General features: G+C 36.5%; 1 protein-coding gene and 1 long non-coding RNA gene across 2 annotated transcripts; both read right to left on the bottom strand.

Annotated features, from left to right (window-relative positions):
* Nucleotides 1–1,060: 1,060 nt before the first annotated feature.
* On the bottom strand, nucleotides 1,061–84,172 carry LOC113093853 (reticulon-4 receptor-like). The gene is made up of 2 exons (XM_026259430.1): nucleotides 83,718–84,172; nucleotides 1,061–2,900 (listed from the first exon to the last, which is right to left on the bottom strand). The coding sequence occupies exons 1-2, from the start codon at nucleotides 83,737–83,739 to the stop codon at nucleotides 1,483–1,485; spliced, it is 1,440 nt and encodes a 479-aa protein (XP_026115215.1). The 5' UTR covers nucleotides 83,740–84,172; the 3' UTR covers nucleotides 1,061–1,482.
* Nucleotides 84,173–101,574: 17,402 nt separating this feature from the next.
* On the bottom strand, nucleotides 101,575–103,093 carry LOC113093855 (uncharacterized). Its single transcript, XR_003287917.1, has 3 exons — nucleotides 103,006–103,093; nucleotides 102,096–102,179; nucleotides 101,575–101,762 (listed from the first exon to the last, which is right to left on the bottom strand). It is a non-coding gene; the product is annotated as an uncharacterized LOC113093855 (long non-coding RNA).
* Between the last annotated feature and the right edge of the window lie 41,086 nt (nucleotides 103,094–144,179).

Raw genomic sequence — 144,179 nt, forward strand, 5'->3', positions numbered from 1 at the left:
GTATATTCTTTTAATACAAATTAGGATTCGTTTTTCCTTTTATTCTGAATTTGTTCCTCTTTGTTCCTCCAAGTCACTTTGAATAAAAGCCTGTGCTAAATGCATAAATGCAAAATATGAATGTAAGATTGCATAAACACATAAAAGCTTTGAGAATGTTATTAAAATTGAACATTAATATGAATAAATCAACAGTTATTGCCTGTTATAAATGTTGTGCTATATTAGAATATAAATGAACTGCATTATTGTATTTTAAGCTGCATTTGGCATTGGCAATGGCAAACGTAGCCAAAGAATGTAGATTTTACTGCTGCTGACGTGCATTTTATCATAATTGTTCATCAGCATTTTCTCACACCACACACAAATACTTCAGAAATGTCATAATATTACTTCAAGTCCATAGAAGAAAACTGTATTACGAGGAGTACGCTCAACTTCAGTCAGTGTCACATTCATTACTGTGGTTATGAAAGATGTCTGGTTGTTTTGGCAAGCTTCAAGTTGTGAATTTCTGAGCTTCACACATGGATGAATCATTAGTGATTATGTTAAAGTTCATTAATGAGCAGAAATGTGAGTCTTTGAAGTTTAAGTCCTAATGGAATATACACAAAATAGACATTCACTTCCTTTGGGTTTCATTTGGTCTTTGAATATTTTTTTTTTCTTTTTTATGGATAATTACCTTTTGTTTGAAATATAACTACAATATTCTATTAAATATATGCTATATAGTACAGTGCATGCTATATTCTCCAGTCAGATGAGAAGCCAACTGTAAAAAATGAGATATTTTATTTGTCATATATTTATGCTTGTACACCAGCAAAATAAAATGCAAATCTATGATTCCATCGCAATTTCAGTGAACAAATAGACAGCATTCCTTCCCAAGATGCCACCTGCAGTGTGTGTCATGACGCAAACAGAACATAGCACATATTTGGGGAGAGTCTTTACAGAAATACTTAGAAACATAAAAAAAAAAAAAAAAAAAAAAAAACGCATAGAACAAATGTATTACTTTCAAATAAAAAAAATATATATTGGGGGGAAAAAATAATGTCACTCCCCTTCGTTTTCTCATCGGCAACATTCCTGGGTGCTTTCGGCGCTCTGGTATAGTTTAGTCATGGTTTAAGGATTTTTTTTTTTCTCTTTTTTTTGTGGTTCATCTACAATAGTCACTTTCAGATCAACTTTTTTTTTTTTTGGAGATGATGTGGGAATAGGGAACTCTCCGCAGTGTTGCTTAAACACAGCACATTAAAAGTACATAGAACAAACATTTGGGCACCGAGTTTTATATACATTAGATCTCATGTATTCTGTAAAGGCATCCATTTCTTTTAATGCGTTTTTAGCATTACATCTTATTCTCAACCATGTTTTTTCATCATCTTTTGCCTGTCCACATAGGCTACTGCAGGTATTTTGTGTCATTGTCAAGAGCAAACTGATGGACGAGAGTATGAACTAGGACAAAGCCAGAGACAACAAGAACAAGGGGGGAAAGAGAACAGCCAATACTTGAATGGTGGATGCGTGAGCCTTTAGACAATACTGGTCTGATTTGGGCTTTTTGGAGCACTTTTTTTTCTTTCTGGTTGGCGCTGTAGAAGGTTCCAGATTGTCCAGAAGATCCGGGTTGATTTTGTCCATGGTCTGGTCAAGGTTGTTGGACACGGTTCCCAAAGGTCCGTCGTTGAGACTCTGCTTATTACGAGTGTCGTTTTTCGTTCGCTCCACCTCCCGAAACTTGGTTTTGGAGATGTTCTCCTTCTCTTTCAGGGGATTGTTGGTGATCTGCCGGCTGTTGTAGGATGAAGGATCTGGGATGGACTTACTGGAGATAATGGAGGATTTGTCATTATCCGAAAGACAGCACCTGGGAATGATTTCGACGAGAGGATCATCAAGTGAGTGGAACTTTCCAGCACGTGCCTTGGAGTTGAAGATACTGGTTTGAACCTGCGATGGAGAGTCCACGCAACCCTCCAAATCGTCGCTCTTCAGTCGCTTAAGGTCCTTCCCAGTTAGAGACGTTGGAAGGTGGCACTCCAATTCGGAGCTAGACCCTTTGAAGCGTTTGAACCAGTCCCACAGCGGCCTAGCTCGACAGTCGCAAATCCACTGGTTTCCGTTGAGCCTCAGGTACTGAAGGGACACCAGTGGGTTCATGGCCTCTCCTGTCAACATCGTGAGGTTGTTGAAAAAGAGAAACAAGGTGGTCAGTTTGCCCAGGTCATTGAAAGCCCGCTGTTGCACGTGTATGATGCGGTTCTGGTGCAGGAGCAAACGGTCAAGATTGATGAGACCACGCAGCATGTGGTCGGTCACCACCTTGATCTTGTTGTTATGTAAGAATAGTTGGGTGAGGTTGGCCAGGTCGAGGAAAGTGTCATCTTGCAGTGCCAGAAGGTTATTATCCTGCAGGTAGAGATATTGAAGCGAGAAGAGTCCTCTGAAAACTCCCACCGGGAGCTCGGACAGCCCGCACCTGTGCAGGTGAAGGGTGTGTAGCTTGGTCAGACCCCGAAATGCGGTGGGACTGATTATGCGAAGGTTGCTGTTGTCACCGATGTCTAACTCTTCCAGTCTCTCCAGCCCATAAAAGGCCCCCGCCTCGATATGGCTGATGTTATTCGAGTACATCCACAGGACAGTGAGGTTATGTACTGAACTGAAGCTGGTCGATCGGACCACTGTCAGTTTGTTGCTCTGAAGGAATATTCGCTGGCTATGGACGGGGATCTCGGTGGGAATGGAGAACAGACCCTGCTGTTGACAGGCCACGGTTGGCTTCGGCTCGCTGTAGCACACGCACTTCACCGGGCAGCCGTTCATCAATGGCACCAGGTTAAGCCACAACACCAGGCAGAGGAGGCGACCACCTGTTGAGAAGAGACAAAAAGCCATAGGGTCAGCTTAAGGTCAAGACAGCAGCTACTTAATTTGGCAGGAAAGACATGATTTCATGTTTGCAATTTTAAATAAGCAGGAAAACGGGAATGTGTAACTGTGATAATGTAACAATTTTTTTTTTCTTGATACTTTTAATCAACCAGGATTCATTAAATTGATTAAAAGCAACAGTAATGTATCGAAAGATTATATTTTAAAGGAAGAGTTTAACAGTCTAACTTTCTATTTATTGAAGACAAAGAATACTACAAAAATGCATCAGTTTCAGAAAAATATCAAACAGCACCACTGTTTTCAGCGCTGAAAACAAGAGATTATCAGAACATATGTACATATATTTGATTTCTGTATTGTATTTTCTTAATATGTATTTAACACAAACATTTTTGAAGGAACATATGACGATATGACACTGAAGACTGAATTAATGTCTGATAAATGCTCAACTTTGTCATCACAGGAATAAATTACAGTTGAAATTGATTAATTTCACAATATTGCTGTTTTTTTATTTTTATTTTTTATTATTATTATAAATAAATAAATGCAGCCTTGATAAGCACAAGAGACTTCTTTCAAAAACATAAAAAATAACTCCAGACTTTTGAATAGTAGTGAAACATTGTTAGTGTTTGTAAAAGTTGCTTTGAAATTATACTTATTACGAAAAATTACAATTATAACAATGTGAGTCTAGCATTAATATGGGTTAAAATGGAACAGAATAGAAATTGAATAATAGAAATTAAATATTTCCATATATTTTCCTAATTTGCTTTGCCTTTTCTGACAATATAAAATGCATTTTTTCTTTGAATTATAAAATGCATTTTATTACTAAATAATAATTATGTTAACTACATTACATTTAATATACGTTTAATAACTGACGTGTTATCTTTTTAATAATCACACTTCTATTACAATACTTACAATATCTATGGGGGGTGGGGGAATGCACATTGTAAAGGAAGGAAAATGTGTAGTAAATTTCTCCAGGAAATTACTTCATCTTTAAAAAAAGATATACATCTTATATAAGCCATTTCAAATGAGTTAACTAAAAACAGCATGTATTTAATTCAGACACAGCAACCAAATGTGTTCTTCTATATATTAAACAGCTCTAAAATGGCTGCCTGCCTGTGAGTGCATGACCTGTCTGTACTTGTGCCTGCATGTGTGAATGCTACCGGCAAAAATTTGTGTCAAGGGATACATTCCCATCCATCAGCCAATGCAAGCGAGAAAATCCAGCCAATTGCGAGAACTGATAAATGAAACACTGGGGGGAGCCTTGAACGAAATTAGCTAGTGCTAATAGCAATGATAGAGCTAATCGCATTCCAGCATGGTGTAAGGGTTGACATTTAGTCTGTCCAGAGGAAGATAAGTGTGCTGTGGGTGTTCAATGTGTGGTGGGGTGAGATGGGGCCAGGGGAAGGACTCAAATGTTGGATCTGAGCCTCATGGGAGTGTAGCGAGTGTGAACATGCTTGAAGTGGTTCTGCAGTGTCAGAGATAAGATGGCCTCCTCTCATCTCTGATCTGAAGACTAGTGGTCTGTGTGTGTGGATGTTGCACAGATGTGTCTGAGGGTGGGTTTATCTGCAGGAGGCGTTCTGATAAGGAATGCTGTTTTCATTCAGTCATTCTTGACGCCAGCCATTATTTAGGAGATCAGACGATAAAGCACGACACTATATATCACTAAAAGAGTGATGCAGAGAGATATTCATCTCTGGACAATCTGGGCATCACATGTCAACTATCCTCAACATCTCATACTTCTGGTCTAGAAGCAGTCCTAGAATATCAATGGTTATTCATCTAATCATCTTTTGAAATCTATCTATCTATCTAGATGATGGACCAACTATTGAGATTAGATGGACAGATGGACGACTGGACTGACAGTAGCTCAATATCTTGTGACCATTCACCAGCTGTTTCATCAAGCATCACATTTACATAATCAGACTAATGTGAGAGATTTCCGCATGCATGCACAGGAGGCAGAGGAGCCTGTGGACGCCCCTGCGCAGCTCCCTGGAATTCTTCTCTGTCCCTCAATCTTGCAGCTTGTTAAATGGAGCTTGCTTGAGGCTTGACAGCATCCCTGTGTTACACTTTCCCTCAAATATCCTCCCTCTCCCTCTGCCGCTCCTGTCATCTTCCACCAGTGAGCTGTCAGCCTTCCTCTCCGTCTTTCTGCTTCACAGCGCTTCTCTTTCGACCCTCTCTGCCGACAAAAATATTCCATTGCCGCGCTTTGAAACGTTAGGCTTCATGAATCTACCAGACCTCCTGTTTTATCTTCTAGTCATTAGCGGACTATCCCCACCCACACAATGCACGCGGAGCCCCGCTTTCAAAGCTCCCTTTTTTTTCCATCCGTAGCCGCCCGTGCTAACCTTGTGGCTCCTCGGTGTCTTTCATCTGTTTAGTGCTGAGTAAAGCTACTCAAAATGTCATATGCCATCCTCCAATTATTTTGGCGCACTGTCTCGTCCCCTGGACAGTCACATAGCCATGTCCTTTATTTCTGGGCTCCCTTCACTGTAAAGGCCATTTGGCAGACACCGACTACATACGAGCACTCAATGTTTTCTACCTCGTCTCCATCAGTATGCCGGTCATGCCTCTCCTTTCTCTAATCCCAGTAAGGAGCCTAGCTTTGCCTTTTTATATTTCTCTTTTTCTCCGTTTCTGTCAAGGGGATGCCCGTATCCCGTCGTGCCATCGAAACAACAGCCCGTTTCATAAAAGGTTATTGCATTGCTGCCCACAATCTATACAGCGGCATTCTCAAACTGTTTACCTACCTATTAGTTTTGCATTACCTCTGGTATTTTTCTAAACTCAAGAGAATCCTTCATAATTGCGGCCATGCTCCAGCCGACCGCTTACTCATTTTGCAAAGAAGCCAAGCTGCATTCTCAGATGACGAGCTTATTAGCAGCACGCAGTCGACGTGCTGAGGACCACCCTCTTGCAAACCTGACAAGCCAAACAGTGTTTTCAGCTTTGCATAAAATGCACTGATTGCTGCTTGTCTCTCCACTTGTGTGAAAAGCTCTCATCCTGTTATAAAAGACACCAAGGGAGAGCAAATAAACCATTGATAAACAGGGAGGCGAAATCAAGGATACTTCTCTGCTGTCTAATTTAATTATTTGCATGGAAAACAAAAGGAGACAGAATACTGAACAAGGACTTGAGATAATTGTGTGCACAGAGAGAGAGAGAGAGAGAGAGAGAGAGAGAGAGAGAGACAGAGGGGACAAGTGGCAATCCCTGAGTTAGCACATTTGCATATGTCTCCGGCATATGGAGAGCATGTAACAACATTTACACCATTTTTATCTCAACCGTACAAGAGCATTTGACAAGTGATAGCAGCCACTTTTTTGAGACCAACAGGGGTGTTTTGGACATTGAGTGGATGGATATAAACAAACTCCTAATTGCAAAACGTACACTTTAACAGAATGTAAATTAACAGAATTTCTTTCTCCTGCTGAACACAAAAAAAAAAAAAAAAAGATATTTTGAAGAATGCTGGTAACTAAATAATTGATGGAAGCCATTATCTTCCATAGTATGGATAAAAAATGAAATTGGGTGGAAGCTGTCATGGACACATATATAGGAAACCTATTCTTTTCTTAATAAGTTTTCATTAAAACAATCCTTAAAACAAGACTTCAGAACTGTAAATACTAATCATAAATACTAGTAAACACTAGTTATGTAAATACTAATTATAAATACTAGCTGCAATTTAGATTATTTCAATAATTGTGAGATTTTTCTTCAACAAATTTTAATATTTTAAGCTAGTTTTGTTATGATTTAAGCTTAAACTAAATTTTTGTTAGATTTATGCATAAAAACACCAATGATAAAAAATAACACAACTAAATAAAAAACCTGCTTTCAAGACATATTCTCTGAAAATAAGTTTTATATCCTTTACATTTTTGCTTCTTATCCATCTTTACGGATGCTTTATACATTTAAATGTAAAACAAGGAATAAAATACTGCGGCACAAACATGAACATGTGATTTATGGGTGGGTAAGTATTCACGCAAAACACCGTAGTAATGCCATGAAAAACACCCTGAACACCTTAGCAACTGCATAAAAATGCTTTGGAAACCAGCGGCCCTAGGACCGCATTGAAGGGTTCTTTGGGCATTTGAGTTGCCGCCAATTCATTCCCCGTCAGCATCATTTTCTGTATTAAATGAATATACAGCATTACTCATTTCTGTATAGTTGACATTAATTAGACTCATTACCTCTGAATAAACAAATGAGCGACAGCGCCAACATCTAAATATAAAAATAAATTCAGCACATTTCAAGCCTCTTTTGCACCCACTGGTTCTGCTTCATTGTGAGCTTTCTGAAGGCCAATTAACCACAGAATTAAAGCACCAATTAATATTGAGTGCCAAGTTTAGATGTAAAGAGAGAGAAAAAGTGATTAAAATTTCATCTATTTTTGTAAACCGTTGACATGCAGTGCTAGACACTACATTTAAGTGAAATTTAGATTACACAACTTTTATAAATTACAAAAAAAATAAAAATAATAATAATTACTTCTCAGTGAAGTAGTTCAAACTATTAATTTGCTAAATTGCTGCTACCTTAATTTCTAACGTTGGAAAAAAAAAAAATACATAAATAAATGAAATAAAATAATCCAGGCTAAATTTGTGTTTTTTTTTTTTTTTTTGATATGTATACAGTATTGTGTAAAGTGAGGTTTACATGTTAAAACATACACAAAAATAGGATAATAAAAAAAATATATTATATTATATTATATTATATTATATTATATTATATTATAATATATTATATTATATTATATTATATTATATTATATTATATTATATTATATTATATTATATTATATTATTAAATAAAGACTATAAAAGTTGTCAGAAACTTAGTCATTTTGACATTGAAGTCATGATTATGGTGTATTTTGTTTATAACTTTGGCTTTTTCTTTATACCAAATGTATTTAGGTTTTAAAAAAAACACCACATATCCAACTTCTGTTGGTGATAGAGCTTATTTTCTACAATTATCCAAAAGCCAATGGGTTTTTGTCCTGGGAACCACGGTGATGCTAACTTCACGGTTGGCCTAAAAAATACATCATCACTGCAGCACTCTATTACATGTGACACGATGGCAAAACAAACTGTTCAGATCATTTACAGAGCTTTAAGCAACACACACAGCCAGAAACAGCACTGGTCTGATGAAGTGTTCAGGAATAATAGCACATGTCCAGCTTTCTCCTCACTGTGACTGGATGGACCGGTTTCTAAACACCCGGTAGGCATTATTGACCTGTAAATACGAATGGATCCTCTACATCTGATGGAGAGCAACAGCAGTAGCAGTGTTGGTGTGGATGTAGGTGTTGTAGCTGATGGCAGGCTCTTTCTCTTTTTTAGCTCCTCTAAATGTCTTTGATAATTGCTTCCAACTTTTTCTTCCCTGCGGCAAAATCTGTAATATAATTTCACCTCTTTTGTCTGCTTTCCTCTTTTCTTATTTGACTTTATTTTGTCTTTCCATTTGCACTCTTTTCTGTTCCTGATGTGACCTCCCTGAGTGACTATCGCATGGGTCATAGCACTCATAAGTCTGGTGTAATAAAGTCACAGGGGTTAAGATTGAGCATTTTTGCAGCCAGTTTTATTGCTTTTTGTTGTTGTTGTTTTTGAGTAATATAAAGAAAAGCCTAAGAAGCAGATTCTTTAACATCATATGACTACTTTGATGTAAAATACATGATAACTGGTTCTCAAGTGAAAATGTACTTAGTTAAAAGCAAAAACTAGACATTAGGTTGGGATTTGAGCATAGATCCCCTTTCAAACTAAAATAAGTGAATTCAAAAGTTTGGGGTCAGTAATGTTTCTGAAATATTTTTAAAGTATCTTATATGTTAACCAAGGCTGCAATTCTTTGATCAGAAATACAGTAAAAACAGTCATATTGTGAAATATTAGTAAAATATATTATAATAACTGCTTTCTATTTTCATATATATAAAAATTCCACTAGTATTTGTTGATGAATAGAAAGTCCAAAAGAACAGCATAAAAAAAAAAAAAAAAAAAAAAAAAAACATGAATAAAAAAAAAAATTCTATATATATTTCTAGATAAATATTTAGTGTCCCTAAACGTCTAGACATACTGTCCTGAAAACATACATTATTTACCACGCATCCTCTGGACATAAAAGATAAGGACACCAGAAGAAGATAAAGGGCAGGGGAACGAAACATTTGGAAGAGATATTGGCTGAGAGTAAAGAGGCAACAGGAAAGGTGACAGAGATGAAAGGTGTTGGGACAGAAATGTGAAGATGGATGCTCAAGGAGAACAGATGCCAGAGCTTTCTGCAGTAACATTGAGCATGAGCTGTGGAATGCAGATGATTTTATTGACGCTGGAGCAAAGCGAAGCAGATCAGGACTTATTTGTGTCTGCCGTCTGTACCACATGCTCTAAGTTTGCCAGATGGTTCATGAATAACAGAGAATCGAGCAGGTTGCGGAAAAATAAATAAACGCACACAGACACTTTGGTTTACTACTGAAGCCAGAAACATACTTTATGCAAGTTCACAAATGCAAACATAAATGCTTGGCCAACACATTCCCATTATACAAAAGTAAAAATCTGTTTTCTTAAAGCAGCTTAGACAACTACATATAAGCCATTTTAGGTAGATTTATTTCATTTCCTTACTGAATATACAAATGTTTCTGACCAGTGGAAGCCTATAATTATTTTTGCTATTAAGTTTAATGTTTTTGTAATGCATCTCTTACATTCACCAAGGCTGCATTATTTGATTAAAAGCTGCAGTAAAAACAAACAGTATATTGAAAAAAAAAAAAAAAAAAACATTATTCTATTTGAATATATTTTAACATTTAATTTTCAGCATCATTACTCCAGTCTTCAGTGTCACATGATCCTTCAGAAGTCATTCTGATAAGCTGATTTGCTGCTCAACACACGTATTATTACTATCAATGTTAAAAACAGCTTCTATTTTGTGGAACCTTGATTTTTCTATAATTCTTTGATGAAAAGAAAGTTCAAGAGAACAGCGTTTATTTGAAATTAAAATCTTCTGTAACATTATAAATATCTGCCGTCACTTTAGAGCAATTTCATGGGTCCTTGCTGAATAAACGTATTAATTCTATAGAATTCTGGCACATTTAAAAACCAGCAGTCATAGAATTGAGCTTAGTAGCTAGAAACATCTACTCTCGTGCCTTTGTAAGACTGTACTTGTACTTTGTGTTTTATAGCTGAGAATGCTGGATTTAAATGATGGATTTTCAATGAAGGCACTGTAAACACTGCTCAAAGTGAGTGAGTGAGGTTTCAGGTCCAAAACCATTGACCCAATCTGATTATTATATCAATTATATTAATAGTCTGAATATATATGATGACACCTTCCAACTCTCTCTCTCCCTTCCTCCTCCTCCCACCCCTGCAATGCACTTCTCTTGCAAGCTATTATTATTTCCCTGCCCATTTCTCACAAGCCCACATGCTCCACCTGGATTATGAGCGAATATAAACAAAAACAGAACACAAGTATAATTATATTATATTCATAACTGTTCCCAAAGCTTCATCTACAGTCAACATAGTCATACCTAATAGTTTTAGTGCTCAGGGTCTAGTATTGCACCTAAGAGAGTCAATATTATAGGCCTATGCAATCTGCACCTCTACAGAATCAGAGCCATAAACCATTAATAGAATCCTGTTACTGCTAGCAGTGTTATTATGGTATTTTTTAATGCATGATTATAGTTTTTAGTAATATTTTGAATTAGCTTTTGTTTATACTTTGTTTCATTTTAATTTTAGTTAAGTTTTAATACTCAAAAAAACAAACAAACATATTATTACTTTATTTATTTAACTTTTAGTTTGAGTGTTTTTTTATTCTATAAAAAAGTACCTCAAAATGTTACTTTGGCAACTAACAGAAACAAGTTTTTAATCTCTTATTTATACTTTATTTTATTTCAGCTTTATTACAATTAACAATAACCTTTTCATTGTTTTAGTTTTAGTTAACGATAATAACCCTGACTAAGAAAAGGCTAAACATTTTTTATGTTTTGTTACCTTTTATGTACAATAACACAGTGCTATTTTAGTATTATTTCTATACTATTATACTATGTATTAATATTTTGAATTCAAATTTTTCAGCTTTCATATTCATTTTAGGATGACTATGGCCCTCGCGGCATCCTATGGGGGGTGCTCCGGGAGTATGGGATCCGGGGCCCTCTGTTAAGAGCTGTCCTGTCCCTGTACGACCGAAGCAGGAGCTTGGTTCGCATTGCCGGCAGTAAGTCAGACTTGTTCCCAGTGCATGTTGGATTCTGGCAGGGCTGCCCTTTATCAATGGTGCTGTTCATTATTTTTATGGACAGGATGTCTAGGCGCAGCAGGGGCTGGAGGGTGTCTGGTTTGGGGACCACATGATTTCATCTCTGCTTTGTGCAGATGATGTTGTCATGTTGAATTCAGGAGGCCAGGACCTTCAGCGTGCGCTGGGACGGTTTGCAGCCGAGTGTGAAGTGGCTGGGATTAGAATCAGCACCTCCAAGGTTCTCAGCCGGGAAAGGGTTGTTTGTCCCGTTCAAGTTGGTGGAGAGCTCCTGCATCAAGTGGAGGAGTTCAAGTATCTAGGGGTCTTGTTCACGAGTGAGGGAAGGATGGAGCGGGTGATTGATAGGCAGATAGGTGCAGCTTCTGCAGGGATGTGGTCAATGTACCAGTCTGTCGTGGTAAAGAAGGAGCTGAGCTGCAAGGCAAAGCTCTCAATTTACTGGTCGATCTACATACCTACTCTCCATGAGCTGTGGGTCATGACCGAAAGGACAACATCCCAGATACAGGCGGCCAAAATTAGCTTTCTCTGTAGGGTGGCTGGGCGCTCCCTTAGAGATAGGGTGAGGAGTTGGCCACTTGGGAAGAGCTCAGAGTAGAGCCACTGCACCTCCACGTAGAGAGAAGCCAGCTGAGGTGGCTGGGGCATCTGTTCCGGATGCCTCCTGGAAGCCTTCCGGTGAAGACCTGGCCATGCTGCTGGGTCTATTTCTCTCGGCTGGCCTGGGAACGCCTCTGCAGCGCCGGTGCTGTGGAGGGGCATTATAGGGCCATGCCCCCCAGCAGTCAATAATGCCCCTCCTACAGGCCATGGCATGGCCCCCCAAAAAATATCCCTTTCAGTTATTATTTTAATATTAAATGTTCAAACTGCAGCTTAAATTAAATAAAAGAATGGGGAAAATGCATAATTGTGGTTGTTCATGGCACGTTACTACTGTAGGCTTTGTCATGGTTAATGCTTATTGGTCGCCGAGTAAACTTGCTACATTTGATTTGCAGAATGCGCGCAAAATCCATTTCAAGTTGAAGAACTGTTTGTCAATCTAGTTTGTCTGACAGTTGTTAGCTGCTAATTTTAAAAATTAAAAAAATAAATGGATTTACGAAAATGGTTTAGACCTCCGCAGGCTCGTCAATCAGCAGACTTAGATACTCCGGCCACGACCACCAGTACCACAGTCCATGAGAGCCAAGCTGGCCCTTCTTCTGTGAAGGCTAGCTCCGGACAACCACCAATGGCCATCTCGTTTTATGAAGAAGAAAGCCTTAAGTTTTCAAAAAACATTTATACGAAAAATCTTTTTCTGATGGGGACATTTTTTTGCTGGTTTTTCAAAGCTTCAAACTGATTCAGTGTTTTATTTTTGTCGTCCTAATTTGTTAATTAAGTATAAAAAAGATATAGCTATTTATTGTAGGCCTATTTTATGTTTTTTTTTTTTTTTTTTTTTTGCCTATATTATATTTATTTTATTATTTTCTGTCCTGTTCTGTTGCTTAGGCTATCTGTTCTGGGCCGGGTTTTCCGATAACGATGTAGCCTAGCCTATCTTATCTCTTAAAATCACTCTCTATGTGCAAGGTTATGAACGTTAGCCGCAATTCCTCACGCGTTTCCCAAAAATGAAGGCTACTGAACTTGTAGAACGTGACAATAGTCGCTGTCCAGTCGCAAAATGCTAAACTAGGCTATACTAACTTTATATGGAATCGTATTCTGAACGTTTAACCTAACAATCGTCATCTGTTGTGTATTAGGAATCAAGACAGGTAAAAAAAAAAAAAAAAAAAAAAAAAAATTCATTGTCATTCTATATAGATCTTTCAGATTTAGGTCTGAATTTCCATGCTACTATGATGTTGCCAGTACATCAAAAAATATTTATCAAACGACAGTGCCCCCTCGCTGATGATCCAATGCCCCTCCAGTAGATCTGCTCTGACGCCGACTTTGCGCCTCGGTATCCCCCCGGAACAGCTGGATGAAGTTTCTAGGGAGAGGGAAGTCTTTTCTTAGTTTTTGTTTTCTCTTTTCCTATTGATTCATTTATTGTTTTAGTACTTTATTTAACTTTTTTTTTTTTTTTTTTTTTTTTTTACAACATTTACATTTTTCTGCTTTTAGTTTATTATTTATTTCTTTATTTTAAGTTCACCCAATATTTATATTTTATTAATATATAATTTTAGCCTTATTCCAAGTAATGGAAACAATTGTGAATATTATTGTCTTGTTTTAGTTAACAATAACAACACGGCATTAGCATATCAAAGCTAACATCTATGGATTTTATACAGGGATTTTTTTATTTTTTATTATTATTAACAAATTAATACATTTGTTTAAGCTTTCATATATTGGCTAGCACTCTTAACTCTTTTAAAACTAATTTTATCATTTCTAAATACATTATGCAGAACATATTCCTGCTGAAATCAGTAGCAGATTCTGTCTGGAGCCACTCAAGTGTTTATTTTAAAGCAAAAAGTGGGTTGTGTGGCATATGAGGAGTTTTGATTTTAGGATTCAAATCAAATTTATTAATTTAAAACATCACGCTAAATTAGTACAGCAGGGTGGTGAGTCATACCTTTCAGATACCTCAGATCCAGCATATTTACTTCACTACAAATACACATTTAATTTCAGTTTGCTAACCCTTGGACAGATCTGTCAAAATAAAAACGGTCCTCTATGCCTGCGTTTCCATGAAAAATACATTCAGCGGCGTGCCAGACGAGCAGCTTTCATCACAATGTAAACAATTTATTTTCTGTGAGTCAAGACGTGCGCTATAAATCCCCCAACTTCAGCGAGACTGACAGTGGCATCTTTTAGGTGCCTAACGTAATGAGATACTGGACTGGTGGATAAACATGCTAATTCAGTTTGGGGTGGCAAAGTGATTCGAAATGCAGTCGAGAGTAAAAACATCTGCAAGTTTAAATAGTTGCATGTTAGAAGCAAATAGAAAATTGGCTCTGCCCACAAAGCGCTGTCATTCAGGCTTTTCTCACCCAATATATAAACACACATATGTTCATTCTGGAACTGTATTTGCATGCCATGCATTACAATAGAAATATCTTTCAATGCAAAAACTCCTTGAAGGCAGCTTGAATCTCTGAGCATTTAATCATGATTACAGATAACTGAGGACAGGCTGTCATTTAAAGAGAGTCATCAACTGGCCATTATCTTGAGTACACAAACAATACTTTCATCCAAATAAACGGCTGAAGATTGGCTCGAGCTGCAACTGGAGGACAAGACAGAGAAATTAAAATAAAGCGTTTGCTTGCCAGACTTATTTTAATAAATTTATATGTAGATTTTATTCTGTGGTCAGCAATAATTTCTGTCCTCATCTCTCACGTTGATGTAATTGCAGAGTATTGCTTGTTAGTGCATTTATTATGTAAGATCATAACCCACAGTTCATATAGTTACAGGCACTGTGGTGTAGCTTCTACCTAGAGACTACTAAAACCTATTAAACAGGTCCTTTTCTACACTCCTATTTTATCTCCTAAATTAAATTTTTAATGAGGCAAGGTTTCTTGCAGCAAAAACAGGCATTTCTTGCCTGTTTTTATTTTTTTATTTTATTTTTTTGCAAGCATTTTTACTCCTGGAATTAAACATGCCTATGGTAACATCTAAACCTCATTATGTAAATTACAATATCTTTTATTGGCTAACGTTTTGCATTCCCTCCCTTCTATCCACCTGCCATACAGATATATTATTCTCACTCCAATCAATCCTCAATTACATTTTTATTCCTCTTTGAATATCACACACACACACACACACACACACACACACACATATATATATATATATATATATATATATATATATATATATATATATATATATATTCTGAAGTTTTCTCTGAATTTTGAGAATTTCTTGCCATTCTGACTTTTCCCCCCTCATACTCCTGCATGTGCATGTGCATCAAAAATTTAGGAGAAGACGAGAGTTCAACTTAAAATTCTAAGGGAAATGTCAGAATTCTGAGATAAAAGTCTAAATCGTAAGCTATTAATTCAAAAAAAAAAAACAAAAAAAAAAAATTCAGAAATGTGAGATATACTGTTAACTCAAATGAGATAAAAACTTTTTTTGTGAGATAAAAATATTGCAAGATATAAAAAAGTAGCAGTTGTAAAAAAACTTGCATTTCACTAGTAAATATGTCACATTATGCATATAAAATGGTACAGGCATTTAATTTAATGTGATATCACTATCATGACAACTTCTGAACTATTGCTCCATTTATAGCTTTAATAGGAGATTTCAATGAAAATGTTAGATTATGTCTACACAGTACATCAAACCCCATTAAACTGTCCAAGCCATTACATCCTCTTTCACTGGATGCAGCAAACGAATGGTGCTTGGTCACACATAGACTATATAAAACATATTTTACATCATTAGCTTTTTAACCTTCTTTTCATGATGCTCTACACCATTGATGGCAGTGATACGATTTCACTCACTGCATCCACCTGTAGCAGTCAGACAAACACAAGACTCAAGGACCTCTCAAATTTCGATGAACTCTGGATAAAAATAGCTGAATGGCACCGTTGAGCTGTCAACTGTCAATATTGAGCTCCTGTGATTAAGTGTTTGAATGGGAGCGTCTCGCTGTCTCGCTCTGTGGTCAGCTGTAGGTCAGACGATACGGCTCAGATTCTTTACAGACACAACATGGAATAGATATGCAATACAAGCTAGCTTTTCTCCAGTTTAGTGAAAAGCGTCAGTTCTTGAGATAAACTGGAAAACACTTCTGAAATATTGTTCTTTTGTGTCTGCTTTAAAACCTGACAGTTTATTTTGTGTCCTTGGGATAAAACAATGGATGTGTCCCTTGTTCTACATACTCAAAATCAACCACGCCGTGTAAACGTGTGACCAAAGCAGTTCTATATTTCTCAGGCATTTTAAAAATAGCTTGCCTCACTCGCACTAAAATAAACAGACAACAAAGGCTTTTCTTAAAAGCATGCTGGCATTTTATCATTCTGTCAGTTTTTAAAATGGTGCATATATTATGTAACTCATATGAGTGGGTAATCCATATTCTGCCAGCGGAGACCCAGTTTCTCTGCTCTCTGTAGGAGGAGGTGGGGTGCATGACTTTTGCATGACTTTGCTCAGAATCACACGTCAAAGCACAAGTGTCACAGCTCAGCCTGTATTTCAGCTGGAAATAAAAGATAAACACTGGGAATCCAGAATGACACCTACTAGCTGATAGAAAATGATAAAGGGAGAAAATTTGGTCTTAAATGGTCTCAATGGTTTGCATTGACATCCTTTCGGAAACCATTTATACAGTATATGTGCCAATGCTTTCAATGATCATAACACCTTTCATTGTATTAATGTGTACTGAAGGAACACACCTTCAACTACTCTATAGGCATTAGCTATTGACATAAAATATCCAGATAAGTCAGAAGAGTGTACAGTAAGTAGAGAACATTCATCACATATCCAGCGGAATTAAGAATTAAGCGTGTATAAAAGCACATTCATTGCGTATGTTCATCATTATTAAACAGCAGAAGAGTGTGTTCATCGTGTGTCTCTCAAAATGAGAGTTCGGATGGCTTAAGACCTGCGGTTGCACACACCTGCTAAATATTTCATAGTCAGACATTGACTTGTCAGGAACTGTCTCATCAGTTTAACATTTCGCTCCCTCGTGTTGACATGCTCTGAGGATTGTAGGTGCCTTGAACTCCACATTTGCCAGCATTAAGAGTTTTTCATTCAAGATTAAAAATACTTTGTTTATTAAATTCTTTGTTTGGAGGGCTACAAATGTGATGACAAATTTGCATTGTTTTCATGCTCTATTTATAGCCTGCCTCCATAAATTCTTTGCTTGTTCTGCAGTATATTGCACATATATACTGTGCCCAGTATGCATGCATTGCCAACATGACCTTCTACATTTACTAAAGTGTGCATTGTACAACACAGCATACAATGCAATGCACACAACCTGACCTTCCACTTTCAGTGTAACAAATGATCTGGAAGAAATACCATTTATTATTTTTAACTGCAGTAGGGCTAAAGCCTCGTTAGTGTCAACAATGGGCCCCTGCTGTTAGATGCTGTAACTAAAACATTACATGGGCTAAAAATCTGTTTCTTTATTTAAAAGTTTTTTTTTTTCTTAATTAATAAATAAAAATGCACACATTACACACATACTGATATATTTCAAATGTTTATTTCTTTTAATTTTGATGATAATAACTGACAACTAAGGAAAATCCCATATTCAGTATCTCAGAAAATTAGAATATTGTGAAAAGGTTCAATATTGAAGACACCTGGTGCCACACTCTAATCAGCTTATTAACTCAAAACACCTGCAAAGGCCTTTAAATTGTCTCTCAGTCTAGTTCTGTAGGCTACACAATCATGGGGAAGACTGCTCACTTGACAGTTGTCCGAAAGATGACCATTGACACCTTGCACAAGGAGGACAAGACACAAAAGGTTATTGCAAAATAAGCTGGCTTTTCAAATAGCTCTGTGTCCAAGAACATTAATAGAGAGGCGAAGGAAAGGAAAAGATGCAGTAGAAAAAAAAGTGTACAAGCAATAGGGATAACCACACCCTGGAGAGGATTGTGAAACAAAACCCATCCAAAAATGTGGGGGAGATTCACAAAGAGTGGACTGCAAGACATGGGTTTCAGCTGTCACATTCCTTGTGTCATGCCACTCTTGAACAACAGACAGCGTCAGAAGCATCTCGCCTGGGCTAAAGACAAAAAGGACTGGACTGCTGCTGAGTGGTCCAAAGTTATGTTCTCTGATGAAAGTATATTTTGCATTTCCTTTGGAAATCAGGGTCACAGATTCTGGAAGAAGAGAGGAGAGGCACACGATCCACGTTGCTTGAGGTCCAGTGTAAAGTTTCCACAGTCAGTGATGGTTTGCGAATAAATTTTGAATATAACATACAAGTTCCACTTTTTAAATGGAATGAGTGAAATCAACTTTTTGTCCAGCTCCTGTATATTTAGTGTCAGTAAAGACATAAAAAATGTTTCAGAAGATTTGTACTTCAAAGCTGCTGTAGGTAACTTTTGATGCTCTAGCGGTTAATAAACAGAACTGCTTGCCTCTGTTGGAAAAACATTGTAGCCGGAACTACTTCTCTCTGTTTATGTCTATGAAGAATCACAAAGGTACTGGGTTACTCCGCCGCGGTACCCCCGAAGCAATCTAAAATAGTCCGAATTTAAACACTTATTATAGATGTACCCTAGTGATTCAGGACAAGCTAAAAACACGGTTTGGAAAACGGATTCATGGTGTACTCGCTTATTATATACATTTTTCTACATTTTGAACACAAACAAAGTTACGGACCGCAGCTCTGATTGGTTGTTTTTTACAGGGAGCGGATGGCTTTCTGCAAATGTCAATAGGACCACTGGGAGGAGCCAGAGGAGCTTGATTTTTTTCACAGATTATCTGTCTCATATTCTACTGTCAGGACATAATGACAGGTTTAACAAATATGTAAAAAATATATTTTTACAAAAGTTCCTTACTGCAGCTTTAAGTAATTGCTGTTATTTTGAACTTTCCATTCATCTAAGGTTCCTGAGATTTAAGACTGGAGTAATGATGCTGAAATTTCAGCTTTTAAAATTACATTTGAAAAAATATATTCATATAGATGTATTTATTTATTTATTTATTTTATTATTATTATTTTTTCAAAATTACTGTTTCTATTGCTTTTTTAATTTAATAAATACAGCTTTGATGAACTTAAGAGACATAAAAAGATCATGACCCCAAACATTTGAACATATAATAATGCCTCTAATGAATAACCCCTCTTCGCACAGTGCTTAGAATAAATAAAGCTGCACAAAATTATGTAAATAGACAGTCATGCCCACAAATATTGGCACCCTTGGCAAATATGATCAAAAAAGGCTGTGAAAATTAATCTGCATTGTTAATCCTTTTGATGTTTTATTTGAAAATTTCACAAAAATGTATCCTTTCATTGGATAATAAGAATTTAAAATGGGGGGAAATATCATTATGAAATAAATTAAGGACACCCTCTTATTGAACACAATTAAGGACACCCTCTTTTTGAAATATTTTTTAAACCTCCATTTGCCAGTTTAACAGCTCAAAACTGTCTCCTATAATGCCTGATGAGGTTAGAGAACACCTGACAAGAGATCAGAGACCATTCCTTCATCCAGAATCACTCCAGACCCTTCAGATTCCCAGCTTCTCCTCTTCAGTTCACTCCTCTCATTTTCTGTAGGGTTCAGGTCAGAGGACTGGAATGGCTTTAGCTGAAGCTTGGTTTTGAGCTCAGTGACCCATTTCGGTGTTGTTTTTGAGGTTTGCATTTGGATTATTGTACGGTTGAATGATCCAAACATGGCCCATTATAAGATTTCTAACAGAGTCAGTCACTTTTTGATTTTTTATCTGTTGGTATTTAATAGGATCCATGATGCCATGGGTTTAAACAAGATATCCAGGACCTCCAGCAGAAATATAGGCCCACAACATCAAAAATACAGCTGTATATTTCGTTGTACACATGGGGTACTTTTTATCCCTGTTTTCACCAATTCCATCTTGTGTGTTTACTGCTAAAAATTTGAAGTTACAGTCGTGTCTGATAACTGAATATGCTTTAGTTTGTTTTTTGATGAGCTAGGAGATTTTTTCTTGAAACCCTCCCAAACAACATGTGTTGATGTAGGTTCAGTTTGACAATTTTTTTAAAGGTTTTCTGAACCAGAAACTCAACTATTTTCTGCAATTCTCCAGCTGTGATCCTTGGAGAGTCTTTAGCCACTCAAACTGACCTCCTCACCATGCATTAGGAGGATAAAGACACACGACCTCTTCCAGGCAGTTTTCTTACATTTTCTGTTGATTGGAAATTCTTAATTATTGTCCTGATGGTGGAAATGGGAATTGTCACTGCTCTAGCTCTTTTCTTAAAGCCACTTCATCAATTTGTGAAGCTCAATCATCTTTTGCTGCACATCAGAAATATATTCTTAGGTTTTTCTGATTGTGATGGATGATTAAGGGCATTTGGGCTTTGTTTTCCCTCCACTTTATATTTCTGTGAAACAGGAAGCAATGGCTGGATAATTTCATGTTTATAATCATGCTGGAGTGCTCAAAATTGTGAATATGAATGGGAATATACTTCAGAGATATTTTACTCATAAGAATTTCTAGGGGTGCCAATAATTGTGTCCAATGAGTATTTGAGAAAAACATTAATTTCATAATGATATTTCCCCTCCGTTTTAAATTCTTATTATCCAATGAAAGGATACATTCTTGTGAATTTTTTAAATAAAAAATCAAAAGGATTAACAATGCAGATGAGGGCAGTCTGCTATCCGAACCAATCAGGATGCAGCGCGAACAGAACAGACTGGGCATATGCCTAACTCCAGGTTCACACACACTGTCTGTAAGGAGTATTTTTTCCGAGCCCATGTTAATGGATCAGAACGTTCACACTGCACACGGTGAAAGATGTGAGGTTAGAAATAGAAAGGTGTGAAAAGATTTAATATCTAGCGCATGAGCATAGAGAGAGTTGTGGACACAATTTGAGCGAAAAGAGACACGTTTTAAGTGCACACACTCTCTCCCGGGCGAGAGCAGCGTGTATCTGAGCAGGCGCGTCTGGTTTTGTAACAGAGCAAAGGAAATCTGCGTGTGAGCAGAGAGATTCGCACTCGCGACATTATTTTAATGTGCTTTCGTGTTACAATAATGTGCTCTAGCTGCTGCTTCTGAACCACGTACACATCCTGTATACACACTGCAGACAATAAATATATTTCAACACCTGAGGCACCGCTACATGAGCTCTATGACCAATGCATGGCAAAAAAGAAAAAAAAAAAATCCCTGGACACAGGTTTTATTTTATTTATTTATTTACTATTATTATTATTTATTTATTTATTTTTTGCCATATGTCTAGATATTTTTGTTTGACATCTTTACTTAGTGATTATTTTGACTTAATGTCTGTTCTAGAGAAACGTTACAACTTTTTGATAAAGCTCTCATTGGTTGTCTTTTGGAAATATTTTTCTAATTTATACTGAATGCATTCATGACTGTAAAGCATGTCTGTGTCAAAATAATGATTAAAATAGAAATTGCTAAATTGGTCAAAAAAATAGTGATAGTTTTTTTTTTTTTTTTTTTTTTCCACATCGCACAGCCCTAATATATATAGTATTAAATATTTAACAGATTCAGGGTGCATAAAAGCAACCGATTTTTTTAAATAAAAAAAAGTTACCTCAGGCTTATATTGTAAACAGCCAAATTAGATCCTGGAAGTGCCACTCTATGTCTGGAACCAGCCTACAAGTAGCGTCCCCTTTCCACAGTGCCCTTCAAATTCACAAAAATGCCACCGGCGTTCACCCAAAGCCTTTCCTTTGTGTATTCAATCTGATGGAAGGCTCTCTAAAAGATCTCCCCTTAATTGTATGGCAAACGAGCCATCACAACACCATTAAAATGATGTTCTTTTTTCTCTAGCATTGACTAACTGTATTCCCCCTTTTTCCCAGAGCTTTTATTAGCAATAAAATTCAATTTTGCATTTCCAGGTTGCCAGCCTAAGGGGGTAAAAATGCATTACTCCAGACTGAGGGAAAGTGGGAGCTAATGATTCAGCTGCATACAATCCAAGAGGCTTTCCATCATCGTTGCTGAGTTATTGGCCTGATGCTACATTATCATCCTGTCTGTGGAAGTGCGTGAATGCACGGATATCTGTGAAATGAGAGCAGAGACGACTGAGCAGATCGAGTTCGAGTATGTGTGTCTGTGCTGTTTTCAATAAGATTAATTGGTTACCAAACAAAGTATATTAACCTGAGGCTGCTTTAAGTCACTCTGATGTGCATTTGGGATCATACTGTGTGCAAAACAATTGTCCACTTGTCAACAAAAGAGAATCTTTAAAAGCTTACTGCTATTTTTTTTTTTTTTTCTGTCAAAATGTTGGCAAAGGATTTGAAAATGAAGCAGTTAAGACAGCCATAAATATTAGTACTGTAAATTAAAAAGTTACATTTAAAATATGTATTATAATATTATTATTATTATTATTATTATTATTATTATTATTATTATTATTATTATTATTTTCTTAGATTTTTTTTACAGTGAAATATTACAAAAGTAATTTAATAATAATAATAATAATAATAATAATAATAATATAGAATAATAATAATAATGATGATGTTGATGATGATGATTATTATTAATAATAATAATAATAATTATTATTATTATTATAATAAATAAGTTATTTATTTTTTTTAAATATTATTAGTATTATTATTATTATTATTATTATTATTATTATTATTATTATTATTACTGCATGTTTCTCTTTCATATGCTTTTTTATTATAGACAGTATTACCCGCTACATTTCTTGGTTTTTAAAATACTTTACAAGAGAATATAAAAGTGAATTATCAAGTCTTTATCCTTCTTTAAGAGGTTTGTACACTTCTGGCAATGCTCTGTATTGATGCAGCGAGCAGATGTTAATGGTTTTAGCATGAATAAAGTTAGGACAAGTGTAAAGGAGCTGACACAATTACTCCAAATGCTTACTTGAAGGCCTATGTGACAAGGGTATCGAAAATCCATTGTCTTGATTAAGTTAGCAAACATAAACCACATTACAGACATTGTGGATTCAGCACAAACGTGTCTCCACATTTCTGAGCTGTTAATACAGGTCTCCCACACTTAACCAGTGATTTCCATGATTTCTCTATGATCTTTCCAGACAAAGGCTTTTTATAAGTCTTGTTAAAGATACTGCTGGCCATTTATAGCCTACACCAGTAACAGTCGTTTGAGTAGATTTAGACGACTACACTGATTACACTTGTTAGTATACAAAAATCTCTCTCTATAGCCCATTAATAGGCAGGCTGCTATTATTACCCTCCCTGCTCTCAAACAGACCAATATTTAGCCAAGTAAACTACTTGAATAGTTTACTATTCAAAAGTTTGGGGTTTGTCAGATTTTTATTGTTTTTGAATGAAGTCTCGTATGCTCAGGAACGTTTATTTAACACAAAATACAGTTAAATTACAGTACTATTGTGAAATATTATTCGAATTCTAAATAACTGTAATATATTTTAATGTATACTTATTCCTGTGACACAAAGCTACATTTTCAGTATCATTATTCCAGCCTTCAGTGTCACATGATCCTACAAAATCATTCAAACATTATTATTATTAATGTCGAAAACATATTTTTGTTAAAAAACATGTTACATTTTTCCACGATTCTTTGTTGAATGTCACCACCACTTAAAAAAAAAAAAAAAAAAAAAAAAAAAATATATATATATATATATATATATATATATGCATCCTTGCTGAATAAAATTATTAATTTTGTAAAAAATAAACAACAAAGATCACAATGACCCCAAACTTTTGAACAAGTCATGCACTATTCAAAGATCTAGTTTCTATTCACATACACTGTATTTTGTTGATGTTGGAGAAAGCTGTCGTTATCTCTGCAGGAGTTCTCTACAATGCAGTGTGCTGAGGAAGCAGACCTGCAGCAAATGTGTGTCATCTACAAACAGCTGAGTAATGCGGGCCCCTGCCCTAAAACACTCTAATGAGACGTGCTGAGTGAGAGTCTGTTGGTGTAGTGAAGTGAGATCTCAGTAATAAGACAAAGGTACATGTACGGAGGGATGGAGTGTATGTGTGTGTGTTTGTCCAGGGAACATTAAGGTCAGAATGCATAGCCAAGTCCATGTTGGCACTATGTGACAAAACTAAATTACAGTGAAGACTGCATGGGTGTGGAAATAAAAATTTTAATCAATAGTGATGTCAAAAGTCATTTAGTACTATTTTAGTGCCTAAAAAAAAAACAAAAAAAAACAATGATAGAACTGTGATGATGCTCGTCTTTCTACAGGTTTGGTAATAATGATTCATTTGTAGCAGTCATGGTGGTCAAGTCATCTGTGATGAAAATACAGGAGAGTGCCTATTAGGAAAATTCGAGCTCTTCATGATGTGCATAAAAATGGCACTTAACTTTTTTGAGTTTCCGACAGCATACTGGAATTTTATTTGATTTTATTATTTATTTATTTTTTTTCATTTACTGTTGTTTATTAGCAGCATGCAACCATAATCATCACAGATGATTTATGTAACCTGTACCTACTTCTTTTTCACTTATTTTGTAAAAAAAAAAAAAAAAAAAAAAAAAAAAAATAATTGCTGAAACCAGAGTTTTGAAAGGGTGTTTTGGCACCTTTTTTGTGTGATTGGGCTAAACCAGCTAAACACCAGTTTGCCTAGGATTGGCCAGAAAAAAACGGTTTAATCTTAGATTGCTTGAATCCATTTCCAATTTACAAACTGTTTTATTTAATTCAGAGGCATTATACTACATTGTAAGGCTACATGTAATGTTTTTTTTTTATTTTTTATTTTTTTTATTTTTTTATTGAATACTATTTGCAGTATTTTTAACTGGTCTTGGGAGTTTAAGTAGGATACATTTATTAATGTTTTATATATATATATATATATATATATATATATATATATATATATATATATATATATATATATATATATATATATATATATTAATTTTATGTTAAATGTCCTCCACATAAGAATCCAAACTGTAGGTGGTTGACCACAAAATAAAAAATAAATAAATAAATAGCTAAAACCCTTCTAAAACCAGCAAAATCCTGGTCTAAACATTTACAGCATCATCTCAGGTTGTTACCAATGCTGTTTTCTGGTGTCTTTTAAATGTTCTCTATGTTAGAATCCAAACTGTAGGTGGTTGATTCATCCTAAAAAGCAGCCATTAATAACTCTGGTTCAAATATAAACAAGCCCACACTCAAAAACAACATTCAGTCCATATGCTTCCCTTGCAATCTCCCCCTCCAGAAATAGTTCTGTTCACGCTCATTTTGAACCAGTCATACTTTGAGGTTTTACACATCGATATGTTTGTTTGTACCAGAAGAAAAGGTCTCATATCTCAGTTATATTAGACAGACACACCAAGAAATTGACCTACATTGATAAGCCTCACTGGAAACAAGTCAGGTGGAAAAAGTTCAATCCTTAGACTTTCTGATGGTTGACTTTGTACATATGAGAAAGTCTGTTTCTAAAAGGGGTTTACAATGTTGGATCACCCAAACAAACAGCTCTGTTCTTGAATTCAAATGAAAAACATGAACTGGCATTGCTCATACTGAAATATGGTCCAGAGCAGAACTGCACACACGGCACACGACTGATTCAGATGCCCTTGAGCGGAGCATGTGTTAAGAGCCGTGTTCTCCGTCAACACATCTGGTATGAAATACACATTTTTGCCTAAAATCTAGATTAATTTCCTCCTTCCAATTTGTACACATAATTATGATGAGTGGAAACATGAGCAATGCCAGAACAGCGTGACACATGGCCTCCAGTAACACCTAGACATGGTGTCAGCTTTCCTATAAATCAAGCCAAAGACTCCTAATTATCATACAGGGAATTACTGTAGATTCTGGTTAGGGTTTCATTTCACAGTTATGTTTTAAGTTTCAACAACGTCTCAGATGTTTCTCCTAAAAGGCCTTTGGAGGACTAAAAATAGACACAAAACAGTCAAGTGCTAAGAAATGTATGTCGATATAGCCAAGATTAATTGATTTGGGAAGAAACTGGTGAGAAAGGCTTGATTTCATATTAAAACATCTTGGAATTTGTCAATGTCTGAGACATTCTGAGATCTTCTCTAAAAGGAGACACATTAGACTTCTTCAGAGGGAAAAAAATCTAAAAAGATTTAAGCAAAAGTCTCCACTTGTTCTCCATTTAAGCTGACTGTCACGGGAGAAACAACTACTTTAAAAGAGAACTCATTTGAGATTTTTCTAACCAGAAGGCCCTTCAAATGTATCAAAAACCAAGGTTTTCCTCTTCTTCTGTTCTTTACCCAGTGGCTTTAAAAGATCAACATCTCCAACTTGTTAAAACTGTTCAGTGGAAGGCTAACTATTATCTCAAATTTCTTAATAATAAAGATTTTTGATTGGCATCTGTGGTTCCATGAAGAACCTTTACCATCCATAGAACATTTCCATTAGATAAAATGTTATTTATATAGTTTAATCTTTAGATTATTATAATGTTCTTCAAACTAAGATAAAAAAGTTATTTTTAAAATGTTTACTTAAAGGTTCTTTGGAGTTACCAAAAGGGTTCTTCCTTGTCATCGCTATGAAAACTCCTTTTTGGAACCATGATATCCATGTAACCAAGTAATCCACATTTGGAAATAAAGGCTCACAGCATTTTTACAGAATACAGAGATAGAGTTTTGATTGATATCTTATTTCTCAGACTATATCACACCTTATGAGAGATGGATTTGGCAAAAAATGCTCTGATTCAGAGAAAACTAATATAAAATCAATCTAAATTCAACAAAATAGCTATTTTCCCCCTTTTATGTTGTGTTTTAACTAATTCAGGTTTGTTCAAGTCTAATCAAATAATCAAAGGCAAATCCAAAGTAAGAATAAAAATAAAAACAACAACAATATCTAAATTATATTCTGCCATTCTAACAATGTTTCCCACCTTGCAAGTAGTTTTCTCTGTTCTTCCTGAAAGTGAAAAGCTGCAGTGAACCAACAAAATCAAAGCTAATCAGAACAAATGTAATGTTTAAAATAAAGCTGGTTGATTTTGAACCAATGCCATTTCAAAGTGGGCGGGGCTCTTCCACACAGCGCAACAAAAATAGAAACAAAGTGGCCTATAAAATGTCTGAGCAAAAACTACATCAGCATGCGAGAGATTTATCACTTGTCACTTTACAGCATCACACCCGGTTAGAACAAGATGTAAGACTGCTAAAAAAAAAATACTTTTCTGAAACAAAAGTGCACAACTAGCAAACAAAGCGACAGTTGTGAAGCACAGCTAGTCATAGAGATCTGTGTTAGTAGTCGAGATAGTGATCCCATTGTTGTGTTGTGAGGATGTTGCAATGCTGACACCGATGGACAGATAAGCCAAACACTGTTATCATCCCTAGCTTCTAGCTCAGCCCTTGCTGATCTATTTCACTTTACCAGGCATAAACACCCTGGAGGCAAATTGACCTGAAAAAAAGCAAACTCCTTTCATCTCTTCTCAGTTTTCTGCACAGGCTGCAGGGTGCATTAAGTCTAGGCTGTGCTTTTCTGCTCTATTTTGCTGCAGTTGCAGCACCCCAAGTTTGAATTGTTACAATTGGAGCCTTATTGGGTGATATTTCAAATGAATCTGTGTCCTTGCTGGGATCATTATGGTGTTTGCTAAGGCAAGACTTTGAGCCCTCAACCTTTAAACTTTGCCAAACTATTTGTGCAACAGACATGAATGACACCACGGCAGGGTTCTGAACTGGTTCAAGGAATTTTTTTTGACAGGAACACATGATGTTTTGCTTCTATCTGTATAACCAATGTTGCTATGGCCATATCACCCTGGCGTCTCACTCGCACAGATACAACATATTTTGCGACATTGCAGCCTGTTCATTAACAAAATAAAATACAGTTAAAGAAACATAAAAAGTTGCACTGCTTTGTTGTACTATTGCGTTCAACTTGACCACCGCCTCACTGTGCTGATATTGCAGAAGTACAAAGCCTATTACATAATAAATAATATCTTTGCATCCAGATATGTCACAAATACGGAAATAAATTCGAGGTAGGCATCAGTTTCACCTTAAATTAATTTGCTTTATATTGACATTTTTATAGCTTTAAATGCATAGCCTTAACTTTAGAGTATTTGTTGTGGAGAAAAGGAATCTAAAAACTGTGTTTATCATAAATAGTCTATATATATATATATACTGAACAAAAGTATAAACGCAACACTTTTGTTTTTGCCACCATTTTTCCTTAGCTGAACTCTATGTACACAAAAGGCCTATTTCTGTCAAATATTGTTCACAAATCTGTCTAAATCTGTGTTAGTGAGCACTTTTCCTTTGCCAAGATAATCCATCCACCTCACAGGTGTGGCATATCAAGATGCTGATTGGACAGCATGATTATTGCACAGGTGTGTCTTAGGCTGGCCACAATAAAAGGCCACTCTGAAAATTGCAGTTTTATCACAAAGCACAATGCCACAGATGGCACAGTTTTAAGGAAGCGTGCAATTGGCATGCTGACTACAGGAATGTTCATTTCTCTACCATAAGCCGTCTCCAATGGTGTTTAAGATAATTTGGCAGTACATCCAACCAGCCTCACAACCGCAGACCACGTGTAACCACACCAGCCCAGGACCTCCACATCCAGCATCTTCACCTCCAAGATCGTCCAAGACCAGCCACCTGGACAGCTGCTGCAACAATTGGTTTGCATAACCAAAGAATTTCTGCATAAACTGTTAAAACCATCTCAGGGAAGCTCATCTGCATGCTTGTCGCCCTCATCGGGGTCTAGATCTGACTGCAGTTCGTCGTCATAACCGAATTGAGTGGGCAAATGCTCACATTCGATGATGTCTGGCACTTTGGAGAGCTGTCCTCTTTATGGATAAATCCCAGTTTTCACTGTACAGGGCAGCGTGTATGGTGGGTGAGCGGTTTGCTGATGTCAACTTTGTGGATCGAGTAGCCCATGGTGGGGGTGGGGTTATGGTATGGGCGGGCGAATGTTATGGACAATGAACTAATTTTAATGATGGCATATTTTATTCACATCTTCTGAACAGCTGACTAAAAGCACCCAAGGGCAATTTTTTATATACAGTAACTTCGACTGGATTATTCTGAAAGAGGAAAGTCACATACACCTAGGATGCGTCGAGTAGAAGATGGACCAATTTTCATTCTTGGGTGAACTAACCTTTTAAATATATAACATATTACTGACACCTAATGGAAGCACGGCGGGAATCATTTGTCGAATGACTCTCACTATGATCAATGATAGTAAAAAATTATAGGGCAGAATGAGTGTAGAGAGGGCAGAAAGGATAGAAATGAGGATAAAGAGATAAAGAGTACAAAAGCCATATGATGGACAGGGAGACGGTGAGGGAGAACGAGGGGAACAGTGAGAGGAAGGGAGAAACAAATAGCCGTGTGAAAATACCCTGCTTCCTCTGCTGGAATATGGCATGGAGGCAGCAGGCAGGCTTAGAGTTCCAACACTTGAATTCAATCAGCCTGGGCCGAATCCCTTCCAGAGAGGGATGTGAGAGGCACGACCATCTGTCTCTGCTCTGATGTTTCTGCCGTCCACGCTGTAAGCCAGCAATTACAAGGCAAAGCGGCAAGCTGGCCTGGGCCGACATAGGAACATGGATGAGCCGCCCCCACCCTCCTTCTCTTATCCCTTTAACAGGTCTCTCAACCATTCCATAAAGCACACTCGGAATTAAGAAATCATGGGAAGGAAATTTTCTCTCTGACTCAGTCTGGCATCTCTATTATTCCAATTGTGTATGCCAAGCTTAAAAAAATGCAAACTATAGTTATACACTGCTGTTCAAAAGTTTGCTGTCGAACAGAAATCGTTCATAGAAATCTTTTATTTTTCTTCTTTAATGTAACTTAAATTTTGGTGAATTTAATGATCCTTGATAATTAAAATATGAATTTATTACAATAAATAATAAAAAAGAATCTTACCAATGCCAAACTTTTGAATGGTAATGTAGAAGAATATACGATTTTCACCCGCATCATTTCAGGATGTAATCAATATTTGGGGTTGTTTTCATGAATTTTTCAAAAGCAACCATTAATCATTATTGGTTGTTTAAGGGATAAATCAAAGAAAAAGTTAGTGAGGTTTACGCTTGAAACAAGAAAGCAATTTGTTAAATAGGTATGAAAACGAATAGGTTACTGTAACACAGTACAAACTTCATAATTATGGGAAGAAGGAAATGGGAACTGGCGGACAATCAAATTACACTTAAATAATAAAATAAACACAAAACAGCGTGACAGCCCCTCGCGGACGACTGCCGCGCCCAAACAAAAGCAAAACACAAAATAAAGCCCAGGCCTGGTCCTCTCTCGTCCTTCACTGTCGTCGCTCCTCTTTTATATCCTTCCAATCTCCTCCGTGGGACTCGAGACTGGTGGGTCGAGCAGGTGTCGCTCATTTCCAATCACTCCACCGGCCTCGCTCCGTTCCCATGGCTCTTGGCCCCGCCCCACTCGTCACAGCTGCTAACTTAATTCAAGATGCATTCTTTGAAAACAAGTCCTTACAAAATTATCTTATTTACAGTATTTTCCGGACTAAAAGTAACACTTTTTTTCATAGTTTGGCTGGTCCTGCGACTTATAGTCAGGTGCGACTTATCAAAATTAATTTGACATGAACCAAGAGAAATGAACCAAGAGTAAACATTACCGTCTACAGCCTCGAGAGGGCGCTCTATGCTGCTCAGTGCTCCTGTAGTGTACACTGAAAACATAGAGCACCCTCTCGCGGCTGTAGACGGTAATGTTTTCTCTTGGTTCTTGGCTCTAAATAAATGCGACTTATAGTCCAGTGCTACTTATATATGTTTTTTTCCTCGTCAGGACGTATTTTTGGACTGATGCGACTTATACTCAGGTGCGACTTATAGCCTGAAAAATACGGTAAATGTGTAATGTTTAAGCATCGTCAGACTGGAAAACGAGACAAAGTACTCATTAAGAAAATGTCAAACTGCTGCAGATTGAAGTATGAAAGCAATCTGGCTGACCTCATGGAAGTGAACTGCTGCTACATATTTTGCATCTTATATACAATTTGCATCTTTGCTAGCTCCCAGCTAAACTTATTATAAAATAATGTATTTCTCATAGCTCTTCGTCTCTAAATAAATTACCTTCTGGGAGCAGCTCATATTCTTCAAATCTCATGCAATGTGTCTGCAAATGTTGTTCTGTGCAAACTTCTGGTTGCAAATCCACAGGGACAAATACTTGAATAACGGAGTGAAACTGGTGTCTTCTCCTCCCGAGTTGTGACCTAGCTACTTTAGTAAATAGCTGTCACTAGTCACATTGATGATGCAAAGTACCATGGTTTGCATGCAAAAGTACAATGTGAATAGAGTCCTGTGGGGCCAAAGAGAGGAACGGAGCTCTGTTTTAGACTAAAACAAGTGCAAAAAACAGCAAGTTGAGTAGCTGTGATGCTTTTCTTTCTCCTCATTTACAGCACAGCCTCATCTCATGGGATCATTTTCGTCTTTGAGATTGGACGTGTTTCTGACTAAACCTCAAGAAAACAAGGACATCAATTTTCACTTTTTTAACGGGCACTTCAGAGAGGCTGTGTCGAGGCTGAGCATGTGAACGCCACTGCACCAAAAAAAAAAAAAAAAAAAAAGGCATATGCATTATTTACTATCTGCCTGTGTTCTTCTGCTCTTTACTACTCAGACAAAGCTCAAAGGCCTACGTTAGAGAATTGAGTTTGATGAGATAGAGATGAGGCTTGAGCCAGGCCTCTTCTGAGCACCTGTTTCTTCCTAACATCATTTTTGAATGGAAGTCCACTCTGCCACCATCTTGCTAGTGCCATTGCAACTATTTTGAGTCATGCAAGTAAAGTTCCTGTGCGTTTGTACAGTAGTGCACATGGATATAATAAAATGATGCATGGAAAAGAAACTCATCTGAGTGAGTTTGATTCATACTGTACATGGACAGGTCTTGTTGACGATGCAATGAATGACGCAGTTCATATAAAAACAGTTTCCTCTGCATAATGCTTATTATCACAGACAAGAAAACTGGTCATTTGTCAAATTCAAATGACATTTTGATATTTCTTTTTCGGCAGCATGAGTTAGTTTAAATTGAATTTTGATGGATTGCTTATCTGGTTAATGATTTAATGCACCAGCACTGCTGTAGTTCATATAAGAACACTCTTCAAAAGTGTCAAAAAAAAATTAGTGACAAGAGAACTAATCCCTATCCAAATTAAGTGGTGTCTCACTTTTACAAGCATGCACTGTGTAAAGTTTAACTTTTTGCAGATGGGAGCAGCTTGTCCCACATGATTCATCTCCTGTGAGTCAAAGGACAGGGAAGATGTTAATGTTACTGCTATCAACTTTACTGTTTTATTTGATTTGTCTCTGCCCCATCATCATCATTCTGGACTGACTGCATTTATAATCAATCTTATTCATGATATGATACATTACCTAGCTTTACAATACACACTGCTGCAATTTAAATACAAGCACTTTCCCCAGTGGAATGTTAAAGAGATTTAAATTCAAGTTCAGCTTAAATAAACAGCATGTGTAGCATAATGCATTTGTGGCATTCAAAATTATATATATTTAGATTTTAGGTAACACTTTAGAATAGGGAACAATTATTCGCTATTAACTTCTGTCACAATTCCCTCAATAAATTCCTAATTTTCTGCTTATTAATAGTTAGTAATTTAGTTGTTGAGTTTAGGTTTTGGTTAAGATTAGGGATGTAGAATAAGGTCATGTAGAACAAGGCATTAATATGTGCTTAATTAGTACTAATAAATGGCTAATGTTTTAGTAATATGCATGCTAATAAGCAACTAGATAAAAAGGGTCATATAATCCAATTTAAATGTTTCACAAAAAATGTGTAACAAGCTCTTGGTGCATAAAGAAGATATGTAAAGTTGCAAAGACTAAAGTTTCAAATCAACAGAGATATTCTTTATAAAAGTTAAGTCTCGTCCACACCCTCCTAAAACGGCTCGTTCAAACCCGCCCCAACATCTCTACGTTACTATGTGGGAAGATTTGCATAAAACCGCCCAAATGTTCACGCAAAGAAAGAAGGCATAACTTTTATTATCTCTGTTGCCTCTGCTGCCATGTCCTGGAGTCACTGTGTGTTTCGTTGTGAAAGTGAAATTACTTGTTTGGTCTTCCAAAAGAAAACATGACTATAAATATATTTCAACACTGTTCAAGAACAGTCGGACCCAAATATATTAAGATGTATGCTGTGCATTTTATGGAGGATGAGGAATTTTTCCTGAACCAGTAGCCTGCAATGCATTTGTGACACAACGGCTGTTTCTATAAATTTGGGGAGTTTAAACATCGCAAGGACTGGCGCATCTGACTGACAGCCTGTAAGTACATTTTTATATTTAAATAATTTGCCACTGATGATTCAAACGCAAGTTTTGAGCATTGTAGAGTAGGCTTGTTTGTTGTTTCTCAGATCTCAAATGCAGACATGGTTTTATGTTTACACAGCATGATACACCATGCAACTCATAAAAAGACAGTATAATCATTATAATCAATAATGATTTAATCACTTTAATCTGTGTAAAACCTTTAACTTAATTTTTTTTTCTGTATTGCTTAACTGTATATTAATGTTTAGTTATTTTTGTTAAAAGAAAAAGTTATTTAACCTGTTATACTGAATTATGATCATTCATGAATTTCAATACCGTGATAATACCATATACTGTAATAAAAGCATTAGCTGTTAATCGCAACTGGGAAATTTGATACCGACATATCACTAGTATACACTAATCCACAAATTACCACTACTGACCTCACACTATGAGCGACGAAGGTCTCTGGGCTGTGCAGTGTCCCCTATGGTTGTCCAAGAGGACCGAAAGTGGCTGTGTCTGGTCGATATGAGGGACACAGACAAAGTTCGGTTTCTTAATGCCCCTGTGTCCCAGACCGGCCTCTTTGGTGACGCGGTCAAGAGCCATGCCAGCTAGACCGGACACAAAGCTTCAGGACCTCAGATTAACTCTTTGTCTCTTTCGGAGGCTGGCAGGGGGAATGCCGTCTCTAAGCAGAGGATGGCCCATTGGATTGTGGATGCCATTACCCTGGCTTATCAGGCACGGGATCTGCTCTGCTCGTTTGCAAGCTCACTTAACTAGGGGTGTTGCATCCTCCTGGGCGCCGGCTCGTGGTGTCTTGTTTACAGATATCTGTAGAGCTGCGGGCTGGGTGACCCCTAATACGTTCGCTAGATTATATAGTTTTCATGTAGAGCCGGTATCCTCTTGTGTTCTCACCTCAAACGGGTAGTGGCACAGAGAGGCCGGAGTTAGTGTCAGCTTGCTAAAACTGGCCCAGAGTGTCCGTACTGTAGACCCTGTTGAGATATTTTATTACCTCCGGCAGCCAGACGGGGTGGAACATCCGGCCCCAGTCCTTCCCAATGAATCAATGAGAACCATGGAAGGCTGGGTCCCATAATGAGACCTAGGCTGTACTCGTGTGTGTATAGTCCACAGTATAGCCTTAGAGAAAGTGTTTCCCCGGCAGACATCTGCCTTCCAAGAGGGTTATAATAACCTACAATTTATCCATATATTCCTAAATGTGGATGCTATGTGTGTATTTGCTTCCAAAAACTCCTTCGGGAAGGATGGGGCTTCTGCAGTGTTTCCCCGTTTTTCCAGTGTTATCCAATCTCACTCAGTGTTGTACTGCTTTGACAATGGTGAGTGGAACTACTTGTTCAGATCCCCGGCCTTCACCAAATAGGGGCAGATCCCAATTCGTCAGTCACTGACATGGCATTGAGAGTAACCGACTGAAAGGGAACATCTTGGTTACGTATGGTAACCCTCGCTCCTTGAAAGAGGGAACAGAGACGTCACGTTTTAATGAAATGTTTAATGAACTTCATGATGTTGATTTATATTAATGGGAAGTTTAAAACAAGTTAGATAAATAAACACTCTAAAAGTAAACAAAAAAAAACAAAAATCAAAATATTAATAATCTGAACTAGCATACTAACTAACACATACAAGTGCATCTCAATACATTAGAAATAGTTCATTTATTTCAGTAATTCAACTAAAGTTGTGAAACTCGTGTACTAAATACATTTTATGCACACAGACTGAAGTAGTTTAAGTCTTTGGTTCTTTTAACTGTGATGATTTTGGCTCACATTCAACAAAAACCCAACAAGATTCTCTATGGGGTTCAGGTCTGGTGAGTTTGCTGGCCAGTCAAGGACACCAACACCATGGCTATTTAATCAACTTTTGGTGCTTTTGGCAGTGTGGGCAGGTGCCAAATCCTACTGAAAAATGAAATCATCTTCAAAAAGCCAGCCATCTTCTTTTGCAATGAATGTTTTTGGCTTACCACCTTTGCAGGTGTTTTGAGTTGATCAGCTGAGTGGCATTTAACAAAAACCCACCAATTCACTCAACAATCTCAACAAATTAGAATATGGTGAATATTCTAATTTGTTGAGATTGTTGAGTGAATTGGTGGGTTTTTGTTAAATGCGAGCCAAAATCATCACATAACCCCCCAAACAAAAAAAACAAAACAAAACAAAAACTACTTCAGTCTGTGTGCACTGAATTTATTTAATACATGAGTTTCATAATTTGAGGTGTTCCACGACATTCTAATTAATTGAGATGCACCTGTATATTTAGTATAGTGTTTTCATCTTGTGGTTAGTCTTTTCAATGTTTAAGAATTGGCTCCCTTCACTTTCATTTTAAATACTTTATATCTCAGATTTTTGCTTTTTCTGATAACAAAGAACGAGATGAAGGGATTTTATGTGATAATCAACATTATTCTACAAGTGCTGTAGACTGAGCTGAACTTATATTGGATCTGGACTAGTCCTATTATTTTTAGTGTTAAGAGAACATATTCCTTGCTAAATAACCTCGACATATTTCTATTGCTGATGCATCTCATCACTGCAGTTGCATTGCAATTCCCCCCATTAATTTCTCTACGAGTGGTCCATCTCCTCCTTGAAGTGTTGCTGATCTCTCTCCACTCTCCTCCACATGTCTATTGAATCTCCTGCTCCCTCTCTAAACAATCTCAGCTTCACTTGTTTTTCAATCTAGTGCCCTTCTCCCAAGCATATTTCCTCCTCCCCTTCTCTCTTTGTCTCTTTTTCCCCTGATGAAGTGGTCGTCCTCTATCAGTCCTCTCAATGTATCACTCACCCTTTTCTCTTAAAGGTCATATCTGTGGCACGGAAAGCTGATAAGCTGTGTGTTTATCTCAGCTGTGACAGTGAAACAGAGGTGGACGCAGATGTGCTCTCTGATAGGACCATGTGGTGAGGGATGAGTACGATCGGCCGGGGACTGTGTTACGGGGGTGGCCATCAGATAAAAGTGCCACGATATGCTGGCAAGACAGATCGGTTAGGGATATAAGCATTTGGGAACCATACCGACATGCTTGACTATCTGCACAGTGTCTGTAGCATTTCCAAAGCAAGCTGTGGTAAAAAAGAAAGTCAGCCGGAAATGTGGTGCAATGGCTGGCGCATGAACTGTGGTGTTTATGCAAATTTGAACCTGATTCCATTGCTGCTTTGGCATGCACTGATGTTCAAATTAGCGGGCAGATCTTCTTTTTTAAAATACTTTTATTCAGCAAGGATGCATTAAATTGTTTAAAATTAGATGTTTCCATTCACTTTTATGTGCATTTTGGAATATTGGATGGATGGAAATGCCAAGTTGTGCATAAATATAAAAAAATAAAATAAAATAAAAATAATGCACACAATTGAGAAGGATACACTTTTTATCCAATAAGAAAAGAAAATGTGCATAAACTATGATGGAAAAATCCAAAATATTGCAATTGTTTTATGCATTGTTCCAGTTTTGCGTTAAATTCACATATTTTGATGGAAACATGGCTATTGACAATGAATTTTCTATTCATCCAAGAATTCTCAAGAAAAAAAAATTATATATAAATGTGGTTTAAAAAAACAACAACAAAACAGCTGGTTGTCAGGCAGCAGTAGCAATTTCATTTCATCTGAGAGCAGTGAAAACAAGGCTGAACATGTCAATGTCTTATTAATATGCATTGCTAATTGAGTATTTACGGAACAAAGCAAGAAAACTAGACTGCTAGCGCTTCCACAGCTTTCTCACCTCTGAATTTTGTATTATTCACTTGGCAAAGTATTTGCCAGCAAAACAACATTTCACAAGGTTAAATTGCTCTATAAAAATGTACCACGGTAACTTGTTTCTGCCAAAATGAAATAAATTAAAGCAGTTATTATTACTTTGATAAAACTTTAACAAAATAATATCAGATGTCCAGTCTCGCAAAAACATAAATTACATGAAACACCAAAATAATATAAGAAATATGTTTTTCAGAATAATGAAATCTTTATTTAGTGGAAAGATCTTATTGAATTTTTATCTTTACACCAAAATGAATAAATAAACAACAATAATAATCTATGCAACAACAACAACAACAATTATAAAAATGATAATAATAATAATAATTATTATTATTATTATTATACAATGTATCTTTATCTTTTACAGTTATGGCAAGGCATCTGCTTAATTGTCATAATGTCACCAGTGAAAGAAAGAAAAAACAAATCAGCATTTTTTAGAATTACTTTCTTTCTTTCAATTAAAGTTCCATTAAATTAATTTAGTTGTCTACCATTTCATTTATTTTGTATTACAAAAAAGCCCATTGACAATGGCTTTTTCTGTCGGAAATATGGTTATCATGGTCATCATCCAAATACAACAAGCAACTGTTTACCTGCAAATTGCTAATAAGACTGAGGGCATGTAGACAGGACGTACTCTCACTCTGTCAGGAAAGGTTTGTTCCTTTTCTCACCTTGTCATCCTTCCATGTGTTTATACAGTACCTGTTTTGGTAATGACCCACATGACTGATGCTTTCTGCCCTAATGTCTTGCTAATGAGTAGCTCAGCCCATGAGAACAACAATCTGCCATGTTTTATCCAGCATCTCCAAGTTGTTTCCTCTCTTGGGAAAGGTGTGAGCTCTAAGGTAAGGTAGGTACAGTGCTGTACATTAAAACTTCTTTTCACTAGCTAATTCTAATGAGCCTGCTGCATCATGGAATTAAACCGACATGCAAATTAGCACTAAAAAGACAGACGTGGCCCACTTTTGCAGTTCACATTAGCATGTGCTGCTCCGTGGAGCACTGTTAGGTGTAGTATAGCTACTAATAGCAATGAGCATCAGTGGAAAGTGCAGGCTTGGTCTGATTTATGCTAACTAATATGGATGGTTGGTCATCCCTGAATTTGATAGTGGAAAGTCAATTTGCTGCACACTCCTGACTTACACAACATATATGTTCCATATTACAGTTCAATGACAAAGATAAATCTGTGTACTGGGGCTTTAGGGGAATCCACAGAGCAATATTCTGATATGAAGAACTCATAATATTACATTTGATCTCCAAAGAAACATGAAAACAACTCAAAAACTGCTGGAAAATCTAGTCTGATGGTCAACCAGCTACTATGCTGCAAAATGTTGCATGTAAAAACTAGCTTAACTACTTTAAAATAATATGACAAGTTTTTTTTTTTTTTGCCAGTCTAAGATGGTTTAGCAGCTTTCACCAGAAATCTGCTTACTTCTCAATCATCTATTTATTGCATTGCGTTGTTTTTTTATTAGCTCCACAAACTATTTGTATTTATGTGTCTGTATGTGTGTGTGTGTGTGTATATATATATATATATATATATATATATATATGTGTGTGCGTGTGTGTGTGTGTGTGCGTGTGTGTATGTGTGTGTGTATATGTGTGTGTGGCTTTTCAGTGTTAAGCTACAGTATATTTATTAGTAGGGAGAGAAAAAAAAAATGTCCCATGCTAAAGTTCATTGGTCTTTTGGTAAGACTAAGATTTTATTAGCTTTAGTTTACTAGAATAAGAGTCTGTGGTTGAACATAACACAGACATAAATAATTTATAAACATAAAACATGTTTATATTTAATGTCAGTGTATAGTACTGTTAAAGTGATGGTTCATCTAAAAAATAAACTTATCCTTATGTTGTTCCAAACCATTTATTTCATTCATTACACACGATATGTGACTTTTTGAAGAATATGCTGTCTGCTCCCATCAATAAAATGAAATTGAACAAGTCTGTCAAGCTCCAACAATTTGATAAATAATAATAATAATAATAATAATAATAATAATAATAATAATAATAATAATAATAAAAAAAAAAAAAAAACACTTACCACTTTAAAATGTATTTAGTTTTCTTCCTGTCATTCAGACCAGCTACAGTGAAAGAAACCAAGCCACAGACAAAGAGGAGGACTCCAGTTTAAATATTGCATACTGCTATTCATAGGCAATTGGATTCAGTGATTAGTGGAAAGGTTAGGTATTTGTTTTTTTTTTTGTTTTTTTTATTTTGTATTAGGAGCAGTCCCCCAAGTCTTCTGAGCCATTAAAATGTAGTCAAGCTTCCTCCTGCCTCTAATATGGGCAACTCCTGTGACTCAGTTTAATGAACTGCGTTCAATGCTGCAGAACACTCTGGGTGATTTAATTATGTATATTTGCTTCAAAGCTTACATTTCTTTGCACTTAAATTGTGCAATCACATCCTGCCAGGCCAGACTAACCATCTTCGCCAGAACATCCCAATCACAAAACATTTAATTATGCAGCAGTTTCCAAAACTACGCAGCCTACTCTTGTAAGGTGAAAAATTAAATATCTAATATGCTGATTTGCTGCTGAAAAAAAAAAAAAAAAAAAAAAAAAAAAACAAAGGCTTCTCAGTAAAGTTAAAAACAGTTGTGCTCCTTAAAGGTTTCATATGATGCGATCCAAAATGGCTCGTTCTAACTCGCCCCCACATCTCAACATCACTATGTGGGAAGATTTGCATAACGCCACCCAAATGTTCTCGCAAAGAAAGAAGGTGTACCTTTTATTCTCGCTGTTGCCACAGGCGCCATGTCATGGAGTCGCTGTGTGTTTCCTTGTGAAAGCAAAACTACTTTGTTTGGTCTTCCAAAAGAAGACGAGACAAGAAATCAGTTGAGTTGAATTTCAACACTGTTCCAGAACAGTCCAACCCAAATATCCAGATGTGTGAAGGCAGTGCGTCTGTGGCACAAAGGCTGTTTCTATAATGTTGGTCAGTTCAAACTTTGCAAGGACAGTCCGGCGCTTCTGACTCATAGCCTGTAAGTACATGTTTTATATTTAAATAATTTGCCAATTATCATTCAAACGCCAGTTTTGAGCAGTAGAGTAGGCTTGTTGTTTCTCAGATCATGAATGCATGCACTTGACATGGTTTTATTTTTAAGCAGCGCGATATGCAACACAACTCTTAAAAAGACAGTATAAGTCATTATAATCAGTAATTATGTCCCCACTAGATGCAACAAATGCTTTGTTTGTAATGGGTTTTATTGGTTTTGTCTCGTCTGATGTCTGGATCGTGAACAAATCTTTCTATTTAACTGTATCTTCTTAGTGAACTGCTAAAAGAGAAACAGATGATGGGATGTGCATGAGCAGAGCAGCTGGACTGAGTCTCGTGCTGCTGGCCTGAGAGACGGCATAGTATGTTATGGGGCGTAACATTTCTGTCACACGCTTGAGGCAATCAGCAATTACAATGCACTGGATAGCTGGCCAATCAGAGCACACCTTGCTTTTTCAGAACGATGAGCCTTGTAAAATCAACGCATTTCAGAAAGGCGGGGCATAGTGGAGAAACAATAATGTAGCTACATTAAATGGAAAATGCATTTTAACCTTAAACCGCATAAACCCATTGCATTAAACCAAATGCACAAAATAATGTTCTTTTTAGTAGCATCCTATGACCCCTTTTATAATCTTTGCAGAAACTTTTTTTTTTTTTTTTTTTTTGTTGAATAGACAGTTGAAAATAATAGTATTTATTTGATCATTATTGTCACTTTGGTCAACAATGTCTTCTTTAATGCACACACACACACACACACACACACACACACACACACATCTTTACAAAATGGCAATATAATATCTTTAATATTTTACGAGATAACAGTTGTATGAAATCAATAAGGTACTGTTGGCCATGTCATATTGTGAAAATATTTTTGAAAGGTTACATACACTTGACTGCATGTGCACAATAGCATCTTTTAAATTTATATACAGCACAACCTTTCATACCATTGTTTATTTACATTCCCAAAGCCCGAAGTCACAATTTGCCAACAAGCAGAGCAGTAACAAATGAGAAAAGAAATTGACTGTGACCTTTTGACCAACTATGTTCTCTATCCTCACACCTGAGCACCCCTGTGATACAAATACACTTGAATGCCTCAAACGCAAAGAATCATGGGTCATAGGTGAGATGCACAGGTGCAAGAGGAGTTCACGAGTGATGTGTGTATTTTTGTGGGCATCTTTTGCAAGTTTAATGAGTCCGCTATAAGTAAGTAATTCATAGGTGTCTCAACTAGCAAAACTGCAACACTGACTAAACCAAAGAGTTTTGGATGGGAACTATTTATCCCGCCTACAGCAAAAGTGCTTGGGCAACCTGTTTGAAAACAATTATTTTGACAAATGGCATAGAAATGACACGCTTCACCTTTAAACAGAAAGTAGAGTAGACAAGGTCTGCTGAAGTTTTGATCAGAGCCCTGAGCTGACGTGACACATCCAAGATGAATGCAAATGAAATCAGGCAGTGCAAACACAGACCTCTCAATCAGGCTTCAACTGTCATGCATCTATAATGCAGCCGGAGGGAAAACCAAGTGACTTCTCTCGGAGCACTAGAGTTACACACAAACTACAGAGAAAGACCCTACTGAGAACATAAGGAACAGAGGAAGCAGAATGCAGAAAAAAAGTTATGAATGTGAATCTATCACAGGTAGAGCCACAAATTAAACATGGCGCGAGGCAGAGGGCAGGACAGGCGGCGTGTGAGAGATGTTCTGTAAGTGTCTTCTCCATTTCTTTCTGCTGCCGCTCTAATGGTAAGCATTAAGCTCAAGTTTGCCCCCTAGTGTTCATGATATTCCCCAAAGGACTGCAGTTCAAATACAACTGACCCCCTTCCCCCGCAATGCAATATCCTGCAGATAACTTTCCCTCCACTCAACACACCTGATCATATGATTTTGTGCTTATGAATTATGTAACACCTTTGAGTTGGTGAGTTAGTGGTTTAATATGCAGTCACTCTATCCATAAAACACGAGCCCTTTGCTGAATCTAAGGCACTTAATGCAAAACGTTGCTTGAGGAAAACTGGCTTTTATATGTCTCATGACACATGGCCGAGAGTTAATATGCAAAGAATGACAAATTCAAACCGGTTCAGCTTATGTATGATTCTTACAATGTTTGACTTAATATCTCTTACTACTTTTAACGTTTATCAAACTTTAAGCACTCTGAGCCTCATAATACCATGGATCAATAAATAAAAATACTTAAAATATTAATAAGTTAAAACATTAAAAAGTCTTCTATGGAATGTACTTAAAATGTTAATCTATAATATGATTTTGTGGTAACACTTTAGTATAGTGTCCAATTCATACTAATAAGTAGTTGCTTATTAGCATGTCTATTATTAACATATTGGCTGTTTATTAGTGCTTATAAAGTACATATAATGCATGACATCCATAATCCTACCCAATACCCAAAACTTAACAACTACCTTATAAACCATTAATAAGCAGCAAATAAGGAGTTAACTGAGGCAAAAGTCATAGTAAACGGTTAGTTAATAGTTAGAATTGGACCCTAAAATAAAGTGTGACCGATTTGGTTCATTGTTAATTCATGTCTATTAATAATAAATTAATTTACACTTATAGGGTAAGTTCACCCAAAAATGAAAATTCTGTCATTAATAAGGTTGGGTATCGATTGTTTTTACCATATCGGTGCCATACTGATATTTTTAAAATGGTACTGGTGCCTAAACGGTGCCTGAACCAATACAAAAAAAAACCTGCTGCTTGTCATTAAAGGTATTGTTCACCAAAAAAAAAAATTATAATTCTGTCATTATTTACTCACATGTTGTCCTAAACCTGTATTAATTTCTCTCGTGCTAAACACAAAATAAGATGTTTTGAATAATGTGGGTAACCAACTGAATTTAATAATATACATTATAAATGAGAAATGAGAGTGAGAGTGAGTAAATGATGGTATAAAAATAAAAGACTAAGCATTTTTTATTTTGTTTTATTTGTATTATGTTTATTTGCAATGTGTATCTTTATTCTTATTTTTAATACAAGACCTTTGTCTTCACCCACTTTGGCCTAAATATCTGCCATTCTTTTTATTTTATTTTATACTTTGTTACCTTGAAATACTTTGAAATAAAAATTATAAAAATTATTTATTTGTTTATTATTTATTTGTATAAATACTAAAACCAGCATGACAAAGAATAGGGATAAAATTATGAATCACAATAATTGTGATATTTTTGTCATATCAGCCACCCCGATGTCACATGAATTATTTCTAATGATCTTCTTGCTACGTTTCTGAGCCTTGTTCATGTAGAGATCCTTGATGTCTATGGGAGGGTCAAGAGCTCTTGGAATGCATACAAAATATCTTTATTTGTGTTCCGAAGAAGGTCTTACAGGATAGGGAAGACGTGAGGGTGAGTAATTAAATGACATAATTAACATTTCTCAGTGAACTATCCCTTGAAGCTTAATAATGTGTACGTATATGTAAAAATTAACATTAAGAAAGATTAATAAATGTTGTCATAGTATTGCAAATTTTTAGTTCGTTTTAAAATATTGCATAAACTATTGCTCACATTTCAAATCTTTTTGTTAAATATTAACAAAAATCTATATCACTTAAACAAACAGAATCAAAAGTGGTTGTTGCATACTTCCACATTAAAAGTGCAGTGTGGGTAATTTTTCTCTTGAGTTGTAGCAGTACGGCTGTGTTGAGCAGCAGGAGTTGGAAGTGGTTAGGAACTCCAGTGGATCTGTAACAAGATGGACTAGCGCTCATTATCAGGCCCAGATGGAATCTACCACCAAAGAACTTCAAATTTCGATCAGTTATATATATATATATCATGTCTAAATCATGTCTAAATACTTGATTCCGATTAGCTGGAATGTGTGCATTAAAACCGTATAATGCACAGGTAGTTCCAGTCAGTGTAATAACTGTTTTATACTGATGGACTTCCTTCAATGAAGAATAAACTCATATTCACACACAAACCACAAACAGAGAGAGAGAGAGAGAGAGAGAGAGAGAGAGAGAGACTCTTCAGAAGCAGAGAAACATTTTCTTTCATAATACGTACATAATATTTCTCTCCAACGAGGGGGTAAAATCACTGTTTTTGAAGTAATTACACTTGCAGCTTTATTATTAATCGAGATGCTGAACAAATGCAGATACCTATAGGGCCTAAAATGAACAGTCACCAAGCCCCAAATGTGTGTAAAAACCTGAAAAAAATCTACCTGTCTATCTAGTATTTTTCCATGAACTGTGACTCCCCATTTATATTCAACAACAGAAGATAACCGACAGCACATCCCTCTGCAGACCTTACGGTCATATATTTAAGATGTGCTCTGTACATTTCTTGATGCAATTAGATGCAGTGTGAAAATCACACCCATCACACTTCTGAAACATTATGCAGTATGAGCTGAAGCTTATGGATTTTATCTACACTTCCTCTGCTTTTCTATCCTCAAGATGGTGTCAAGGGAAGCAAAATGGCCTGCAGTGGATGATGGACCCATTTTTGACTCATCCGTCCAGCTTAATAATGACTTTTTCAGCCTGTTGCAAACCAGGAAAATTTTAACATACATATTCTCAATGCTTTGAGTTTCAGGCTCAGAGTCTAACCAGGGGTATTCTAAGCCCTCCGTCCGTTTGACTGTCTGATGCATTTTGCACATAGAAATGGCAAGAACTGGACAAAAATCGATAGTTCCTATCTAACTGGCTGGTGCGATACAATGTCTGGGAGTCTGGGTGAACCAATCCACTTAGAGAAATGAAGTAATTCTAACAGTACTGTGCTGGAAGAAGATGTAATCACTGGATTTTCTCAAAGTTTACCAGGTTAGTGGCATCAAGTATTAGAAAAAAAAAGTTTTGTTGAGGCACTTAGTAGCAAGTAACTAGATATCCATGTGCAAAGCTGTATATGAGTTATGTCTGTGAAATATACCAATCAAAAGTTTGGAGTCTGTAAGATTTTTTTATTTTTTATTTTTTTAAGTATCTTATGCTCACCAAGGCTGCATTTATGTGATCAAAAATACAATAAAAACCGTAACAATACTATTGTGAAATATTATTGCAATTTAAAACAGATATTTTCTATTTAAATATATGGTAACACATTACTTTAAGGAGCAATTCTACTCGATGCATACTAGCATGCATATTACTATCACTTTGGCTGTGTATTAGTACTTATGATGCACATATTAATGCCATATACTACATGATATCTTAATCCTATCCCATACCTAAACTACTAATACCTTACTAACTATTAATAAGCAGCAATTAGGAGTTTTTTTATGCAAAAGTCATAGTTAATGGTTAGTTATTAATGACAATTGAACCTTTTAATAAAGGGCCCCGAATATATTTAAAATGCAATTTATTAATGTGATGTCAAAGCTGAATTTTCAGCATCACAACTCCAGTCTTCAGTGTCACATGATCCTTCAGAGATCATTCTAATATATTGATCAAAAAAACTTCTGTTTATATTATAAATGGTAAAAACATGATTTACATTTTATTAGGATTCAAGTTCAAAAGAACAGTATATATTTCAATTAGTTTTTTTGCATGATACATATCTTTACTGTCAGTTTTAATCAGTTAATTGCATTATTTTGTAAATCAAAGCAATAATTAAAAAAAAAAAAAAAAAAAAAAAAAAATGTTAAAAAAACAAACAAACACTGAACCCAAAATTGTGAACTATAGTGAAATCATTAATATTACTTACAGACAAAATTTGTGATTATTAACATACATTTCCACCAATTTATTTTTCTTTTAAGGTTTTCATGTACATTCGATTGCAGACTAACCTTGCTGTCCAGTTTTGAATGAGATTACAGCCTATTAGTGTGACATTATTTCAGATAAACACACTCCTAAATGCCTTGTAAAACCAATCTATAATTGGTTGCAATGTAAGTCAGGTAGTCTTTTCATGCCTAAACCTATGTTTCGGTGTCAACCAATAGGCTATGAGCATCTTGAATAGTCAAAAAGATGTTTATGTGAGACTCAACTAGCGGTTCCTCATCAAAAGAGTAATACAGCAATCCTTGTGCGTAATGTGGAAGCTGCAGTCTCATTCCAGTTATGCTAATTATACTGATAAATCCGTATCTACAGCGGAGGCTTAACTGAGTCATGACCTGTGTTATGGTTAAAAAAAAGCTTCAAAGCCCACTAATGCCCATCTCGCATGCTTAAGGACCAGTCTCTGTGCTGGAGGCATCTAACTAATGACTGGTGTCGTTTTTTAGCAAGGAGGGCCACAGCAAGCACATCCACTCCGACCAGGGCTGACTTCCCTGGCACATTCATCATTATACCCTGCCTCTGGCTTTGATCTAGAGCTAATAAACACCTTGCTTTATGGTTTATTCATTGGAGCGAGGCCTCATGTTCCAGGACAACTTATGGGTCAGTGGTTCGGTCGGTCAGAAAGAGGTGCGTGCGTTGGAGAAAGGGTCTGGTGTTGCATGTCAGTTGTTTTGTCTGTGCTTAAAGACCTGTAACAACCTTAATCTCACCTGCCAATAAACAAACATGTAAACCAGACTCGTCTACATCAAAAGTGCCTTTCTTGACCTGACAAAGTGGAGAAACAACAAAATCAATATGCCAGTAAACAAAATAAGATGTGATTAATAATCACATTTCCTGAATGAATTCGGCCATGAGCAACACAATGGCTTCTTTCTGCAAACTTACATGGATTTACGATTAATTTTACACCTAATATGAAGTGCCTTGCACTAAAACGAATCAAAAAATGGCTGCAATGAGTTTTACCAGGCAATTTCAGACGTCTTGGTGATAGGGAGATGAATGTGGCTAGCTAGCTCTTAATTTACTTTGTGAATGCTTGTATCTTAATATAATAAAGGAATCCAAAAGATATGCCTCAAATGCAAAGAAAATGAGTTTTATTATAAACTGTTATACATTTCTGAAGAGATATATTTGAAGTATGAGCACTTGTTTTTAATAATGTGGTTCTGAGCACTTCAGTGGAGTCGTATATCACCAGTCAATAATTCATAATTTTTTTGTGAATCAGTCCTGAAAAGCTCAATCCGTACTATGAATATGAATGTCCCTGGAAAATTCTGCCCTGTAATTGTGCTTTGAACAGAGGGATGCTGTTGCTTTATCACTGACAGCTTCATCTGTTCCACTGTTGTTTTTTCATAAGTGCAGAAGCAGATCTGCTGTCCCTACAGAAATACTCTCAGAATCCCACAAACAGGGTGGGAAAAACTCATAACACGTAATCGTCTCCAAAGTCCTTTCTGAAGAATTACAAACATATATCACATATAATAACATTTTCATTGTACTTACACAGAAAAAAGACCATCTGACCAACATGTAAGAAAACAATTAGATTTGCTTGTATGTGTCATTTGGTTTTCCAAATCTGAAATATATTTCACTATGATGGACTGAAATTATTTGTATTTTATTTTAATTTTTTAATATGGAAGAAAAAATATATATAGACTGTGATCAGAATTTTTGCCACTGAAAAATAATATTACTAATAATGATAAAAACATATTTATGAAAATATATGTAAATGAACATATACATGCAAAGAATGAAACTGATTACACAAGCAAAAACAATACTAAACTTTTCTACATGAAATAAAATATAGACAAATTTTATTAAAATGTTTGTCTTTCCAATAATAATAATAATAATAATAAAATAATAATAATAATTGATTACACAATGGGGGGAAAGGTTTTATAGTAGAATTTATGTCTCTCCATAATAATAATAATAATAATAATAATAATAATAGTATGTCAAATACATGTAAATAAATAAATGTAAAAGAATATACAAAGAAAAAATATATAATTCAAATAAATAGTATGTTATTTCATAGACATCTCTTAGAAAACTGAACTATAGTTAATATACAAGTGTATCTTGTTTACTTGTGAACTACTGCTCCAACAAAAAAAAAAAAAAAAAAATACACCTGGCACCCTTCAAACGTTCACTGTGCACTTTCTAAAACAATCAAATTGTCCAAGATGGTCTATTTATGTACTGTAGGAGATTCCAATTCACATTCTCTCTGATCATATTGTATAAAGCAAAAATTGAGGCCTTTTTCAGGTTTGAGATGCTCTCCCGGATAGCATTAGGGTTAGGTTTGTAATTAGGCATCTTGGGAAATGCTTGCCAAACTTTGCTGTTTTTCAATCTCCTCCAGTGATTTTTGATCAGCGGTTATTAATGGGCGCTCAGCCATTGTTCTCCTTCTCTAGCCCTCATCGTCTTCTTCTCATTATGATTCGATAAAGCATGGCAAACAAAGGCTGAGATTCTCTTCATGATACCTAAACCTATTATCTCAGCATCTCTGCCGTGACAAATTGGTTCAGCTAAAAAAGGAAGGGGAAATTTTCCAGAACGGCTAAAGTGTAGGAATGAGCATCAAACAAAGCTCATTTGGTCAAAAAAGCTTTAGCAAACTTTGGTTTACAATAATTGTTTAATACAAAGGTTCTTAAATCTGGTGAGATTATGCAAATCACCATCAATCTGATTTGATGAACTTGAATGGCAAAATCATAGACTATTGAAAGTCACACTATAGTCTTTTTTTTTTTTTTGAAGCTAAATGAATGCCATTCTACTTCGGATTGCCATTGATCTGAAAAAGTCTATCGTGAAAGAAGCTCTTTAATTAATTTCATACATGAAGGCTCAAGCTGCTCTCACACTAGACTTGCCATCTGTTTGTACGGGAACTAAATCCAGTTCACAGAATTAACGTGATTACCTGCTCTTTCACAGATTTCAGAAGGCCATTTAGGCTATTAGGTCAAGTAACGATTCACGTCTGAGCGCAGCTAATCTGCCACAGCGCAGGTCAGAAATGAGAGGAGCCAACCTGATAATCCACAAAACAATTGCATGATTTGTGAAATTGCAGCCGGGAGATAAACAGACCTATTTGTTTGCTCTGCTGCAGGTGCACGCCTGTGTACGACAAGGGATTTGCATCATTCTGGTAGATATTGCTTGCAAACACACCGGTGGACCAGAGATAGATGGAAAATACATAGAGTGATGCTTAGGGTTGCAAAATATCTCAAATTGCTCACAATATGTTCATAATGATTTGACTAGCAAAGATAAAAATGAATCAGCATCATAAATATTGTGATGATGATCATGAAAAATTAAACCCAGTTATGTATTATATATATATCCAAGAAAAACATAAATTAAATGCTTTGATTATTTACCTACCTTTTAGTAATGGTTCAAATTGCAGATTATCCAATTGAAAAAAAAAAAAAAAAAAAAAAAAAAGCATTTAAATATTAAGCTATTCACTTAAAATTGAGAAAAGGCTAAACATACTGAGATATAATAGTTTTACCTTTAATGCCCAGCCCTACTCACACTCTTAGATTCGTTTTATTTTCCTCTCCCTATTTCTGTGTTGAAATTATTTATTTTATGAGTGTTTTAGCTGTCTGTTGGGTAACATCAGAGCTTTGGGCCAGCACAACCCCTCTTTAAATGGCTGAGATGCTATCAGAAGCTAAACCCTTCTTATCGTTGCTACCTTAAGTGTACAAATCAGCCTCTGAAGATCACAGGGAAGGAGGTGTGTGTCCAGCCTCCTCTCTGCATACCTGCCAGAAAAATTACATAATAGAGAATTCACATTGACAATGACTTGCAGCAACAGAGCAGCTGGCTGTCATTCATTTTCAATGAGTGTTGAAGGAGATTCAGTGTGACATGAGCAACAATAACTGCTGGTGATGTGACAAAAATGAGCGGAATCTAACTTTATGCAAATTAACTCACCCGATCCACTACCAGTTAACTAACCATGTATTAACGTAGGAATACTTACAGTACTAGCAAATGGTATTTGAATCACTGTAAGTGTGAAAATTACTAATTTCACTACAAAGCCGAATAGGGACAGCAAAGGGAAAATAAAACAATGCCAAATTGTACACTAAAGTTTATTTATTTTTTTATTTTTATTTTTTATTTTACATAAATCAATAATTTTATTCAGCAAGGATGCATTACATTGACTTCAAATTTGACAGTAAATGTTTTTACACTGTTAACAATAAAATAAAACAAAAATTCAAATATTTCAGTTATTTCAAAAGATGTTCATTCGGAAATTTTTATACATCAAAAGTTTAAAAAGTTTAAACAGCAAATCACTCATATTTATGAAAGATTACTGAAGACCGCAAAGCTAAAAACAGGAATATTACAGGAATAACTTACATTTGAAGTATTCAGTGCAGTTCTGTTACTGTATATTTGAACAAATGCAGCCTTGATGAAACACTTTTTTATGTTAAAAAAATTAATAAATGAATTAGTACCCCCCCCCACCCAAAAAAAAAACAAAAAAAACAGCAACAACAACAAAACAAAACTTAATAATTCCAAATAATAACCAAAAAATGTTTTTTCACCATATTGTGTTTTGCACAGTACATTTTTGTTTCATTTTATACAATAAATAGTTGTGCTACTATCTTAAAGCAGAATCGTATGAGACAAAATCATCTCTGCTTCTTAAAAGCAATGAAATATCCACATAGCTTGCTGTTGTTTAGTCGTCTATAGAGGAAACAGCAGAACAGACTCTGCTTCCCGGGAAGACTCGGGTCATTTAATGTGTGCAGCCGCCTGTTAGAGATGGTATATTGGTTTGCAATAGCCGGTGTACTTTACACTTGGATAGTGCAGAGGGAGCAAGACTAGTTCATTCGATTCTTAGAATCTGAACAAAGTGATAAAGGAGACCAGTTGTGTTATCAGACGTCACCTGGGCTCTCCTGAAGCAGCGGCACAGAAGATGATGCTGGTGAAGTCGGAGTCCATCCTGAAAATACTCTCACCGTCTAACCCACAACGCTCATCCTGGAGGACCTTTAGCCACTGGCTTGTTCGACAACGGTGTTATAGAGAAACACTACTGGGGAAGTTTTCTGCCGGTTGCCATCAGACGATACAGCACTTACTTATCTCCCAGTTGTGCCCACCCTCACATTACTTTGAGCTGTCAACCAGGTCTGGCGTAACATCGCACGTGTCTCTTTTATCACCCTCTGTGATGTCTTGCGCAAGAAGGAAGACTGAGCTGTGTGTTTTGCATTTGATGTTTCTGCTATTCTGCTCTGAATTTCCCATCAGGGATCAATAATGCACATCTATTTCTTGCTGACTTTTCACACTTTCACAGAAAAAGAAGACCATTTGGCAAGGGAGGGCGCAGGGTGGCAAGATAAGACCATCCTAACATGTGACAAAGTCAGGGTGAGTGCAGTATGTGCCCAAAAGCTTTGATAGCGATGGATAGAGAGCAGCGCTGGGAAAGTTAGTTAGCAATTAAGGATCTCTAATTGAAGAATTATAGAAACCGCAGAGCAGCGGTTCTCCATAGGCATAAGAATATATATATAATACATATATTATATTATATTTTGGTACTGGAGGGATAGTTTAAATACATTTCATATGTTAAAGCTGTCTATAATACTTTACAGTTCTCATTATTTCTTGTAGCTGAACTGTTAAAGCATGGTGTTAGCAACACTAAAGCCATTGGTTTGATTTCCAAGGAACATAGAAAATTATGAAATGGCTCAATTTGGAGCCACTGACATATATTTAAACATTTATCATGGCCATGAATTAAGAATTTGCTCCCATGGCATGATTATTTGTGGCCATGAATTACTAATCTGTTTACTTTTTGTAGTAAATTGTGGCCATGATTTAAATATAATGAGGGAATATAAAGTAAGAAATTAAACTGAAAAGCATATTCAGCTGTAGAATAAACATATACAAACAATAACATATTTGAAACGTCAAAATTACTGCTATCAATCAATTAAAAAATAACTAATCAATCACACATTTTTTTTATGTAATTAATTATGATCAACTGCATATTAATATATTTATGTTATCATAATTCACATTGAACCTCCAAATGAATGAAGAAATAACAAAGATGGTGTATTTTAAATACGGTTTAATGGATTTTTTTTTTTTTTTTTTTTTACTAAGTAGCCTACTGAAGGCCAGTATCATTTATACCAGTGATGTTACTGATATCTCTATCAAATTCATTTCCCCTCAATTTTAGCCAACAATTATAGCCTTTCAACATTACAAAATAATTGAAAGCCATTATTTGTAACACTTAATAGGCTCTGAAAAATTACAACTTTAAATTTAAGTGAAATTAAAACAGTATTTACCTATATTTATAGTATAGTATTTAACTATAAATTGTATATTTATTAACTATAAAATTAATATTAATTAATCTTTATTCATGCTACAAAAGTTAATTAGCTAATAGAGCAGTGGAGGGATTTCTCCTTTTTCTTTAATTCTTTGATTTACATCAATGAAAAAATTCATCATCTTACACTTGAAAACCAGGGCTATAACTTTAAAACCTGATGCGGATCTGACACATACATTCACTTTTCTCCCAGCATTTTATGGTCATTTAGGACTCATTTAAGTGTTTACGAGGTAACTCGCCATTACTGCACATTTTCACCTAATTGTGTGCATCAGTGACCCTGTGGGCCGCCAACTGAATAGCCCTGGTATAGGGACTGATTTTCACTATTAACTATTTAATATATTTTCTGTGTATAAGTAGCTAGTTATAAAGCAGATTTTGTGCATGACAGCATACTCCACACCCTTAATCCTGCCCAATACCTAGACTTAAAACTACCTTACTAACTATCCCTAAAACAGCAAAGTAGGAGTTTAGTGAGGCAAAAGAGTGAGAACTCGACCATAAAAATAAGTGTGACCACATGAGTAAACAAAGACTGTATGAGATTTAATGGATGTAAACTGGGAGATACTGTGAGAATCCCATTTTTAATACTTAAAACAAGTACAGTCTGTTACATACACCCCCCCCCCCCCCCCCCCCCCCCAAAAAAAGGGATGTATTTAAACAGGACATTTTTAACAGTATATGTGTTCTTTTGGACTCAAAACCACAACTTTGGCATTGTTAGCATCGGTTACTGAGCCACTTCACATCTAATGTGAAATAAACAACACTGACACACTGTGATCCCAGGCTAGGGAATCTGTTCCTAATCATCAAGCTCCATTCACCACCAGATCATTACCTTCACATTAAACCAGCACACCAAAGAAAGACCAGTCCACAACATCAAATCCTCACAACTCAATTAAAAACACTCAGAATTCAATCCGGTGAATTTTATGTAACAATGGAACCCATTATGATGGCGTCAGTGAAGTGCATCAGCCCAAACAGTGAGGAGATGCGCAATCTCTGCTAATGGTAAATATCCTGAACCTTCCAGTGTCTCTGACTCCTGACTTTTATGTAATGTACTGAAGCATTTTATTGTAGTAAGCTAAAACCTCAACTTTGCACTCTTTATTAAGCAAAACTGCTGCCTCTGAATTATTTCGTCTTCTACAAGTATGTTTTCCCCTTTAATAATTCTGCTTCTTGATGGATAAACAATGGGTTCTGTGCTCATGCATTCAAAACATTCATTATGCAAGGACACTCTCAAGGAATTTTGTATTAATCCGGAGCTGATTACAGTTTTAACCGGGATTGTTGCATCAAGGAACAACAAATAAACTCTTTAAGCCCTGATAAAAGACTTGACTATGTGTGAATGTGTGCATGCCTCTGATAAAAGTTAATGCTGTGTTTTCAGTTGCACTTTCTCTACATTAATGGTCCCCTTTAGTGTTACAGGCTAAATAGATCAGTAATTATCCGGAGAGCAGCTTTCTCTATATGTTTGCCGCAGTGGTGCATGATGAATGTGAGCTGTAATGGTGGTTTAGACTGCATGGTATCAATAGATGGATAAGACTTTTAAAGGTGCTGTACAGAGAGAGAGGGAGAGATAAAAGCTGAGTGTTGCATGAAGAAGTGGAACATCAATATTCAATGGGCTCTGGAGAATTCTCTTTTGAGAGTTTCTCCTCTGGACCTGAGCACACACATGTAACAAAAACATACATACACACACACACACACACACACACACACACACCTGCTCGTCCTCTCTCTTTCTCTGTTCCGGTTTCTCAACCATTTCAGCGTACCTCACACAATATTTACATCTCACAAGCACTGCAAAAAGTATATATAATGTTTTTTGTCCATTTACAAGGATAATACCAATATTTTCTCTGATGTATCTTGAAATAACAAAGCTATTTTGTCAGTTGGCATGGTAAAATCACTATATTAAATGAAAAATAAAAATAATTTCATCTAAATCATTTACTATAGTAATACCACAGTATTATTTGTAGTACCTTGAACAACCATGTTTTTAGACCACAGTGATATGATGGTATTATCTGAGGTATCTTGTAATGAGAAGGGTTGGTTATCTTGATAAGATCAAGATATTATTTCAAAAAAATCTAAAAACAAGGTTATTTTGAACATTTAATAGCAATACCATTATTTGAAGGGCCTTGAAGAACAATGTTTCTTGGACATCTGCCATGGTAATTCATGGCATTATTTGAAGTATCTAAGAATAAGAAGGTTAATTTTATAGTTAACATGCTAAAATCATTATATTATTTAAAGTTCCTTAAAATATCTATGCTATTTTGAACATTTACTATAGTAATAGTATTTAAAGTACCTTGCACTAACACACCTATTTTGCCAGTTAACATAAAATCATGATATAATTTAGAATATTTTATATATATATATATATATATATATATATATATATATATATATATATATATATATATATATATATACACAGTATATATATATATATATATATGAGGGAAGCTCATCTGCATGCTCGTCGTCCTCATCGGAGTCTCGACCTGACTGCAGTTCATCACCATAACCGACTTGAGTGGGCAAATGCTCACATTTGATGGCATCTGGCACATTGGAGAGGTGTTCTCTTCATGGATGAATCCCGGTTTTCACTGTACAGGGTGGACGGCTGACAGCGTGTATGGCATCTTGTGGGTGAGCGGTTTGTTGATGTCAACGCTGTGGATCGAGTTGCCCATGGTGGCAATGGGGTTATGGTAAGGGCAGGCATATGTTATGGACAACGAACATAGGTGGATTTTATTGATGGCACTTTGAATGCACAGAGATACCGTGATGAGATCCTGAGGCCCATTGTTGTGCCATTCACCCCCGACCATCATCTCATGTTGCAGCATGATAATGAATAGCCCCATGTTGCAAAGATCTGTACACAATTCCTGGAAGCTAAAAACATCCCAAACAAGTTCTTGCATGGCCAGCATACTCACCGGACATGCCACCCATTGAGCATGTTTGGGATGCTCTGGATCGCCGTATATGACAGCTTGTTTCAGTTACTGCTAATATCCAGCAACTCTGAAAAGACAATGAAAAGGAGTGGACCAACATTCCACAGGCCAAAATCAACAACCTGATCAACTCTATGCAAAGGAGATGTGTTGCACTGCGTGAGGCAAGTGGTGCTGACTGTTTCCCCCGGACCCCCCAATACAGTAAAACTGCACATTTTAGAGTGGCCTTTTATTGTGGCCAGCCTAAGGCACACCTGTGGAATAATAATTGAGGGGAGAACCCTTGAACAGTCTATAGATCTCTCCATTCACATTGACAATCTGATGCGAGCACGACGTGCCCCTCACAACCTTCCAGTGCACCCTGGAACAACCACAATTTCCGCTGCATCAGAACCCATGCAGATTGGTTTCACTCACCTCACTGATGAAGAAAAAGAGAGGATGATTTGCAATCATCTTTGCCTCTACTGTGGCTTGTCCGGCCATCTGAGAGCTTCCTGCCCTACTCGTTCTACCTCCCGAGTTCCAATCTCAAATCTACAAACTGCCTATAAGTTCCAGTAACCCTAAAATGTAATGAAAGATGTACTAATACTGTAGCACTGATAGATTCAGGGGCTGTGGGAAATTTCATCGACATAAAGTTTGCCAATACTCATAATCTTCCTCTTCCATTTGAATCACGGGTGGGAACCTTAGATGGATGTCCTTTGGGCTCATGACAAGTCAGATCGTCACCAAGGATCTGTGTACTCTGGCATACTTCATACTGAAACCCTTCTTTCACTGTACAATCTACAGTGAACTCACATGTGCCGGGATTACCGCCTGAATATTATAATCTTACCAAATCTTTCAGTAAGACCAAAGCCTTACAACTGCCTCCTCAGCGACTGTGCCATCGACATGATTCCAGGAGCAACCCCGTCTAGAGGTAGAATTTTCTCTCTGTCACAACCAGAATCTGAAGCAATGAAGACATACATAGAGGAGGAACTGTCTAAGGGTTCCATTAGACCAGGGGTGCCCAACCCTGCTCCTGGCGATCGACTGTCCTGCAAAGTTTGGCTCCAACCCTAATCAAACACACCTGCCTTTAATTTTTAAGTGAGCCCGAATACATTAATTAGTTTCTTCAGGTGTGTTTGATTAGGATTGGAGCTAAACTTTGCAGGACAGTCGTTCGTCAGGAGCAGGGTTGGGCACCCCTGCATTAGACAATCCACCTCACTGGCCTCAGCAAGCTTCTTCTTCATAAAGAAAAAGGTTTGGGACCTCCATCCGCAATTACCGCAGTCCGCAATTACCGCAGTCATCCAATTACCGCAGTCTAAATGAGGTGACAGTAAAAATCCATTATCCCCTGCCTCTAGTTCCTGCCAGGGCCTTCATTAATGATGTGTTCCATGACATGCTTAACCAATGGGGCATTGTCTACATAGCTGATATCTTAATTTATTCGGATACCCTGGACTCCCATATGCAACATGTACGGGCAGTATTTCAGAGACTCACTGATAATAAGCTATGGCCAAGATTGAGAAATGTGAGTTCCACCAGACAGTAACATCCTTCCTTGATCATCAGTATAGAGGGGGTAACAATGGATGATAAAAATGTACAGTCTGTGCTCAACTGGCCTCAACCCACTACCATAAAGGAACTACGCTTCTTGGGCTTCGCAAATTTCTGCAGACAATTCATTTGTGACTTTAGCACCATCGCAGCACCTCTCAACTCCATGATAAAAGGAAACAGACATTGTCTGCTCTGGTCTTCTTCTGCTACTATTGCATTCCAACTGTTGAAGGAAACTTTCACAACTGCACCACTGCATTCTTCATCATCCTGATCCAGAATTAGAGTTCACTGTGGAGGTGGATGCATCAAAACCGGGATTGGTGCCATACTCTCTCAACGACAAGGTAATACTCTTCTAAATACTGCCATCCATTCTCGTAAACTCAACTCTGCAGAGCAAAATTATGATGTGGGAGATCGGTAACTTATTCTTATTCTGTCCACCGGTCTTACACCATTTAAATGTGTATTTGGATTCCAACCACCCATGTTTCCCTGGTCCAGGGAACCTTCAGAACTCCCTGCCATGAACGACTGGTTTCAGATAAGTGAGAAAATTTGGAATACTGCTCATGTGCATCATTAATGTGCCATATGCAGAGTAAAGGAACAAGCTGATCATCACAGAAGGCTAAGTCCTGCTTACACCCCTGGCCAATGGGTCTGGCTCTCCACCAAGGATCTTCGCCTTCGACTCTCATGCCGGAAACTAAGTTCCAGGCACGTGGGTCCATTCAAAATCATTAGAAAGATTACACCAGTATCTTACCATTTGACCCCCCCCACCCCCCAATTATCGTATCTCACCCACTTTTCATGTTTCTCTGCTTAAGCCCACTGCTGGTCCCAGAGGAGAGAGGGACCAGTAGAGACCGTGAACGAGAGTCCATCTCCCATCACAGTGGATGGCGAGGAGGCGTACAAGGTGCAGGAAATCCTGGATTAAAGCTGCAAATTGATAAGCATGCCTCTGACCCTTCATTACAGCTAGTCTGTAAGTTACCTATTTAAAGTCATGATAATATTTGAAAATCCTTAAAATTATGACATTTTGAACATTTAATATAGTAATACCACATTATTATTTGAAGTACCTTTGAAGAACTATGTTTTTTAAACATTAAACACAGTAACAGTATGATGTCATTTGCAGTAACTCTACTATATATAAAATCTGAAACATAATTTTACCATAATTCCACCACTGTATTTTTGTAAGGTATTTTGAATGATAATTAGTTCTCTATTCTCTCCTATTGTGTATTGTGTTTGTGCTCTATTATTTATTGAATGATTTAATTATTATAATTTAAACAACTGCATTTTTAAGATTTGGAATTGTCTTTGATATAAAAATAAATAGGCCAATTATCTCAATTAAAATCTAAATGCCACAAAATGTAGTATGCAGGGCCAAAGCTATACAATAGAAGTATGCTACAAGTGTGCAAGACTGACAAACACAGAACACATGTACACGCACGCTAAGTCAAAGAAAGAATGAGTCAAAGGTCAAAAATAGTCTACCACAACAGCCCAACTTAAAAGAAAAGCTGTTATAAAATATGAATGTCTGTTTGAAAATGCAGGCTGTCTCTGAGTGCAGATGGTATTTGGGTTATGATGTGGCTGTTACACAACCATGTGCGGCATACACAGACTTCACTAAAATAGAATATTACTCTTCTCTAAAACACAGTCTACACTGAAAGTGAACAACATGACGAAACTAGAACACTCTCGTTATAATCAATAAACATGTCTACTTTGTATCTCTTAGTTTCAAGTAGAAATGCAGTAGTACAATGGTGTATGCTGCATATATATGCAAACTAATCATACTAAAATAATTTCTACAAACAGCATCTACTTAATGAGCTCCATCTACTGCAAACAAGCCTCTTTGTAAAAGTGTCTTTGAAAAGATTTGACTTCAGAGACAGCACCAAATTCAGTAACTAGGCAGGTCTCTCATGCTCAAAATCTCGAGTGAAGCTGGCAATTTTAGATTGTGCTTTCCAGTTTTTGGGCAATAGAGAGCAACATTGATGGCCCACTTTTGTAGCAGTCTTTTTTTCTTTTCTTTTCTTTTCTTTTCTTCATTTTCTTCATGGTTTTATAAGTATTATTATTATTATTATTATTATTATTATAAATACATTAATTAGAAGAATAAATTAATTCTAAATTATTGCAATGAGTCAAATCAAACAGTTCTGAGATGAACCCTAACAGTTATAAATTCTTATTTGAAGCAAAAAACTGAGTTAATTAAGCATTTTAAAAATAAAAAAGCAATACAATTCTGTCAGGCAAGAGTCATTCTATATCTTGCGCGCGCGCGCGCGTGTGTGTGTGTGTGTGTGTGTGTGTGTTTACACATACATTCCCTTGATGCATGGTTTGTTAGGATAGGACAATATTTGGCTGAGATACAACTATTTGAAAATCTAGAATCTAAGGGTGCAAAAAAAAAAAAAGAAATAATAATAATAATAATAATAATAATAATAATAATGAGAAAATCACTTTTAAAGTTGACCAAAAGAAGGACTTAGCAATGCAAGAAAATTAACAAAATATCTGAATGGAACATTATCTTTACCTAATTTCATAAAGATTTTGAGCAGGCTTGCACTTGCACTCTCAGACTTGCACTCTCAGTCACTTGTGCTTCCGCTAGTGACATCACTTGCAGTCTTTATTTTTTTTATTTTGTTCTATTTTTTGATAACTTTTTGTTTGAATCTCTCAACATTTTACAACAGTAGCCAGGTGGTGAAGACAAGAAAAAAGAAACTAAATTACAATGGCACTTGCAATTGCTACTTGCACTCTCCGCTACCTGTGACGTCACTTGCAATCAACACAAATCGTGTGTGTTGCCAATGGAGACAAGACGCTGTGGTGGTGATTAAACAATTAAAACTAATTTAGTACTATAACGTACAGGGTCCTGCAAGAAAAAGACAAGACTGGCAAATTTGTGGCCACAGAACAGCAGAATTTAATTTAGTAATTAAATAATTACTTCTTCAATAATTACGCCGGCATATTAAAATTGTTTTGAAGTAATTGTTTGAAAATTATGTTTTATTTGTCGAAACTCTGTAAATGTATATGAAAAGGAATGAAAGGTGTCTGAGTTTTACTCTAGTGTTCCCTCTAATGTTAATTTCTTTTGGAAACTGCAGTGATATGTACTTATTTGTACGTATTCCCCATCTCGCGAAAAAGTACCCCCAGGTACGTTTTTGCCATGAGACCAGGTAAACTTTAACACTAAGTAACTCATGCGCTTTGAACTCTTAATGAACATAATCCACCCTGATCTCCATCCGGCACGGACTGCGATCCCGCTAATACCAAATCCCACCTGCCGCTTCCACTCTGACTGTGGCGGTGTAATAAAGCAGACCTCATTAAGAGCACGTTTGCTTCCTGTGCACCAAGGGCTGCCAACCCTCGACCTGTTTTCCTTCTCTCTCTCTCTCTTCATATAATTTTTGTCTTGTTTCACTTTCGCTGTGTTTTAATTTCAGCTGGCATCCTTGAAATAAGAGGAGAGATAAAAGGGATCCAGCGTGTTGATATCTCTTTGAAGATGAGTTGAGTTGGCCGTAGAATCCCTGGCTTTTCTCTTCCTGAGCGGAATATCGAATGAGGCGATCCTGCCTCGTCAGCTCCGTCAAGACGTGATCATGAACACAGTCACTCTCTCGCTCTATCCATCATGTGGGTATTCTCCTCCTTTATTTATTTACCATTGCGCTTGACTTTTTCTCCTTCTGCCTGCCTGTCTGCTTTGATTCGTCCATCTTCCCTGTCCTTGCGTGTCACTCGAGTCGGTGTGCGACGTGATGGTTTATCGTCTTAAGCCCCATTACTTCTTAATGACCATGAGATATACCCCAAAGCTAGATCTCTGCACTTCCCTGGCAAATAGGGCAACACGTACTGGACTTTAACAAGACATGCATGAATATTCAGACTGCTATGGTCTTTGATCAGCTTCCTGACATCCCGTTCTCCTCCAACCTTTCTTTCTACCCGTTGCGTTTCAAACGCACAATTGCTCATTTCTTCTCTTTCTGACTCTTGATCCATTCCAAAATTTGTGAGCTGCCTCGCTGTCTGTATCCTAACTGAAAAGAAACTTCATAAGCAAGTGCTTTGGATAGCTCTAGGCATTGAATTGAGCCACATATATACTCCCCTCATGCAATGCCCACAAGAGACTCCACTCACATTTGATTTCAATAGAGTTTGAAGTTCACATGCTACTAAATATCCAATGCAATTGTCTACTAAGCATTATATTAGTGTTGTCAAATGATTAATCACGATTTATTGCATTCAAAATAAAAGTTTTTGTCTATGTAATACATGTGTGTGTGTGTGTGTGTGTGTACTGTATATATTTATTATGTACATATAAATAAACAGACATACAGTATATATTTTGAAAATATTTACATGTATTTGCATGTTTATATTTATAGAATTTATATTATATATAAATATATTTAATAGGCGTGTAACGGTACGCAAAAATCACGGTTCGGTACGACAGACAGGCTCTTGTCTTCACGACAACAATATCTATACTTCATTTTGAACATAGATATAAAGCCTACTGATAAAGGACACCATCAACAGTATTCACGGCAAAATAGACTATGTTTGACCGGTGCAATATTTGAAAATCGATAATTATTAATTATTAAATTATTAATTATTAAATTACATTTATATCTGAATTTATGTCAACCTATAGACTTTCAAACATCAAAGTGTCATGAATTAATATGTATTTGTGTACAAAATTACATATAAACATTTTCCTATTCTATTTTGCTTGGAAACACTTCCAACACGCTTGCGTGTCGCGTGAAAAATAGGCGTTGGTTCTATTTCCAGCATGCACGCGTTTTCTGATGCGCGTCTCACGCAGGCAGTCTGCAAGCTCTAACCTGTTAACATGGGAGCCGAATTAAAAACGGACACGCCACGCAGCAGAGACGCTTGCGCCACGCAGCCAGTGTGTCGCCGGCCTTAGAATCAGTTGCAGGGCGGGATTTGCGCTGACCGCGGAGACTTCCGCCACTTAATATGTTCGTTTGGAAACACGAAAATGTACATATTTGTAATAATAAAATCTCCATATTCATCCGGAAGAAGGAGGCGGGAAACGGCGCACAATCAAAATGAAACTTTAATAATCACAAAATAAACACAAAACAGCGCATCAGGCCCTCACAGACGACTGAGGCGCGCAAATAAAAAGCAAAACATAAACTAAAGCCCAGGCCTGGTCCTCTCACGTCCTTCACTGTCGTCACTCCAGTTTTATATCCTTCCATCTCCTACGTGGGACTCGAGACCAGTGGTGGGTCGCAGGTGTAGCTCATCTCCAACCACTCCACCGGCCTCAATCCTCGTTCCCACGTCCCTCGGCCCCGCCCCACTCGTCACAATATTAATGCCTTATTTTGCGTGACCGTATTTAGATTCCTGCATCCTACCACATACATAAACTCGATGACTATTAATAAGCAGTAAATTATGAGTTTACAGAGGCATAAGTCGTAGTTAACCATTAGTTATTAGTGAGAATTTGCCCCAAACTAAAGTGTGAATATTTGCATTTTGATCCAATAATTAGAATTTGAAAAGAAGAAACTGAAATTTACCTACAGGAGCAAATTCTTCAAATCTGAATATTGCACAGGAATCTGTCATTTGGAGCAGTCTCCATGTCAGCAGAATGCCTAAAAATGCAATCTAGATAAGCAGACAAGTACTTGGAAAAGAGCTTCTATGTGCATTTACTAATCCTTTCTTATCAGATCCACTGTTTATTGCTGTGCCTCTGTATCTCTCCCTCCTGATGAAGAGTTTGACACGAAGAGATCAGCATGAGATGAGAAACCCCAGAAGAAAACCTCAACTTGTAGGGGCACAGCATCTCAACATTCAAGAATGTGCAGCATCAATATCTAACAGTCTATTTCTAAGACATGATATAAATCCAGCACTCCCTGGGGTTCACACATTCAATTTTATTTCTCATCACAGTGTCTTTATTTAGACTTGTTGATCAGCCTGAGCGAGTGGTAATTACCATGATCACAGTATGCGTAACATTTGTTTTATAGATCGAGAGAGAGAGAGAGAGAAAAAAAACATACTACTTGAGAGAGTAAAGTTTAAGTTGAGTAAATGATGTCAACATTTATTTTTTTTTATTTTTATGTTTTTAATTTTTAGGGAATAATCCCTACAAAATTCTAACTCTATTTAAGAGCTGTTTACAATTCTATGACAGCAAGACATTGCCATAAAATGTCTCCGTAACATTAATATCAAGGAAGACTGAAAAAAAGTACAATTTCTCACTTGAGGGGTCAAGATTGAATCACTCACCCTATATGCCCGAATACACAGGAAACACAAATCCAACATGCCACCAGCATGCATGTTGGTCTCAACACACACACCACACACACACCACACACACTCTCCCTGCTGGTTTCCTCTGAAGCACACTAGGCAGAGGGTGTAATAGCCAGTTAATTACTCTGCTCTTGACCTGTGAGCGAAATGAGTCGCTTTGGTGCTGCTATCTGTATAAAATGCATTAGCTTTCTCTAATTGCTTTAATTAGTCATGAAGGAAGGCCTGATCTGCTGCTAATTGATAATGATTTAAATAGAACAGCAAATGGCTGAAAAGGAATGAGATTTCCTGACAAACTGGGTGAAAAACAGCAAATTACTAGGAAATATCTATCTATCTATCTATCTATCTATCTATCTATCTATCTATCTATCTATCTATCTATCTATCTATCTATCTATCTATCTATCTATCATTGTGATTTGGTTATACAGTGCTTGAGAGAATGGTCAAAAAAAACTGCAGAGAACAGAGGGAGCCTGGAAAATAGGAAATGTTTGATGACTAAGAACATCTGAGCTTCCCAGTCGTAGGTGTTCTTGTTTGCATATACAATATCTCTCATCTCATTTTCCACTTGCATCTCTCCCTTTTTCTCTGAAGCAAGGTCTCCAGGGAGAGGGAGGTGTTTGTGTGTGTGGTGTTTGTGTGTGTTAAGTGCGGGTGTGTTTAAGGTGGCCAGGTGTTCAAGGCCTCGTGTCTGTAGCCCTCAGTCTTTTAAAAATGCAGTGGGATGCGGCACTGCTCTGCTGCACCGAGCTGTTTAAACCTTGCCAAAAACACAAACCTGTCAATTAAACATCGCACTGCTATAATTAAATATTAACTTTTATTGGCAGAACCCATTTAGATAATGCTTATGAGTAAACAACTGAAAGACAGTATTTATACAATGTTACAGACGTCTGTATCTTGCTTGTTTTAACCAACAAAAACTTGCAACTTCTGTTTGTTTCTGTGTTGTATTTATTGTTGTTTGCTAGTGTTTATGGAATGTTATTTAGTTGATCTAATAACTATCACTTATAAAAATTATTAATTCATTCAAATATTACATTTTAGCTATTTGCTAAGGCAACATTTATCATGTAATTTGGTTTAACTAAAGCTAAAAAGAAAATTATGAAAAACTATGTCAAATGACTAATTGCGATTAATCGAATCCAACTTAAGTTTTTGTTTACATAATTTATGTGTACTGTGTTTACTTATTATGTATATATAAATACAAATGCATACAGTATATATAACACAAATATTTACATGTATATTTTTATATTATATTTTATAATATTTAAAAAGATATTTAATATATAAACATCATGTTGTTCTTAAATATATACATGTATGTATTTGTATTTATAGATGCATAATAAATATACACAGTACAGACTCATCTATTATGTAAACAAACTTATTTTATTTTGGATGCGATTAATCATGATTAATCGTTTGACAGTACTAATTTAAACAGGAACTAATAAAAATGACAAAAACACAACAAAACTACAGAAAATTTATAATTAATCTGAAAAAAAAAAAAAATCTTATTATATTTACAAATAATACAATAGCATATCAATTACACTAATAACACTAATGCTTAAAGCAAGAAACAAAATGTTCAAATGAAGGCCACACAAAAAGTAAAAAAAAAAAAAGACTGGAGAATATATATATAGATAGATAGATAGATAGATAGATAGATAGATAGATAGATAGATAGATAGATAGATAGATAGATAGATAGATAGATTACCTACTTATTAAAATGTCAAATGTAATGCCATCCAAGATCCAGTCAAGACACACAGCAATCTGGCTAATGTGGCCAAGTCTAAATGAAATATGCAAATCTAATCAGATAGAAATGTGATTGATCAAGATGCATGAAATGACTTAAGTGTAAACATCTCAGAAGTGACTGAAATGTTTTTCCTCATCACCACAGTTCAAAAGGAAACTATCTTGGCCACTTATAATGCAATGTAAATTCTTTAATAAACAAAAAACTTTTACATAAAGTTGTGATATTTATTATAAAGGTTTAGACTTCCAAAATGTAGCTGGTATTACAACTATTAGGGGTGTAACGGTACACAAAAATCATGGTTCGGTACCTACCTCCGTTTTAAAGTCATAGTTCGGTTCATTTTCGGTACAGTAAGGGAAAGAAATGCAAACAGTAAACTGCAGGTTGTTTATTACTATAAACTTTTTTTTAAACAATTAGTTTACATTTTTTTAAACACTTTTTAATAAATAAATATATATATATATATATATATATATATATATATATATATATATATATATATATATATATATATAATAAAAAAAGAATAAGAACAGTTCTCCACTAAATAAAATACTCTCAGTCTCAAACCAATATCATATAATAAAATCTAATGAAAAATATAAATAAATAACTATGATTACAGTGCAGCATTACCAATCCCAGCTTGTAGGCCTGCTCATATTTAAAAAATATATATAACTTTTCCAAAGTGTAAAGTGCAGCAACAAAAGTTTGAGTTTATAGACCTGATTTCGTTATAGCGTTGGCCCGATTGGAATTAAGAGCAAAAGTCTGTTTAAATTCCGACAGGAGCTGCGTTTGAATTACGGTTTGTTTTTTTCCTAGTTGTAGTGATGTTCACACTCGTGTGATGCCTTTTGAAAACGTTAGAATCATGTTCGTGTGGAAACACGAAAATGTACCTATGTTCCGCACACAAAATATTGCATTCGTTCATTCGGTACACATGTGCACCGTACTGAAAGCCCTGTAACGAAATGGTCCGGTACGAACACACGTACCGTTACACCCCTAATATATAGTATATATATATATATATATATATATATATATATATATATATATATATATATATATATATATATATATATATATATATAAATCCATGCACAAAGCTGTTTAGACATGACAAGAATTAAAAGGATTCTTTGTAACATAATTCTACTTTGATTAACAATGGCAGATTGTTTGCACACAGAAAATGAGGTGCTTGCAGTGGACATGTCTCTCGTTCTCTATTGTTGATTATTGAAATAATTATTTTTCCTTGAGACCTGAACTGACAATTAAAGAGAAAATGAAATGACAGCAGCATACCCTTCCTTTTGTTAGTACATTTAGAAGAACAGATGACCTTCAAGCTCAACAAACACACACTGAATAAACAAACATAAGCACATTGTAAAGCTCAAATCATTGGACCAACTTCTTTTTGTGATGTGTGGACAAACAATGTCATTTACTGTTGGAAAATCCATAATACTGTACCTATGCCAAGTTTTCAGAGACAGATCCATATCCTGTCCTGCTGCCACCCCTCGCCTGCCTTTCTGAGATGTGAGCGATTGGAGAAAACATTATCATTGACATTCCACCTCACATTTCATTTGCCATGTACTGGAATATATACAACAATAATCTGCACCGGCCACACCCAAACCTGCCGATTACTGTCTTGGATATGGCCACACAAACAAACACCAGAGACCTTCAAAAAAAATCTGCAACCCATACTTTTAATAGTGTGATGAGTGAAACAGGATATTCAATAAAATATGCAGGGCAGGAATTATTTTTTTTTTTTTAAAGAATGGCACACAGCAGAACATTTAATATATAAATTATTTAATATTATAAACATGCTAATAAATTAAGCAAATTATTGTTATTATTATTAAATATATATTATAAAATAGCAATATGCAATATTAAACCACATATACTAAAATGTACTAATGCTAACAAATATGTAATTTAAGTACATTACACATTAAAATATTAATAGTAATATTAAAATTAATATTAATATTATTAATATTTTATTTACTATATATATATATATATATATATATATATATATATATATATATATATATATATATATATATATATATAGCTTTTGGTGTACAGTAATACACAATAAAGTGCTTTATAAATCTCTCCTCTCATTTATTCATTAAATAATAGACAGACAGACAGACAGACAGACAGACAGATAGATAGATAGATAGATAGATAGATAGATAGATAGATAGATAGATAGATAGATAGATAGGTAGATAGAATTTAAGACAACATATAATATATGCATTGCCTAAATTGAAATGATCACACATACATTAAACTGTTTTTTTAGTGTGCAACTTTTTTCTTCCATCATTAATTATGCCTAATTATGTATGCACAAATTCATTGAACAAAACATGCCCTGATCAAACATTGAAAATATCAGCAGGAACATGTAATAAGAAAGTCAATGTGGTAAAATTCTGATTTCATGTTGACTTTAACATCCGTACCCTTATCGAGCACCTCACCTGCCCCTTTAACCCCACTCGCAGTGGATTTGAAAGCCAAGCGCTGGATTTATCGAGCTGTTTTTGACCCCATTAGAGGTCTGAGAAGAGCCGAGCGATTTCACCTCCCCTCACTGGCTATGTGGATATAATCTCCTAATTACTGGAAGTCTACGTGATGTTTTTCAACACCGCAATTATCTGGCTTTTTTGAGTCTGTGAGTCCGTGCATATGTATGTACATGTGCGCGTTTCATTAAAAAGGATTTATGAAGTCGCATCTAATGGTGTGTTCAGAGAGTTTGTTAATGGAATAAAACATGGCAGTGCTTCATTAATCAGATGTTTGTCATGTTTATATTGGGCTTAATGGTACTTTTGTAAATGAGCTCTGTTTGGTCTCTTCACTCAAATGTGTCTGTCTTGCCCATTTTCTGTTTCACTCTCTTAAGATTTGAGGAATGTTTTTTTTTTTTTTTTTTTTTTTTTTTTTTTTTTTTTTTTGGAATAGAAAACAGGGACTTATACTGTATTATAAACTGCTTAGGTCTGTAAGCAAAGCTTGACATCTCAGTATGAACTCCACTGTTTCTCATTCAATACTTTAGAGGTCGAATTTACTGAGTTACACCGTCCAAATTCATTTTATGGCTCCACACTTTTACAGTATTCAAACTGACTAATTTGCATTTATTTTAAGGTATTTTAGGAGACAAAGTTGATACTTGAACTCCATTAAGTCTCACAAATGAAAGAGCAACTTCATGACCATTTATTATTGTGAGTTTAATCATTTAATTTTCAAACTAGGTCAGAACTATGAATCAAAGTGTAATTTATCAAATATGCAGGTCACTTTCACCATGACATTTGTGTTCCGCTGATTGTTCTTTTCTCTGTAAGCCAGATTTCACATTACAACCTTACAGACATTTGAGTTTCTGGGGTTCTTTACAAACGGCGAAACATTGTTTCTTTAATTTGTGTGAAGTTAGGGCATAAGGTCGTTAAGGTTTCTTTTTTTTTCTTTTCTTTCTTTTTTTTTGGGGAGGTAGGGGGGGGGGGGGGGGGTCTAGAAAGCAACCACTCGAAACATCCAAGTAACAGCACCGCAGCCACTTAGAATTGCCTAACCACCACCTCAAAACCACATCAACCTCACAAAACACACATTTAGTAACCAGATCAGTTACCGTGGTTTTGCCAAGTAAGACATGTTCCTGGATCAACATCTTTTGATGATCCTGGATCAGCATTATTTTCCTAAAATCAGTGGGAAATGATAGCTGATTTTGTGTGAAGAAGAACCTAACCCTGATTGTAAGCCTACCACAGATATTTCCTGAGAAGTTTCAATTCTGATCGGTTGGATTGAATGTTGGGTCACACTTTATATTGTGTCCCAAATACCTGTGTACTTACATAGTAACTAAATGTGTATGTAGTATGTAACCTCAGTGTAAGTAGACATTGATACATAGTATCTACAGGTTTAATATTTCTGTAACTACACACCTGTAACAACCCTCAGAATGGTTTGTGTAAGTACAAATGTGTAACAGGACATTGGTAACAATATTTTTTTTTCACTTCACTAAGTAGGCTACTCGTGTAAAAGGAATTATATAACTACATTTTGTAACAACAATATGTATAAGAGTAATTGGAATAATTTGATCCAGGGGGTGGAGATGGGTAGGTTTAAGCATGGAAATGGGATCCAGTGGGTGGAAATGGATAGGATTAGGGATATGTAAAGTTGGAGGAGTTGGATCTCAAGTTGGAGTTGGTGCACCACTGTAAAAACAGTGTACTTACATGGTTACTCCTCTGGAACTGTCCACTTAATATAAAGTGTAACATTCTAGTCACCAATCACAATTTATATGTAGAGCCTAACTTCCTGGCCACTGTTGTGTAATGTAACATCAGAGTAATTACATGATAAATCTAATATAAAGTGTAACACTTTATTTACCAATAAGTGCTGTTAGTCCTATTACACATTTGTACTTTCATTACCAAAAAGTGTTGTTACCAATGTCCTGTTATACATTTGTACTTATACATACCATTCAGTGGGTTGTTACATATGTGTGGTTACACAAACATTGGAGCTGTAGATACTATATACCAATGTGTACTTACACTGTGGCTACATACTATGTACACATCTTGTTGCTATGTAAGTATACAGGTTATATTATGCTTAATATAAAGTGGGACCGAATGTTGTTCCAGGATCAACAAGGATGTTGATCCAGGAACATGTCGTACTTGGTGAAATCACGTTCACCTTAGTAACCACCACTAACAACAACCTAGCAAAAACATACCAACATTAACAACCACCCAGAAAATAGCAGCATCTACCTAGGGACCACCCAGAGGACCCCAGCATCAGCATACCAACACTAACAATCACCCAGAATACCCTAACCACCGCAAAACCTTAGCAATAGCACAACATCTCTGTCATCTACACAAAAGTCCATAACAACAGCCCCTAAGCAACCACCAAAAACACCCTAACAATTACCTTGCAACCCCCCAACCCCAGAACACCCTAGCAACAGTATAGCAAGACCAACAACCAGCAAGAATAACCTAAAAACAACACAACATTGTCTATCATCTACAAAAAACTCCATAACAATCGCCTAGCAATCACCCAAACACCTTAAGAACCAGTTAGCAGCTGCAAACAACATCCTAGAAACTGCATACCACCACTAACAATCACCATGAATATAGCAACATATACCCAGAATCCACCCAGAGAATCTTTACAACAGCATAGCAGCGCAAACATCCAAACAACACTAACAATAATCCTGAACACCCTAACAACCACTTAGCGACTCCTAGCAACCACACAATCGCGCTATCAAGCACACAAAACTCGACAACAACCCCTTAGCAACCTCACAAAGCACCCTAACAAGAACCTAACAACGACCCAGAACACCCTAACAAAAGTATAGCAAGACTAACAACAAGCAAGGATACACTAACAACTACATAGCAACCACACATTACACCTTTGCAACAACATAGCAGAACTAACAATCACCCAAAATCCCCTAAACACCACTTAGTAACCACACAGAACACCCTAACAACAACACAAACAATCACAATTAATACCCTAACAACTAGAGTTGTACCGAGTGCAATTTCTTTGGTTGAATCTTATTTACATTTTATTTTTTTGTAAGTGTGACCTGCTGATACAGATTTTTGTTGATTCCGATTTTCTTTCTAAAAACTATCATTGACAGCATAAACAAACAAAAATATTTACATAAAAAAAAATGTAAATACTGCAATTTCCCCAATCTGGACAAATTTACAGATATTCCCTCACTTAATTTTGCAAAATAAGCAAAATTTTCTTAAATTAAAATATCCAGAAAACACTAGAGCAGTGTTATATTAGGGGTGTAACGATTCATTTGTTTTCTCGATGCATCGATTACAAACCCTGTCGATTCATATGCATCGATCTTGAAACATGATTTTTGAATCGTGAATCGCCGATCTTGGACAGTAATCGATTCAAAATGCTAAGAATCGAATGAATCGCGATTTCTATAGCGATTCAATGCTTTTAAAATGTATACACATTAAATTACTATTAATGGAGACCTTGAAGAGTGTTTGTGAATCGTGCCTCTTATCTGTCCTTCACGCGCTCCACTGTTTACCGCCTGACTGTCACAGGATTGAGCTTGCGCTCCGTTCGTCTCTGGCGCAGCTGACGTGTGATCTATAGGACTCGTGGCCAGTAATGCTAACGCGAAGTAGTTTTATTTGTCTGTAGTTTGTCAATGGCTCTCTGCATCTTACCGACGCAGTTACCGGGGCCGTCGACAGCTGTATTTATTGCATGGACGGAGCAGAAATGTAAGTGTCTAAATCATACGCACAGATCCATTGAATGATAAATGTTTTTTAAACAATGCGGATGAACCGAATATACGAAGGAAACTTTTAAAATTAACCACAGCATTAACAACGACCTTCAAATAAGAGCGCGAGATTTATCTGATAATCAGATGCAAATAGCGTTTGTTTCATTAGCAAACAGACATCTGGCACGTTTTCTCTCAGAATCATTCGCTGATGGAGAGGAAAAGTTAAATAGAGATGAAGACGTTTTCACACTGAAAGAGACGCGATCTCGCTCTCATAGACGTGCCAGGCTATATCTGCAGCTAAACTGAACAAAAGCCCAAAAAAACCCACAAACAATTTATGAATGATGCAGTGCTAATTGACATTTATTACAGTACAGAAACTATAAAGTATATTTTCTACCTTATTCTGTGCAGAACATTTAAATAATTGCTAATTAAATGTAGCCTAGTATATAAAACAATCATAAAATTGCCATTAGGAAAAAAATATCGATTTGATCAGTGTATTTGATTACAGCTAATTAAAAGTAATTAAAAAAAGAAGATAATTCCTTGTAAAAATAATAATTATTATAATTATAATTATTATTATTATTATTATATAGGCTACATACATAAAATGATTGTATTTGACATTTCTGTCACTTCTGAAATTATGGCTACGCCCCTGGTGTGACAAAATGTTAGCTTATACATAATACTCTTTAAGCTCTTTTTTAAAAACTTGTCTTACATACATTTTTACGTATGCCACGTCACATCATTAAACTAGCATTTAACAATGGACAAAAGTTTTTTTTTTTTTTTTTTACCTATGGTTCTCTAACCATAAATGCTACTGTAATTTGCCCCCTGTCTAAGCATTTAAAGAATTTAGTAGAAGCATTTAAATAATCCTGTGAATGCACTTAAAGAATGCAGAATCGAATCGTTATAATCGAATCGAATCGAATTTTATTGTGAATCGAATCGAATTGAATCGTTCTAAATTTGCAAAAATCGTTCTTGAATCGAATCGAAAACCTATGAATCATAATCTAATCGAATCGCTGCCTTGCCAAAGATTCACAGCCCTATGTTATATATATTTGCTGACTTGTGTACTTACATTATCCCAAATGTTTCGAAGAATGTTTAAATCAAGAGAAATTATAAATGTTAACTAGTGTCATTGTTTTTTTTATTTTTTTATTTTATTTTATTTTTTTGGACAATAACATGACCGGAAGGAGTGAGAGCGTTCGACTGTGTCATAATAAAAGCTCCGCTGCTTTCGAGCCATTCAGCGGCCTCGTTTTGCTTCGACAGCTTACAGCCTCACCCTGCTTCCAGTCCCATTGGATTGCATCGGCTGTGGGGATGAAGACAACAACTCCCATGATTCCACACTCAGTCACAGAATCATCAAACTACACTATCTGGTCTTTGTTTATTTTGAATATATGCACTCCAGCTGCGAAAATTATATATTATGCCTTTAAAAAACTCTCCAAATGAAGTGCTCTGTGACTAGAAAAGAGATTAATTACATTTCCCTCCACTATTGTTGGTACCCTTGGTAAATATGAGCAAAGGCGGCTCTTGAATTCTGAGTATGGGTCACCATACTTGGCTGAATGTCACGTAACTTTTTTTTTTTCACTTTAAAATTGTGTAGATAATAGGCCTTGTGTTCAGTAAACAAAAAATATTTTATGCTGCTGAACAACATGTGGTGATGTAGGGGCTGTTTGACATTTGTTTTTTGTTTTGTTAGGGTTTCTGATCCCAAGGCTCAAATAATCTATGCAATTCTGCAGCTGTGATCCTTGGAGAGTCTTTGGCCATTCAAACTTTTCTCCTCACCGTGCATTAGGATGATATATCCAGACAAATTTGCAACATCTTTAGTTTATTGGAAATTCTTGCCCTGATGGTGGAAATGGGGATTTTCAATGGTTTAGTTTTTTTCTTACAGCCACTTTGTATTTTGTGAAGCTCAATAATCTTGTTCTGCACATCAGAACTATATTCTTTAGTTCTATTTTTTTTTTTTCACTAACCTTATGTGTAATAATAAGAAACTGTAAAGTTGTTACCATTCAAATGAATTCAGTATCAATAAATTCCATCTTCCACTACAGAAAACAGAAGCTGCATCTGAAGTGGCATTAGATGTATTTACACAGACTGATGAAGCTAAGGTGCAGTAAATTAATTTACACTGCAACATTTCAAATGCATAAAGAATTTTATAAGGTTAATGTTTTAAATATTTTTTAAACATACAGATAAGAAATGCTGGGAAAAACACAATGATATATTTAAATATGAAACCAAACCATTAGGTGGTGGCAAATGACTCTTTGAATAAGTACGTGAGTCATTTAATCCTTTCTTTAAACAGATACATTAATACGGCGGATTCGTTCAGAAATGAGGTAAGTGACTGCTGATTTTATGAATGGTCTACTGAATCATTGACTCATTGACTTAAAAACATGGGTTCGTTCAGTAACTAAACACTACTGTATTGCTCAGAGACACAAAACAGTTCTGCTGTGGCTTTGATTGGGATTATATTCACCAGTGAAATTGAGCAAAAACAATCAACATTGTGTCCGAAATGTACAGTAAGTCAATTAGTTGTAACTTTAATCGGTGCATCTCTACTAGCAACAGCATAGTAACACTAATAACCACTCACTATACCCTAACAACTACACAGAATGATACTGCAATAACACATAGCACTGCTAACAACAAAACAACATCTCTATTATCTGCACAAACCTCCATAACAACACCTTAGCAACCACCCAAAACACCCTAACATCTACTTGGCAACCACCCAGAACACCCTACACAAATAATCACCTTGAATACCCTAACAACAGCATAGCAGCACTAATAACCACGTACAATACTCTAACAACTACACAGCAATCCAAAATATATCAATCCACAACATCTCAGCTATGTTGACCTTCCAAAACACAATGACAAGCACATAGCAACCACCTATAATACCCTAGCAACCATCCGGCTTGCCAAACAATCAAAACAACATGGAATTGCGGCAATGAGTTTTGCAAGTACTGTGGTTTTCTTTATACATTTTAGAACTGTTGTTAAACTTTATCTCATAGTTTGTTATGACATATGATTGATTTTTTATTCTGCTTATGTCTAGACTGATACATCTGGAATGACCCACAAAACTCATTATCATGCACCAGAACATCTGCATCGAGTTCACCTCATTCTCTCTCATAATCGCCCATCACAATGTGCACAGTGTGGGAAAAATCACCCATAGCCATAATGTCAATTATTCTATCAAGTTGGAGATCCCTGTTATTGTGTGCAAGTCCTTTGCTCAGATGCAGTGAAACATCTATGTCGTTTCTAACTTTTAGACTTTGCTTTTTCTTCTGCCACATTCTGGGCCTTTCCAACCAGACGAATGATGGTCTAAATATCTTTTTTCCGCCAAGGCCTGTCTCCTAATGTAGATACATTGCTTGTTTCAAACTATACTTATGATGGAAAACACAATATTTTGTCTTCCATTCTGTTTCACACTTTGTTGTTTCATTTTCCTACAGTGCTATTTTTTTTTTCTCAGATGATTTTCTCCCCCATTCACTTTGTGCCTTTGTTTCTCTGTCTAGCCATCCGTCTGTCTCTCTCTCTCTCGCTCTGTGTTGATCTGTCTGATTCTTACTCATTGATTTTTCTTTTATCAAAGGGGTAAAAAAAATTCTAAGATTAATGTCTGAATTTTATTAAGAAGCTGTGTTAAAGGGAATAAGTATTTTGTTGTTTATAAGGCCTATTTCTCCAAAGAAGCTTCTGGAGAATGTTTTGTACCCCACCTATAGATATACTCATTAAAGCCAGAAAGATAGACGCAAAAAGATAAACACAGTTCTTACAAGCACCCTTTGTCCAAATTGTGATTAAATCCTCAGGCTTATTCAACAGTATCAGTTAACAGCGAAACAATCAATATCAGTGTGATGCACTACGGTTTTGTGTGATATCTCAAGTGTGCTTGTTTATCTATAAATTTGAAACATATTCCAGTCAGAGAACCAAACAAGAGTCAGTTCTTTAGCAAGGATAGCCTAATGTAAAATGATACTGTGTTTGACAGTACCTTATCTCCCTCGCACCCTTGAGTTCCAGATTAATTCATCAAACTTTATCTTATGAAAACATGTCCAGGTCACATTTCACCCCTGAACAATTAATTAATTAATTAATTAATTAATTAATTAATTAATTAAAAAAAAAAATATATATATATATATTTTTTTTTTTTTTTTTTTGTCTAGTTCTAGACTTTCCCCACAAACTAGGACAATTGTAATACATTCAGATAACAGGCAAACAGGTTGATGCTGTATACGACCCAGTCATGTTCAGGTTTGTAAAACATATTTAAACACTGTTGAAAAAAACTCCATTGGTTCCAAAACTCAGTTTTGCTTTGACTAGAAAAATATAATGTGCAAGCACTGCTTTTCTCTAATTTAATTTGCTTTAACAGCAATGCTTAAAACTTGAAGAATAAATCTTTATCATAAAGACACTCTGTCAGAGTCTAAATCCAAAGCCCTGTGGCATTCACACTCCATTTGTTCTGGTTTCTTAAATAGATGCTAAAAGATTGTCACTAATGCATCTGTGGTGTTAAAGGTCTGAAGAATCACGGTTGCCCGATTGATAACGGAAGCAAAAAAGTGACAGAGAGCAGAGAAAAACAGAACGAAAAGGTGGCTTGAGAGGACCAAACAAAGACACGCAAAGAGAAAAATGGTGAGACGGGTGAGAAAAGGATGGACGACACTGACTTATGGTCCAGACAAAGGCTCTAGTCATGCACCTAATTTAAGGTCGTCCTGTGCTCCGTCTAATTAACTATTTACCAGCTCATCCATCACAAGCTCTATTCAGCTACTCACAGAGCCCTCTCCTCTCCAGATTAAAGGATAAATGTTTCATTACCATGGGCGTGTCTTCGGCTAAAAATGGTTTCTAGATGTAGCATTCATATTCGAGTATTGTAATGAGAAAAAAAGAAAGCTGAATCACCATTAATTAATCTTTGCCTCAGAAAAGAGAATGGCCAGTGCAGCTTGAAAGGGAAGCGCAGGCTCACTTGTTAGCTTAAAGCTTTTGTGTTTGCTTTGAAAGGGAGAAAGTGGTGTTTGTCTGGAGATAGAGTCAGAGCTAATCCTCAGAGGGACGCTTTACTGCATGTCCACCTCTTGTCAATTACGCTGCCATTTCCAAGGCACCGTGTTCGGTGCAATTAGATCCTCCTTCCAGGCACTGAAATGCATTTATATATGATCGTTTATGCAGAATTTAATGCAGACAAAGTTTTTGATCAAATGGACCTGCCCGGAAGTAGGGCTAATTAGCACAGAAGTATAATGTTGTGTAGAACAGACCTGGAAAGTAAGTTGTATACAGTGTGCAACATAAGAAACATGCCAGTTTTGCCTTTTATCCTGTGGGTGATATATTTTTGTGGTTATATATATATATATATATATATATATATATATATATATATATATATATATATATATATATATATATATATATATTTTTTTTACAAAGAATAATAACATTTGGAACTCTGGTATTAAAAATTGCAGAATGCATTTATATAAAATGTACAGTAACATAACAGCCCAACATCATCATGCCAGTTCTCAAAGATTACATTTGTCCCCAATTTTAAATTGAAAGTTGCTCTAGTTTCATTCCATGCCATAGCTCAAAGCATTTTAATAGTCAAACGCTGCCACGAGTAAGAAGTTATATCAGCCGTTAACACCATTTCATACATTTAAGCATGACTTTTTAAGCTTATTTTGTCAAGAATAACTTCAAATTTAACAATATCTTCATTCTGTCATACACAACACATCCCATGTCACCAAAGGATTGCGAAGCATCATTAAACTGCATCTGTAAAGGTCACTCGATTGATGCGGTTTGGTCATTCTGCTGAGCACAGAGCTCGTCTGATGCAATAGTATGTGAGATTACCTGAATAAATGAAGCTATTGCAGTGGACTCAGTTCATTTAGTGGGATTTGATGAGAGTCTATTGAATCTCTCACCTGCAATACTTTTCAAACTATACGCAATGGAATTATTTATACATTTTTTAAGGCCAAACTGAATCCGCAAATGTTGCATAACACCACATTAGCCACATACAGCTTTGACAGTTTGAAGCCTACAAGATACAGGAAGCTGGTATTTTCAGTATCCTTCTGGTTCTTCTTTTTTTTTTTTTTTTTTTTTTTTTTTTATGTGTTTCCATCATTCTGGAATCGATACAATTACATAATGTGTCAAGGACCAACCCATACTAAAATTGCTCTAGTGTTTCTCTTTCATAGCTCATGAGACTTAAGTAACATATTTATAAAATTAAATTTTCATAAATGTCCCTTCCTGTTGAAACCTCGTATAAATCGGATCTCATTTTGAGAAACTTGCACATTTGAGATTACTGGGATCTTTTTCTTTAAAATCTCAGACAGATCAAAAATCATCTAGTAATTTCATTTTACTAATGAAAGACTTGTAAGAGAAGGTATTTTCTTTCCATCAGGAAAGAAAAGTGAAATGAATATAGGCTATACATATGGGTTTTATGTTTGTTGATATTAGTATATTATCATTCCTTCTAATAACTATTATTGTTCTACATGAATGCAATCAGTTTACTCTCCATCCATTAAATCCTCAATGACTCGTTCACGCTTCCCATCTATTCAATAAGGTGCAGCTTTTCCTGCTTCTCCTCTTGTTGATTGTTGATAATGCAGCCATCTCAACAACTGACTCTGAGCAATACTTACAGGAGCGATAATAATTAGACATGATCTCTCTAATAATGGCCTCCTTCATATTGCTGTCAAAAGGCAAGAGGCTGATTTGATTTTGTTTTCATACAGCAATTCAAAGTAAACTGAATAATGTCATTGTGAATTATTCTTGACTCTACCTGGACACATCTTGCTTCAGTTGTTTCTACATGTTAAATGCAATATTTAGCAGTCAATTTGAGGTCAGCCGTCACTCAGAATGCTATTTGGAAAGAAAACATGGAAAGACCACTGACCTTGAAAAATACAGCAGGAAATTTCAGCGGCTTTCTGTATAAGAACCAATGTGTTGCCTTGAAAGCTCTTTTCGCCAATTCTTTTTAATAATGATTATTTTATTAAATTACATGGAGATAGCATAAAAACATTAAATATGCAACTGATTTACATATTTATACACACATACATATATAAGTGACTGATTATTTTCCTATTTAACATTTAGTTATTAGATTTTAATCGATTTTAAAATTTAAATTCTGTTAAATCAAATAAAAACATAACAATTAAACAATATATTTGGAATTAAATAAAAAAATTATTTCAAGTGAATGAAAAACAAGACATAATAAAAAAATAAAAAATAAATACTCAGATTCACACTACAATGCAGGAAAAAATAACACTTGAATATCCAGTGCAATATCAGGCTGACTTGATTTGTTGACAGTGACGCTCTCAATGTTAAACCACTCATCAAACAGACTGCACACGTCATTGCACACAACTGGGAATATATCACCAAGTCCTAACATGATCTTTGAAATCCTAGCACCATCCAGACCACAGCTAGTCTGATTCATCCTAAGTCAACCCATGTGACTTCATAACAGCTGATACCCTTTTTTACACACCTGCGAGTAGCAGATGAAGCTCTGTATCAGAGAGTCCTCTCAGCAGAATGAGCTCCCTGCTGCTCTCTGCCATGTATTCTGATCATCCACATCATTTGGTTGATAATAGGACACTGGAGTGGAAATGGCTTGTTTGCTGTCTGTGTAAATATGGATGCTTCTGAAGAGGGTCTTGTTGAGAGTGACAGTCTGAGGGAAAGTAATAAGACAAAGCTCTATACTAAAACCTCACCACAATGAATTAGCTCTCCGTGTTGGAGAGCTGCAGGCTGGAATATCTTCAGCACTTTTAATGCATTTTTCGACTGACTGGAAGGAAATGGAATCTTCGCAGCTGCCTTCCTAAAACCTCTTGAAGAAAAAGTCTCTTCAGACATTGACTCAAGACACAAACCAATAGCTACAAGCTTAAAACACACACATCTCTCTATTAACAATGCCTTCTAACAGAAATGCTTTGGGACTCACTTTGTATAGACAACCAGGTTCACCAGGTTTCTGTTTTTGTGTTAGGTGTTGTATTATATTAGCTGCTACTGACAGTGTATAGTAAGATTACAACACAATAGATGCACATTCCTCAAACTTGCACCAATAAGAGTGTCAAACCTGGTTGGTTACACCTAAAGGGCGACATAATTGAATGTGAAAGCAAGTGCAAATGAAAAGAGTTTTAGCAGATGGGAAGATTTTCCTGTGGATAAATATATCATTCTGTTTATGACTCAAGACTTCTTAGTGCATGAGTCAGATGGTTTCTGCAGCTTTTGTCTTTATTTCAGAGCTTGACAGACATGTCACTATAAACTTACTGCAGCTAATGACTGCTTTGATAACTGATTAATTGATTAATATTTATTTGAATAATCAATTTTTTTTGTATTTTAATTGAAATGTTAATATTTTAATTTATTTTAATGAAATATATAAATTCATCAGCCTAATGTACAATATAATATCTAGCAACAATATAAAAACAAACAATAAATATATATTTTTGTCCAGATTTAAGGCAGAACCATTTAAATCACTAAATTATAAGTTTTTTTTATTTTTTTTTTATTTATTTTTTTTATAGTAACATTCAAAAAAGCACAAACATTTCTTATTTTTGTGCTACTGAAAAAAAATTGTGTAAAAACATTTCTCTAGTAGAAAGCCATAGTACTTTTCAGAGTTAATTACAAAGAAACAGCAAGCAACATTGAATTAAACTCGTAATTTTGAAGTACAAAAACTGAAATAGTATTTTCTTGTAAAACAGACTTTAATATTTTTTTTTTTTTTTTTTTTTTTTTTTACAGTGTGAGTAAATAGTAATGACAGGGTTTATTCCGATTTAAGCAAGATATGTGCAATGTAAACTCCATGCTATTGTTCACTCATTCTGAAATGAATTAGATCACTGTACGGTTGACTAATGTTTAAAAGGGGCAAAAGTGAGAAGAAAATGACAGAGGAAAAGCTTTCTGAGTGGGCTGTCTGTCGCCTCTCAACACAGTCTTGCTCTAGCTTTAATTACAGGATCCACAGCAAAAACAAAAACACACGTCATTTATCATCTAAATATCAATGCCTCCACACAACATAGTACGGAAAAGAAGATGCCTTATTCATTTTGTTTTCCTCTCCTTCCCTCTCTCAACCCCCAGCAAATCCATCTGCACGACTAGACTACCCCTCTTTCTCATCCTTATTGCTCTCCGTCTCACTATGATGGAATATTTAATGTGTTTTCACTTCAATCAGGTTAGCAGAGCGAGGCGGGAGGGACCACGGATACCCAATTGGTCCAAACAGTGAGAAGGACAAGTCCATCTGGCCTCTTAAACAACATCACAACTCCTTTGAGAAAGCACACCGTGAGGAGAGGCACAAGATAGCCATCCGTGAAACACTGCATAACCTTTCTTTCCACTTGAATTCCTGCAATACCTTTTGCATTGTGGCAAAGAAAGCATCTAGAGTGCCTTGCGCTTGCTGAATGAGAGTTGTGCAATAAGCTGCTTCCATCCTTAGAGTATTACGGATTTAGTCGCTGCTGTACAGGGTGGAGCTCTGCTGCTTTTCAGCACCTCCCAAAGCTTCTTGTGATCTTGCGATGTGATCTTTAGTTAGAGCTGCTCACAAGCTCACGGGTGCAAGCAAAACAAACATTGTCAATGCTTTGTTAAATCCTAATTAGACCAGGGATAATGCAGAACAAATGTGTTTCAACCATTTTCTACAGTGCCCTAATAAAGCTCTGCTGTCCTCTTTGGGTTGAAAACAGCAAAACAGGAAGCTGAACTCGGCTCTCGGTCTTCATGTTGTTGATTTCAGCACCATGGACAGCGTCTTTCTCAATTAGCATGATGCAGAAAGCTAAGCAACTGTGAGAATGAATTATTATCATAAAATTTGATATAATAAAGTCTTCCTTTACATATTTATCAATAAATACCAGGGAAACCTACATACTATAACACAGAAAAGGACATAATCCTTTTTAGTTGCATAAGATGAATTCTAATGATTACAAGTCAGCATATTCGTCAATATTGTGTTAATTATCCTATATAAGAAGAATGCTCACACAGGCTGTCAATTAATATATTTATAAAAAGTCAAACAACTTTATTTCATCATTCAAACTTGAGGAAAACGCTGTTGATGTAAGATCATCATCCATTTCTTCAATTACTGGTACTGTAAGAAAAAACGCTCAAATATATTTAACATTTGATCACTGTACTTATAAGAATAAATCAAATAAAAACGCCAACACTGAACGCAAAATAGCATAAACATAAATGTATGCGCAACTATCAATAACAAACATCAACTATGAGCTGCCATTCATTGTCCAGGCCTTCGTAATTAAATATTTAGGCGTAAAAGCCAATGGCCACTCCCCCAAACACCATATGCAAATAAGTAGACAGGACCGCAGAAGATAAAACTCATATCGACTTCAACTACTTGACAACACACAGGGTATATTTGAAACCTCCCTAAGATTAGTGTTTTAAATGAGACGTATGTTTAAAATTGACGAGAAAGGATCAAATTTAAAAGGATTACATTTTTCAATTTTTTTCACTGCAACAACAACGGGAAAAGTCTCGTCTCCGGTACGAAACTACTAACCAACCTCGACCGTGAGCAAACTACTCTCCGTAAACCTACACAGATAATAAAGCTCGCGCAAACCCTTTAGGGACGCGCATCAACGAGTAGAGAAACGCGTTTAAGCTCGCGAAAAAGCCAAGGCAATTGTGATTCTTCCTGACAGACTGTTTTCAGCGGGACAGACAGCCTCAAACTAGAACGCATTATAAACAAAGCTTCGCGTCTCGTAGTGTACGGCAGTATGAAATAATCGTTTTTATGGAGAATTCTGTATATATGACAAACTGATTCAACATTTGCAATATGTAGCGGGAATCAAGCATCATAACACCTTTCACGTCCGTGACAGACATTTGGGGATGCGCGTTGTGGATAGATGCGGCAGTTAGACTATGTATAAAAAATAAACAACAACCAATTCAACAAATATAACTCTTTAAAACAATTCCCGTGACTTACCCTCAACAATTAAAGTCGTCATGTTTTACGTATAAATCCAGTTAATGAGTAATCCCAGAAAGAGGTCGCCTTTGGTCTGGAGAAGATGGTGTTTTCCTCGCTGTGGTAAATTGTAAGAATCTGCAAACCTCACGGAAGATGAACCACCATCATCCCTGCCACTCAAACTTTACCCGACGGTCGCCGTACAGGCGCGGGATGGAGAGCAGCGTCTCCCGGTGGTTCCTCTCTCAGTCATTTGGGCAGAGACACAATCACAGTAACATCCAAACTCAAAGACTGCCTAGAGCGGGCGAAAGTCACACTGGGAGGGGGATAAACTACCGGCGGGATGAATCCAAATCGGCTTTATGCCACATTCCCGGTTAAAGCAGAAGTATTCCAACGATCCGAGTCAGTGTCCGTGCAGCCGCGCGAGAGGAACGGAAAGAGGCTGTGGCGCCGCGCTTGTGAGAGAGAGAATGAGGTGTGTGTGTGTGTGTGCAGAGAGAGAGAGAGCGGGGGGGGGCGGCTTAGAGATAATATACGGGTCCTTTTTTTTTTTTTTTTTTTTTTTTTACACATCAACACAAATGATGTAAGATTTCAATGAAACCAATTACATGGAAAAGTCTCCAGTTTGTGTCAACCGTTAAATAAATAAATAAAATCAAGAGAACTTCAAGGATAGGGTGATCCTTGACTGCATTTTTTTTTTTCCTGTGGAACAAAAGATAAATGTGTTTATAATAATTTTATAATAGTTATAATAGCTTTAGTGACAATGATATAAACCAAATATTAAAAATGAGTTATTAGAATTTTAACCAAAATTTAATTTGTACCAAGGGGGCATTTTACCCCACCTATGGGGCAAAACCCAGTCTGACAAAGCACTTTGCTGTAATCACTTAGAGCTAAATCAGAGTACATGCTGTTTCAGCTTAAAATTAAAAATAGTTTAATCAATAATTATGAATTATACAATTACAGTAGCCTATTTGAAAAACGTTGTTAGCCAATGCTAACTAGCTACCTGATGCTAAATTGAGATACATTTTATATTATAAAGTTTGATAATTTTAGTCAAAAAATTATAGAATACATTTGATTGAAAAACAAAACATTTAATGTTCTAAACAGAACTAAAGTAATTGCCCATTATCCCCTGGGAGCATGTTACCCCACTATCTATGTTTGAGAAAAAATAATAATAAAATATGTCATTCTGAAGAAATATTTCAGCATCATATATATATATATATATATATATATATATATATATATATATATATATATATATACATATATATATACATATATATATATACATATATATATACATATATATATATATACATATATATATATATATATATATATATATATATATACATATATATATATATATATATATATATATATATATACATATATATATATATATATATATATATATATATATATATATATATATATATATATATATACATATACATATACATATATACATATATACATATATATACATATATATACATATATATATATACATATACGTATATACATATATATACATATATATATATATATATATATATATATATATATACATATATATATATATATATATATATATATATATATATATAAAATAAAGCTTAATTAAACTGAATATGAACAAACAAACAAATGACAGAATGGGAAGGGGTATTGTGGGGTTGCTTAGAGAAAGATAGAGAGAGACAGAGAGAGATGAATGTTTTATAGCACAGGAGCAGGAATAGAGCACTAATGAATCTTTTATAGATTTCAGACGCTTTGACGTGCAGAGAATCCATTTGTATAAAACTAAGGCATTCCTGCACATGAATACACACAGAATTATAAACACAGAAGCCTGAGAACATATAAACTTCCAGAAATTGGCGCTGCATTCATTTGACCTACACATCTTTGACCGACACCATATAATCTCCATAATATAACACATATAGAAGCAAAAAACAAATATCAACAAATTTCCCTTGCCTTCAGTTAACACACTGCTGCATGAATCAACTGTCCCTGTTTGGAAAATGTAGAGCTAGGATAATCATTTCTGTGATACATGAGATGTTCAAACGAGAAAGATGACATTCGGGTTTGATGACTTTGAAGGCTTCTCATACTGCAATTACAAAAAGATTCATCCATATCCATCTGTTTTCTCACCTCACAGACTAATGATGTGAATTATCCACCGATTAAACATGAAATAACACAATTCAGTATGTTAGAAGTGCAAAAGAATGAATTGTACTGCAAAGCACTGTAAACATGCGCATTATAAAAATAAAAAATAAAAATTGTTTGATCATTTATAACAACAATGCAACATAAAAAAAAGAAAAAAAAAGAATGATAATAAGCACTGGGATCTTAATAATTAAAAGAGGTGCTCAGACTCCCAAAAACATCCAACTACTTTTTTCTATATTCATTACCTTGAGGATTCTTCCAAGGTGTTAGTACTGCATTTTAGATAGTGCTTTAATACTGAGCAATAATTGAGCCTGTGGCTACCAACCACAATTAATGCTAGTGTGTAATATAGAGTCAAAGATCGTGGATGCAATACATTATGTAAACTTGAACAGTAGATGAAATTAGCATGTTAATTCACACACAAAAAGTTATCAGGAATATTTTTTTTTAGGCAGAAGACGCCCCCCACTGACCACAACAGATGGAAAAGTCAGTTTTGGATGCTGACTCTGTGTGGTGATATGTCATATAGTGGGGCATGTTGTCACATTATATAAAACAGTGTGAACCTGCTGTTAAATGACACAGATGTGAAAGAGATGCCTTTGAAATATTACATACTGCCTTAGAATATAACCTTTCAACATACTGTATCTGTATATAACATTATGGGTGACTTAAATAATTTTAGCTACACTGAAAATTATATATACTAATACTAATAAATTTTTTCTCAGTCGCTTTGGTACATTTCTCAAATCGTCCTTGAGATTTGCAAAACAGTAAGTGCATTTCTCAAAACAACTCGTACAAATAGCAAAACACCATGGATTACCTGCAAAAGCCTGTTACTTACTCAAAATCCTTAATTCATCTCTCAAAAATAAATATCTTTGTCAATGAAAATTTCAGTGCCATCAGAATGACAAGTCCTTGTGTCATAGTTTATGGATAAGACAGTCAAATTCCTTAGTCATGTTGTCAATATAACAGTGTACTCTGGAGGGATGTTCTGATGTAAACCATGGCAATATTTTGGATGACAGTTACTGTATTGGACAGTATGCCATATCCTTATGTATGCCATATATCCATTACAAGAGTACAAATGTACACATTACTGTGTGTGGGATATTGATTGAAAGAGACTGGATAGAATTCCCAGTTACACTTTTACAGTACCAGTGGTCTGACCCAAAAAAATATATATTAAAAAAGCCTTTATAATGTCATTGTGATATAGAAATGGAAAAATAAATATGGGCACAAAGATGAAAATAAGTCTATTTTCAGAATGTATAACTCTTGTGTTGTCCTCTGTCTATACAGTATATGCTTTCCAACTGAAGATTCATGAGATGAACCTTTGAGCTATTTCAGAGAAATGGTTTATCATTGGTTTATCATCTACATTCTCTACATTTGTAAAGATTCACTTGCACAATTCATGCCAAATTGAAAAAAAGTCTAATAATAACGTTTAAAAATAAAAAGTGTGCTTGGCAGTTTATGACAACTAGATTAACCATTTTGCATTTAATGACTTATACGATGAACTAAAGACCAGATGTTTTGAGCGGTAAGACTATTGCACAGAAAACTGAATAATACATTTTGAGCGACATGACTTTAGCAACTGATAATGTAGGAAACCGCTGATAAATGTGCGTAGTCAGTTGCATGAATGTACAGAAGCAATCGCAACTTGTTCAAAAGAATGAGAAACTGGTTTTATGATGTGTATAAATGACTAGATGATGTGGAGTTTGTACGAGTAGTTTTGAGAATTTCATTTCTTATTTGAGAAATGCATCAAAGTGACTGAGAAAAAACTGTAATAACACACAGTCTTGTAAAACTTACTCCAATAATCTTCTAACCACCCCCCCCCCCCCAAAAAAAAAAAAAAAACATTGACAAAATAACATACAACAATATAAAACTACTTTAAAAAAATATCATATAAAATTGCAACATGTAAGGGGCATGATATTCTAAAAAATATGTAAATACTGTATTTACTGTATATAGCTTGTCCTGAGAACATTGAGATCTACAGTCATTCTTAATTATTTATTGACTCTTACCTGACTGTATGTGATTATGGCTTTGTTGTATTCACTAATTCACTCGCTAGAAAATGATCATAATCTTGAAATTTTAAATTGCGGCATATAATTTATTTATTTATTTTTTTATTTTTTATTTTTTTTTTATTAAGTGATGATTATAATTAACCAAACTTCCTATTGTGACAGCTAGCCAGGTCTCCCCTTGAGAATAACTGAACCCTCATACTATAGAAAGGAATCAGAAAAGAGCATCAGATATGCACTTCTTGCTAAATGCCTTCTTATAGATTGTTTTAAATGCAAACATAAATTATTTATGATCTCCACGATTTCAAACGAATCCCTTCTCAAGTCTTAAAGAGTTGAAGTGAGCGGTTTTAAGAGGACATAGAGAAAGCTTTCATGCTGGGAACTGCTTTTAACCATTTCCATCATCCACGTCCAGAGCTTCCTGCAGGCTGTTAGTTTTATGTCAAATAACGAATCAAACTGTGTTTGTTAGAGATCCGCCTGCATGCTGGGTTCATCAGAGTTGGACAATATTTGCTCTGTGAATCATGCGGTTTCAGTGCGTCTGAAGCTCTCGTGCTGCTTTTGTGTAAAACTGTAATAAATAATAATAATAATCATAATTATAATAATTATATATATATATATATATATATATATACAAATTATTCTGCAATTTTAAATCATATCACACAACATAATATAGACAATTCTGATAAATTACACTAAAATGGCAAGCAAACAAGACAGATGATAGAACAAAAGAAGGACATACAGACAGAGACAGAATGACAGAACGACTGAAAGAATGATAGAATAACAGCGCAACATACAGACAGACAGAACAAAAGAATGATAGAAAAACATACAGCCTGGCAGAAAAAGAGACAGAAAGAATAACAGAATGATAGAAAGATGACAAAATGATAGAATAACATAAAGGCAGACAAAATGATAGAACAACAGACAGCATTAATGACAGAACAGCCAGAGATGATAGAATGATAGAATAACAGACAGAATGACAGAACCACAGGCAAAGAGATTTATAAGATGAAAGACAAACAGGCAGAATGATAGAACGACAGATAGAAAGACAGAAGGATAGAATAATAGAACAACGTACAGAAAAAAAGAACAACAGACAGAAAGAATGACAGAACAACAGACAGTGAAGACAATGATAGAATGATACAACTACAGACGGACAGAATGCTAAAATGACAGACAGATAGTCAGACAGAATGACAGAATAACAGACAGATAGACTGACAAAAAGAACAACAGACAGAATTATTCAACAATATATATATATGAATGAGAGAAAGAATGATTGGTTGAACAAAAGAGACAGAATAACAAACAGAAAGAATAACAGAACAGCAGACAGACAGATAAGACAGAATAATAGAATGACAGAGAATAATAATAGAATAACAAATACACAGACAGACAGACAGAATGATATAATTACAGAAATAACGACAGAACAACAGACAGAGAAGGGAAAATGACAGACAGAAAGAATGACAGAGCAACAATCAGAACAACAGAGAGTGAAGACATAATGATAAAATGATAGAACAAACACACAGAATTCTAAAATGACAGACACATAAGCAAACAGAAAGACAGACATATGGACAGACAGAATAATCGACAGATAGACAGAATGACAAAAAATGACAGACAGAAGGATTGAACAACAGACAGAAAGAATGACAGACAGACAGATAAAATGACAGAAAGACTGAACGTGAGACAAACAGAAGGTTGAATGAAAGAATAATTGATTGAACAACAGACAGACAGAATACCAGACAGAAAGAATAACAGAAGAGCAGACCGAGAAAGAAGATAGAATGATAAAACAACAGAGAATAATAAAGCAACATACAGACAGAATGACAGAATAATAGAACATACAGACAGAAAAATAGAACAACAGACAGAAAGAATGACAAAACAACAGACAGTGAAGACAAAGATAGAATGACCGAACAACAGGCAGACAGAATGATAAAATGACAGCTAGACAAACAGAAAGACAGATGGACAGACAGACAGAATGATAGATTAAAAGAATAATAGACAGATGGACTAGAGCTGAAGATCTTTGCCCGAACCCGACGGGACCCGACAGGTTCGGTCGGGTTCGGACTTAATTTATATCATCTTACGCGGGCTCGGGTCAGGCTCGGGCTTGCGCTCCGGTCAGCGCGAGAAAGCTGCGAAAATGGATGCTAAGTAGGTGTAACGGAGACTTGCCTCTGGCGATTACGTTTTGGTTGCACCAGCAACTAAAGCAAAGTCTGAGGTGTGGAAAAGTTTTGACCAGGTTTATAATGAGAATAATGAGTGAATAATGACGCACCATCAGTGAGAGCAGGAACGCTCTGAAGCCATCTACAGTGTATTCAATCATTTTCCTCCACAAAAACATGTAGGTTTTGCCTAATCTCTGTGAGTAAAGGTTTTTCAAATTATAAATACATTTTCATTGAGTCTTAAATGTATAATGTGGAGTATTTACGCTAATGTTGGCATTATTTTTTTATTAAATGTCAGCTGCTAGTGGTGAAGCAAATCCGGTGGAGCCTTTATCTTAATTTCGTTATTGCCAAATATCTTTATTCCAACTTCCAAGTTGTGTAGTCTACGTTAGTTATGAATAAATTATGTTAAAACATCTATAAATTACTCATTCTTGACAAAAGGCAAAAGAGCTGTGTGCGTGTGCACATTTGAATAATGTCGGGCTGTAAACGGGGTCGAGCTTTTAAAAAGGTGTCAATCAAAATGTACTTGTCGGGCTCGGGCCGAAACCTGTCTGGCTCGGGTCCTGTCGGGCCTGACTTTTAAGGCCCGATTACAGCTCTAAGATTGACAGAAAGAGCAACAAACAGACAGAATGACTGAACAACAGACAGACCTAATGACAGACAGAAAAAGACCGAATGAGAGACAGCCAGATAGATGAATGAAAGGATGATAGAACACAAGACAGAATGATAAATGACAGACAGACAGTTGGAATGACAGACAGGCAGATGGACTGATAGTATAGGCAGATTGTGTTTTATTGTTCATTTTTGTGGCCATGCAGGCGGCTGTCAATAATGCATCTGATTCTATCATGCTGACTCTGATATATTTTAAGAGGGCCGTCCTTTAAAAAGCTCTTACAGCAACACACACTCATGCGACAGGAAACACCAGATCAATCCTGAGTGTTTCTGCAATAATTACAAGCTTTGTTCCTCCACTGCAATCCCGTTCATTTAATAAGCATTTCCACCCAATCAGACAAGACGATCCCTTCCCCCATCATTTGTCTACATGCCACAGATCCGCTGCTGTCATGGCTTACTGTGCACTGTGACCTCTGCTCTAAGTCCATGCCGAGAATCCTCCTGTACGTTGATGCTGTTACTGTTAAAAGCCTGTGACAGCTCATTCTCTTCAGTGGCCTAGAAAGACAATATCCATGATAGAATTGCCCTGTGTCCCTGTCCAAAACTCATTAACACATTGGAATAAAGTCAATGTAGACTTTTAAGTTGAAATTACACCGCCCCTGTCTTCCACTCTCTCCTTTTAATTTTGTCTTTTTAATTAGATTTTCAATTGCTGCTGTATAAATTAGCTTACCTTGAGAAAAATGGCCTGCCTGCGTCTGCTGCATGCTTCAAAAGTTCTTTATAATGAACTAAGTATCAAACAGATAGGACACTTTGTATTCTTCATAAATGCACTATATACTCCAGAGGCGTGTACATTAAAACTTAACTTAGTTGTGACACAAACTTATGCACTACTAAATAAACTTTGTTAAACTATGTACAGTAATAGCTAAATATTTATGTAGGCCTCCGACCAGGCATAATGGTTAGAATAAAACATCAGATTGATTGATCTCCATCAATAAGCTCATGTTATACCTGATGGACTTCAAACCTTCAGACATATACGATGATATCGACTTACACACATTTGCATTTTAAGAGAGATAACATTATGGGAATAAATGAGTTGTTGGGGCTTTTCAGCTCAAACCTGGTCTAAACAGCACCCTCTGTGTGTTGCTCCATGTTTATTTATTTATTTTACTTTTCTATTTGATGACAGAGAAATCAAGCCAAGAAATGGCTGCCTAACTGTAATAGTATCACATACAGCTTTACATACTAGAATTAGTGCATAAATCTCCTGACTGAGAAAAGGGTCTCTATGCACTCTAAAATCTCTAAGCACAAAATTTGCTTCATTTAAATGTTTCTGTCACTTTAATGCATTAATTCAGTTTGATTAATTATACAAAATAATAATAATAATCATGGCCCCTGACCCATACATGAATTCTGTACTAAGGGATTTTCTAACCACAGAAACAATTCAAGCTTGAATGCTTGATGCAATGGCCAAAGTCCAACACGACCACACTGACTAAAAGTGATGAAAAACAAGAAGCCCTAATGTTCACTGCTGTGCTGCCTCCTGTGTTTGCAAACAGAAAACATGTGGAGACACTGAAGTGGAGCCTCCAAAAAGGTCCCACTGAGATGAATTAAATGCTAAGTAAGTGCTGAGATAGTTTTCTCCAGGTAATATACACCTACTTGACAAAACCACTCAAATAAACAAAGCAATAATAAAAACACTACAAAGTCAAAGTCTTTTCCAGGAAAATTGTGTGTGCATTAAGCAAAGAGACAGGTAAAAAATAAATAAATTACTCTGATCTCAGCTTTAAAACCTGTAACATTTTTTATATTAAGTTATCTATGCTGTACCAATATCTCTTATTTTATACTGTCTTTTCCTGTGGATATAACTTCTTGGAATCGCTGTTGGTCTAGATAAAGGACAAGACAAGTCTTTCTGCAGTTTTTTGGCACCATCTATGAATATGGTACACATTTGTTTCTCATTGCTTATTTTCAAGCAGTAGCTGTATAAATCCTATTGTTTTGTTTCTAAATCCTATGTTTGATAAACTATTACAAAACAAACATTTTTTTATATATATATATATATATATATATTACAGTTTTTTTCAACTGCTTACACACAAAATCGTTATTTGTCACACAGTTTCTGAAACATGACACCCAAACAGTAGAATCACATACCAAATCTCCAAAACACTAATGTTCGGCCTTTAGACTCAGTTTTCAATTTCATAATTTAAACACTTCTTCTAAAACACAACACACAGTTCTCTATGTAACACAAAAATCTAACAGGAATTAATATTATGGCAAAGGTATATACAAATGCTTGCTTCTGAGATGTGTTTGTGATATTCTGAATGCAGTGCTTCATTTTGTAAAAGAGCATTTTGCATTTTGTGTGTGCAATTCTTGGATTTGTGTGTAAAGTTTTGAAAAAAAAGAGGCAAAGTTTTGAAAATGTAAGCAGTTGAAAAAAATAAACTATAAATGGCTTAGAAAAGTAAAAGTTTAATTAAAATATTAATAAATAGTACATAAAAATACTAAAATAATACTCAAACTCAATAATAATAATAATCATTGCAGTTATTCCTATTTGATGCACAGCGAACCGAAGATATCTAAACCTAACCGATATTGAGAGATTTCAGTTTTATTTCTCAAAATATTTGTACAAATGCAGGAATATTTAAAAATAACAATAAAATAGATTAATGTATATAAAACATTTATATAACATTTAAACTTTTAAAAAGTTATATTTATATTAATTTTATTTAGCATCTGATAAAAAAAATAAATAAATAAATAAACTAATTGGGATAGATAGATAAATACATAAACAAAGCAAAGACAACCATTGTTGTGCAAACACATACAGGACTTTTAAAGTTTTAGTTATTTTTATTCTACATGATTGGAATTTAACCAAATCATGAACTCTCCAAATCATGAAAATCCTATTGGCAGTCAATCATCTTTCAGTAAGAGGCTCTGTTTATCCTTACATACCAAATGTCAGTTGTCTTTTCAAGAACATAATGTCCTGCAGCAAAAATCATATTTACGCACGCACTGTACTTCTGACATGTGCAGTGCTGTTACTGATTGTTATACATTTATTTTGTTTTCCAGTACTAAAGCCTAAAGCTTCTTAGCATGTAATACAAAGCATGTATGACTATATACAGTAACTGGGTGGAAAGCGGATGTTTAGATTACATCTGGACACTTACAAGTGAAATTCTTACATGCAAGTCCTGTATTGTGCCAACAGTGAAGCTTCCTGAGACCATCCATGTGTGGGGTTGCTTTTCAACCAAGGGAGTGGGCTCTCTCAAAATTCTGCCCCAAAACACTGCCATGAATGAAGAATGGTATCAAAACGTCTTGCAAGAGTATATATATATATATATATATATATTTTTTTTTTTTTTTTTTTGCCAATAAAAGCCTATGAAACTTTTAAAAAAAAAATGTTTTTCAGTATACCATATAAACGTGGTAAAATTATCTACAATACTGAAGCAGCAAACTTTGCAAACTCAAAATTTATGTCACTGCCAAAACATTTGGTCATGATGTACATACTGTACAAGTAAAATAGACATGATACAAGCATACAAAAAAAAAAAAAAAAAAATGAAACCTGAAACCCAAAATAAAAGCTTATTCAACATATTAATAAACAAACAAATCATACTAAAATAATACTACCCCAGTTCCATAGAAGTTGGGACATTTTTTTTTAATGCAATAAAATCAAGAATCTGTTATTTGTTCATTCTCTTTAACTTGAATTTAATATACAAAAGTACAAAGAAAAGATTTCCAAAGTTCACACTGACCAACATAAATGTATTTTGAAAATATGAACACATTTTGATTTTGACAGCTGCAACACACTCCAAAAAAGTTGGGACAGAGGTTGTGTAACATCAAGTGAAATCTTAAGCTCAAAACTTAAATCCTTTTAATTACAATGTTTCACTGTATGGTGATTGAGGATAATAATTGTTATAATTTTGCAAGCAAAATGTACGTAATACAAGACTTCAGAAGCTCAGCAGTCTGTGATCATCATTGTCTGATTCTCCTTTTAATGACTGGTCATACATCTTCAATAGGAGTCAGATCTGGACCACAGGAAGTCACATTCACAACACATTCACTCTGTCTCTACGAAACCACGCTGTTGTAGCACATGAAGAATATGAGCCGACATTGTCTTGATCTAATAACCATGAACTTCCCATGAAATACATCATCCTGTTGGCAGTATATATCTCTGAACAATCCCAATATATGCCTCCATGTCAATAGTACCTTCACACATAAACCAGTCACCCAAGCTGTTTGCTCTGCTGCACCCCATACCATGACAGATGTTTGCTTTTGCTTCAGTCGCTGATAAAAAAGTCTGGATGGTCCCTTCTCATCTGAGAATAGCAGACATTTTCTTGTTCTTTTTTTAGTCTTTTTGACTATCTGAGATGAGCTCTGGCCCAGCGAACCCAGCGGCATCACTGCAGAAGCAGTTTTTGTTTGTTTGACACTTCTCTCGTGAAATTTGGCACAAAGTGATGAGCCATGATCCAGCTTTGCTTGCAAGTCTGGGATGCTCCTTTTCTACCCAAACATTGGCCCATAACCAATTCACCTGTTTACTGTGAAAAAGTTATGACATTTGCCATGTATGGTAGCCCATACTCAGAATTGGTGCGCTGCATTTAACCCATCCAAGTGCACACACAGCAGTGAGAAGTGAACACACACCCAGAGCACTGGGCATCTATTGATCCAAAGCCTAGGGAGCAACTGGGGGTTCAGTGCCTTGCTCAAGGGCACTTCAGCAATGGGTATTGAGGGTGGAAGGGAGCGCTGTTCATTCATGTCCCACCTACAACGCCTGCCAGCACTGAGATTCAAACCGGCAACCTTCTGGTAACTAGTCTGTCTCTCTAACCATTAGGCTACAACTGAACAGTTTAACGTAGATTTTAGAATGTAACTTTTGTTGGAATGTGCTGCCGTCAAAAACAAAATGTGTTTATATTAACAAAATACATTTAGGTTGATCAGTGAAATCTTTGAAAATCTTTTCTTTGTATTTTTGTCAATTAAATAAAAGTCAAAGAGAATGAACAAATCACAGATTCTTGATTTTATTGCATTTTACAAAGCATCCCAACTTCTCTGGAATTGGAGTACTTCAGAATAATACAGGTGTGATAATCATTGCAATAATGTCTTTTTTTTTTTTTTTTGCACTGCAAAGCACATATCATATCTCAACCTAATAGTTTTTTAGATATTTTAGTTTTATTGGTAGACATATTTGTACAAATATACATTTATAGAAATATAAAAAATATAAAAGTTTTATTTACAAAAACATTAATATAACTATAGAAATATAGAAATAATAAAATGTTTTTATATGTACACATATTTTAAAATAAAATCATGTTATTTTACCCTATATATATATATATTTTTTTTTTCCTAATCAAAATTTTCACCCAGGTTTATATAAGAAAAATTCAAACACACCCACACTGTTCCCTGAACTAGAAAATACCAAAAAACAAAAACAAAAAAAACATCCAAACCAAGTTAAGATTAACAATTTAATTGAGGTTCAACAAATAAAAAACAGATGCAATATGGATAAACGAATGATAAAGCTTAGCTTATTGAATATCAGATCCCTTTCTACGAAAACACTTTTTGTAAATAATAAGATCACTGATCATAATATAGATGTTCTCTGTTTGACAGAAACCTGGCTAAAACCTGATGATTACATTATTTTAAATGAGTCCACCCCCCAAGATTACTGTTATAAACATGAGCCGTGTCTAAAAGGCAAAGGGGGAGGTGTTGCTTCAAATTATAACAACGTTTCAGATTTTCTCAGAGGGCAGGCTTCAAGTATAACTCATTTGAAGTAATGGTGCTTCATTTAACATTATCCAGAGAAACAAATGTTTACAAACAAAAACACTTGCACAACTCCGTTGATGCTCTGTAAAAATAAACTCCATCCACTGGTCCCTTAATGCTGTTTTTTTTTTTTTTTTTTGGTAATCTGTGCAGGGTTGTCTTGCCCTGGCAACCAAAAACACACTTCTTTTGTGACAATTCGGTCTCTCGCTCTGATCAGTGAATGTCTCTGCTCTGCTATACGGGAGCGCACGCTCTTCCGGGAGAAGTGCCCTTAGGACCCATATAAGGAAATTCCGCTCCATCTAACGTCACACAGTATGGAGTACCTCAAGGCTCAGTACTAGGGCTGCTACTCTTCACGCTTTATATGTTACCCTTGGGAGATATCATCAGGAAACTTTGTGTTGCTTTTACTGTTACGCTGATGATACTCAGCTCTATTTTTCTTCGTGGCCCGGTGAAACACACCAATTTGAAAAACTAATGGAATGCATAGTCAATATAAAAACAATTTATAATTTCTTACTGCTAAATTCTGAAAAAACAGAGGTGTTAATTATAGGACCTAAAAACTCTGTGCTTGTAATAACCTAGAACACTGTCTAAGACTTGATGGTTGCTCTGTCAATTCTTTGTCAGCAGTTAGGAACCTAGGTGTGCTATTTGATTGCAATCTTTCCTTAGAAAGACACGTTTCTAGCATTTGCAAAACTGCATTTTTCCATCTCAAAAATATATCAAAATTACTGCCTATGCTCTCAATGTCAAATGCAGAAATGTTAATCCATGCATTTATGACCTCAAGGTTAGATTATTGTAATGTTTTATTGGGTGGTTGTTCTTCACGCTTCGTAAACAAACTACAGCTAGTCCAAAATGCAGCAGCAAGAGTTCTTACTAGAACCAGGAAGTATGACCATATTAGCCCAGTGCTGTCAACACTGCACTGGCTCCCTATCAAACATCATATAGATTTTAAAATATTGCTTATTACTTATAAAGCCCTGAATGGTTTAGCACCTCAGTATTTGAATGAGCTCCTTTTACATTATAATCCTCTACGTCCACTACGTTCTCAAAACTCAGGCAATTTGATAATACCTAGAATATCAAAATCAACTACGGGCGGCAGATCCTTTTCCTATTTGGCGCCTAAACTCTGGAATAACCTACCTGTTCGGGAGGCAGACACACTATTGCAGTTTAAATCTAGATTAAAGACTCATCTCTTTAACCTGGCTTACACATAACATACTAATATGCTTTTAATATCCAAATCTGTTAAAAGATTTTTAGGCTGCATTAATTAGGTAAACCGGAACCGGGAACACTTAATAACACCCTATGTACTTGCTACATCATTAGAAGAATGGCACTTACGCTAATATTTGTCTGTTTCTCTCTTATTCCGAGGTCCCCGTAGCCACCAGATCCAGTCTGTATCCAGATCAGAGGGTCACTGCAGTCACCTGGATCCAGTATGTATCCAGACCAGATGGTGGATCAGCACCTAGAAAGGATTTCTACAGCCCTGAAAGACAGCGGAGAACAGGACAACTAGAGCCCCAGATACAGATCCCCTGTAAAGACCTTGTCTCAGAGGATCACCAGGACAAGACCACAGGAAACAGATGATTCTTCTGCACAATCTGACTTTGCTCCAGCCTGGAATTGAACTATTGGTTTCGTTTGATCAAAGGAGAACTAGCCCCCTAACTGAGCCTGGTTTCTCCCAAGGTTTTTTTCTCCATTCTGTCACCGATGGAGTTTTGGTTCCTTGCCGCTGTCCCCTCTAGCTTGCTTAGTTAAGGGTCACTTCATCTACAGCGATATCGTTGACTTGATTGCAAATAAATGCACAGACACTAATTAACTGAACAGAGATGACATCACTGAATTCAATGATGAACTGCCTTTAACTATCATTTTGCATTATTGACACACTGTTTTCCTAATGAATGCTGTTCAGTTGCTTTGACGCAATGTATTTTGTTTAAAGCGCTATATACAGTAAATAAAGGTGACTTGACTTGACCTGACACACACACACACACACACACACACACACACACACACACACACACGCATATATATATATATATATATATATATATATATATATATATATATATGAAGAGTTTGGTTCGAAAACGTCATTAAAAAAAAAAGAGTTTCCATCAAAATCAGTATTGTTTTTGGTCGTTTTTGAAAAGTATTTTAAAAATTTTATGCAAAATGCGATATTCGCAGAGTCATGTTTTCTCCCTTTTTTTTCAAACCACGACAAACGCCAGTCTCCCTTTTTTGCAGAATGCGATCCGCTTACCCAATCACAGCACACCTTTCCACCCACTGTAAACAGCAACAACCTTCAACCAATCACAGCGCACAATTCCACACACTCTAGACAGTAATGGTGGGGCTTTGAATACACTTTGCATCTTAGTTTTACTCATCTACTTTGTACTTTTTGATCAACAAACAAGGGCTGTATGATAAATTGCATGTAATTTTAATCCGCATCTCGTCAGTAAAGCCGGTTCTGTGATTAATAGTACCAGCAAATCTCCATCACATCTTTTAGATGGAACAACATTTAAATACACACAGCCGTAGATCACTGACAAGCTGCACTATATCGCGTTCATTAGATGAATCGCATTCGATTATGAACATGAAATTGCTTAGCTTGTCAGTGTAGTGTTTTTATTAATGCCATTTATGTTTTTGTTAATACAGCAGCACATACTGTACAGTAGCACTAGTCAACTAAATGAATGTAACATGGCAAAGATGACTGCACTTTTGGAAGATAAACGTAAGAGAAATGTCATTTTGGAATTTATGTGGTCTAATGTAAAATTGTTGAAAATAAAAGTATCAGATTTATAAATAATAATACAATTTACAATGCAAAATACAATGTCAAATTTTATAATAAATCTTTGAAACACTTTCTTGGTAAAGAAAACAATTCTTTTTTTACTTAAATTTATGTGAAATATAAGTTTAATTATGATAATTAAAATCAAATGAGTGATACATTTAAAATAAGTTAATGACAGCAATTAAAAAGATATGTAATTTTTGATGGAATTATCAATCACCACAAACCACACTGGTAAAAATGATGTGTTGGATTTACTTAAAATATATATGCACCATTTTTGCAACACACTTTTAAGTAAACCCAACTTTTTTACTTCAAATTAACAAGATAATCTTTGTTATATGAACATAAATATTTGAGTTGACAACATTCTTTACTTAAAACATTCAACATTATATAATCTACAAAGTAATTTTAAGTTGTGTTAACTTAACATTTAAGCTCATTTATATTTAAAAATTGAGCTGAACCATTGGACATTTAGGGCCCTATTTTAACGATCTGAAACGGAAGTGTCAAAGCGCGAAGCGCAAGTAACTTTGTGGGCGGGTCTCGGCGCTGTTGCTATTTTCCCGGCGGGATAAATGGCTCTTGCGCCCGGCGCAAATCTAAAATGGGTTGATCTGAAGTAGCTTCATTATTCATAGGTGTGGTTTGGGCGTAACGTGAAATAAACCAATCAGAGCGTCATCCAACATTCCCTTTAAAAGCAGGCGCGCAAGTTCCATTATGGATTGCTATTATTATGGCGTATTTACCAGGCGCACGCCAGGAGCGGTTCACAGCCGAGGAGACTGATGTTCTTGTAAGAGCAGTGAAAGACAGAGAAGTTGTGTTGTATGGGGATGGGAGAAACCCACCCAAAATACACCACAATGATTTCCGTCATCTCATGTGTTAATATTTTTTAGTGTAACAATTTATGATTTGCAAAAATAACTGTTGCATCTGTGTAGATTACATGAGCAAAGTGTATGCGCGTTGTGCACGCTATACATTATGGTCAAGCATGCGCCCTTAAAATAGCATAGCCTAATGAACAACGCGCCACTGACTTTAGACTAGGTTTTTTCTGGTCAGTGGCGCAATTGTTTAATGGAACAGCAAAATAGCACCAGGGATTGTTTGCGCCGGAACACGCCTCCTTTTTTGCGCTGAACCGCCCAGGGAACGCAAGTTCATTCACTAGTTTAGCGACATGCTTCTGTGGAGGGAAAAGCGCGCTTTGTGCGGGTGCAAAATAGGAATGACACATGCGTCGGTGTACAAAGTCAATTGCGCTGGGTGCAAGATAGGGCCCTTAAACTGATTTTAGATCTTCAGCTATTTGTCTGCTTAGTACATTTAATATCTTAAAGTAAACAAGCAAATTACACAAAATAAAGCATTTCAGTTTAAGTCTAAAATCACACTTCATGAATGTACAACAAATTGTGACAAATATACAAATGGAACTTCCAACATGTTATTTCCTTGATTTTTCACCGTTTGCAACACTTCTTAAAGGATTTGAAATTTTCAAACGTTTACTTTTGTACAGAATTCCTAATAAAACTAGAAAAAAAAAAAATTATTTCTTTATGTTTTGTTTGTAACACAGAGATTGCAAACTTCACAACAGGTCAGACTTTTTTTCACCCTTTGCAACAATTTTTCTAATATTTACTTTTGGAACACTCAACAAACATCCTAAGAATAAAACAAGAATTTAATCAATCAGCTGCAGACAAACATTGCACATTGAGCTATTTGGGGTAACTCATTTTAATTACATAAATTAGGCCAAGCAGAAAAACACAAGATTTTGCAACACCTGCCAATCCCGTCATCACTTCTATGCCTTCCAGCACTTTCCCAGTCTGTGTAATGGATAATCTGTTGAGCCACCTTTCGTGATGATTGTGAAGTGTGAGCAGTTCCAGTTCCTCCTTATTCCCATGAGTATCTTTAAAAAACAAAACAAATCAAATGTGTATTTACTTACAACACCACTTGATAGATATATATATATATATATATATATATATATATATATATATATATATATATATATATATATATATCAGATTGTTTATCAGTGCAAAAAATACATTGCAATGAAATAACACAAAAAAATAAGACATGAAATAGAAATTTGTATTTTAAAATGAAATAAGTGACTTACAGCCATTCATTTTATTTCTATCTATGTTGGTAGAATTAAATTAACTGCCTTTATAAAAGCTGTTTATTTAGGTTTGGAGAGTAACTTGGTTTTTGATTGATTTCAGATTCTCACCTGATGGTGCTTGATAAGATTCTCAGAGAGGCAGACAATTAAGCATATAATTACAACTTCTCTATGTTGTTCCACAGGGCTGGTCTGAAAAGTAAAACAAATGTGGCTTGTTATGGTGCATACACACAAAATCACAACTATACAGTGACTCCATAGAGTTTGTGAATCAAGGCATTATTTGAACAACTCATCTCTAATGATGGTGAAACTGCTGATGGAAAATGAAGTTGAAAGAAAATTTTATTTTGAAAGAGAAAATAAAAATCTATACACCACAACAATGGTCTGAAATTTATAAAGTGACAAGTTATTTAAAGCTAACTGGAGAATGGGCAAGTCAGTCAGTTGATCCACCCAAAATGTTTTCATCATTTACACATCCTCACACTGTGCCTGATTAATGACTTTCTTTAGATAAACAGATAAACAGAATGTGATTTTCAACCCTGGTCCTGAAGAGCCACCGCTATGCACATTTTCTATCTACCTTATCCGTTAATGGTGCCCTCTTCAGATCAGCAGCAGAGGGAACGGAGGTTTAAATTTAAAGTTATGATCATAATTTTGAAGGTTAACTAGACAGAGGAATCGTTGTCATTTAGAAATAAGTTTGCATGTTTCTGAATTAAGATCACCATTACCAATAATTATTGTGCATACATATTGACATGTAGCATATATTTTATAATGTAATATAAACAAACCTCAAAATTAACTTGCGCCCAGGCCCAGACTGCCACTTATAGAGAACATGAGAACAATTATTATTCTGAAATGGGTTTACACATTTCCAATTACTGAAGCATTATTCTAAGCAAATCAGAAATTCAGTTTAAAAGTTCATGTTTAGATCACAAATGCAATAAACGAGTAACGTCATACATTAAAGAGACAAATTAAGTAAGCTTACCTCTTTTCAACATCTTCATCATGCTGCGTTTCAGAAATGCGTTTCTTCACCCAAACACACAAAACAGGGGTTTATAGATGGTAAATCCCCAAAATCTAATAACATACTTAGTTTTCAAAAACACTTTAGCTCACCCCTTATCACCGTCTACACATGTATTTCACAAAATTGTTCCTTGGCAGGAAACAGCATATCACATGGCTCACAGTCAAATACTTAAAATTTTATGCTAGATTTACTTAATTTTAACATATTTGTACTTGTAGTTGTCATGACTTATTTTCTTTCTTTTTATTTATGCATACACTTAAGTTCACTTTGAAACTTATACTTTTGTGTTACATGAACTATATATGTTAAGTAGACTTTGAAAAGTTATAAATACTTAGTTTTTAGTGTTTAATATATTTACTTTTTTAAGTAATGGTTGTTCAGACAACGAATGTTTTTTTGTTTGTTTGTTTGTTTTTTTCAGTGCAGCATTCACTCCCAAACTAGTTTTTCCCTATATATATATATATATATATATATATATATATATATATATATATATATATATATATATACATATATATATATATATATATATATATATATATATATATATATATATATATATATATATATATATATTAGTAAGTAGACTACCAAAGTAGTCTAACCAGGTCTTGAATACACGTTGTGTTTTTTAAACTTCTTTGATGGCACTGTCATGCTGGGTGACCCATGACAAACCTAATGCTTTAAATTGGCTTTGTATACATCTGATTTCACGATGCAATGCACACATTCATGTCATCCAATGCCAGAGGCAGCACAACAATCCAAAGACATCAGTGAACTTTCCTTCTCATTGGCACTCTGGAAAGAGTTCTATTCTAGCTTTCCTTTGGCTTCAATCTTGTGTCTGACTCTCTCAGATAATTCTGTTTTCTGCTCTCTTCTCCACTGTTTACTGCTGGACACACAGTGACACATGAAAAGAAAATGACTTTTCTTTGGACAGGACTGAATGAGTGAAGGAGCGTTACAGCATCTAAATATGGGTTCAGCTCTAAAAGTAAAGCTCAATCACTCGTTTGAAATCAACACATTCTGTTAAAGACGCAATGATATTTTTCTGGTCATTTTAAAATGTATTTGTGGAACAATGTTGTTATTGAATTAGAAATGTTGCATTGGCAACCAATCGATTTAAACTTATTTAAGTCAAAGTACTTGCCAAAAATAAATAAATAAATAAGCAAGCTAAAATGAAAATGGAAACTGTGAACAAAAATTAGTTACACTGAAATATTAATACATAGTACATAAATAATACAAATATTTGTAATAATTGCAGTTATTCTCATTTTATGCACTGCAAACCAAAGATATCTAAACCTAACAGATATTGAGAGATTTCTATTTTTTTTTGTAAAATTATTTGTACAAATAAACGGATATTTAAAAATAATGTAATAAAATAGTTTCATTTATAAAAACATTTTTTTATAGAAATAACAAAACATATATATTTAAAATACTTAAAAAAAAACTATTAAATACAGTTATAGTTATAGTTATAATAATTATATTTAGCATCCGATTAGCAACACTAAAAAAAAAAAAAAAACTAATCGGGATAGTCTGATAAATACATATGACCATACGTACATGCATACATAAAAATAGCAAAGACAATCATTGTTGTGAGTTTTAGCTATTTTTATTCTACATGATTGAAATTTAACTCTCCAAATCATGACAATCCTATTGGCAGTCAATCATCTTTCAGTAAGAGGCTCTGTTTATCCTTACATACCAAATGTCAGTTGGCTTTCAAAGAAAATAATGTACTGCAAGCTAAAATCATACTTACACACGCACTGTACTTCCGATATGTGTTGTGCTATTACTGATTGTTATATAACTCTTTTGTTTTCCAGCTCCGTCTTCCAGCAGTAAATCCTAAAGCTTCTTAGCATGTAATACAAAGCATGTATGAGTATATACAGTAATTGGGGTGCTAAGCGGATGTTTAGATTACATCTGGACACTTACAAGTTAAATTCTTACATGCTAAAACCCATCTTATTCTATGAATATGGTGTTGTGTCAGAAAAGCTCTTGCCTTTCTTTAGATAAGACATTGATGTGAGGTCACCGAAGATTGCTTAAGGATTTTATGATTGCATCTGAGAACAACAGGCAGAGAGCTGCAGAACACTGCATGTGTGTTTACATGAAGACATTGCAATCTGTACTAAGCCTCTTATAACAGGCAAAAGGTTGAGTGAAAATGTGAGTGTATTGTCAAGTGTCAAATCGAAATAATATCTGAATATCCTTCTCAGCAGCAGCTCAACAATGCAAATTCAATAAAATATAATGTCCAGAGAGAAACACCAATTGTGCCTGTACCAGAGGTAATTGAAGTCTTCAAGACAATATACTCATTTCGTGATTCAGTCATATAAAGAAGACAGAGGGTGTACTGAGTGTGTAAATGCAGTGAACTGATTAAATTGGATGAATGGAACATTATAAAATACAGCCATATAGCCTCTATTATGCAGCTTTTCTCAATGATGCAATATCACAGGGCAAAATAAATAAATACAAAGATAAAGTATTCAGAATGAAAACTTTCATTTTTCTGTAGCATCAGGCTGAGTAGCCTGGCACACTGTGAAATTTTTGAGTCTTTTAAGTAACTTGATTAAATTATTAAATTACTTTATCTAACTAACCTATTGAGATCATATTCAATTAATATTTCACCCAAAAGCAATAAATAGGAGATTATATTGTTATATATAAGGAAAAGCCTATATTGGGACTATCAGAATTTGATGTTTCGCCATGAAAAAGGATGTTGCTGTAACTCAGACAAACAATGTGTCCCAAACTTCACACATCTGTTAGGTGTTCAGTCCTAAACACGTCCATGCCCATATTCAGTTATAGTCATGCTGGCAATAGGAAGTGTCATGGTTAACACTGTTATGGACTAAAAGGTATATATTAAAAAGTGTCAGCAAGTTTTAAATAGCCTGGCAACATGCTATTTCACATATAAATTTCACATGTTTGATAGGAATCCTGGTATGAAAATATTTGCATGCCAATATTCAGTTATAATTTATAGCGCCACCTATTGGCAACAGCACATATCACATTTTACAATAGCTCAAACATACCATGTTCATTCTGCACAAATTTCACAGATTTGATAAAAGTCCTGGTCTGAAGTCATCTACATGCCGGAAAATTGCTGGATTGCCATCTGTGTGAAAACAAACACATCCTGGGATTGATTCCGGGACCGATCCCAGGTTGTGGACCTAGTTACATTGTCGGGTTCAGTCCTGGAGCGAGCTCTGTGTGAACAAAAGTCAGAAACAAAGCCATAAAGGTTGTGTCGTAGATTTTACCAGGCATTTTGAAGGCAGATCAACGTTGGCAACGGAAAAATATGTGCAAATCGTAATTAAGGTAGTTAATCAGGTAGTTCCTCACTATACGTGCTGAAGCTGAGATCGTTTGCCAGCTTAAGTATTTGTTAACGTCCCTAGTGTTTTCGACTTCTACATTACACGTAACATTTTGATGTCACGTGTCATTACAGGACATTTACGGGTTGTGTGTGACTCAAGCGGCAACCTCCCGCTCTCTCGTGTGGTCAACACGGAAGTGACTTCTGCAATGGCGTAGCCACGGGTGTGCCAGGGTGTGCCGGTGCCACCCACAGTGGCCTAAAAATAGATGCAGAATTATTTTTTATAGTCTCAATAAAAAAATGTTTACTAAACTTGTGCTATTGTTGTTTACTTAGAAATTTTTTTTTTTTTCAATCAATCCTTTCACGCGTAAATTACAAATATTTTAACTGACCCCTTGTTTCCATGGCGACGCGTCATGATTGTCAAGTGACACACAGCAGCCACTAACAGATGTATCGTATTCGTTTTTAGTTTTTCATTTTTTATTCTAATATATACACAAACTTGCTTACCATGTCAACTATCTGATATTCCGATTCTTCGTTTAAACACCTTTATAAATTATCTTGATCTATAAAGAGATGAGCGCTGCAGTTCAGAGTCCTGTCAGCCGGATTTAACGTACAGCACTTGAATTCCCCAGTTTCTCCCGAAATACATGAAAGTAAGTGGCTGTTGAACTGGACGAAGAATAGAGTAAACTTTATTGTTCTGCTATGTGTGTCTGATATATGAATAAAACACGTCTGCAAATTACATTTCATTCGTTTTTGCTGCTTCCATAGACATCAGTGTGTATTTTACAAACTACCATTGTATTGTTTTACTGTGATTATGTATATTTAAATGGATGAAACCTAAATTAAACATTATGTGGTTGAAAACACTGCATATTAGTTGTGATATACGACAAGCGCTGAGCGCGTCAGTCTTTGGCTCAGTGCCAGCCAACACGCGAAAGCAGTTTGAATCCAGTTCTGTGATGCCACTGAACATTCTAAATCATACTCTCAGGGCCACAGAAATAAGAATCCAATATATGGTGCAATAATGCTAAAAATGTTAAAATGTAATTTACATTTTAAATTATTTTTGTTAAAATATATCTGCCGACATTTGGACTGCCAACCAATCAGCAAACAGCAGCTTACTGTGACCTCAGCATTCTTTGATACAAAACAGATAATTTTTGGTTGCACATTGCTAGCTAGTAATATGTCGCAGAGCTCCTTTCTTAATTTTTTTTAAAGCAAAAAACCTTGGCTTGATGGACAGCCGGACACAAGGCCTTAATGTTACACCTGATGAGGATATTTCTCCCTACCCGGGCCCAACATCAACAGACAGTGTTGCCAGATTGGAAATGTCAAAGTATCGTACCAGAAGTTCAAAATTATCGTATTTGGAAGAAAATTATTAATTTATTAATTATTAACTAAATTTTGACACGACCTGCAAATTACCACTAGGAGTATGGTTGGACGGAAGCAGTGCTACAAAAATACTATCCCATAATTTTGCACAGTAATCTGACAATAAATGTGGCACACCCAGATTTTCATATGCACACCCAGAGTCTCTTTTCTGGCAACGCTACTGGACTTCTGTAAAACTGTAATTCGACAACTGGCCATTAGAAGCTGGCTCCAAAAGGGAGTCAAATCCCATAGACTCCCCATTTTAAAATGCCCAACTTTACAGCAGAAAAAAAAAAAAAACAGCCTGGTTCAAAATATAACTTTGGTCTATATAGCTAATTTTGCCCTTTATGACAACTGTGAGGGGGTGAATTATTATTATTATTATTATTTTTTTTTTTTTTTTTAAATAGTCATCCGTTTAAATTATATTAAGCCTTGAGTGACAGGAGGATTGTCGTTGCTGACACTGCCGTAGAGCTAGATGGGTGTGGCTTCAGCAACCAGCTGCCTACATTTTGCCCATTTTCGATTATTCGGGATTATGAAAATTCTCAAAGGTAGAACTCGAATGAATGAATGAATAAATGAATAAATAAACAAATAAACAATTGTAAATTAATGAATGAATTTGTCTGTTTGTTTGTTTTTTATTTCAGAGAGGTTTGATGGTCTTCGATGGCTGTACTATATATACTAATTCAAACATCATTCATTCATTCATTCATTCATTTGAGTTTAACTTTTGAGAATTTTCATTATTCTCAATAGTCATTCACATTAGTTTCTCATGGCACTAATTAAAAAAAAAATTGTTTAAAATGCATTATAATAATGAGAATGGTAATTATCTTGACAACACAATTGACAATCACTATAAAATTACTATTTTATCTGTATTTTATTTTTATTTATTTTTATTAAATGTTACTTAAGCAAGTTGTTGTGAATTCCACCCCATTTGAGTTTATAAAAGTTTCAGTAAAAGTATTTTTTGCTCTTTCCTTTCATTTGGTGTCTTACTCTAGGGTAAAACGATAGTGATCAGCTGAAAGTTCCCAGGATAAATATAAGCCAGGACTTTCTCATCTGGGAGCTACCTACCTAGAAAATGTCTTAAACTGCCCGACTGCTGGCACTGTACCCCTGCGCTCATGTAATCTAAACCCCACTGATAGTAAAACTCCAAAAAACAAAGATAACTGACACCAACAGTCAGCATAGGGCTCAGAGAGACGCTCCACTGCTTTCACCACAGACAGCTTCTGTGTCTAACTCACAGCAGAGGAAGATGGAACCTGCCAGAGGATAACCTCTTTAAAGTGTCCATTAAGATGCCTCCATTAATCTCTAAGTAGCCAGTGATGAACGGAGCGGGGGTGTGACAGCGGTGCCCTTCACTCTGCCCACTGTCAAATATGTCTATTTTAAACACAACAGCAGGAAAGAAAACATTTTGTGTTGCCACTTCCTGTTCTGGAAGCATGCTAGGAGCATCACTATATTCTCAAAATAAGAGATAAGCATGACATTTGACCTTTCAGTCATGGGAAATATTTCAAATATTCAGAAAACTTAATCTAAAAGCATCATGCAAGCAAACATGATTAACTGAAATACAAAAAGAAAAACAGATTAACTGTTTTTGCATTAAAAAATTATGATACCTGAATTTGCCATGTGGCTGAAAAATACTTATTTACCAGCCAGAGTTTTTAATTTCACTGAGATATTAAAGCTAATAATAATATTTTTAATTTGTTTTTATTTAAGTTTTAGCATTTTTAAATAGATTTTTGCTGTATTTATTTATATATTTACTTATTCTTACTTATATTTACAGTTTTAGTTTTGTTATAATATTAACCCTCGTTCATTGCATTTAAAGTTATATATATATATAAAGTGAAACAGAACAAATAAATATCAAATATGAATAAATAAAGGAACATTTGTCCTAATATTTAATGTATTTGGATATTAATTAATTACTTTTTTTAAGAAACTTGTATTATGAGAATATAAAAACTATTCAAACTACACTGAACAAATTTCCAAACGCAAAACACCTTTGTTTTTCCCCCATTTTTCTTTAGCTAAACTCAAAGGTCTAAGACTTTTTCTATGTAAACAAAAGGCCTATTTCTCTCAAATATTGTTCACGAATCTGTCTAAATCTGTGTTAGTGAGCATTTCTCCTTCACAGGTCTGTCTTAGACTTTCCACAATAAAAGGCCACTCTAAAATGTAAAGTTCTACTGTATTGGGTAGTATTGCTGGATATTGGCCATCTGCCCTGTACAGTGAAAACCGGGATTCATCCGTGAAGAGAACACCTCTCTTAAATGCCAGACGCCACTGAATGTGAGCATTTGTCCACTCAAGTCGGTTACGATGATGAATTGAAGTCAGGTCGAAAATGAGGATGATGAGCATGCAGAGGAGCTTCCATGAGATGGTTTCTGACAGTTTGTGCAGAAATTCTTTGGTTACGCAAACCGATTGTTGCAGCAGCTGTCCAGGTGGCTGGTTTTGGACGATCTTGGAGGTAAAGATGCTGGATGTGGAGGTCCTGGGATGGTGAGGTTACACATGGACTGTGGTTGTAAGGCCAGTTAGATGTACTGCCAAATTATCTGAAACACCTTTGGAGACGGCATATAGTAGAGAAATGAACATTTAATTCACGGGCAACAGCTCTGGTGGCATTCCTGCAGTCAGCATGCCAATTGCACGCTCCATCAAAACTTGCAACATCTGTGGCATTGTGCTGTGTGATAAAACTGCACATTTTAGAGCAGCCTTTTATTGAAGCCAGCCTAAGGCACACCTGTGCAATAATCATGCTGTCCAATCAGCATCTTGATATGCCACACCTGTGAGGTGGATGGATTATCTTGGCAAAGGAGAAGTGCTCACTAACACAGATTTAGACGGATCTGTGAACAATATTTGAGAGAAATAGGCCTTTTATGTACATAGAAAAATGACAAACTTTAGAAAAAAAAATAGTTCACATGGTTATTTTACCCAGCATACTAAAACAGTTACCTTTAACTTTTATTAATTTGCTTAAATAAAGAAGACAATTTACAAAAAGCTCCCCTTTATAATGTCTGTACACATACTACTTGAATTTATTGGCTGGTTGGTTGTTTGTATTTTATTATTTGTATTATTGGAAAAATCACATTTAAGAGACCAAAAAAAAATATATATATATATATATATTTTTTTTTTTTCAATTTCTGTAAAGCACTTTATTTTGAAGGTGCCTAAAATTAAATTAAATAAAAATAAATGCATTTTGAGACAACTGATGGCTAATATTGAAGGGTCATGAATGGAAAAGATGCTTTTGATCTCTTGGCTACACCTCATGTATGTCAAATGCACTATATCAGCCGATCATAAAATAAAATAAAAAAATTCTTACAGATTCATTAGACGAGAGCCTATTTAATTCTCAGGGTCAGAAACAGTTTGAAAAATGGTCATGTAGAACTAATTATGACCAATTTTGCTGTAAGAAACCTTGACCTGGACTTTGGGGAACTCAATTAAGTGGAGAATAGATTATGTTCTCTTTAATTGTGGGTGGTGATTGGATGAACAAAACAAATCCTGACAACTGAATGGCGAGAATAAGTAATACTGAATGTTAAGTATAAACGCATGTCTGGACACAATATGGCAGCCTATTTATGAGTCAAATATTGAATGTGCTTACTGACCAACAGTGTAGAATACATACTGGACCCCTTGCAGACTCCCCGTCAAAACCTCTTCCCGCTTAATTGCCTGGGGTGTGTTTCTCAGCGAGCTCCATGGGACTGATCCGTACGGATTCCTCCAAAGGTCATCCCAAGCCCCACAGACTCGTAAGAGAAGTCCAATTAATACTAGCTCAGTGGAGCTACATTATTTATTTAGCACTGAAGAGGAGGAGGAGGAGAGAAAGAGAAGAAGATCAATGAAGGTTTGGAACTTAATTACAGCTTTCACTCGACAGGCCTCTTTCAAAGTGGCATAATCCCTCTCCTGTCTGCAGTGGGTCTGAACACGCTTAAACCGCTATGAGGAAGAATTATTGAGATCACGCTCAAGAGTGTGTTTGGCATATTTAATTAACATGTATGCTACTTAGTCAGATTACAGAGTAACATTATACAGCTTGTCTTAAAGCCTTTAGGTCTTGATACAGCTTAAATATTCTTGTTTTCCAGTAAAAATATCTGAATAGCTACGATTAATTTATTTCAGTAAATATGTAGAATTATGTTTATTTTTCTTTCCTAGATGATAAATATTTTGTCCTTGATTTAAAATTTTGAAAATTCTTAAAACAATACATATTTCCAAAAAGGGCTAAGCACACATTTAATTCAATGTGTTTTAAAGTTATTCTCATTCAAGACTTGAATTCTTCAAAAACTGGTCTTATCTTACATAATTTATTAAGAAAATTAATCTTGTTTAGATATTTTTATTGGAAAACATTAATGCAAAGCAAAGGTTTTAATGCAAAGCAAATAACAATTTAATATATATATATATATATATATATATATATATATATATATATATATATATATATATATATATATATATATATATATATATATATATATATATATTGCAACCACAGTTATAATACATTATGATTTATATACACCTTTAAAGAGTACAAAGTTTTAAAGTTTAGCAAATTGCATTAAATTACGAGAATACTGAATTGATTATAAGGTGCGCTGCAAAACATTGTAATGCATTATGAATGGGTAGTTGGCATGAAATACTTTTGAAATGTTCTGCAATGTGACACGCTATACTTCATCTCAAAGTAATTGAAAGAAAATTAAGCTAATTCTTTTATAATTATCACATATATTAATTGAGACTCTGGATTTTGGAATACTGGTGCTTAAAAAAAAAATGGTCTCACAGTGAGACCATTTAAAATGACTAAGTAAAGGCAAAAAGGTGATTAAACTTAAAAGAAAAAACCACCATCAGTTACAGCACCCGAAATACACAGTTTCCTTAAAAATGCATAGAAAAGGCTAAATAAATTCTTGATATTTATCAACATCAAGGACATGTCAGTTACCCGATTATCCAGACCTGAATCTGAATCTTTTGAACTTTTAGGAATATTTCAGTTTGCAAATTCCTCTGAACACGTTTATGCAATATTTAACCTAATATTTTTATATCCTAACTGATATTTAAATTATTCATTTCAGTGTTAAATTATTAACTCATTGCAGTGATTTAAACCCTTCTGATACATATAAGACCCCTCTGTACACAAACTACTTATATTTAGATTCAGTTTTTATATTTTATATATACTTTTATAGCTTTCATATTATTCTGTAAATATTGCTATTCTTATGTAAATCTCTGTCTGTTTGTGTTTCTGAAGTGTCTGTCAACTGAGCTCTTGGCCCATGAACTCAAACGATTCTGATTCTGCAGATGTCAGCGGAATGGAGATTTGTGGTTTTTGTTATTGTTGTTCAAATAGTAAAGTTACTTTAAATTGTAATAATATTTTACAATGTTTATTTTTCTGTATTGATCTTATATATATATATAGTCACCAAGCATTGATATCCTGTCTACTTTCACATCATGAAAGAAAAGCATGCAGTGAGGTTAAGAAAAGTGTTTGTTCAGGTTTCTGTTCTCTCCAGACTCTCTCATCCAGAACTGATCCCTCTCTGCTTATACCAGGGGTTTAGATATGAGTGTGAGGAACATAAGGACCAACAATTAGTCTTCTGATGCAAAGCATTACCACAGCACTCTGGAACTAAAACGCATTGAAGAGCCAACCGAAAAGCAATCCATTTTCCTCCTCTGGTATATTTTAAAACAATTTGTGAAAGACCACAGCGATGAACAGAAATGTTTTTTCAAGGATGAGACATACAAAGGTGTCATTTGAAAGTAATAGGACACATCTGCACCTGGGCTCTCTGTAACCTTACCTGTCAAAGTATGGCTGCCTGTAATTGTACGCGCTGCTGAATAACCAGAGAAGCATAGTCGTTATGATATGACTCAGAATGTGTCACAGCAGTGGCTGTATTGAAATATTTACAGGTTAAACATTGTATCTGTCACATTGCAACACAGAAGCAAAACAGGAATGATAGACCCAATATTTATCGAATGTTTTGAGGCTCTTCCTGTTTAAATATTTAAAATAAACAGCAAGATAGCAATGCAAATTCCACTCAGATGCATATTAATCTGTTTGTTTGTTTGTTTGTCGGTCTGTCTAACTGATTGTTTAATGAACACACATTTACTCTAGAACAATTATCCTGGAAATGATTTATGTGAATCATAATAAAAGTAGAGCTAATTACATTTTGGGTTAATAAATACTTTTTTAAGACCAATAGTTTTTTTAATGCATGAAATGTCATACACACACATATATATATATATATATATATATATATATATATATATATATATATATATAATAAATCAAACTGAATGACAATTAATTTTCATAATTTACAGGCCTGTTTGTAAGCGTTCTGTAAAGCTCAGCACTATCAGGCCGTATGTGAGCAGGTGTTCATATATGATTCTAATACTCTGACCATCTGGGTGAGAGTTAAATGTCCTGAGCTGATCGATGATACTGTAGATGTCATCTACAGTTCACTGTTATTAGATTATGTCACGGTTCGTGAATGCACCGTCTCCAGCTGTAGTCATGTTACGTCATGTTGATTGTTTCATGTGGGTGTTGCCACTGATCGTCTGATCAGCGGCAGGTGCGGCTCATTCTAACAGACTATATAACGCCCTGTCTTTCGTCTCCTGTTTGTCTGATCGTTGTTTGTAGATTCCGGTGTTGATGTCGTGTTCATGTTGTTCCTGCCTTGATTTGTCTCCGTACTGGTTTCTGTCGGATCCTGTCTTCACTCACGGAATATACTCACCACCACTGGAGTTATCACCACTGTCATCGTCATCAGCGCACTCTACTTCTCAACTCACCCGTCTGTGCTGCCATCGTGGTTCCTGCGTCACTCTCCGGCCTTCCATCATCTCATCCAATCAATAAACTTCCTTTTACTTGCATTTGTCTCCTGTCCTCCATAGCCACCGTTACAGAACGATCAGACCAAACATGGAGGCAGCGAGTATCCAACCGTCATCTCTGGAAGAGTTTCTCAGCGCCAGTGTTCAGAGGATGGAGTCCCAGGAGAGGACTCTTAACGACACTGGTCGCGCGGTCCAAGCCCTGGTGACGCAGGTGTCCGAGCTCACCCAGCAGTTCCATCTTCTTCGAGCACCCACTGCGCCACCCACACCGCCCGCTCTCCCGATACCACCAGTGACCGCCTCCCAGCCGGAACCACGACTTCCTATCCCGGAAGCATACTCGGGTGAGCCCAGCATCTGTAGAGCATTTCTAACCCGTTGTGATATGCATTTTGCCCTTCAACCCAGAACATTCTCTAATGAGAGAGCTAAAGTGGCGTTTGTCCTAACGTTACTCTCTGGGAGGGCGGCACTATGGGGGACGGCGGTGTGGGAGAACCAGGACCCATGCTGCGACTCGTTTCAGGCGCTCTCCGCCGAAATGAGGCGGGTCTTTGATCGGGCCGTCGCAGGACGGGAGGCGGCCAGGATGCTGGCGGAGTTACGCCAGCAGGAGAGATCCGTCTCAGACTTCTCGATTGAATTCAGGACCCTGGCAGCAGAGAGCCATTGGAACGAGGAGGCGCAGTGGGACATGTTCCTGCATGGGCTGGCTGACCGCGTCCAGAGGGAGATCTACGCCCTGGATCTTAATGGACTCATTGAGCTAGCGTTACGGGTGGATACCTGCCTCACTCGGATGGAGAGGAGGGGGCTGCTCAACACCCCATCCAGGGGCCCGGTGGACGGGCAATTCAGCGGCGGAGACGTGGTCAGCCCCACCTACGATCACAAGCCCATGCAGGTAGGGCGAGCTCGGCTTTCCCGGGAGGAGAAGGAGAGGTGGAGTTCCCTAGGCCTATGCATGTACTGCGGGGGAGCCGGACATCAAGCCCATACCTGTCCAGTAAAAGGCCAAGCCCGGTAGTATGCATGAGGCTACTATCGGGTGGGATCTCTGCCGAGAAGACCTCATCACCACCATCATCTACGCTCCTTCCGGTAAAACTGCGGTGGTCAGCACAGACACACCACTGTCAGGCACTACTGGACTCTGGGGCAGAAGGTAACTTCATGGACCGTAATCTTGCACACAAGCTCCACATTCCCCTCAAACCACTTCCGCACCACATCACGGTCCATGCCCTCACTGGACAGCAACTCCCCACCATTTCTCACAGTACTGAGGACATCACACTCATCACCTCTGGCAATCACTCCGAAACCATCTCTTTTCACATCCTTGACTCTCCCCTGGCATCCATTGTCCTCGGGCACCCTTGGCTCCTTCTCCATAACCCCAAAATAGACTCGTCCTCTAATTCCATTTTTTCTTGGTCTCGAAAGTGTCATGAGTCTTGTTTAGTGTCTGCTTGTCCGTCTGTGTCTGTGTCTGTGTTACAGGAGGAGGCGGTGGATTTATCTAACGTGCCCGCTGAGTACCTCCACCTGAAGGAAGTGTTCAGTAAGTCTCAAGCTGCTTCTCTTCCTCCGCATCGTCCTTACGACTGTGCCATAGAGTTATTGTCAGGTAAGTCTCCGCCTAAAGGCAAACTTTATTCACTTTCTGTCCCAGAGAGGGAGGCTATGGAGAAATATATTTCTGATTCTCTAGCTTCCAAATTCATCCGCCCTTCCTCTTCTCCTGCGGGGGCGGGGTTCTTTTTTGTGGGAAAGAAGGACAGATCACTGCGACCTTGCATTGATTACCGAGAGCTGAACAACATCACAGTAAAGAATACTTATCCCTTGCCGTTGATGTCTTCAGCCTTCGAGTGGTTGCAGGGAGCGTCTATTTTTACAAAACTGGACTTATGCAATGCGTATCATTTGGTTCGGATCAGGGAGGGGGATGAATGGAAGACCGCGTTTAACACCCCCAGAGGGCACTTTGAATATTTGGTTATGCCCTTCGGGCTCTCCAACTCCCCAGGGGTCTTCCAGGCACTCGTCAACGACGTGCTGCGAGATATGATTGATCAGTTCATTTATGTCTACCTGGACGACATATTGATTTTTTCTTCCTCTCTCCAGGAACATGTGCAGCACGTCCGACGAGTGCTTCAGAGGTTGCTAGAGAATGGGCTTTTGTCAAGGCGGAGAAATGCGAGTTTCATGCACAGTCTATTCCATTTTTGGGGTTTATCGTGTCGACTGAGGGAATACGCATGAATCCCGAGAAGGTTAAGGCTGTGGTAGAATGGCCAAGCCCAGATTCTCGTAAGGCCCTACAGAGGTTTCTGGGGTTCGCTAACTTCTACCGGCGTTTCATTCGCAATTTCAGCCAACTAGCCGCGCCTCTGACCGCCTTGACCTCCGCCAGAACTGCTTTCAGGTGGTCAAACACAGCGGAAGCTGCGTTTGCTAAACTGAAGAGCCGTTTCATTTCAGCTCCCATTCTGATTACCCCTGATCCTACACGTCAGTTCGTGGTGGAGGTCGATGCGTCAGAGGTGGGGGGTAGGAGCGGTGTTATCTCAACGTTCTCCCTTAGACGACAAGGTCCACCCTTGCGCGTATTTTTCATATCGTTTATCTCCTGCAGAAAGTAATTACGATATTGGTAACAGAGAATTGTTGGCAGTCAAGATGGCATTGGAGGAATGGCGACAGTGGTTAGAAGGATCGGGGGTTCCTTTTATAGTATGGACTGACCACAAGAATTTAGAGTACATTAGCACCGCCAAAAGGTTGAACTCCAGGCAGGCTCGATGGGCACTTTTTTTCGGACGTTTTGACTTTACTATTTCGTACCGCCCGGGTTCCAAAAATATCAAACCCGATTCTTTATCTCGTAATTTTGACCATTCCGAACGCCCGTCCACTCCCGAGTGTATTTTTCCTGAGACATTAGTGGTCTCCACTCTCACATGGGAGATCGAATCGAAGGTCAGAACGGCCTTAGAAGTGGTAACGCCTCCGCCCGGGTGCCCACCGAACCGCTTATTTGTGCCGGAGGGATTAAGGTCCAACGTTATCCAGTGGGGACATTGCTCTAATGTGGCTTGCCATCCAGGGGTTAACCGTACTAGATTTTTAGTCAAGCAACGATTCTGGTGGCCATTTATGGCTCGCGACATTCACAATTTTGTTTTGGCTTGCTCGGTATGTGCCACTGGTAAGGCTTCCAATCGGCCCCCGGATGGGTTACTCCAACCGCTGCCGGTACCTTCGAGACCCTGGTCCCACATCGCACTAGATTTTATTACCGCCCTCCCGCCCTCCCAGGGCAACACGGTTATTTTAACCGTGGTGGACCGGTTCTCGAAGGCCGCCCACTTTATTCCCTTGGCCAAGTTGCCCTCAGCCAAAGAGACAGCGTTGACCGTCATAGACCACGTCTTTCGTTTACATGGCCTCCCGATAGACGTGGTTTCTGACAGGGGACCCCAATTTGTGTCTAAATTTTGGCGAGAATTCTGTAAATTACTGGGAGCGACTGTAAGTCTGTCCTCAGGGTTTCACCCCCAGAGCAATGGCCAAACCGAGAGAGCCAACCAAGATTTGGAAAGGGTGTTGCGATGTTTGGTCTCCAAGAATCCTTCCTCCTGGAGCCAACAATTGTCTATGGTGGAGTACGCCCACAATACCTTACCAGTATCAGCTACGGGCCTATCTCCTTTTGAGTGTAGTGTAGGGTACCAGCCACCTATTTTTCCCAGTATGGAATCCGAGGCTGCGGTCCCCTCCGTTCACGCCTTCGTCCAGAGGTGCCACCGCACTTGGACCAGAGCCCGCGAGACTCTACTCCAAGTGGGGGCGCGCACCAAGGCCAAAGCCGATCGCCACCGGTCTAGGCCTCCCGTATACGTCGTGGGTCAAAAGGTGTGGCTTTCTACTAAGAACATTCCTCTCCGTTCCGTATCTAATAAATTGGCTCCCAAATTTATCGGCCCGTTTACTGTCACCAAGATCATTAGTCCGGTGACAGTCCGCCTCAAACTCCCTCCTACGTACAGGAGAATTCACCCCGCCTTTCATGTATCCAAAATCAAGCCCGTATTTCATTCTCCCATTAATCCGCCTACGCCGGTTCCTCCCCCGCCGCGTCTCGTAGATGGGGAGACCACTTATTTGGTTAATAGTATTCTGGACTCTAGAAGGAGGGGACGCGGATTTCAGTACTTGGTGGACTGGGAGGGTTACGGTCCGGAGGAGAGAAGTTTGGTACCTGCTAGGGACATCCTGGATCATTCCCTTATCGATGATTACAATCGACAGGTAAGAGATTCTGGGGACGCCAGGAGACGTCCTTAGGAGGAGGGGTACTGTCACGGTTCGTGAATGCACCGTCTCCAGCTGTAGTCATGTTACGTCATGTTGATTGTTTCATGTGGGTGTTGCCGCTGATCGTCTGATCAGCGGCAGGTGCGGCTCATTCTAACAGACTATATAACGCCCTGTCTTTCGTCTCCTGTTTGTCTGATCGTTGTTTATAGATTCCGGTGTTGATGTCGTGTTCGTGTTGTTCCTGCCTTGATTTGTCTCCGTACTGGTTTCTGTCGGATCCTGTCTTCACTCACGGAATATACTCACCACCATTGGAGTTATCACCACTGTCATCGTCATCAGCGCACTCTACTTCTCAACTCACCCGTCTGTGCTGCTATCGTGGTTCCTGCGTCACTCTCCGGCCTTCCATCATCTCATCCAATCAATAAACTTCCTTTTACTTGCATTTGTCTCCTGTCCTCCATAGCCACCATTACAGATTAATTCTAGCAACAACAGCAAAACAAAAAAAAAATGCATTTGAGATTAAGAGCTATGGTCACATATGCAGGCAGATATCACAAACCATGCTTATACTGAGTGAGCAAGAGATTCAGAATAATAAAATCTTAATTCTGGTCTACAGTAAAAAAATAAATAAAGCAATAAAACATGCAACAATGGATTGCTTACAGGTATGAACATCCAATAAATATTCCAATCAAGGTGGATAGAGGCAGAGCATGCACATTTTGATGAACGATTATGAATACAGATTTTTTTTTTCTTACTTTTCAAATGCCAAGTATTAATTACGTAGATAGGGCTCATTTTGAATTCATGCTAACTGATTAAATTAACTCAGTGTATTACAAAAAGCTCATAATCAAGTTCATGTCTTTTAATGTAACAAGGACCACAGGGTAACTTCATAAACGCCCTTGTACACAGAAGTGCATTTGTGTTTCAGTATCATTCCTTGCTTATACATTTTCACTGTAAGTGACTAACAGTACATTATAGCACACAGATCAGCATGGGAACAAAATAAATATGTAAAGTAATAGATGTTTTGTAATAGTCTTATGGATGAATTGTGCCATGAAATTGTCTGGGACAAGCATGCATATTTTATGATCATCATATATCATTTTTGAATGATATGCAGAGGTTGCATGCAAAAATACAACCATATGTTGCCCTTCGAGGGTGCTTATAATAGTGCAGTAGTCAAGATAATAAAAGCTTTTTTTCTACCTGTTTCGTCACCTCATTTATAATCTCCATTTCAGCTGTCACAAACTACACAATGATCTATAGATATACACACAAAGCAAAGCATGTGTGTGGCTGCACTGATTTAGTGCATTCGACTAAAACATCGAAAAAAAGATGTTGATATAATTACCCAAACATTAGCAGCATCTCTGTTTCAGGTGCTATGGCAGATGGGGTGCAGAAAGCAAAAGTTATTGTAAATGAAAATAGCCTTGACTCAGTCTGTTATGTAGATTCAACATAATGATCCCAGTGAAAGCTATTCCACGATATGTGAAACAGACTGTACTAAGTGCTTCAGAATCTGTGGTAAGAGTGTCACATTGTGAATAGAAAGATACTGATTGAAATCCTACATTGGGCAATTTTGTTTCCACTATAAAGCAGAGGTAATGCAGGCCATTCACTATAACCTCACAAAAAGCTCTCACCTTCTCCATTCGCTTTCAAAAGGTCTTTTTTATTTCCTAATAGTAATACACGTCACTGGCTTGTGCATTGTGCATGTATGTTAATAAACAAATAAGCAAACTCGTGCTCTCGTGCTCTTTTCTCAGAAATTAATAAAAATGTTGTATATATACTAAATAAATAGATTGCAATTATGTATGTTTTTGAATGGATTAATGAATGAGTGAGTGAATATATATATATATATATATATATATATATATATATATATATATATATATATATATATACACACACACACACAATATTATGCATTTAGCAGACACTTTTATCCAAAGCGACTGACAGTGTATTCAGGCTATACATTTTTATCTATTATTATATTATATTGTTATTATTATTATTTATCTATTATATATATATATATATATATATATATATATATATATATATATATATATATATATATATATATATATATATATATATATTCACTCACTCATTCATTAATCCATTCAAAAACATACATAATTGCAATCTATTTATTTAGTACACCGCAAATGCCATGTAACTTTTCACTCTGGAAACACATGAAATGTATTTTATATTATTTCAGATAAGATAGAAAAGGTAATTTCTTATGCCTACAATGCATTCTTTTGGTCATGAACTGATGAGGTTGCAAACACAGCGCTAATAGAAGATGTGCAACATAATTGGTTTACTATAAATAATGCAAGCATACAAATATTGATATTGATCTAAATTGATAGTTTGGAGAAGATGGCTTTTTGGAATGCATAAACACGGCTAATGAATTTCTCTGGATCTGAGGTTTAATCATTTCTGATGGGTTTTGAAGACAATTTGATTACCCCCACAGACCATTTCCCCTGACAGCTTTCTCTGCCTTCATTTTAACATTTGCTTTGCCGCTCAATCTCAACCGTACAAAATAATCAAACCCATCATTTGGTTTTTTGAAACCAAACAGTAATGAAAACACATAAACGATAGAAGTTTTCAGCTGTCAAGCTTTCTTTAAGCCTGGATTTGTCAAATCTTTGGCAAATAAAAAATGCTCTAAGCCCTGAATCTTGGTGTGATTGGTCTGGAAATGTTCTGCTCAATAATCTGATGGAAACATACGCCATTAGCCCCTCATTTCATTGAAATGCCTTTTAATGCACACACAAATCCAGCAGAGCGTTCCGAACAAGCATTTGGAAAACTTTGTTGCAACTTCTCTCTAAAAAGAAATTACATAATTGTTGTTATGATATCGTTATGCAACAAGTACACAGATTCAGAATTCCACGCATTGCACTTTGTACATTTCTCACTATTTTCACATCGGCTAGTCGTGCAGTCATTTCCTAAACATGTGTCTCCAATCTGTTACCCTCTTCTATTAATTTTGGAAAAGCTTCACCATAATATGATGCAATAAAAAAAAAAGGATGAGATTATTGGGGGCCGGGCAGACAGCAGACTGACTTTAATGTTTTCCCAAAGATTGCTGATAGAACATTTCAAATTCATTTCCATTTTATGATAGGACACTTTGTTTCATCTTTACCCAAACAAACCTCTGTCATGAATATTAATGCTTTGTGACTTTTGCTGAAAAGTTGGATATTTAAAGCAGTTTACTTAGGCTGCGTTATTCCTCTGATGTGATTTATGACTCATAAATATGTGTTCTTTGGGCTTCAGCCGGATTGACTCTAGCCTGACTGTGATCTGAATCTAATTCAGGATGAGAGGGTTGGGTGAAATTCAGAATTTAAGAATTGGCCGCCTTTCCGTTGATGATTAATCCATAATCCTGATATGCACAAAACATGACAGAGACACATCTCTCTAAATGTTCAATAATGTCAAAATGATTAACAAAGACATCAAAACAGATAGTGACGCAAAATACGATCCATTTTATTTTAAGGTTACTTCTCAGAAATACAGTGGTGACCAAAATGATTAGAACACTAGTATTTTTTAATCTGCTAAAAATGGTTGATCAGTTATTTCTATATTTTGCTGTGGTGTGTCAGTTGGAAATACAAGTTTATATTTCCAAACAATCTCATATTGCAATAAATAAATAAAGCTAAGGAGCAACTATTTCCAACATATATAATAAATCAGTATATTAGAATAATTTCTGAAGGATTGTGTGTCACTGAAGACTGCAGTAATGGATGATGAAAATTCAGCTTTGCATTACATAAATAAATTATATTTTATTTTTAAATGTATTATAAAATAAAGTTTTTTTTTTTTTTTAATCAAATAAAAGCAGAAAATTGATTTGATTCGCACAGGACTGGAATTTAAAAGACACTGTCAATTCAGAACATCACCCAACCATGTAGAACAATGACGAGTCTTCCGTAGACAGCTGAAGCAGCACTCCAGCATCAGACACTCTCTGAGACATGACTCCTGTAGGTTACTGAGAATGATGGAAGGTCGGAACAAAATGAACACAATCAGCAAATACAATGCAGTAAATTCACCTAGCACAAATACTGTATTGGCCAAACACAAGCCTATTTTGTAAAGAAGAAGACAGACTGTTGCAAACAGCTCACACCAGATCCATCTATCTGGACAAGAGTACAAATTTACACATTAGACCAGATGAAGTATCCTCTATTATAGTTATCACTCTCATGGCCAGACCTGCAATCATGCTCTGGAATTCTGTTGTACAAAAAAAAAAAAAAAAAAATAGATAGAAATATCAACAAAACCAGTCACCTATTTGATGGTGACTTCAGTGAAGTCCCAGAGATTGAATACTGTGTTCTGTATGAAGGTGTGAGAACAAACACCTTTATCTGATGCTTTTCTGCAATCATCACCATACAGTATACCACAAGTGTTCCCACAAGCAGACAGAAATAAAAATAAATTCCAACCAAGATCCAGTGAAAGAAAATGCTTAAAATTCAGATGTTGTTCATTCACATCAGGGGGTCAAACTAAATATTAAATGAACTGCTTTATTTTCTATTCATTTTAGATGAGGAATGCAGTTCTGCAACCCTGTAACATTTGGGACATAAATACAGTTTGAAACTGATTTTTGATTGATCTGATTTTGTTGTGTTCTAGAAATAAATATGAAAAGAAAGAAAGAAAGAAAATGGAATAGGTAAATTAGCTGCCAGACAGCACTTAGTAGTAGCTAGTTAACTGGGCCTGTTTTTATTGATAACATTTTCTAATAAATTAAAGAAGATTTCAAATTTTTATGAGCACTTAAAAAGGAGGAGGAACTTACAGAACCTCTACTTTATTCTTATGAAATATAAGTGATGTTGCTTGAAAAACTTTTGAAAACAGTATTTAAGTATCATTGAATCATTATTGTAGTTATTAATTATTATAATATATATATATATATATATATATATATATATATATATATATATATATATATATATATATATATATATAGTTTGTATTTTTATATCTTCCATATACATTTTCTTTTTAGTAAACATTTTTCCATATTTAAATGTAAATCGGGTCCCTGGTACATCTACCAACCCAGAAAATGACAAAAAGAATGACCCAGTAAATTTACATTTATTCATTTAGCAGACACTTTTATCCAAACTAAGTTTTGTTATTTGTTTATTTGTTTTAGTTTTTTTTTAGGAATAAGTCAAATAGTCAGCAAAGAGAAATGCATTTTTGGTAAGCCTTTCTCTGCAAGCTTTAAAAAAAAGAAAAAAAAAGTGCATCAGATTGAGCTTCCCCATGACATAGAAAGAGTCTCTTATTATAATATTACCACCCCTTAATCTTCCTCCCACAGCGCCGCCATTGTGTTTTCGCAAGCGACAATGGTGTACCAGTTCTAACGCCATGGCAAAAGTTTGAGGAAAGCATGGTAACTGTTCTGTCTTTGGATGAACATTATTTAGTGTCCCAGTCCCATTTTTAACATAAACTTATGTGTATTTGACAGTTTTGAGCAATAAGACATGAAAGAGTATTTAGTTTAGTACTCACATGCTATTTGACAGTTGCTTTCTGTGCATGCACGTGCAAGTTTAAACTAATATTGTTTAAAAAGCATTATTTTAGCACAATAGACATGATAATCAAAACAAAACATATGTATCTGAGGAAAATATCTGAGGAAAGAGCAGGCACAGCTCTGTTCTGGAAAAGGTGGTGGGGAGCAGCAGCTTATTTGCATTTAAAGAGACATGCACAAAAATAGTTGTTTCCGCTTCCACTTAAAATAGGCATTTTCAAAATGATATGATAAATAATAAATGATCTGTAGGGAATTTTTAAGCTGAAACTTCACAGACACATTCTGGGGGATAACTGGGACTTAAATTGCATATTGTAAAAGACTGAGGATCACACATCACCAAACATTCAAGTCATGAACACCGCAAACTCACACAGCAGCATATCTGATATCCTCCAATTTGATGAATCACGATCACAAGTGCAGTATGGAGTACCTCAAGGCTCAGTACTAGGGCCGCTACTCTTCGTGCTTTATATGTTACCCTTGGGAGATATCATCAGGAAACATGGTGTTAGCTTTCACTGTTATGCTGATGATACTCAGCTCTATATTTCTTCGCGGCCCGGTGAAACACACCAATTTGAAAAACTAATGGAATGCATAGTCGATATAAAAAATTGGATGACGAGTAATTTCTTACTGCTAAATTCAGAAAAAAACAGAGGTGTTAATTATAGGACCTAAAAACTCTGCTTGTAATAACCTAGAACACTGTCTAAGACTTGATGGTTGCTCTGTCAATTCTTCGTCATCAGTTAGGAACCTAGGTGTGCTATTTGATCGCAATCTTTCCTTAGAAAGCCAAATTTCTAGCATTTTTCTAAAACTGCATTTTTCCATCTCAAAAATATATCTAAATTACGGCCTATGCTCTCAATGTCAAATGCAGAAGTGTTAATCCATGCATTTATGACTTCAAGGTTAGATTATTGTAATGCTTTATTGGGTGGTTGTTCTGCACGCTTAGTAAACAAACTACAGCTAGTCCAAAATGCAGCAGCAAGAGTTCTTACTTGAACCAGGAAGTATGACCATATTAGCCCGGTCCTGTCATCGCTGCACTGGCTCCCTATCAAACATCGTATAGATTTTAAAATATTGCTTATTACTTATAAAGCCCTGAATGGTTTAGCACCTCAGTATTTGAATGAGCTCCTTTTACATTATACTCCTCTACGTCCGCTACGTTCTCAAAACTCAGGCAATTTGATAATACCTAGAATATCAAAATCAACTGCGGGCGGCAGATCCTTTTCCTATTTGGCGCCTAAACTCTGGAATAACCTTCCTAACATTGTTCGGGAGGCAGACACACTCTTGCAGTTTAAATCTAGATTAAAGACCCATCTCTTTAACATGGCATACACATAACATACTAATATGCTTTTAATATCCAAATCCGTTAAAGGATTTTTAGGCTGCATTAATAAGGTAAACCGGAACCGGAAACACTTCACATAACATGTACCTTCTACATCATTAGAAGAATGGCATCTACGCTAATATTTGTCTGTTTCTCTCTTGTTCCGAGGTCACCGTGACCACCAGATCCAGTCTGTATCCAGACCAGAGGGTCACTGCAGTCACCCGGATCCAGTACGTATCCAGACATGATGGTGGATCAATACCTAGAAAGGACCTCTACTGCCCTGAAAGACAGCGGAGACCAGGACACCAGGACAACTAGAGACCCAGATTCAGATCCCCTGTAAAGACCTTGTCTCAGAGGACCACCAGGACAAGACCACAGGAAACAGATGATTCTTCTGCACAATCTGACTTTGCTGCAGCCTGGAATTGAACTACTGGTTTCGTCTGGTCAGAGGAGAACTGGCCCCCCAACTGAGCCTGGTTTCTCCCAAGGTTTTTTTTTTCCATTCTGTCACCGATGGAGTTTCGGTTCCTTGCCGCTGTCGCCTCTGGCTTGCTTAGTTGGGGTCACTTCATCTACAGCGATATCATTGACTTGATTGCAAATAAATGCACAGACACTATTTAAACTGAACAGAGATGACATCACTGAATTCAATGATGAACTGCCTTTATCATTTTGCATTATTGAAACACTGTTTTCTAAATGAATGTTGTTCAGTGCTTTGACGCAATGTATTTTGTTTAAAGCACTATATAAATAAAGGTGATTGATTAATTGATAGTCTAAAGCTAAAAACCAAATCAGCTTGTGTCCATTATAATGTTTGTGAATTTCTGTGAAATTGGTCTAGTATGACTTCTCTACATCTGCAGATGGACAATGACTTTCAGCAACTAGCATCAACTTGTCCAGATTAAAAATCTGGATAAAATTCTAAAAGAGATGCATTTTAGAAGCAGATGGTGTAGTTATAGCATCTACCAACAAGAACTAACTGTACCATGTCAGTCTGCCAAACCTTAACCCCATAACCAAAATGTCAATGCCAAAGAATTATATATATTTTTAATATATATATATTTGAATATATATATATATATATATATATATATATATATATATATATTTTTTTTTTTTTTTTTTTTTTTTTGGGCTGTGAGTTTGGGATCGTCTCGCTACATTTTTCCATTCATCCTTCCTTCAATTATATGAATTTTGCCAGTCTCACTGCATGATGTTTTGGGGTGCAGTGAATATATTTACTGAGAAAAATCCTGATGTGTTCAGTACTTATTTTACCCACTTTATACTGTATATGGAACACCATTTTGTACTTTACTAATGGAAAGCTCCAGCTATTGTGTTTATGGGAGCTGTATTTTGTTTTTCAAGGACAGAGAGTCATCAAATTTCAACAAAAGGAATATGAACCTATCTACAACTACAGTATAATCAGCATTAACTGAGCACATGGAGACCAAAGACTTTCAAATATTCACATAATTCCTATATTCAGCTTGGTTTATCATGCGGCTGCCAAGGCTGCTTGTGTGAATGTGAGACATGATATGCATGTATAATTGATTTATCTGGCCTTGTTTGTACCGAATTAAAATGATGTTTTATTGCATTGGAATTAAAGATGTGTAATCAGAGGCCACGTTTCATACTGCAAGGATGAAGCTTCATATATAGCAAAAATGAAACTGTCAGATCAGGCTTTTTTCCCTAACTCGCCTGCTTTCCATTAGACAGTTTAAACATGGGATGAAAGAAAAGGTGGCCACTTTAGAAACAACTGAGCATAACTGAAGCAGTGAAACATGAATGCATTCGCATAAAAAAAAAAAAAAAAAAAAAAACTGCCTTCACCTAGATACACACAGCATCTCCCTGACACTCCAAAGAGAAACGATTAGAGTTTTTAAAGTTGCAAATATATGTAAATGTTTAAAAGTACTAAGACAATACTATTTCAGCCTTTCCACTTCCAGATTTCACATTTAATTCAGTGTGTTACTTACCACTTCTATGCAATTATTTGTGAAAAAAAATTATGGAAAACATGATATATATATATATATATATATATATATATATATATGACAGAAATATTTACATGAACTATAAAACGTTTTAATGTTAAAAAAAAAATATACTATTTCATTCTGTCTAGTGTAAAAAATTTCATAGTTCAAGTTTTATGAAAATATCTTCCACAACATTATATATATATATATGACTCCAGGAAACACAGTGGCGCGACTAACACATATGAGAGTGTACCGTACCTTTTTACCTGTGTTCCCGAGTCTTTATCTTATGACTCTCAGATGAAAACCAGCCTTGTGCGTGACCCATGAGGCTGAGGTGTGGATTTAGAGAGGCAACCCGGTCTTTGACAGCGAGCTGCAGCATCGACCGCGGTAGAGGGGAGAGCAAGGGGACGACGGTCAATACACCAAGACCCAATTAAGGCAGCCTCTGAATGTAGTCAATGCTGTAATTGCAGTGCCTTTCAGAAGTCATTTGATATAGTCAACCAAACATACATGAAATGCACTTCTCACATGACAGTGTGCAGGCAGGGGCTTTTTTTTTAAAGGTGCACTGCAGCACTGCAGAATAACCCACAGAAGACCTCAGTACATAAATTCATCGAAAAACCAATGCACATTGAATGTAAGCACAATGTGATGCTGGGAAATCTTACATTGACTTGCTATTATTTGTTTTTGGTAAAATACACTTTGTTCACATTCATGACCCTGGAAAGTTACACTACTAAACAAAAGTGTAGCTTTAAACTAGTTATTTTATCATTTATTTAAAATGTAAAAGTATGCATATCTTAGGTTTCAATACCATAAAGAGGAAATCTACTGTTGGCAAATACATTTTCATAATAAAAACTAATTTTACTTTAGGAATGCTGACAGAACCTGCACTCGTTCAAATACTAAAGCAGTGAATGATGACAGAGAAAGGCAATCTGTTAGTTATTATGCTTACTGTGGGACGTGCGTTTCATTAATACACCACGTCAGAGACCACTCTTACCTTAAAAAAAGTGTGCCAAGTAAATGACAGGCTGGTGTGTATACTGTATGATCCTGACTGGCTGTTCAAATGTAGACTTTTGTTCAAGATTAATTATTTATTTAATTCTATTTGGATTGTTTGAATGGGCATGTTTTTTCTTTTTTCTTTTAATAACTAAATCCCCTTCAAAGTCACTGCATGTGTGAGACATTGATAAACCTAAGGTTAAGAGATGATAAAGTGTAGTGTGCATTTTCGAAAGTTTGAAACTGTGAAAGTTTGTAGTTCACTTAGTCTTTTCCTATGTCTCTCTCTCTCTCTCTCTCTCTCTCTCTTTCTCTCTCTCTCTCTCTCTCTCACTCACTCACTCACTTCCATTCTCTCTAGTGTCTCATTTATCTGTATTTCTTGTCTCTACTTACCTTGAATGTGGAAAAGGTCACCCCGCTCCTCTGAGTGTGTTGCAGGCCACGTTCACAGGAAATTAATGGTTTGTGCCAGCAATTGCCTCCGCTCCCTCCCCAGCGTAATGTTTTTTGTTTACTTAAGGACACATTTATTGAATAAATAAATAAATATGGATTCCTGACAGGCACTTAGTTTGATGCATTTGTATATAAGGCCCTTTTTTTGGCTTCATTGCTCAAGTAAAGTATTTCAGAGGCAACACATATATAATAGGCAAAGAGTGTCAGCTTTTAGCACGGTAAAATGCCTTGTGATCAGCTGGGTGCAGTTTCTGAGCGCTGACTGATGTTCTTTCCGCTCTGAATGGGGGCCGCTGAGGGAAATCATTGGTGCATCCATGGCTTTGCTGGCTGTTTATAATCATACTACTGTTGGATTATGATTGAAATGATTTGCCCAGCCACACCAGTGACTAGCGAAAATAATCCACTCAGCATGTCCTTTAAATGACCTGAACAACATGTAATATTTCACATGTTACAGTGTGGTCAAACACATTGTTATGGACCATTAGTCTTCGTTTCTTCAAACGGAAGTGTCAGAACTGATTCTGGAAAATAAATTCTAGCCCTACAGTATGTTCTCTTTCCCAATGACCATCTTTTTGCATTTTAGCTCATGCTAGCTCATGATTAATTACCATCTGCTCAATATGGCCTTGACTGTCCGATTGTTACGTTAGAACTCCACAGTCACCTCAACTGGCTCTATTAATCAAACTGACCTGCTCTAGAGCCCCTTAAACATTTATAATTTGTGCTTTTGTGCAGATTAAAAGACACAGTCTGGTTACAAGCTGTTGCAGAGAGAGAGAAAAGCATAAGCATTGTTTGTTTAACAATGGAAATGTAAAAATGTGACATTTTATTAGACTGAACTCATTGTCATTATTTATTCTCCTCTGTGATCTGATGATTCTGACCATGTTATGTCAGAATCAAATTTCATTCTAACAAATGCAAAAGGTTTAATGATTAATTTGGCTTCTCTAAGATTACTGTGATCGTTTTTAACACCTTTTAGGGCTCCTTCAGATTTTCAGATGTGTTATTTCTATGCTGTGCGCCTGACAGACTTCAAACCAAGAGGCAGAGACTCACACACACACGGCCTTACCGAGCGCTATTCTTACAAATGTGATGTGGCCAGAATAGCTCTAATGAACTGACCAAATAATTCACAACATGACACGACACACTGCTGTGTTCTCTACCTATTTCTCAGCTCTCATCTAAATGTCCCCGACATTTCTGTCCAACCACTTGGATGTACTATTTACCACATCGACAGCACAATTTAGCTCCAGCGAAGCCAAATGAATTGAAGTGTTGTTGCTTAGTAAATTATGGCTCTCTGGTGTCTGAATGCTGTTTATCTGACATCGAGAACCTGATGATTCAATCTCGCCAGTTCTGATAGAGAGGAAGATTTCTTTTTTCCAAGAACACCTGGAACTGATAGAACCGAGGAAAGGAACAGGAAAACTAAATAAGGGCATGGAAACAAACATGGAGCACGTGGGAAGAAGAAAACACACACAGACATGAAAGAGAGTCTGACATAACACCCCCTCCAGAAGGCGTGACCTCACGCCTCATAACATCGAAGGCAATGTTAATCCGATCCGGACCAGCGTTGTGAGGGTTTTCCCTTCGAGGGAGCTGTCGAGAGCGAGCGGCACAAACGCCCTCGCAAAGTTGTTCGGGTCATGGCTCACCTGAGCCACGGCGATGAACATCACTCATTCATCCATAACAATGCGGAAAGAAAAACCTAAAACATTAAACAATAATAAAAAAAAAAAAAAGAAAAAAAAAGAGGAGAAAAGGCACCGCTTAAATTAAAAACGCAGGAAATTTTTTCAACATGGAATTTAATAAAAAAACATGGAATTCAGGAACTTTTCTGAAGGATCATGTGACACTGAAGACTTGAGCAATGATGCTGAAACTTCAGCTTTGCGTCACAGCAAAAAAAAACAAAAAACAATTTATTTTACGTATATGAAATAAAAGATAATTGTTTAACGTTGTAATAATATTTCACAATATTACTGTTTTTACTGTATTTCTGATGAATAAATGCAGCTTGGGTGAGCATTTTAGACTTCATAAGATATTTTGAATACATTGAAAATTTTAACCGACCCAAAACTTTTAAAAGTTTTTAAACTGTACTTTTCACACACACACACACACACACAAACATACACATTCCTTTTTTTTTTGAAAACCAAGAAAATAGTTTGGATTAAAGTTAAATGGATTAAAAATGTTAAACTGCTTAAAAACACATATGCAATTATCGATATACAGTATGTATTGAGAAGACTGCACAAAGTCAGGATTCCAAGTAAAGTCAATATACCCTCATTTTTATAAAAGATTAGCCTTATTGATTTTGACTAATATTGTTGTGAGGGAAACACCTGCATTGGGCCTGTTATGACACAAAATCATACTTACCTCTTAAATAAAATCATTGGCATAACAATTGGTTGCATAAACAAAGCTTTTGTATTTATTGGGTTTATTGATTTAGTTATTTGAGATAGTGACCTACTCGTGCCACCTTAATAGCAGAATGAAAAAAAGTAATAAACAGATTTAATATACATTAATTTATTAGCATAGACTTTTAAAAGTAGCCATTATGAAGAGGATTAAGGTTTGCGATGGAGGGTGAAGAGGTTGTTGATGTGTTAAGGCCCACTTAGGCTACAATGTTGAGATTACTTTTCAACATTTAATCCTCAAATACTGTGGCAATCTCACGGCTTCAGTTCCTTTTTAGCCTCAGATTTCCCCCTTTTCAACTGTTTTTAGACATATGAATGCAGCATACTGTCATTAGTCTTTAAATGTGTGTAAAAATACACTTCCCTCGCCCATCAGGAAATGCAGAGTTCATGGTCTAGCTATTTTATGGGTCAGTGTTAATGGAACTGCTGGCAGAACAGCATACAGATCCGTGAGTCATATGGCCACTCTGAACAAACATGTTTACGTCTTCGTTGCCGCTTCCAGTTAACGTTAATGCTGCTGTTCGTGCTTCGGGTTTAATGTCACATGGGGAGTGTGTCGCAGATTGAGAGTTGGCGTAATTGAAATGTGATTGTTTCCATTCTTTCTTCTCTCCTGAATCTCAAGGGAGTTCAGAATGTTTTACCGTGTCGTGTTGTAGAGCTTGCTCTGCGTGTCGACTCTGAATAAAATCAATGCTAATGTGACTACCAATGTGGCTCGCAGGCGTTCTGCTATGATGAGTCACATAGGACAGGAAAAAAATAAAACCCAGGCCTGTTCACACAGAGGTTTCAGTTACCTCTCACATTACCATCTAACAGGTATTTCTACGCCTTTAAAGTGACTATGATGCTGGTTCAATACATACGGTTCAGTTAATTCAGATAATTTGGTGTCAAACAGTGTCTCAATTTACCTGAATTCATAATATTTTCTCTAATTTCTCTAAATAATATATATATATATATATCTATTCAGGAGTGAAAATGATAATTCATGAGACCTCAGCGCACATTTAAAATGAGAAACCTCCTGATTTTTGTTTCTTGTCGTGTTTCATGAGACGTCCTCATTAATTCTGCCCAGAGTGTGTTGGTTACTTTTTTTCAAGATATAATTTAGTTTAAAAGAGAGACCACACTGGATCAATAAAGGCCGAGTCAATGATGGATGGTACGCCATTTATTAATTTCACCTCAGGACAAATTAAAACCACTCTGGGTACTTACACATGGAGCATATGAGCAGAAATAGTTGCCTGGGTTTTGACTTTGCATAATCTCGTATACTTTGTAGGTTGGATAAAAATATGTGGCATACATTTTGGGATTTTTATTTATCTAATTCCAGTCACTTTCACAGCTCAGCCATTGTTATTAATTTATTATTATTATTATTTTATATATATATATATATATATATATATATATATATATAAATAAATTTGTAAAAAGAATCATCATTTTACTCAATCAGCCACTGTAAACTGGTATATTGACTATTTTCTTTGTGTTTTTAGCAGTGTTGTATAAGGTACTCTTAAAAAGTAATTAAATACAAACTACTAATTGTCTCTTTAGCAGTGTAATTATATTACTGTTCTCATACTATTCTAAATCCCATATCATATCAGTCTCGACCAGTTGATCAATTCAAGGACAGATATGAAACTGCTCTTTAAATCATTTGAGATAAATAATATAAAATTCCATACATTATTGTTGAACTGACCAAAGAACTTAAAGGGATAAGGTTACATTAAAAACAATCATTTTAACATTACATTTTAACACCATTGTTGTTATATATATATATATATATATATATATATATATATATATATATATAGGCTATACAGTATTCAATGGATGTATATAAGATAAAATATAAAATATAAAATATAAAATAAATCACATACATATTAAAAGTAGACCCTTACTTTGCTTTTTCAAGGGAAAAGTGGTTAAATTACAGCAGTAGTGTAGCCAGAAAAGAGACTCTGGGTGTGCATATGAAAATCTGGGCGTGAAAGGGTTGATTTAAAATATATATATTTTCTAAGTGAACAACAATAGCCCAAGTTTAGTAAACATTTTTTAATTGAGACTATAAAAAAATAATTCTGCATCTATTTTTAGGTGTGCCAGCTGGCACTGTGGGTGGCACAGGCACACCCTGACACACCCGTGGCTACGCCACTGAATTACAGTAATTACTTGGTAAAGCATTTCCCCAAACACTGTACTTTACATAAAAGAAGAGTTGGTAAGATTTTGATAATGTTTTTGAAAGTCTCTTGAATGCTCACCAGGACTGCATTTATGTGGTTCATAATACAATAAAACAACAACAAAAACAACAACAAAATAATGCTTTTGCAGCTCTGTTAATATTTTATTAACATGTTACTGGGTTTGAAATCAACATGATACAGCATTCACTACCAATGCACTGAAAAAAAAAAATGCAATTCGAGAGAAAGTAAAAATAGAATTTTTATTTCATATTAACAAACCTGTATTCACTGCAACAACATGCTCAGAGATAAAAGGGGGAACCCCATGTGGCACCAAATAAGAAGCAATGACCAACTGGTTTGCTTTCGGTATTGTTTTTTGAGAGCAGGAGAGGGAGACAGACAGACAGAGACATACTGGGAGATGGGTAAAGAGCTGATGGATGCTGAGGTGCGTAAGTATGGTAGGTCAAACTTGAAGCCTAGGACATGTCCAACTTTCCCGGGCCCTGCCGCTCACATGAACTCATTAGAAGTTAATTAATCACATGCATCGATCTATTGTCACTTTCCTCTGCAGCTGCCTGAGAGAGAGAGATGGGGCTCAGGTTCTGCAGAAAAAGCTATCTGTGTCAACATCCATATCCTTTAGGAGCGGTTTCTGCTGACACCAGAAATATGAGCAGGTTATCGGCTTAACAGGTTGGAATATGTCCTCTTTATACTTACGGTCGCTATAGATCTATCTTCATGCATGCAGAAAATGCACACACTCATACTCCCCTCCTCCAGATGAAATGCATTCAGCTAAACTGTATAAATGTGACAATACTGAAACTCTGCAAAACTTGGGACTGTTTTTTTTTAAATACAGGTTGCTCTGAACATTGTACAGTTTAATGAACCAACTTTCCCTGTCAGTCATTCTCAACGCCACGTCAGATAACAAATGAACAGGGATGTCGCTTAGAGAGACCAATCTACTGTGAGTGTAAACTAAACGAGCCAATGAACATTGGCATGTGATTATTGCATCCAGCTCCTGCTGATCACAGAGTGAGTATATAAGTAGGCAGCAGATGAAGCGCATTTTCAGTTTTTCACTTGGAGCTAAGCAATCACATCATTCTGCACCTGACCACTCTACTGAGAGAGGAAGACTGAACGAGTTCAGCGCACACTTTGAGAGCACTTCGTGTTGGTGGTATGGCACTTCAGTGGTGGTGGTTTTCCTGTGTCGAATGGATTGCACACATCAGACTGCACTACTCCTATTTGTGTTTTGCTAGCAGCCATCTCCCCTCTGCGCTTCAGCACGCTAAAATAGTTTTTTCCCTAAATGAGCATTCACACGCTGGTCCTCAGCGCCCCGCCGCGGTGCCTTTCTTCCCGGAGGTGTATGGGGAACTCACCTACTGGCGAAGGATGTGATAAAGCCAATCCCTCCAGCCGATTTGAAGACGGGGTTTTACAGACCCTACTTAATTGTATCCAAGAAAGGCAGTAGGTTATGACCAATCTTGGAGCTGCGTGTCTTGAACTGGGCCCTTCATACCATTCAAGATGTTGATGCAGTAACGCATCTTCGGGTGCATCTATCCCCGAGATTGGTTTGCAGCGATGGACCTTAAGGACGTGTAGTTTCATGCGGCTTCCCGCATATCAGTACAAGGTCCTGCCTTCCCTGCTGTACCTATCACCCCATGTTTCACGTAAGTTTAGGAGGCACTGTCACGGCCGAGATACAGGAACACATGGAGAGAGATCCAAGTGCGGGTATGTAATTTATTGGGGTAAGTCCAAAGAATAAACAGTCCATGCAGGGGTCAAAACCAAACATCAGTCCAGAATATAAACTGACAAGGACACAAGGCGAAAACAAGACTTGAACGGACGTGAATAATCAAACAAGGACTCTGTGCCAGGGGGGCGGAGGGCCAGGAAAAATGGGGAAACCAGAGACCAGAAGTGCAAACACAAAACGGAGACCAGGAGGGAGGTGAACCGGAGGAGGATCAGGGGGAGGGACGGAGGGCCAGGCTCACGGATGGGAACAGGGACAGGAAGTGAACACAAAAAAAAAAAAAAAAAAAAAAAAAAAAAAAAAACACAAGAGGAGATCAGTGTGGATCAGGGCGTTCAGGAACCCAGGATAGCGCCGACCGTGCAGGACCCCAAGGCAGAGCAGAAGACCACCACAACCGTGTGGTCAGGATGGAAGCCCCCTAGGGCAGAGCAGAAGACCACCACAACTGTGTGGTCAGGACAGAAGCCCCCCAGGGCGAAGCAGAAGACCACCACGTCCGTGTGGTCAGGACGGAACCCCCCCAGGGCAGAGCAGAAGACCACCACGTCCGTGTGGTTGAGATGGAAGTCCCCCAAGGTGGAGCAGAAGACCACCACAGTGGGATCGGACTGGCAGGAGATCAAGTCTGGTTGGGCAAGTCTGAAACAGAGGACACAAACAAGTTAAGGGTAGCCTCCGTGGCTATGACAGGATCAGTCGGGCACTCAGAGAGTTCTACTGAGACGTGATGAGGCTCTGGTAGTTCCACAGAGGTGAGGAAAGACTCTGGTAGATCAGCCGAGAAGTGACGAGGCTCTGGAAGTTCCACAGAGGCGTGGAGAGACTCTGGTAATCCAGCTGAGACGAGGAGAGGCTCCAGTAATCCCATGGCGTTTAGACTGGATTCCAGAAGATCAATGCTGACTTGCTCCTGAAGATCATTGGTGGTCTGACTCTGCTCATTAAGATCATTAGTGACTTGCATTTGTTCATGAAGATCATTGGTGACTTGAATTAGTTCATGAAGATCAATGGTGACTTGCCTTTGTTCTTGAAGATCACTGGTGACTTGACTCTGTCCTTGAAGATCACCGATGACTTGACTCTGTCCCTGAAGATCACCAGTGACTTGACTCTGTCCTTTAAGATCACCAGTGACTTGACTCTGTCCTTGAAGATCACCAGTGACTTGACCCGACTCTGGGAGGTCCACGGTGACTAGCCCTGACTCTGGAAGGTCAACGGTGACTAGCCCTGACTCTGGAAGGTCAATGGTGACTAACCCTGACTCTGGAAGGTCGACGGTGACTAACCCTGACTCTGGAAGGCCGACGGTGATTAACCCTGACTCTGGAGGGTCCACGAGCACCTGACTCGACTCTGGAGGGTCCACGAACACCTGACTCGACTCTGGGGGGGTCAACCGGAACCTGACTCAACTCTGGAAAGTCAACGGGCACCTAACTTGATTGTGGAAGGTCAACGGGAACCTGACTTGACTCTGGAGGGTCAACTGGAACCTGACTCGACTCTGGAGGGTCAACTGGAACCTGACTTGACTCTGGAGGGTCGACTGGACCCTGACTCGACTCTGGAGGGACAACCGGAAACTGACTCAACTCTGGAGGGTAAACGGGAACTGACTCGACTCTGGAGTGCTCACGGGAACCTGACTCAACTCTGGAAGGTCAGCTGTGGCTGTAATCCTGTGCAGAGGCGCTGGGCAAGCGGCCATCTTGGGCCACAGAGCATATGAGGTTGCTTTGTACCTTTCACTTTCCTGGTCTGCACAACCTGGCAGCCGATGAGCTGCACTCCCAGGAGAATGGAGGCTCCATCCCCAGGTGGCCCAGCTGATTTGGAGATGTTTTGCAGTCGCCCAGGTAGACCTGTTTGTCTTTCCAGAAACTTCTCACTGTCAGCTGTTCTACACTCTGCACAAATGCACTGGCACAAAGCTGGCAGGGTCAGGGTGGACGAGGATCCGGTCCTGTTAGTAGTGCCCTATTGGCCTATGCAGACCTGGTTTCCGGACCTAATGCTCCTTGTGACTACAACCCCCGACTTAGGACCTGACTCTAGTGCAAGCAATGGCCCCGAAGGAGGCAGACCCAGCCTTAGCTTTGCTGTCCCGTTCGAGCATTAAGATGATACGTAGACCAGACACAAAGCTTCAGAACCTCAGACCAGCTCTGTGTCTGTTATGCAGGCCAAAAGAAGGGGAATGCCATCTCTAAGCAGAGGATGGCCCACAAGGTGTGCCCTGCCCGCTCAGGTTGAGAGCCCACTCTGCTAGAAGTGTTGCATCCTCCTGGGTGCTGCCCCGTGGCACCTCACTGGCAGATATCTATATAACTGGGGGCTGGGCAACCCCTAACACATTCGTTAGGTTCTTTAGCGTTCGTGTGGAACCGGTTTCCTCTTGTGTTCTAAACTCAAACGAGTAGTGGCACTGAGAGGACCCGGCTCCATGTCAGTTTTCTATAACTGCTCCAGAGAATCAATACAGTATGCCCTGTTAAGCTCCACTGTCCCCTTGGCAGCCAGATGTAGCAGAACGTTTAGGGTCAGGCCCTCACTTTATGAATCAATTTATGAGGGTTACCATACGCACTGAGAAGTTTCCAGGATGAAGCCTGAAGCTTGTGTTGAAGGGAAATGTGTGATGTTGTTTAACCTTTCATTTTTATTTCTGATTGGTGGGCTTGAAAATAAATGCATTTCAGACAGGACCACTTTGGCAAGTTTATTTGAGTTTATTGAACACAATTTATCTTTGGTGGTATGGTTCCTTATGGAGGTCCTGGCCCAAAATATTTGAAGATACAACAGCTTTAAACATTAACCCCCCGGAACCATCAAAAGAAGATGACAACTAGAAGGTGCATGGTAATAAGCTCATGCTGATAAGGAGAGAGAGGTAGGGTTGTGAGCCGTTTGAGAATGTTTACAGAGCAGTGGTGCCAACTGTGCTGGTTGAGTCAATCTTTTGTTCGTTATCTGGCTCGGCTCAGTGTTCATCTTCAGTTCTCTCTTCACAGCAGTTCAGTCAGTGTAGTGTTTGAGTAAATTAATTACTCAGGGATATTAGTTTATTTTAACTCAAAGGGAGTGTCAGCCACATTAAAAAAAGTTAACAGCCTAAGTAATTTGTGGATTAATGCTTTTTGGAGATGCGAACCGTTTCAAATGATTTAGTACGATTTGGTGAATTGGTTCATGAAGAACTGGAGTCTAAGGGTATTTTTGGGGCCTGGAGAAGTTTTGTCATGCCCTGATATTTGTGCTTTTTTCAGTTTCTTATAAATATCTAAATGGGTAAAGTCTAATATCACTGTAATCAATGCATGTATGTACATGATTGTATTTACATGTAAATAATATTTACATCAAGCTTTTGAATGGTATAGTATTGTATACTGTTATTGAAACTTCATAATGTTTCACTTGATTATACATTTAGTCAGGAATTATAGTTTGGAAAAAGTCTAACTAGTAAAATGTTTACACGTTATGTGAAAACTAGTACAAGTATATAAATAAATAAAAAGAGACTTACTCATGTTTATGATCTCTGCTGAATAAAGTGCTTCATTCTTTTTTCTGAGGAAATCCATTTCTCAAATCCTCAACCACATCACATCTGTTTGGAGTGATTTATGTCTTATTCCTCTCATCGCGAAGCAAACAGTAAAATAAAATAAAAACTTGAAGAACAGTCTGGCTGCTTTTTCTTCTGTGTGGGCGTATTCAAGCCGCGCGCTTCAGTTTGAATCTGAATAGCGCGTTAAGCGCGGGGGCGTGGTCACATTAAATATAATGAAAGGAGACAAGAAAAATAGACATCGCGTTGTTTTCATATGGATTACTTTATCTCAGAATATTTGTTTTCGGCAGCACTTGTTTAGTTTAAAAGTACACATTTCAGGCTTTCTATGGATATCTCTCTCATGTCTCTTCGTTGAGTATTCACGGAGTTACAGTTCATTTTAATGACGTGTTTGTAAATGAAGATCAGCGCACACAAAGGCTGCAGACAACGCACCTTGTTTGTTATCTTTATTTTATAAGTGCACAAAGGTGTTTTGTTATTATGTTTGTATCCAAAAAAAGTAGACCCTTTACAGATTCGATTGATGTATTGCTCTTATCTGTACGATTAAAACTGAGAGTGTAATTTAAGTTCTTTTCGGGGTTATCAGGAGAAAATGACTCAAAACGCATATATGCGTTAATGGACTTCAAAGGGTTAAATTGAATGATTCGTTCGTGAACCGGACATCACTACACTGCAGTGAACGTGCTCACAACAGATCCGGAAGAGAAGACAATGCTGAATAAAGTCGTAGTTTTTGTATTTGTATTATCGATGCTTCAACAAATTCTAATTGACCCTCTGATGTCACATGGACTACTTTGATGATGTTTTTATTACTTTTATGGACATGGACAGTATACTGTACATACGTTTTTAGTGGAGGAACAGAAAGCTCTCGGACTAAATATAAAATATTAAATTGTGTTCCGAAGATGAACATTACGGGTTTGGAACGACATGAGTCATTAATGTCATAATTTTCATTTTTGGGTGAACTAACCCTTTAAGATGTAGTTTAACTGAGCAAGGGAAATTTTGTTTACCTTTATATGCTCAAAGCGCACGCTCTCCCATGGAAAACAAACCAAACAGACTTTTTTTCTCTTCTATCGGAGGGCATGCGTTAATAAAAGCACTCTACAGCCACAGGTGCAGACTTGAGCGGTGATTGCATGATTAACCATTGCATGATTAACCATTCAGTAAGAAAGTAAAGATTATGACCCAATGCACATAATTTTCAAGCACTTATCTAAATCCAAGCATTTTTAGTTAACCTTGAAAACACTGCATTACATTTTCAAGCATTTTTGAGGATTTCAAGCAACTGTATGACCCTGTACATCGGCGAATGTGACGAGTATAAACCGTTTGATCAGGTGTGCGCGCAGTCAGCAGAGGCTCGCAAGGGGAGCCAGTGAAAGCATAAATCCCGCCTATGCAATGGCAGGACTAGCACTTGATACTGGACAATAACAACAAGCAAGCAGTCCCATATTGTAATAGCTTTAAGCAGGGGCGTCGGACTGGGGGTAAAACCAGTACTGATTACCTGGGCCCCAAAGGAAGAGAGGGCCCTTGAAACGTCTGGAATATATTTCATTTACCTGGATATTTTCATGGGCGGGGCCATGGAGGCCCATCAGGACTGCCTATGCATAGGGCCCGGGAACTTGTAAAACGCCCCTGGCTTTAAGCAAGGACCTTCTTAAGTGCATGGAGTGGAGCAGGATCCCCTTCCAGAAGAATAGGAGTAGCGAATGATGCTATGTTATAACAGCTAAAAGATCAGCATGCACTTTTAAAGCAGTACGCCATGCAGTACTCTAATTTAGGCAACAGCATTAGCCCTTGTTCGGATAACGTTTTAGCATTGATACGAGCAAAATTTACAATCTGTACATTAGTATCAATCACTTTATCAAAGCACTAGCTTGAGCAACAGCAGATCACTGATTTAAACCCGGTGTGTTGGAAATAGTTGGATAATTTTAAAGCATCCCCAATAGATGAGCCTGAAGTAGCAGCCCATTCATATCGACAGCCTTGACCACAGATTAACAAGGCTTGTGGGTATATTTAACTGGTAGCGTTAACAGTGTGGTAATATGATAGCATGCCTCAGACATATAACTGAACAATTAGCTTTGTACAATGAGAATTGTCTGAAGCATATTCGCCAATATAGTACTAGGCAATAAAATGAAAGAACTTTGCTTAGCTTTGTGAAGACGTCCAGAGATTAATTAAAGGTGAAATGGACAGTTTTTTGTGGATGCTTTGATTCTTCTTGAATATCTTGCTTCTTCCAGCAGGGAAGCAGATCTCGTGTAAAGTCTGGAGGCAGTTGTATAAGTACACTTTGGAGATGAATCGCGGGCAAAGTGTCTATATGAAGTACTCGCTCATATCACTTTCAGTCCATCGCTTGACAAACAACACAAGCTCAAGTTCACGACTTTAAATCTGGTGAGATTCTCTGTGGGAATCCTGCCAAAAACCTGATTTTAACACTTTCTATGGAGATAGATTTGCCATCTGATTAGTTCCTGAGCGAGCGATAGCTCTCGCAAGCAGTTTGAGCCTTGCAAGCCATTTGAGCATGCTTACCGAGCAGTGGTGCCACGTATATATGTCCCGTGTCTAATAGGGGAGTGGTAGCGATTGGAGCGATTTGACAGCTGACAGCATCAGCTGGTCGCAGCCTATGCCTTCGTGGCCTGACTGAACTAACGCTGGGCTCGATTTATTAAAAATGTCATTGAAATACACTCACTTTCACTTATTTCTGTGCCACTTACACTTACTGCTTTCAGTAGTGACTCTTGTGCTGTGTTTGCATACTTTATCACAGTTGAAGTGGATTAGATGCAATGTTTGTCAAATACATAGACATTTCAAATGAAGCACCAGAAACACTTTAAAAGTAATACTTTATGTTTAATACTAGAATAAAGTTCAGCATAAGCCTATATTATTTACTGTACCTACTAATAAAGTGGGGTCTATATTTCTATATTTTGGGGTTAGGTAATAGTCTAAACATATCAGTCTTACTTTGATAATGTAAAAATATGAAATAGAATAGTTTCTTCTCTTTTTCTTTTTCTAATAGAGTAAGCAATGCTCATTTAACCGAGAAATGTGACTGGGACATACACTCTAAGAAAAAAGATGAAAAAGTTGTCACTGAGGTTTTGTACAATAAAATTAATTAATAAAATAATTTATTAAATCTAAATATGCATACAACTCTTGTTTATCTTAATGTCTAAGATGTGACTTTATTGATATTTATACTTTTTATTAATGGACCAAGGTCAAGTCACATTATTTTGCCTCAACAAGTCATGCGACTGAATAATTTTCTCAGAAAAGAAGTTATCATCAGGCTAATATGATTGCACATCATCTCAAATATTCATCTGATGATTCTGAAATGTAAAAGCCAAAAGCACAGCTCACGTTTACACTTTTCAGGAGAATGTATACTAATAGTTTACTAAAGATGTCTCTGCATATTCAGCTGAGAAGGAGAAAGTGTCTTAACATTGGAAAAAATGTCACACTTTAGCTTTAAACGCTTAAAATGTGCTGACTTCAGGCTGAAGTATATTTTTAAGAAATAGGCCAGTATTCATTATGCTTCAGGAGTGCTCTGTAACATTTGTGAAGAGGATGTTTTACTTGCTCTGGAATCGAGGTGGCAACACAGGTGTCAAATATGCAAAGTTTTTGCATGTGCAGTTTTTACCTCAGCCTGCTGCAGATGACATTTCACCCAGGACTGAAACATGAGCACTTGTTATTTTTGAGACGTTCAACCAGATTGCTGTCAGTGAGATTCTTACTTTAGGTGTCATCTATGAAAAGCTTTTTTTTTTTTTTGACAATATCACCACTGGAGGTGTAAAATGCTTTGTTTTCACTCACAATCCTGAAAAAATAAAATCCTCAAAGCATATGCCGTTTGAAATGTAAAGTATAGAACATGTAAATAATTTCAAGTCTTTCATTAAAACTCAAATCATCCCAACACCAACTGATTTTAAATCCAAATACACATAAAGTGTCTCATAAGTGTGTCAACAAGAATCCATAATGCCA

The sequence above is a fragment of the Carassius auratus genome, unplaced genomic scaffold, assembly GCF_003368295.1.
Source record: "Carassius auratus strain Wakin unplaced genomic scaffold, ASM336829v1 scaf_tig00215189, whole genome shotgun sequence".
Taxonomy (NCBI): Eukaryota; Metazoa; Chordata; class Actinopteri; order Cypriniformes; family Cyprinidae; genus Carassius; species Carassius auratus.

Excerpts from the sequence above, each read along its gene's own strand:
- LOC113093853 (XM_026259430.1), bottom strand. The coding sequence starts at position 83,739 with ATGACGACTTTAATTGTTGAGG. Across the intron at positions 2,901-83,717 it reads GACGACTTTAATTGTTGAGG|GTGGTCGCCTCCTCTGCCTG; the intron begins GTAAGTCACGGG and ends TCTTCTCAACAG.